Below are 113,111 nucleotides of genomic sequence, written 5' to 3'. Positions count from 1 at the left end.
GGTTTTCGCTATATATTTTGAATATCCAACTGGCACTTTGGGCGCTCCGTAAACATAGAAGACAGGAAGTGTACCCAAATTCCTTTTATTCACGTTTGTATCTACCTATTGACTAAATGTCTGTCAAATATTAGAAAGATTGAGAGATCAGGGGGCTCTCACCATTACCCTGTGCCCTTTGTCCTAAAATTTTGACATTTTTCGACGGAAAAGTGACAATCTTAGCCCTCCGTAGATATGGAAGATGACGTTAATCTGGTAAATCCATCTAATACAACCTTTATATATACAGAGTCAATGATTTGGTTGAATTTTATGGACATTGAAAGACCCGGGGGGTCTCAACCTCATTTAAGCGGTCTCGGGTAGGTTTTCGCTATATATTTTGAATATCCAACTGGCACTTTGGGCGCTCCGTAAACATAGAAGACAGGAAGTGTACCCAAATTCCTTTTATTCACGTTTGTATCTACCTATTGACTAAATGTCTGTCAAATATTAGAAAGATTGAGAGATCAGGGGGCTCTCACCATTACCCTGTGCCCTTTGTCCTAAAATTTTGACATTTTTCGACGGAAAAGTGACAATCTTAGCCCTCCGTAGATATGGAAGATGACGTTAATCTGGTAAATCCATCTAATACAACCTTTATATATACAGAGTCAATGATTTGGTTGAATTTTATGGACATTGAAAGACCCGGGGGGTCTCAACCTCATTTAAGCGGTCTCGGGTAGGTTTTCGCTATATATTTTGAATATCCAACTGGCACTTTGGGCGCTCCGTAAACATAGAAGACAGGAAGTGTACCCAAATTCCTTTTATTCACGTTTGTATCTACCTATTGACTAAATGTCTGTCAAATATTAGAAAGATTGAGAGATCAGGGGGCTCTCACCATTACCCTGTGCCCTTTGTCCTAAAATTTTGACATTTTTCGACGGAAAAGTGACAATCTTAGCCCTCCGTAGATATGGAAGATGACGTTAATCTGGTAAATCCATCTAATACAACCTTTATATATACAGAGTCAATGATTTGGTTGAATTTTATGGACATTGAAAGACCCGGGGGGTCTCAACCTCATTTAAGCGGTCTCGGGTAGGTTTTCGCTATATATTTTGAATATCCAACTGGCACTTTGGGCGCTCCGTAAACATAGAAGACAGGAAGTGTACCCAAATTCCTTTTATTCACGTTTGTATCTACCTATTGACTAAATGTCTGTCAAATATTAGAAAGATTGAGAGATCAGGGGGCTCTCACCATTACCCTGTGCCCTTTGTCCTAAAATTTTGACATTTTTCGACGGAAAAGTGACAATCTTAGCCCTCCGTAGATATGGAAGATGACGTTAATCTGGTAAATCCATCTAATACAACCTTTATATATACAGAGTCAATGATTTGGTTGAATTTTATGGACATTGAAAGACCCGGGGGGTCTCAACCTCATTTAAGCGGTCTCGGGTAGGTTTTCGCTATATATTTTGAATATCCAACTGGCACTTTGGGCGCTCCGTAAACATAGAAGACAGGAAGTGTACCCAAATTCCTTTTATTCACGTTTGTATCTACCTATTGACTAAATGTCTGTCAAATATTAGAAAGATTGAGAGATCAGGGGGCTCTCACCATTACCCTGTGCCCTTTGTCCTAAAATTTTGACATTTTTCGACGGAAAAGTGACAATCTTAGCCCTCCGTAGATATGGAAGATGACGTTAATCTGGTAAATCCATCTAATACAACCTTTATATATACAGAGTCAATGATTTGGTTGAATTTTATGGACATTGAAAGACCCGGGGGGTCTCAACCTCATTTAAGCGGTCTCGGGTAGGTTTTCGCTATATATTTTGAATATCCAACTGGCACTTTGGGCGCTCCGTAAACATAGAAGACAGGAAGTGTACCCAAATTCCTTTTATTCACGTTTGTATCTACCTATTGACTAAATGTCTGTCAAATATTAGAAAGATTGAGAGATCAGGGGGCTCTCACCATTACCCTGTGCCCTTTGTCCTAAAATTTTGACATTTTTCGACGGAAAAGTGACAATCTTAGCCCTCCGTAGATATGGAAGATGACGTTAATCTGGTAAATCCATCTAATACAACCTTTATATATACAGAGTCAATGATTTGGTTGAATTTTATGGACATTGAAAGACCCGGGGGGTCTCAACCTCATTTAAGCGGTCTCGGGTAGGTTTTCGCTATATATTTTGAATATCCAACTGGCACTTTGGGCGCTCCGTAAACATAGAAGACAGGAAGTGTACCCAAATTCCTTTTATTCACGTTTGTATCTACCTATTGACTAAATGTCTGTCAAATATTAGAAAGATTGAGAGATCAGGGGGCTCTCACCATTACCCTGTGCCCTTTGTCCTAAAATTTTGACATTTTTCGACGGAAAAGTGACAATCTTAGCCCTCCGTAGATATGGAAGATGACGTTAATCTGGTAAATCCATCTAATACAACCTTTATATATACAGAGTCAATGATTTGGTTGAATTTTATGGACATTGAAAGACCCGGGGGGTCTCAACCTCATTTAAGCGGTCTCGGGTAGGTTTTCGCTATATATTTTGAATATCCAACTGGCACTTTGGGCGCTCCGTAAACATAGAAGACAGGAAGTGTACCCAAATTCCTTTTATTCACGTTTGTATCTACCTATTGACTAAATGTCTGTCAAATATTAGAAAGATTGAGAGATCAGGGGGCTCTCACCATTACCCTGTGCCCTTTGTCCTAAAATTTTGACATTTTTCGACGGAAAAGTGACAATCTTAGCCCTCCGTAGATATGGAAGATGACGTTAATCTGGTAAATCCATCTAATACAACCTTTATATATACAGAGTCAATGATTTGGTTGAATTTTATGGACATTGAAAGACCCGGGGGGTCTCAACCTCATTTAAGCGGTCTCGGGTAGGTTTTCGCTATATATTTTGAATATCCAACTGGCACTTTGGGCGCTCCGTAAACATAGAAGACAGGAAGTGTACCCAAATTCCTTTTATTCACGTTTGTATCTACCTATTGACTAAATGTCTGTCAAATATTAGAAAGATTGAGAGATCAGGGGGCTCTCACCATTACCCTGTGCCCTTTGTCCTAAAATTTTGACATTTTTCGACGGAAAAGTGACAATCTTAGCCCTCCGTAGATATGGAAGATGACGTTAATCTGGTAAATCCATCTAATACAACCTTTATATATACAGAGTCAATGATTTGGTTGAATTTTATGGACATTGAAAGACCCGGGGGGTCTCAACCTCATTTAAGCGGTCTCGGGTAGGTTTTCGCTATATATTTTGAATATCCAACTGGCACTTTGGGCGCTCCGTAAACATAGAAGACAGGAAGTGTACCCAAATTCCTTTTATTCACGTTTGTATCTACCTATTGACTAAATGTCTGTCAAATATTAGAAAGATTGAGAGATCAGGGGGCTCTCACCATTACCCTGTGCCCTTTGTCCTAAAATTTTGACATTTTTCGACGGAAAAGTGACAATCTTAGCCCTCCGTAGATATGGAAGATGACGTTAATCTGGTAAATCCATCTAATACAACCTTTATATATACAGAGTCAATGATTTGGTTGAATTTTATGGACATTGAAAGACCCGGGGGGTCTCAACCTCATTTAAGCGGTCTCGGGTAGGTTTTCGCTATATATTTTGAATATCCAACTGGCACTTTGGGCGCTCCGTAAACATAGAAGACAGGAAGTGTACCCAAATTCCTTTTATTCACGTTTGTATCTACCTATTGACTAAATGTCTGTCAAATATTAGAAAGATTGAGAGATCAGGGGGCTCTCACCATTACCCTGTGCCCTTTGTCCTAAAATTTTGACATTTTTCGACGGAAAAGTGACAATCTTAGCCCTCCGTAGATATGGAAGATGACGTTAATCTGGTAAATCCATCTAATACAACCTTTATATATACAGAGTCAATGATTTGGTTGAATTTTATGGACATTGAAAGACCCGGGGGGTCTCAACCTCATTTAAGCGGTCTCGGGTAGGTTTTCGCTATATATTTTGAATATCCAACTGGCACTTTGGGCGCTCCGTAAACATAGAAGACAGGAAGTGTACCCAAATTCCTTTTATTCACGTTTGTATCTACCTATTGACTAAATGTCTGTCAAATATTAGAAAGATTGAGAGATCAGGGGGCTCTCACCATTACCCTGTGCCCTTTGTCCTAAAATTTTGACATTTTTCGACGGAAAAGTGACAATCTTAGCCCTCCGTAGATATGGAAGATGACGTTAATCTGGTAAATCCATCTAATACAACCTTTATATATACAGAGTCAATGATTTGGTTGAATTTTATGGACATTGAAAGACCCGGGGGGTCTCAACCTCATTTAAGCGGTCTCGGGTAGGTTTTCGCTATATATTTTGAATATCCAACTGGCACTTTGGGCGCTCCGTAAACATAGAAGACAGGAAGTGTACCCAAATTCCTTTTATTCACGTTTGTATCTACCTATTGACTAAATGTCTGTCAAATATTAGAAAGATTGAGAGATCAGGGGGCTCTCACCATTACCCTGTGCCCTTTGTCCTAAAATTTTGACATTTTTCGACGGAAAAGTGACAATCTTAGCCCTCCGTAGATATGGAAGATGACGTTAATCTGGTAAATCCATCTAATACAACCTTTATATATACAGAGTCAATGATTTGGTTGAATTTTATGGACATTGAAAGACCCGGGGGGTCTCAACCTCATTTAAGCGGTCTCGGGTAGGTTTTCGCTATATATTTTGAATATCCAACTGGCACTTTGGGCGCTCCGTAAACATAGAAGACAGGAAGTGTACCCAAATTCCTTTTATTCACGTTTGTATCTACCTATTGACTAAATGTCTGTCAAATATTAGAAAGATTGAGAGATCAGGGGGCTCTCACCATTACCCTGTGCCCTTTGTCCTAAAATTTTGACATTTTTCGACGGAAAAGTGACAATCTTAGCCCTCCGTAGATATGGAAGATGACGTTAATCTGGTAAATCCATCTAATACAACCTTTATATATACAGAGTCAATGATTTGGTTGAATTTTATGGACATTGAAAGACCCGGGGGGTCTCAACCTCATTTAAGCGGTCTCGGGTAGGTTTTCGCTATATATTTTGAATATCCAACTGGCACTTTGGGCGCTCCGTAAACATAGAAGACAGGAAGTGTACCCAAATTCCTTTTATTCACGTTTGTATCTACCTATTGACTAAATGTCTGTCAAATATTAGAAAGATTGAGAGATCAGGGGGCTCTCACCATTACCCTGTGCCCTTTGTCCTAAAATTTTGACATTTTTCGACGGAAAAGTGACAATCTTAGCCCTCCGTAGATATGGAAGATGACGTTAATCTGGTAAATCCATCTAATACAACCTTTATATATACAGAGTCAATGATTTGGTTGAATTTTATGGACATTGAAAGACCCGGGGGGTCTCAACCTCATTTAAGCGGTCTCGGGTAGGTTTTCGCTATATATTTTGAATATCCAACTGGCACTTTGGGCGCTCCGTAAACATAGAAGACAGGAAGTGTACCCAAATTCCTTTTATTCACGTTTGTATCTACCTATTGACTAAATGTCTGTCAAATATTAGAAAGATTGAGAGATCAGGGGGCTCTCACCATTACCCTGTGCCCTTTGTCCTAAAATTTTGACATTTTTCGACGGAAAAGTGACAATCTTAGCCCTCCGTAGATATGGAAGATGACGTTAATCTGGTAAATCCATCTAATACAACCTTTATATATACAGAGTCAATGATTTGGTTGAATTTTATGGACATTGAAAGACCCGGGGGGTCTCAACCTCATTTAAGCGGTCTCGGGTAGGTTTTCGCTATATATTTTGAATATCCAACTGGCACTTTGGGCGCTCCGTAAACATAGAAGACAGGAAGTGTACCCAAATTCCTTTTATTCACGTTTGTATCTACCTATTGACTAAATGTCTGTCAAATATTAGAAAGATTGAGAGATCAGGGGGCTCTCACCATTACCCTGTGCCCTTTGTCCTAAAATTTTGACATTTTTCGACGGAAAAGTGACAATCTTAGCCCTCCGTAGATATGGAAGATGACGTTAATCTGGTAAATCCATCTAATACAACCTTTATATATACAGAGTCAATGATTTGGTTGAATTTTATGGACATTGAAAGACCCGGGGGGTCTCAACCTCATTTAAGCGGTCTCGGGTAGGTTTTCGCTATATATTTTGAATATCCAACTGGCACTTTGGGCGCTCCGTAAACATAGAAGACAGGAAGTGTACCCAAATTCCTTTTATTCACGTTTGTATCTACCTATTGACTAAATGTCTGTCAAATATTAGAAAGATTGAGAGATCAGGGGGCTCTCACCATTACCCTGTGCCCTTTGTCCTAAAATTTTGACATTTTTCGACGGAAAAGTGACAATCTTAGCCCTCCGTAGATATGGAAGATGACGTTAATCTGGTAAATCCATCTAATACAACCTTTATATATACAGAGTCAATGATTTGGTTGAATTTTATGGACATTGAAAGACCCGGGGGGTCTCAACCTCATTTAAGCGGTCTCGGGTAGGTTTTCGCTATATATTTTGAATATCCAACTGGCACTTTGGGCGCTCCGTAAACATAGAAGACAGGAAGTGTACCCAAATTCCTTTTATTCACGTTTGTATCTACCTATTGACTAAATGTCTGTCAAATATTAGAAAGATTGAGAGATCAGGGGGCTCTCACCATTACCCTGTGCCCTTTGTCCTAAAATTTTGACATTTTTCGACGGAAAAGTGACAATCTTAGCCCTCCGTAGATATGGAAGATGACGTTAATCTGGTAAATCCATCTAATACAACCTTTATATATACAGAGTCAATGATTTGGTTGAATTTTATGGACATTGAAAGACCCGGGGGGTCTCAACCTCATTTAAGCGGTCTCGGGTAGGTTTTCGCTATATATTTTGAATATCCAACTGGCACTTTGGGCGCTCCGTAAACATAGAAGACAGGAAGTGTACCCAAATTCCTTTTATTCACGTTTGTATCTACCTATTGACTAAATGTCTGTCAAATATTAGAAAGATTGAGAGATCAGGGGGCTCTCACCATTACCCTGTGCCCTTTGTCCTAAAATTTTGACATTTTTCGACGGAAAAGTGACAATCTTAGCCCTCCGTAGATATGGAAGATGACGTTAATCTGGTAAATCCATCTAATACAACCTTTATATATACAGAGTCAATGATTTGGTTGAATTTTATGGACATTGAAAGACCCGGGGGGTCTCAACCTCATTTAAGCGGTCTCGGGTAGGTTTTCGCTATATATTTTGAATATCCAACTGGCACTTTGGGCGCTCCGTAAACATAGAAGACAGGAAGTGTACCCAAATTCCTTTTATTCACGTTTGTATCTACCTATTGACTAAATGTCTGTCAAATATTAGAAAGATTGAGAGATCAGGGGGCTCTCACCATTACCCTGTGCCCTTTGTCCTAAAATTTTGACATTTTTCGACGGAAAAGTGACAATCTTAGCCCTCCGTAGATATGGAAGATGACGTTAATCTGGTAAATCCATCTAATACAACCTTTATATATACAGAGTCAATGATTTGGTTGAATTTTATGGACATTGAAAGACCCGGGGGGTCTCAACCTCATTTAAGCGGTCTCGGGTAGGTTTTCGCTATATATTTTGAATATCCAACTGGCACTTTGGGCGCTCCGTAAACATAGAAGACAGGAAGTGTACCCAAATTCCTTTTATTCACGTTTGTATCTACCTATTGACTAAATGTCTGTCAAATATTAGAAAGATTGAGAGATCAGGGGGCTCTCACCATTACCCTGTGCCCTTTGTCCTAAAATTTTGACATTTTTCGACGGAAAAGTGACAATCTTAGCCCTCCGTAGATATGGAAGATGACGTTAATCTGGTAAATCCATCTAATACAACCTTTATATATACAGAGTCAATGATTTGGTTGAATTTTATGGACATTGAAAGACCCGGGGGGTCTCAACCTCATTTAAGCGGTCTCGGGTAGGTTTTCGCTATATATTTTGAATATCCAACTGGCACTTTGGGCGCTCCGTAAACATAGAAGACAGGAAGTGTACCCAAATTCCTTTTATTCACGTTTGTATCTACCTATTGACTAAATGTCTGTCAAATATTAGAAAGATTGAGAGATCAGGGGGCTCTCACCATTACCCTGTGCCCTTTGTCCTAAAATTTTGACATTTTTCGACGGAAAAGTGACAATCTTAGCCCTCCGTAGATATGGAAGATGACGTTAATCTGGTAAATCCATCTAATACAACCTTTATATATACAGAGTCAATGATTTGGTTGAATTTTATGGACATTGAAAGACCCGGGGGGTCTCAACCTCATTTAAGCGGTCTCGGGTAGGTTTTCGCTATATATTTTGAATATCCAACTGGCACTTTGGGCGCTCCGTAAACATAGAAGACAGGAAGTGTACCCAAATTCCTTTTATTCACGTTTGTATCTACCTATTGACTAAATGTCTGTCAAATATTAGAAAGATTGAGAGATCAGGGGGCTCTCACCATTACCCTGTGCCCTTTGTCCTAAAATTTTGACATTTTTCGACGGAAAAGTGACAATCTTAGCCCTCCGTAGATATGGAAGATGACGTTAATCTGGTAAATCCATCTAATACAACCTTTATATATACAGAGTCAATGATTTGGTTGAATTTTATGGACATTGAAAGACCCGGGGGGTCTCAACCTCATTTAAGCGGTCTCGGGTAGGTTTTCGCTATATATTTTGAATATCCAACTGGCACTTTGGGCGCTCCGTAAACATAGAAGACAGGAAGTGTACCCAAATTCCTTTTATTCACGTTTGTATCTACCTATTGACTAAATGTCTGTCAAATATTAGAAAGATTGAGAGATCAGGGGGCTCTCACCATTACCCTGTGCCCTTTGTCCTAAAATTTTGACATTTTTCGACGGAAAAGTGACAATCTTAGCCCTCCGTAGATATGGAAGATGACGTTAATCTGGTAAATCCATCTAATACAACCTTTATATATACAGAGTCAATGATTTGGTTGAATTTTATGGACATTGAAAGACCCGGGGGGTCTCAACCTCATTTAAGCGGTCTCGGGTAGGTTTTCGCTATATATTTTGAATATCCAACTGGCACTTTGGGCGCTCCGTAAACATAGAAGACAGGAAGTGTACCCAAATTCCTTTTATTCACGTTTGTATCTACCTATTGACTAAATGTCTGTCAAATATTAGAAAGATTGAGAGATCAGGGGGCTCTCACCATTACCCTGTGCCCTTTGTCCTAAAATTTTGACATTTTTCGACGGAAAAGTGACAATCTTAGCCCTCCGTAGATATGGAAGATGACGTTAATCTGGTAAATCCATCTAATACAACCTTTATATATACAGAGTCAATGATTTGGTTGAATTTTATGGACATTGAAAGACCCGGGGGGTCTCAACCTCATTTAAGCGGTCTCGGGTAGGTTTTCGCTATATATTTTGAATATCCAACTGGCACTTTGGGCGCTCCGTAAACATAGAAGACAGGAAGTGTACCCAAATTCCTTTTATTCACGTTTGTATCTACCTATTGACTAAATGTCTGTCAAATATTAGAAAGATTGAGAGATCAGGGGGCTCTCACCATTACCCTGTGCCCTTTGTCCTAAAATTTTGACATTTTTCGACGGAAAAGTGACAATCTTAGCCCTCCGTAGATATGGAAGATGACGTTAATCTGGTAAATCCATCTAATACAACCTTTATATATACAGAGTCAATGATTTGGTTGAATTTTATGGACATTGAAAGACCCGGGGGGTCTCAACCTCATTTAAGCGGTCTCGGGTAGGTTTTCGCTATATATTTTGAATATCCAACTGGCACTTTGGGCGCTCCGTAAACATAGAAGACAGGAAGTGTACCCAAATTCCTTTTATTCACGTTTGTATCTACCTATTGACTAAATGTCTGTCAAATATTAGAAAGATTGAGAGATCAGGGGGCTCTCACCATTACCCTGTGCCCTTTGTCCTAAAATTTTGACATTTTTCGACGGAAAAGTGACAATCTTAGCCCTCCGTAGATATGGAAGATGACGTTAATCTGGTAAATCCATCTAATACAACCTTTATATATACAGAGTCAATGATTTGGTTGAATTTTATGGACATTGAAAGACCCGGGGGGTCTCAACCTCATTTAAGCGGTCTCGGGTAGGTTTTCGCTATATATTTTGAATATCCAACTGGCACTTTGGGCGCTCCGTAAACATAGAAGACAGGAAGTGTACCCAAATTCCTTTTATTCACGTTTGTATCTACCTATTGACTAAATGTCTGTCAAATATTAGAAAGATTGAGAGATCAGGGGGCTCTCACCATTACCCTGTGCCCTTTGTCCTAAAATTTTGACATTTTTCGACGGAAAAGTGACAATCTTAGCCCTCCGTAGATATGGAAGATGACGTTAATCTGGTAAATCCATCTAATACAACCTTTATATATACAGAGTCAATGATTTGGTTGAATTTTATGGACATTGAAAGACCCGGGGGGTCTCAACCTCATTTAAGCGGTCTCGGGTAGGTTTTCGCTATATATTTTGAATATCCAACTGGCACTTTGGGCGCTCCGTAAACATAGAAGACAGGAAGTGTACCCAAATTCCTTTTATTCACGTTTGTATCTACCTATTGACTAAATGTCTGTCAAATATTAGAAAGATTGAGAGATCAGGGGGCTCTCACCATTACCCTGTGCCCTTTGTCCTAAAATTTTGACATTTTTCGACGGAAAAGTGACAATCTTAGCCCTCCGTAGATATGGAAGATGACGTTAATCTGGTAAATCCATCTAATACAACCTTTATATATACAGAGTCAATGATTTGGTTGAATTTTATGGACATTGAAAGACCCGGGGGGTCTCAACCTCATTTAAGCGGTCTCGGGTAGGTTTTCGCTATATATTTTGAATATCCAACTGGCACTTTGGGCGCTCCGTAAACATAGAAGACAGGAAGTGTACCCAAATTCCTTTTATTCACGTTTGTATCTACCTATTGACTAAATGTCTGTCAAATATTAGAAAGATTGAGAGATCAGGGGGCTCTCACCATTACCCTGTGCCCTTTGTCCTAAAATTTTGACATTTTTCGACGGAAAAGTGACAATCTTAGCCCTCCGTAGATATGGAAGATGACGTTAATCTGGTAAATCCATCTAATACAACCTTTATATATACAGAGTCAATGATTTGGTTGAATTTTATGGACATTGAAAGACCCGGGGGGTCTCAACCTCATTTAAGCGGTCTCGGGTAGGTTTTCGCTATATATTTTGAATATCCAACTGGCACTTTGGGCGCTCCGTAAACATAGAAGACAGGAAGTGTACCCAAATTCCTTTTATTCACGTTTGTATCTACCTATTGACTAAATGTCTGTCAAATATTAGAAAGATTGAGAGATCAGGGGGCTCTCACCATTACCCTGTGCCCTTTGTCCTAAAATTTTGACATTTTTCGACGGAAAAGTGACAATCTTAGCCCTCCGTAGATATGGAAGATGACGTTAATCTGGTAAATCCATCTAATACAACCTTTATATATACAGAGTCAATGATTTGGTTGAATTTTATGGACATTGAAAGACCCGGGGGGTCTCAACCTCATTTAAGCGGTCTCGGGTAGGTTTTCGCTATATATTTTGAATATCCAACTGGCACTTTGGGCGCTCCGTAAACATAGAAGACAGGAAGTGTACCCAAATTCCTTTTATTCACGTTTGTATCTACCTATTGACTAAATGTCTGTCAAATATTAGAAAGATTGAGAGATCAGGGGGCTCTCACCATTACCCTGTGCCCTTTGTCCTAAAATTTTGACATTTTTCGACGGAAAAGTGACAATCTTAGCCCTCCGTAGATATGGAAGATGACGTTAATCTGGTAAATCCATCTAATACAACCTTTATATATACAGAGTCAATGATTTGGTTGAATTTTATGGACATTGAAAGACCCGGGGGGTCTCAACCTCATTTAAGCGGTCTCGGGTAGGTTTTCGCTATATATTTTGAATATCCAACTGGCACTTTGGGCGCTCCGTAAACATAGAAGACAGGAAGTGTACCCAAATTCCTTTTATTCACGTTTGTATCTACCTATTGACTAAATGTCTGTCAAATATTAGAAAGATTGAGAGATCAGGGGGCTCTCACCATTACCCTGTGCCCTTTGTCCTAAAATTTTGACATTTTTCGACGGAAAAGTGACAATCTTAGCCCTCCGTAGATATGGAAGATGACGTTAATCTGGTAAATCCATCTAATACAACCTTTATATATACAGAGTCAATGATTTGGTTGAATTTTATGGACATTGAAAGACCCGGGGGGTCTCAACCTCATTTAAGCGGTCTCGGGTAGGTTTTCGCTATATATTTTGAATATCCAACTGGCACTTTGGGCGCTCCGTAAACATAGAAGACAGGAAGTGTACCCAAATTCCTTTTATTCACGTTTGTATCTACCTATTGACTAAATGTCTGTCAAATATTAGAAAGATTGAGAGATCAGGGGGCTCTCACCATTACCCTGTGCCCTTTGTCCTAAAATTTTGACATTTTTCGACGGAAAAGTGACAATCTTAGCCCTCCGTAGATATGGAAGATGACGTTAATCTGGTAAATCCATCTAATACAACCTTTATATATACAGAGTCAATGATTTGGTTGAATTTTATGGACATTGAAAGACCCGGGGGGTCTCAACCTCATTTAAGCGGTCTCGGGTAGGTTTTCGCTATATATTTTGAATATCCAACTGGCACTTTGGGCGCTCCGTAAACATAGAAGACAGGAAGTGTACCCAAATTCCTTTTATTCACGTTTGTATCTACCTATTGACTAAATGTCTGTCAAATATTAGAAAGATTGAGAGATCAGGGGGCTCTCACCATTACCCTGTGCCCTTTGTCCTAAAATTTTGACATTTTTCGACGGAAAAGTGACAATCTTAGCCCTCCGTAGATATGGAAGATGACGTTAATCTGGTAAATCCATCTAATACAACCTTTATATATACAGAGTCAATGATTTGGTTGAATTTTATGGACATTGAAAGACCCGGGGGGTCTCAACCTCATTTAAGCGGTCTCGGGTAGGTTTTCGCTATATATTTTGAATATCCAACTGGCACTTTGGGCGCTCCGTAAACATAGAAGACAGGAAGTGTACCCAAATTCCTTTTATTCACGTTTGTATCTACCTATTGACTAAATGTCTGTCAAATATTAGAAAGATTGAGAGATCAGGGGGCTCTCACCATTACCCTGTGCCCTTTGTCCTAAAATTTTGACATTTTTCGACGGAAAAGTGACAATCTTAGCCCTCCGTAGATATGGAAGATGACGTTAATCTGGTAAATCCATCTAATACAACCTTTATATATACAGAGTCAATGATTTGGTTGAATTTTATGGACATTGAAAGACCCGGGGGGTCTCAACCTCATTTAAGCGGTCTCGGGTAGGTTTTCGCTATATATTTTGAATATCCAACTGGCACTTTGGGCGCTCCGTAAACATAGAAGACAGGAAGTGTACCCAAATTCCTTTTATTCACGTTTGTATCTACCTATTGACTAAATGTCTGTCAAATATTAGAAAGATTGAGAGATCAGGGGGCTCTCACCATTACCCTGTGCCCTTTGTCCTAAAATTTTGACATTTTTCGACGGAAAAGTGACAATCTTAGCCCTCCGTAGATATGGAAGATGACGTTAATCTGGTAAATCCATCTAATACAACCTTTATATATACAGAGTCAATGATTTGGTTGAATTTTATGGACATTGAAAGACCCGGGGGGTCTCAACCTCATTTAAGCGGTCTCGGGTAGGTTTTCGCTATATATTTTGAATATCCAACTGGCACTTTGGGCGCTCCGTAAACATAGAAGACAGGAAGTGTACCCAAATTCCTTTTATTCACGTTTGTATCTACCTATTGACTAAATGTCTGTCAAATATTAGAAAGATTGAGAGATCAGGGGGCTCTCACCATTACCCTGTGCCCTTTGTCCTAAAATTTTGACATTTTTCGACTGATTTGTTTTTGTTTTTTTGGCTTTCCATATATATTTCTATTTATAGTTATAAATATTTCTAGAGTTATGGGTTTTTCTTTTTGTCTTAAGAAATATTATACACAAAAGTACATCTTTGAAGTCGTTTTATTGACAAAACTCTATATTACATAAAGACAAATATGTAACATGAAAAAGGGTTTATATTCGAGGACAACGAGAAATTACGACGAGAAATTACGACAGCTTGAAAAGTTCATTTAACGATTTTCTACGTATTTTATCAGTCTTTTTAAATATGAAAATCATGCTTTTTATGTTATCAAGTATAATTTTTTTCATTAAATTTTGAATATCAAACCGGCTGCTAGCAGCCGATTGGATATTGAATATCGAATAACGAATAACGAACCGGCTGCTAACTTCACATACATGCACAAAACACATACTTATTTTTGAAATAAAAAATATCCGACCTGTATTTATAATTGTTCATATGTGTTATATTTGCGTTTCGTTAGATTAAGTCTCTTTCCATTTATCTAAACTGTTTAATATTCTTCATTTGAATACCAAATTGCAACTAAGCAAAAACACAGTCAGGTTCAAATATAGTAATGTTATACAGAATAAAATTGAGAATGGAAATGGGGAATGTGTCAAAGAGACAACAACCCGACCAAAATAAAAAAACACAACAGCAGAAGGTCACCAACAGGTCTTCAATGTAGCGAGAAATTCCCGCACCCGGAGGCGTCCTTCAGCTGGCCCCTCAACAAATATATACTAGTTCAGTGATAATGAACGCCATACTAATTTCCAAATTGTACTCAAGAAACTAAAATTTAAATAATACAAGACTAACAAAGGCCAGAGGCTCCTGACTTGGGACAGGCGCAAAAATGCGGCGGGTTAAACATGTTTGTGAGAAATACACATCGTAAAGTATAAACTTATGGCATATTATATACTGATGGCAATAAGGTAAAATAACTATTCAATAGCCAGTCTTTCTGCAATTATATCATTGTCCTAAATCATATTGCTATCAACATATCAACAGCATGCTCTTATCTCACAAGAGTCAAGGAGACTAAATTCATTCTATTTGGATACGGATAATTTGATGATGTCTCAGATATCATTGGTATCTCTTGTACGTCAGAAGACTTGTCGAACTTTGATATAACCTCTGTGTCATAGCGATTTACTGTTTTCATCATACATGTTCGCTTTAATAATCTCCGAAAGGAACAGGTTGGCTTATATCACACATCTCCTTTCATTCATAGGATGTAACGCTTTTTGATTATGAAACACACCAATTTGTTATATGTCATTGTATTTCATGAGGGCCTCAGGGAAGTTTAGCCTTTACAGCTAACTGTGTAACCCTCTTTAAATAAAGAATTATTATTATTATTATTATTATTGTTATTATTATTATTATTTTTTAATTATTATTATTATTATTAATAGTATTATTATTATTATTATTATTATTATTATTATTATTATTAGTATTATTAGTATTATTATTATTATTATTATTATTATTAGTATTATTAGTATTATTATTATTATTATTAATTAATTATTATTATTATTATTATTATTAGTTACAGTTTCGATATCGCGCACGAAGGTAATCATTTTAATTGTCGAATATTAAACTGTCACTTACATGTATGTACCTGTGACACTACTTATATGATATACATGGCATTATTTGTACCTGTGACACTACTTATATGATATACATGTATGTACCTGTGACACTACTTATATGATATACATGGCATTATTTGTACCTGTGACACTACTTATATGATATACATGGCATTATATGTACCTGTGACACTACTTATATGATATACATGACATTATTTGTACCTGTGACACTACTTATATGATATACATGACATTATTTGTACCTGTGACTCTACTTATATGATATACATGGCATTATTTGTACCTGTGACACTACTTATATGATATATATGGCATTATTTGTACCTGTGACACTACTTATATGATAAACATGGCATTACATGTACCTGTGACACTACTTATATGATATACATGGCATTATTTGTCTAGACCTATAGTTCCTTATCACAATCTATATATAGATATCCCCTACTTAAAACGATCCAAATATGGTGGACACGTTAGCAACGGAAGACTATGTCACCATTGCCGTGTATTTTGGAATTGTTTTGGCAGTTGGTTTATGGGTAAATAAACATAATCCATATTTATTTTTTTGTGAAAATAATATTGCTTAGTTTTGTCAACGTCTTATATGCAAACATTTAAAGTACACAAACAATGCTTAGTAAAGCAGTTCTCTCATAAAATGACTGAACGGAGTATGTTTCTGAAATGAGAGATTCAAAATTGCAATCGTAGCTATTTTTCAGTTGCTACTTTCCGCACAAAATGTGTATTACTTCACAATTATGGAATACGTACAGAAATGAATTTAAGAAAAGAAACGGAGAATGGGCCAAACAGAGAACAACTCTACCAAAGAGCAGAAAACAGCCGAATAACACCAATGAGTCTTCAACACAGCAAGTAAATACCGCACCGGGATCGGGTTGGTCCCTTAACAAAAATGTGCACTAGTTCAGCGAAAATATTCGAATAAATAGTAAAATGTTACAATACTTATTATACTAAAAATTGTAGATTAGCAGTGAAAGATAAAAATAATAGAAATAAGCGAAAAATAGTTCAAACTCCCAAAGACAAAGAAGACCTTACATATATGAAGAGGTGTTTGGCCATTCGTCATTTATTTTATAATTCATTAAATTTAGTATTTACACATCATTTGCTTTCAATTGTTTTGTTTGAAGAGTTCCTAATGAACTTACATTCATTACAGTGGTTCGACACACCAAATTTATAAAGCGTTATTTTTATAAAATATATGTAGTTACATGTATAAGAGTTATTCCATTTTATAGTCCACATTTCGTCCGAATCGTGGAAATGTTACTGGCTACTTTTTGGCGGGGAAATCGATGCACTGGATACCAGTAAGTATTTTAGACGAGCAAAATGTGCATATTTAGAATTCTTTCCCTCTCGACCGTTATAAAGCTACATACACATTGCATTAATACTGATCGATGAAAATGTGAATCAGCCAAAAGGCAAACAGCTAAAAAGTTAATTTAACATGTTTTTGTTCTGTAAGTTTTACTATAAGTATTGCTATAAAGAAGCAATTGGTCTATTATAGTATTGGTGATGTAATTTGGTTTTTCAAACCATCTCAGATAACACAATCCCATTTGTTGTCGTTCATTTGCTTTGTTCAATTTTTCAACTAAGGACTGCCTTGGTAATAACAATATGGTCACTTAGATATTTTTTTCGACCGGCAGTAAAACCTTTGTCAAAGTGAGCTACATGTATGCGGGATGTAAAAGTACACATCCACGTCTGTTCTGTATTCGTGTAAAGTGAATGTCACGCTCTGTGCACGCTTAGAACCCTTGCAACAACTTTGTTTGGTTCATAGGTGGCCTGTTGCACGGCATAATTTCTTTTCCGATACGATAAACCATCATCTTCCACTGGCAGTCCAAATTTTATTATACATGTACAGGGTTAATATTGTATTTATTGTTTTCGTCTCAAACATCTATGACAAATCAATCACTGGACAGTAGTTAAGCAACCACAAATCAATCAATAAACTCTTAGTAACTGTTTATTCGATGTATTTGGTATTTGATATTGTATTCTTGAGCTTGGAATACCAATGTTTAATGCAGTAATGTAATACGTTTAACAAATCTCTCATAGTAATAAAGACAAATGTATTAGAATAATGTGTAGTGAAGTAGAAATTACGATATTGAATAACTTGTATACTGTGTGTCAGGGTTTCAATTTATTGTATGAAATATTGGCTCATTGTAAAAATGAACGCGTATGATTAACAATTGTCACACAAAAGTTTTACCCCGCCTGTATGTCATATATGTTTTTCGATCATTATTTTGTACATAAATCAGGCCGTTAGTTTTACATTTTTCATTTCGGGGGCGTTTTATAGCTAACTATTTGGTATGAATTTTGCTCATTGTTGAAGGATATACGGTGACCTATAATAGATGTTAATTTATTTCATTTGGTCTCTGGTGAAGTGTTCAACTTGTCTCATCGGCAATCATACCGCATCTTATGAACAGAGCTTCAGTGATGTCGTGTAAATTGTATCGTACTTTGTTAATACCGCGACATCAGTGTTAGTATGCACGTATAATATACATTATATATATTATTACCTAGTTCCAATATACTTCAGAATCTAATCCTTTCTGGGTAATATTTTCGAAACCAAAAGGTTGTGATTGGTTTTTTAAAAACGTTCTAAAAAATAGAAATTAAATTAATACGTAACGTCATTTTCATTTTGGTGTACGAACAATTACATTACCAATAGTCCTTAGTAAGATTGTGAAAGGACAAAACCTATTTCAGGTTGGTGCATCAATTTATGCTAGTAATATTGGAGCTCCAATGTTCATTGGTTTAGCTGGGACAGCTGCTGCTTCTGGGTTGGCTGTGACTATATATGAATGGCATGTAAGATTTGATTTTGAATTACAGTAAATTTCATATGAATGAACATAGTTCGCGTGACCGGCAAAATGCACCCCACCACCCCCTGTCGGTCGCATATATAATGTATTGATTTAGACATGGAAAAGAACGTGCTTTTGCAGGACAAAAACAGTGTTCAAGTAAATGGGAAATCCTCAAAATATTGGTTTGTCATTTAAAGTATTAATAAAGTATATAGTGTGGAAAATGGGTAATAAGTGGCATCGTTTTTCGTGGAGAATATAATGGTAAGTGATAAATTTTCTTCCTCAAATCTGTACTATAACTACAAGATGTCTTGAAGACGAGCCTATATAGAATTATATATACTCTCATAGAATTTGGCTCGTATATATCCTTGATTGCGTTTAAAAATATACGTCAGTATTTTTTATCTGCATTTGTGAAATGTCAGACCTTCTGTTGTTTACAAATTTACTATGTTTTCTTGATAGTAAATATAACATTTTTGTTTAGAGAAAAAATACTTTGAAATTCTCCTTAAGCCACTACAATTCTGCAGCATAAATAAAATGTTGTTTTTTTGTTTGTTTGTTTGTTTAGCTTTTTCGTGTCCTTGTACATTTGTGTCAATATATTATTATTTTTTTACAAACAGGCAGTGTTTATACTAATAACTCTGGGTTGGATCTTTGTACCGGTGTATGTATCAAGTGGAGTAAGTACATCCAGGCAGTGTTTATACTGATAGCTCTGGGTTGGATCTTTGTACCGGTGTATGTATCAAGTGGAGTAAGTACATCCAGGCAGTGTTTATACTGATAGCTCTGGGTTGGATCTTTGTACCGGTGTATGTATCGAGTGGAGTAAGTACATCCAGGCAGTGTTTAAACTGATAGCTCTTGGATTGGATCTTTGTACCGGTGTATGTATCAAGTGGAGTAAGTACATCCAGGCAGTGTTTAAACTGATAGCTCTGGGATTGGATCTTTGTACCGGTGTATGTATCGAGTGGAGTAAGTACATCCAGGCAGTGTTTAAACTGATAGCTCTGGGATTGGATCTTTGTACCGGTGTATGTATCAAGTGGAGTAAGTACATCCAGGCAGTGTTTAAACTGATAGCTCTTGGTTGGATCTTTGTACCGGTGTATGTATCAAGCGAAGTAAGTTGGTTCTTTTCAATGCAAAACATACAAGATACTCATATTTTCTAGTGACCGTTCAAAATCAAAGAATTAAGCCGATTTCCATACTGTTGTTTTCGTGAAAACTTATCCAAAAACAAAATATACCAAAAATTACAAAAAGTAATATGCATTTACAACAGTGACAAAACACAAGTCTAACACGCGCGGTACACATAAATTTATATACCGAAATAAACAAAATGTAATATAAATTGCATAGAGTGTTAAGACAAATATAGAAAGATAAAAATACAGAGAAGCCAAACTCAGAGACAACAATTCCATCGCTTCTGAAGTGTAAAGAAAAAGAGTTTGTTATATACCATACCACGGACAATAGTTGAATTGAATACATGTTAGGAATATATCACTTAGAAGTTCGTCACAAAAAATCGTCAGATTACCTACAGAAAATTAAGAAGTGTCGAGAACTACGACATCGTTAACCCATTAGATAATCGGTCATTTGTGAGAGCTCTATGACTGAGTAAACAGCCGCCAGTTGGGGAAATGTGACACTGAAAGACAGATGTGATGGGAAATGAATCATAATGATTTTAATTCTAACTTACGAATCTATACTGTCTATACTGTCAGTAATGCTACGGTATTGTAAAAAGGCTATATTGTTATTTGGATGGAGAGTTGTCTCATTGGCACTCACACCACATCTTCTTTTATCTATATATTAACCTGGAGAAGTTCGCTGTTCGTTGTCTTTGTTTTACGTCTGTAGAATGGACAGCCATTGAAGGCTGATGTAATATTTTCATTTTGATCAAATTGCCATAAATTTAATTGTGCATACAAAACGCTCGTCTGGCCTAACAAGCCTGTAATTGTTTATAAGTGTGTTTAGAAGTTTATGTAAACTAAGCAACTCGATCGCAGTTCGTTATTTAAACCCTACCTTGGTTTGCATTTATATACATCTCTGCTGAACAAAAAATAAAAAAAAATACTTCTTAGCATCCACACAGAAAGATTGATAGTTTTTATTAAAATTAATATGACAATTGAATTACAGGCATTTACTATGCCAGAATACCTCAGGAAGAGATTTGGTGGAACACGTATTCGAATGTACAGCTCATTCTTTGCTCTTATTGGATATATATTTTTCAACATTTCTGTAGGTATAAGTAGTTTCTAAGTCTAAGATGGGTGTAAATATTTCGGGTTATGAAAATCCAATGAAGTATTTGTAGAGCAGCAATAAATCAATCACACAAAAATGGAATTGGAATGACGGAAAGGATGAATGTGAAAGCTAAAATTACGACAATAGCAGAATAGAATTATAGGATATTAATATTTTTTCTCTCTAAATTATGGAACCTATAAAGAGCATTTAGATTAGATACAATATGGATTACAATATAATTTGCATATATGATATCCATGAGCCTCAGAGTCAAATGAGGTTAAAATAAACAATGCATTTTATTTGAATATGACGGTAAATTAATGCCTATATTTGTGATTATATTTTGAACAATCAAAAATGATAAAAAGACAAAATATTTCTTTTAATTACTGCAGGCAGAGATATACTCAGGAGCAATATTTCTCAGACACATACTAAAATGGAACATGTACCTCTGTGTTGTTATCATACTAGCTGTGACAGCTGTTTTTACTATTGTTGGTAAGATACATTGAATCGTTTGACTGATATAAATAATTGCTTTACTTGAAGAGAAATACACCGCTAATTGTGCAATTTGATTGGTTACCAAAACAGTTGGTGCGAGTCCATATCCTTTGAAAAGAATCAAAGTACTTAAGTACTGAACATCGGATGACTGCAAGTTCTTGTGGGTGGTTAAGCCACATGTCACAGAAAAAGATCACATTCCTATACCTGAAACTGAGGTTTATGTACAGATAAATATTTTTTCTGAGACAATTTCGTGTGTGGATGATGAATAAATGACAACCGCACCGTTATAACTATTATATTGTAGTGATACAAATCAGTATAAATGGGAATATAATACTAATATAATAATAGTCCGAGAGTAAACACTGGTTTGTTGTTATATATCATTTTAATATACAAGTAACAAATATATGATTTTCATCCGTTTGTATATCATTCTTTTCTGCTATTTTAATAATTGTGCACTGCAAGTGCATGGTGGACACTCTGTGAAAATTATTTTTTACTTTTATATATATATATTTAACGACACAACATTTTTATATTATTAATTTGTGTTTTAAAAAAATAATTATAGGAGTATTTAAATAATATAAAAATGAATTTAAAACAAGCTTTAAGAAATGTTATTGTGTACTAGATAATGTTCGCCGATCTATAATTTTTATAAATCGTTTGAAAACCCAAAACGAATCTGGGGTGGTGTTCTCGAAGGTATCCTAAGATTCGTCCTAAGTCAAAGCTTTTAAGATAAGACCGATTTTAGGATGGACTTAGGATCGACTTTGGACACTCTTAAGTTGTGTCTCGAAGCTCTCTCAGACGAATCTTATGTTAGGACGTCCTAAATATTTCCTAAGTCGAAATTTTAAATCTTTAAAGTAATTTTTTGATAAAACATTTATTAATGACAAAATTATTTAACAAAATTGTTTACGAATTTTATAATAACATGTACAGAATTAAATGCATAATTACCAATGTAATTATATCAAAAAGGATTTTTATTTAAACTTGAAAACAATTTGTTTTGAAATGAGAATTAAATTTGTTGTGTAATCGTATCGTTAAACACGAAGTTCAAAGTTTAAAATCATGCACAATTTCTTTATATACGACTTAATGACCGATGGTGCGTTTCATATTATGTTCATTTTCACGTAAAATAATGAGCAAAAAGCGAAATCCAAACATTATTACACTAGGATGAAGATAGGATGCTCTTAAGACACCTTATTGGGTGTTCTAAAGTTAGGACGAAAAATGAGAAATATCATAAGTTCGAGAACACGACTTAGGACAAAGACTTGTCATAAGATAGACTTAGGACACGTCCTAATCCGAAGATAGCTTCGAGAACACCACCCCAGATCTCGATGTAAATATCAAAGATGAAAACGGTAACAGTTTGGTTATCGGGGTAGTCAGTTGTGTAATATAACTTATATTCAGGCTGTACAGGTGGTATTGGATCATATTTCCTGTCATTGCTCTATACCCTCTTTCGTCTGAAGCTCAGAAGATATAACAAAACACTGGTTGGGAATATGAGTCCATATCCTCTGTGAATGTTTTGAATTCAGAAGTACACCTAGTGCCTGTAAGGTGACACATTAAACGTCCATCAATCAAAAAATTATTCATTATATAGCATGTACGACTTTATTTTGCATATGTCATAAAAATTAAAATCATACTGGATGTTAACTGTTTTATATTTGGTTACGTTAAAATATTTTCAATATTGAACAAGATATTGTAAAAATGTATACCATTTTTCTTTTTGTACTTACTTGATACTGAAGTTGCTGCTTGGTTTTGGTTTGACACACAATTATAGAATGCATTATTGCCTAGCAACCCCTTTGCATATTATAGAAATACTACCCTTCTTGGTTGTTTTACCAATGCAGAAATTTTAATTGCCTAGCAAAACATCATTAAACATTTCTTTCTTCTAATTCATTTCATATGGTAATGCAAAAGACATGTTACCTCTCTATCGTCGGAAAGTCTATACAGTCTTTAAATGCTTATGCCTGAGAAACAAAATAATTAATAAAAAACGCGAACTTCAAGGTGGATTATATTTTTATGTAAAAATAACTTAAAATAGTACGAAGTATTACCAAATTTTGTATCGTCAGTCTAAAGAAAGATGTATTTGTAGGTGGTCTCACCACTGTAATGTACACAGATGCTCTCTAATTTTGTATCCCCAGTCTTAAGAATGATGTGTTTGTTGGTGGTCTCACAACTGTAATGTACACAGATGATCTCTAATTGTGTATCGTCAGTCTTTAGAATGATTTATTTGTAGGTGGTCTCACAACTGTAATGTACACAGATGCTCTACAATCCGTTGTTCTCATTGTGTATCGCCATTCCTAAGAATGATATATTTGTAGGTGGTCTTACAACTTTAATGTGCACAGATGCTCTACAATTCGTTGTTCTCATTGTGTATCGCCAGTCTTTAGTATGATGTATTTGTAGGTGGTTTAACAACTGTAATGTACACAGATGCTCTACAATTCGTTGTTCTCATTGTGTATTGACAGTCTTTGGTATGGTGTATTTGTAGGTTGTCTCACAACTGTAATGTACACAGATGCTCAACAATCCGTTGTTCTCATTGTGTATTGACAGTCTTTAGAATGATGTATTTGTAGGCTATTCTCATTGTGTATCGCCAGTCTTTAGTATGATGTATTTGTAGGTGGTTTGACAACTGTAATGTACACAGATGCTCTACAATCCGTTGTTCTCATTGTGTATTGACAGTCTTTAGTATGATGTATTTGTAGGTTGTCTTACAACTGTAATGTACACAGATGCTCTACAATTCGTTGTTCTCATTGTGTATTGACAGTCTTTGGTATGATGTATTTGTAGGTTGTCTCACAACTGTAATGTACACAGATGCTCAACAATCCGTTGTTCTCATTGTGTATTGACAGTCTTTAGAATGATGTATTTGTAGGTTATTCTCATTGTGTATCGCCAGTCTTTAGTATGATGTGTTTGTAGGTGGTTTAACAACTGTAATGTACACAGATGCTCTACAATTTGTTGTTCTCATTGTGTATTGACAGTCTTTCTTTGGTATGATGTATTTGTAGGTGGTTTAACAACTGTAATGTACACAGATGCTCTACAATCCGTTGTTCTCATTGTGTATTGACAGTCTTTAGTATGATGTATTTGTAGGTGGTTTAACAACTGTAATGTACACAGATGCTCTACAATCCGTTGTTCTCATTGTGTATTGACAGTCTTTAGTATGATGTATTTGTAGGTTGTCTCACAACTGTAATGTACACAGATGCTCTTCAATCAGTTGTTCTCATTGTGTATTGACAGTCTTTAGTATGATGTATTTGTAGGTGGTTTCACAACTGTTATGTATACATTTGCTCTACAATCCGTTGTTCTAATTGTGTATTGACAGTCTTTATAATGATGTCTTTGTAGGTGGTTTAACAACTGTAATGTACACAGATGCTCTACAATCCGTTGTTCTCATTGTGTATTGACAGTCTTTGGTATGATGTATTTGTAGGTGGTTTAACAACTGTAATGTACACAGATGCTCTACAATCTGTTATTCTCATGGTGTATTGACAGTCTTTATTATGATGTATTTGTTGGTTGTCTCACAACTGTAATGTACATAGATGCTCTTCAATCAGTTGTTTTCATTGTGTATTGACAGTCTTTAGAATGATGCATTTGTAGGTTATTCTCATTGTGTATTGACAGTCTTTGAAATGATGATTTTGTAGGTGGTGTAAAAACTGCAATGTACACAGATGCTCTGCAATCAGTTGTTTTCATTGTGTATTGACAGTCTTTAGAATGATGTATTTGTAGGTTATTCTCATTGTGTATTGACAGTCTTTGGAATGATGTATTTGTAGGTGGTTTAACAACTGTAATGTACACAGATGCTCTACAATCCGTTGTTCTCATTGTGTATTGACAGTCTTAAGAATGATGTATTTGTAGGTGGTTTAACAACTGTAATGTACACAGATGCTCTACAATCCGTTGTTCTCATTGTGTATTGACAGTCTTAAGAATGATGTATTTGTAGGTGGTCTAACAACTGTAATGTACACAGATGCTCTACAATCAGTTGTTTTCATTGTGTATTGATAGTCTTTGGAATGATGTATTTGTAGGTGGTTTAACAACTGTAATGTACACAGATGCTCTACAATCCGTTGTTCTCATTGTGTATTGACAGTCTTAAGAATGATGTATTTGTAGGTGGTTTAACAACTATAATGTACACAGATGCTCTACAATCCGTTGTTCTCATTGTGTATCGCCATTCCTAAGAATGATATATTTGTAGGTGGTCTTACAACTTTAATGTGCACAGATGCTCTACAATTCGTTGTTCTCATTGTGTATCGCCAGTCTTTAGTATGATGTATTTGTAGGTGGTTTAACAACTGTAATGTACACAGATGCTCTACAATTCGTTGTTCTCATTGTGTATTGACAGTCTTTGGTATGGTGTATTTGTAGGTTGTCTCACAACTGTAATGTACACAGATGCTCAACAATCCGTTGTTCTCATTGTGTATTGACAGTCTTTAGAATGATGTATTTGTAGGCTATTCTCATTGTGTATCGCCAGTCTTTAGTATGATGTATTTGTAGGTGGTTTGACAACTGTAATGTACACAGATGCTCTACAATCCGTTGTTCTCATTGTGTATTGACAGTCTTTAGTATGATGTATTTGTAGGTTGTCTTACAACTGTAATGTACACAGATGCTCTACAATTCGTTGTTCTCACATTTTGTATTGACAGTCTTTGGTATGATGTATTTGTAGGTTGTCTCACAACTGTAATGTACACAGATGCTCAACAATCCGTTGTTCTCATTGTGTATTGACAGTCTTTAGAATGATGTATTTGTAGGTTATTCTCATTGTGTATCGCCAGTCTTTAGTATGATGTGTTTGTAGGTGGTTTAACAACTGTAATGTACACAGATGCTCTACAATTCGTTGTTCTCATTGTGTATTGACAGTCTTTCTTTGGTATGATGTATTTGTAGGTGGTTTAACAACTGTAATGTACACAGATGCTCTACAATCCGTTGTTCTCATTGTGTATTGACAGTCTTTAGTATGATGTATTTGTAGGTGGTTTAACAACTGTAATGTACACAGATGCTCTACAATCCGTTGTTCTCATTGTGTATTGACAGTCTTTAGTATGATGTATTTGTAGGTTGTCTCACAACTGTAATGTACACAGATGCTCTTCAATCAGTTGTTCTCATTGTGTATTGACAGTCTTTAGTATGATGTATTTGTAGGTGGTTTCACAACTGTTATGTATACATTTGCTCTACAATCCGTTGTTCTAATTGTGTATTGACAGTCTTTATAATGATGTCTTTGTAGGTGGTTTAACAACTGTAATGTACACAGATGCTCTACAATCCGTTGTTCTCATTGTGTATTGACAGTCTTTGGTATGATGTATTTGTAGGTGGTTTAACAACTGTAATGTACACAGATGCTCTACAATCTGTTATTCTCATGGTGTATTGACAGTCTTTATTATGATGTATTTGTTGGTTGTCTCACAACTGTAATGTACATAGATGCTCTTCAATCAGTTGTTTTCATTGTGTATTGACAGTCTTTAGAATGATGCATTTGTAGGTTATTCTCATTGTGTATTGACAGTCTTTGAAATGATGATTTTGTAGGTGGTGTAAAAACTGCAATGTACACAGATGCTCTGCAATCAGTTGTTTTCATTGTGTATTGACAGTCTTTAGAATGATGTATTTGTAGGTTATTCTCATTGTGTATTGACAGTCTTTGGAATGATGTATTTGTAGGTGGTTTAACAACTGTAATGTACACAGATGCTCTACAATCCGTTGTTCTCATTGTGTATTGACAGTCTTAAGAATGATGTATTTGTAGGTGGTTTAACAACTGTAATGTACACAGATGCTCTACAATCCGTTGTTCTCATTGTGTATTGACAGTCTTAAGAATGATGTATTTGTAGGTGGTCTAACAACTGTAATGTACACAGATGCTCTACAATCAGTTGTTTTCATTGTGTATTGATAGTCTTTGGAATGATGTATTTGTAGGTGGTTTAACAACTGTAATGTACACAGATGCTCTACAATCCGTTGTTCTCATTGTGTATTGACAGTCTTAAGAATGATGTATTTGTAGGTGGTTTAACAACTATAATGTACACAGATGCTCTACAATCCGTTGTTCTCATTGTGTATTGACAGTCTTAAGAATGATGTATTTGGTGGTGGTCTAAAAACTGCAATGTACACAGATGCTCTGCAATCAGTTGTTTTCATAGTGTATTGACAGTCTTTAGAATGATGTATTTGTAGGTTATTCTCATTGTATATTGACAGTCTTTGGAATGATGTATTTGTAGGTGGTTTAACAACTGTAATGTACACAGATGCTCTACAATCCGTTGTTCTCATTGTGTATTGACAGTCTTAAGAATGATGTATTTGTAGGTGGTCTAACAACTGTAATGTACACAGATGCTCTACAATCAGTTGTTTTCATTGTGTATTGATATTCTTTGGAATGATGTATTTGTAGGTGGTTTAACAACTGTAATGTACACAGATGCTCTACAATCCGTTGTTCTCATTGTGTATTGACAGTCTTAACAATGATGTATTTGGTGGTGGTCTAAAAACTGCAATGTACACAGATGCTCTGCAATCAGTTGTTTTCATTGTGTATTGACAGTCTTTAGAATGATGTATTTGTAGGTTATTCTCATTGTGTATTGACAGTCTTTGGAATGATGTATTTGTAGGTGGTTTAACAACTGCAATGTACACAGATGCTCTGCAATCAGTTGTTTTCATTGTGTATTGACAGTCTTTAGAATGATGTATTTGTAGGTGGTTTAACAACTGCAATGTACACAGATGCTCTGCAATCAGTTGTTTTCATTGTGTATTGACAGTCTTTAGAATGATGTATTTGTAGGATATTCTCATTGTGTATTGACAGTCTTTGGAATGATTTATTTGTAGGTGGTTTAACAACTATAATGTACACAGATGCTCTACAATCAGTTGTTTTCATTGTGTATTGACAGTCTTTGAAATGATGTATTTGTAGGTGGTCTAAAAACTCCAATGTACACAGATGCTCTGCAATCAGTTGTTTTCATTGTGTATTGACAGTCTTTGGAATGATGTATTTGTAGGTTATTCTCATTGTGTATTGACAGTCTTTGAAATGATGTATTTGTAGGTGGTCTAAAAACTCCAATGTACACAGATGCTCTGCAATCAGTTGTTTTCATTGTGTATTGACAGTCTTTGGAATGATGTATTTGTAGGTTATTCTCATTGTGTATTGACAGTCTTTGGAATGATGTATTTGTAGGTGGTCTAAAAACTCCAATGTACACAGATGCTCTGCAATCAGTTGTTGTCATTGTGTATTGACAGTCTTTGAAATGATGTATTTGTAGGTGGTCTAAAAACTCCAATGTACACAGATGCTCTGCAATCAGTTGTTTTCATTGTGTATTGACAGTCTTTGGAATGATGTATTTGTAGGTTATTCTCATTGTGTATTGACAGTCTTTGAAATGATGTATTTGTAGGTGGTCTAAAAACTCCAATGTACACAGATGCTCTGCAATCAGTTGTTTTCATTGTGTATTGACAGTCTTTAGAATGATGTATTTGTAGGTGGTTTAACAACTGCAATGTACACAGATGCTCTGCAATCAGTTGTTTTCATTGTGTATTGACAGTCTTTAGAATGATGTATTTGTAGGTTATTCTCATTGTGTATTGACAGTCTTTGGAATGATTTATTTGTAGGTGGTTTAACAACTATAATGTACACAGATGCTCTACAATCAGTTGTTTTCATTGTGTATTGACAGTCTTTGAAATGATGTATTTGTAGGTGGTCTAAAAACTCCAATGAACACAGATGCTCTGCAATCAGTTGTTTTCATTGTGTATTGACAGTCTTTGGAATGATGTATTTGTAGGTTATTCTCATTGTGTATTGACAGTCTTTGAAATGATGTATTTGTAGGTGGTCTAAAAACTCCAATGTACACAGATGCTCTGCAATCAGTTGTTTTTATTGTGTATTGACAGTCTTTGGAATGATGTATTTGTAAGTTATTCTCATTGTGTATTGACAGTCTTTAGAATGATGTATTTGTAGGTGGTTTAACAACTGCAATGTACACAGATGCTCTGCAATCAGTTGTTTTCATTGTGTATTGACAGTCTTTAGAATGATGTATTTGTAGGTGGTTTAACAACTCCAATGTACACAGATGCTCTGCAATCAGTTGTTTTCATTGTGTATTGACAGTCTTTAGAATGATGTATTTGTAGGTGGTTTAACAACTCCAATGTACACAGATGCTCTGCAATCAGTTGTTTTCATTGTGTATTGACAGTCTTTAGAATGATGTATTTGTAGGTTATTCTCATTGTGTATTGACAGTCTTTGAAATGATGATTTTGTAGGTGGTATAAAAACTGCAATGTACACAGATGCTCTGCAATCAGTTGTTTTCATTGTGTATTGACAGTCTTTAGAATGATGTATTTGTAGGTTATTCTCATTGTGTATTGACAGTCTTTGGAATGATGTATTTGTAGGTGGTTTAACAACTGTAATGTACACAGATGCTCTAGAATCCGTTGTTCTCATTGTGTATTGACAGTCTTAAGAATGATGTATTTGTAGGTGGTTTAACAACTGTAATGTACACAGATGCTCTACAATCCGTTGTTCTCATTGTGTATTGACAGTCTTAAGAATGATGTATTTGTAGGTGGTCTAACAACTGTAATGTACACAGATGCTCTACAATCAGTTGTTTTCATTGTGTATTGATAGTCTTTGGAATGATGTATTTGTAGGTGGTTTAACAACTGTAATGTACACAGATGCTCTACAATCCGTTGTTCTCATTGTGTATTGACAGTCTTAAGAATGATGTATTTGTAGGTGGTTTAACAACTATAATGTACACAGATGCTCTACAATCCGTTGTTCTCATTGTGTATTGACAGTCTTAAGAATGATGTATTTGGTGGTGGTCTAAAAACTGCAATGTACACAGATGCTCTGCAATCAGTTGTTTTCATTGTGTATTGACTGTCTTTAGAATGATGTATTTGTAGGTTATTCTCATTGTGTATTGACAGTCTTTGGAATGATGTATTTGTAGGTGGTTTAACAACTGTAATGTACACAGATGCTCTACAATCCGTTGTTCTCATTGTGTATTGACAGTCTTAAGAATGATGTATTTGTAGGTGGTCTAACAACTGTAATGTACACAGATGCTCTACAATCAGTTGTTTTCATTGTGTATTGATATTCTTTGGAATGATGTATTTGTAGGTGGTTAAACAACTGTAATGTACACAGATGCTCTACAATCCGTTGTTCTCATTGTGTATTGACAGTCTTAAGAATGATGTATTTGGTGGTGGTCTAAAAATTGCAATGTACACAGATGCTCTGCAATCAGTTGTTTTCATTGTGTATTGACAGTCTTTAGAATGGTGTATTTGTAGGTTATTCTCATTGTGTATTGACAGTCTTTGGAATGATGTATTTGTAGGTGGTTTAACAACTGCAATGTACACAGATGCTCTGCAATCAGTTGTTTTCATTGTGTATTGACAGTCTTTAGAATGATGTATTTGTAGGTGGTTTAACAACTGCAATGTACACAGATGCTCTGCAATCAGTTGTTTTCATTGTGTATTGACAGTCTTTAGAATGATGTATTTGTAGGTTATTCTCATTGTGTATTGACAGTCTTTGGAATGATTTATTTGTAGGTGGTTTAACAACTATAATGTACACAGATGCTCTACAATCAGTTGTTTTCATTGTGTATTGACAGTCTTTGAAATGATGTATTTGTAGGTGGTCTAAAAACTCCAATGTACACAGATGCTCTGCTATCAGTTGTTTTCATTGTGTATTGACAGTCTTTGGAATGATGTATTTGTAGGTTATTCTCATTGTGTATTGACAGTCTTTGGAATGATGTATTTGTAGGTGGTCTAAAAACTCCAATGTACACAGATGCTCTGCAATCAGTTGTTTTCATTGTGTATTGACAGTCTTTGAAATGATGTATTTGTAGGTGGTCTAAAAACTCCAATGTACACAGATGCTCTGCAATCAGTTGTTTTCATTGTGTATTGACAGTCTTTGGAATGATGTATTTGTAGGTTATTCTCATTGTGTATTGACAGTCTTTGAAATGATGTATTTGTAAGTGGTCTAAAAACTCCAATGTACACAGATGCTCTGCAATCAGTTGTTTTCATTGTGTATTGACAGTCTTTAGAATGATGTATTTGTAGGTGGTTTAACAACTGCAATGTACACAGATGCTCTGCAATCAGTTGTTTTCATTGTGTATTGACAGTCTTTAGAATGATGTATTTGTAGGTTATTCTCATTGTGTATTGACAGTCTTTGGAATGATTTATTTGTAGGTGGTTTAACAACTATAATGTACACAGATGCTCTACAATCAGTTGTTTTCATTGTGTATTGACAGTCTTTGAAATGATGTATTTGTAGGTGGTCTAAAAACTCCAATGTACACAGATGCTCTGCAATCAGTTGTTTTTATTGTGTATTGACAGTCTTTGAAATGATGTATTTGTAAGTTATTCTCATTGTGTATTGACAGTCTTTAGAATGATGTATTTGTAGGTGGTTTAACAACTGCAATGTACACAGATGCTCTGCAATCAGTTGTTTTCATTGTGTATTGACAGTCTTTAGAATGATGTATTTGTAGGTTGTTTAACAACTCCAATGTACACAGATGCTCTGCAATCAGTTGTTTTCATTGTGTATTGACAGTCTTTAGAATGATGTATTTGTAGGTGATTTAACAACTCCAATGTACACAGATGCTCTGCAATCAGTTGATTTCATTGTGTATTGACAGTCTTTAGAATGATGTATTTGTAGGTTATTCTCATTGTGTATTGACAGTCTTTAGAATGATGTATTTGTAGGTGGTCTAAAAACTCCAATGTACACAGATGCTCTGCAATCAGTTGTTTTCATTGTGTATTGACAGTCTTTGGAATGATGTATTTGTAGGTTATTCTTATTGTGTATTGACAGTCTTTAGAATGATGTATTTGTAGGTGGTCTAAAAACTCCAATGTACACAGATGCTCTGCAATCAGTTGTTTTCATTGTGTATTGACAGTCTTTGGAATGATGTATTTGTAGGTTATTCTCATTGTGTATTGACAGTCTTTGGAATGATGTATTTGTAGGTGATCTAACAACTCCAATGTACACAGATGCTCTGCAATCAGTTGTTTTCATTGTGTATTGACAGTCTTTGGAATGATGTATTTGTAGGTGGTTTAACAACTGCAATGTACACAGATGCTCTGCAATCAGTTGTTTTCATTGTGTATTGACAGTCTTAAGAATGATGTATTTGTAGGTGGTTTAACAACTGCAATGTACACAGATGCTCTGTAATCAGTTGTTTTCATTGTGTTTTGACAGTCTTTAGAATGATGTATTTGTAGGTTATTCTCATTGTGTATTGACAGTCTTTGGAATGATGTATTTGTAGGTGGTTTAACAACTGTAATGTACACAGATGCTCTACAATCCGTTGTTCTCATTGTGTATTGACAGTCTTTGGAATGATGTATTTGTAGGTGGTCTAAAAACTCCAATGTACACAGATGCTCTACAATCCGTTGTTTTCATTGTGTATTGACAGTCTTTAGAATGATGTATTTGTAGGTTATTCTCATTGTGTATTGACAGTCTTTGGAATGATGTATTTGTAGGTTATTCTCATTGTGTATTGACAGTCTTTGGAATGATGTATTTGTAGGTGGTCTAAAAACTCCAATGTACACAGATGCTCTACAATCCGTTGTTCTCATGGTGTATTGACAGTCTTAAGAATGATGTATTTGTAGGTGGTTTAACAACTGTAATGTACACAGATGCTCTACAATCCGTTGTTCTCATTGTGTATTGACAGTCTTAAGAATGATGTATTTGTAGGTGGTCTAACAACTGTAATGTACACAGATGCTCTACAATCAGTTGTGTTCATTGTGTATTGATAGTCTTTGGAATGATGTATTTGTAGGTGGTTTAACAACTGTAATGTACACAGATGCTCTACAATCCGTTGTTCTCATTGTGTATTGACAGTCTTAAGAATGATGTATTTGGTGGTGGTCTGAAAACTGCAATGTACACAGATGCTCTGCAATCAGTTGTTTTCATTGTGTATTGAAAGTCTTTAGAATGATTTATTTGTAGGTTATTCTCATTGTGTATTGACAGTCTTTCGAATGATGTATTTGTAGGTTATTCTCATTGTGTATTGACAGTCTTTGGAATGATGTATTTGTAGGTGGTCTAAAAACTCCAATGTACACAGATGCTCTACTATCCGTTGTTCTCATGGTGTATTGACAGTCTTAAGAATGATGTATTTGTAGGAGGTTTAACAACTGTAATGTACACAGATGCTCTACAATCCGTTGTTCTCATTGTGTATTGACAGTCTTAAGAATGATGTATTTGTAGGTGGTCTAACAACTGTAATGTACACAGATGCTCTACAATCAGTTGTTTTCATTGTGTATTGATAGTCTTTGGAATGATGTATTTGTAGGTGGTTTAACAACTGTAATGTACACAGATGCTCTACAATCCGTTGTTCTCATTGTGTATTGACAGTCTTAAGAATGATGTATTTGGTGGTGGTCTAAAAACTGCAATGTACACAGATGCTCTGCAATCAGTTGTTTTCATTGTGTATTGACAGTCTTTAGAATGATGTATTTGTAGGTCATTCTCATTGTGTATTGACAGTCTTTGGAATGATGTATTTGTAGGTGGTTTAACAACTGTAATGTTCACAGATGCTCTACAATCCGTTGTTCTCATTGTGTATTGACAGTCTTAAGAATGATGTATTTGTAGGTGGTCTAACAACTGTAATGTACACAGATGCTCTACAATCAGTTGTTTTCATTTTGTATTGATAGTCTTTGGAATGATGTATTTGTAGGTGGTTTAACAACTGTAATGTACACAGATGCTCTACAATCCGTTGTTCTCATTGTGTATTGACAGTCTTAAGAATGATGTATTTGGTGGTGGTCTAAAAACTGCAATGTACACAGATGCTCTGCAATCAGTTGTTCTCATTGTGTATTGACAGTCTTTGAAATGATGTATTTGTAGGTGATTTAACAACTCCAATGTACACAGATGCTCTGCAATCAGTTGTTTTCATTGTGTATTGACAGTCTTTGGAATGATGTATTTGTAGGTTATTCTCATTGTGTATTGACAGTCTTAAGAATGATGTATTTGTAGGTGGTCTAAAAACTGCAATGTACACAGATGCTCTACAATCAGTTGTTTTCATTGTGTATTGACAGTCTTTAGAATGATGTATTTGTAGGTTATTCTCATTGTGTATTGACAGTCTTTGGAATGATGTATTTGTAGGTGGTTTAACAACTATAATGTACACAGATGCTCTACAATCCGTTGTTTTCATTGTGTATTGACAGTCTTAAGAATGATGTATTTGTAGGTGGTCTTACAACTGTAATGTACACAGATGCTCTACAATCCGTTGTTTTCATTGTGTATTGACAGTCTTAAGAATGATGTATTTGTAGGTGGTCTTACAACTGTAATGTACACAGATGCTCTACAATCCGTTGTTTTCATTGTGTATTGACAGTCTTTAGAATGATGTATTTGTAGGTGGTCTTACAACTGTAATGTACACAGATGCTCTGCAATCCGTTGTTCTAATCATCAGCTCCATTTTATTATTCGTAATTGGTATGTAGATTTTGCATATTTATAAATTGTGGATATAGAATATATTTTGTAAAATGTTTGAATGGTCCTTTTATATTCTACAATACTGTACGGGTTTTTCTCATTGTAGAAGGCCTCACGGTTGCCCTCAATTGCTCACATCCATTGTATTTGAACATTGGCGAATAGTTGTACCATTGGCAGTCATACAACATCTCCTTTTTCTTAAATGGACAAGAATTTTGAACTTGCGTACAGTTCTTATCAAAGTTCGTGATATTGACTGTCTGTATAACCACAAAATTAGTATATCTACCTATCATTTGTATTATAAATAATTACATTTCGTTTGGAGATAGACTCAATTTTTAAAAGTCCTAACCCACATAATGTCCTCAATCTGATGTTCAGTAGTTGTGGTTTGTTGATGGGTTTCTCTTTTTTTTTAAATAGATTTGGCCGTTGGTTTTCTCGTTTGAATTGTTTTACACTAGTCATTTATACATGTAGCTTTCTGTTCGGGGTTAGCCAATGCTCTGTTTTGAAAACCGTACATTAACCTATAATGGTTTACTTTTACAAATTGTAACTTGGATGGAGAGTTGTCTCATTGGCACTCATACTGCATCTTCTTGTATCTTTTTTTCACAGAAAACGTGTCCTATATTAGATAGAACAACGAGTCAAAAATACCTTTATTTTAAGTTTTTTAAAAGTAATTGATAAAATTGAGAATGGAAATGGGGAATGTGTCAAAGAGACAACAACCCGACCAAATAAAAAAATAACAGCAGAAGGTCACCAACAGGTCTTTAATGTAGCAAGAAATTCCCGCACCCGGAGTCGTCCTTCAGCTGACCCCTAAACAAATATATACTAGTTCAGTGATAATGAACGCCATACTGATTTCCAAATAGTACACAAGAAACTAAAATTAAAATAATACAAGACTAACAAAGGCCAACATGTTTACTTTAATCTGCAGGTATAATACAGGTCGGTGGCTGGAACGAAATGACGGAAAAGTATATGAACAGCGCTTCAAACTATACACTGATGAACCAGTCCCTGTATTCATGCGGAATGCCTCGGGAAGACGCCTTACATATATTCCGAAGTGCTACGACTGGTGATATTCCATGGACAGGGGCTTTGACAGGACTGTCTGTCATGGGACTTTATGTTTGGTGTCAAGATCAGGTTTATGATTTATTATTAATACAATCAAGAGTTGTTATTTACTTGATCAAACCTTTTACACAAAGTGTTATCAAGAAACTGTTGATAATCTGGAAAAACGAACAATTATATTGCAAAAAGTAGAAATATTAAAATAAACACAAAAAAATCGGAATGTACATGTACGTACATGTATAATTACTTCTCACTAAAACTATACAATTAGAGGTTAGCCATAAGCATACAGAGTCAAATAAATAAAAACATTCACAACGACAACAACAAAACATTTACTTTATACTATAATTTCATATGTTTAAAGGAATTTTTCACATAGGCGTTGTTGTTTTCAAGTGTGCCATTTCTTTTGATAGCTTATAGTACAGAGAACCCTATCAGCTCGAGATATGATTCATGCTAAGGCCGGTACACTACTAGGTGGAGCTTTAAAGCTTTTGGGGTTATTTACATTTATTGTTCCTGGTATGATTAGTCGTATCTTATATCCAGGTGAGCAAAATTAAATAAAACTAATAATTTTGTTGTCTGACAACTCATCCGTATGTTTTGCTTACAGTTTTTTGTTCTTGGTCTTAGTTTTTTGCTTTGTTTAGCAGCAATGCAAATGTGTTTTTTTTTGTTACAGTGCCATTGCTTTTATTTTTTCTTAATTTTACTTATGTCTATGTATTTGTTTTGATTATGTAGCAAGCCCCTTTAATTTGCTTATTGTGTTTTATACCAATTAAAAAATTTGGTTAAAAATGCTTGATTTTTTTGATTTTTTTTGTTAAATGTATATGCATAGTAAAATATAAACCTTTGCGTTCTTTGTTTAATTGTATGTGTGTATGTTTGAGATTTTCTTGTACCAACTGTGTCATTTGTATTGTTAATTAAATTATTTGAAAACAGTAACAAAAATATTGTGTTGAAATTTTTTGTTCACGGTTTAGATGCGTTCCTTTGAATTTTTGTCATTACTATACGATTTTGTTTTCTTGAGGGGACATTGAGGACTGGAACTTGCTAACAGAAAATCTGATGACGTGACATACTGAATCATACTTAGTAATTGAAATACTCATTTGAAATTAGTTATGAATATGAGTTATCTTCCTTTTATCAAATATTTATCAGTTAACAAAACCTACAAGTCTAATAGCCGATTAAGGAAAACAAACATGGGTATGAAAATGTTACAAATAAAACACTCTTTATAGGAGACTCCCATTACCAAACACTTTAAATTGTTTGAGAAAAAGATTGTGGTTTTCATATGTCCATCTATCTTTTCCCAATTGATAGCCTATAATGAGAAGACTATTGGTTAAGGACTAATCACCAGCCCAGTAATCAACACTTCGGTGTTGACATGAATATCAATAATGTGGTCATTTTTATAAATTTCTTGTTTACAAAACTTTGAATTTTTCGAAACACTAAGGATTTTCTTGTCCCAGGCATAGATTACCTTAGCCGTATTTGGCACAACGTTTTTGGAATTTTCGATCCTCAATGCTCTTCAACTTTGTACTTTTTGGCATTATAAATATTTTTATTTGAGCGTCACTGATGAGTCTTATGTAAACGAAACGCGCGTCTGGCGTACTAAATTATAATCCTTGTACCTTTGATAACTTTTGGAAAAATTGTTTGCAGATGAAATTGCATGTGCCGATCCAGACAAATGTGAAGCGTTTTGTCACAATAAAGCTGGTTGCAGCAATTTTGCTTACCCTGTTCTCGTTCTACGGTTGATGCCAAAAGGTATGAAAAATCTAAATCCTAAATCATGTAACAGTTGTGTTCTTGTGATAAACGTTACAGATAAGATAAGATAAGATAAGATAAATTTTATTTTCCAAATTAGGTCCCCAGGGGGCATATACACATAACATATATAATTGATACATCATACAGTATTTTACATAACATTGTAAAATAAACTTGAAATAGTCATACAGGTATTATTTGTTAAATAAAAAAAGTATTTCAGAGTTGCTACTCCAGAGATGTGGCAAACTTTATTTATATAGTTACAATGCAGAGACATCAGTTGATTAGTATGTTTGTCAAAACCAGTTTTTGAATACAAAATTAAAATTCAAAGGCATGTATATGTGGTTGATTAAATACATGAAGTGAAATGGTGATTACAAAAAGAAGACAAAACTAAAGACTTTCAACAATCAAACTCATTGCTTTATAACAGAAAAACTGACAAAATACTTATATCGCCTTATTTGTCAAAAATGTGAGTTATTTTTTTCGCATTGTTGCAAGCAATTAAATACTGTAAAACTAAACTGAACACCAATCTTGTCACTTTGTAATTTTCGCATGTTCTTAAAGCTTTTCAAATAATTCATCAGAAATATGAAACGAAGTATAAGTAACCCTAGCTTTACAATTTATTTTATTACCTTACTGATAGGTCTGAGAGGACTAATGCTGGCCGCGCTATTGGCAGCTCTTATGAGCTCACTGACATCTATCCTAAACAGCGCAAGCGCTATAGCCACCATGGATATTTGGAAACAGTTCCGTAAGAAGGCAACACAAGCAGAGCTAATGGTTGTTGGCAGGGTAACTGTGATGATTCTAGTTGTTATAAGTATAGTGTGGCTACCAATCATGGACGCGGCTCAAGGTGGCATGTTTTGGTTTTACTTTATAGGAATAAGGTCGTACTTCTTACCACAGATGTGTGTCATGTTTGTTCTGGGCTTGTTTTGGAAAAGATTGACAGAGCAGGTAAAATGCAGATGAATAGTTTTGAAATTGAAAAGAAATAAAAGAATACGAATTATACAAGCAATAATGAAAGTAACATTTAATAAACTTTGCGTTTGAAGCTATTTTTTGAATTTTTTTCCTCATTCGAAACTTTAAGCTTCAAACGCAGAAAGATCCGATTGAACAGAAACTTTAATAATTAGAGACCTACATGATCCAAAATGACTTATAGTATAACTAATCGCCGTATTTGAATATAAAAAATAAGACAACGCGTGACCGAACGACGCATGGATTAAACGAGTGCGCAGCACGAGTTTAATCCATAGCGGCGTTCGGTCACAAGTTGTCTTATTTTTGATATTCAAATACGGCGATTAGTTATACTTTTTATTACATTGTCAAATTGTATTTTTTTTATGAAATTAATGTAGAAAATATGAGGAACTATATAGTTTTCCTACGCATGTTTTGTTTCGACGTTATCGACGTCTTGACAACGCATTTTGTTGTATGACGTCAGAGAGTGAAATAACCACGTTTATTTCACATGTGAAATTATCGGATTTATCTAACTGGGAAATCAATGTAATTCATTGCAAACAATGTAATAAACAAAGTTAATAGATCGATTTCGTTTTTTTTTATTTTTTTTTATCTGTGAACGGAGTATTTCAAATTTTATAATATAATAAAAAATTTGCTGATTTTATAAAATTCAATTACATGAAATATAAAAGTTAACACAAAGACATTCCAATTTACTTTGTTACTATTAATGGATTACAGCAAATAGATATGAAGCATCGACAACACTGTTTGAAAACACTTATAAAAAACCCAAAGGAAAATGATTTTTTAAAACAGTTATGTATATTTTCGGTCTGAAAAGGTATGAGTTTCAGCTTGCTGAACGTCGGGTTCAAACAAATCATGTATCCAGCGAATTCAGAATGACTTCTTTGAGATATGAAAAAGGCAAAAAAGGAATAAATTGAATAAATGACATTTCACCAAAAATTATTCAGATCTTAAATAGAAAAGCAGCAATTTAGAAACATTAAATGATAAAATACGGCTGGCTTATCTTCAATATCTTCTTAACGAACCAACACCAACTGAAATATTTTCTATTGAAAATTGATTGATTGATTGATCGTTGATTGTTTAACACCAGTGACAAACATCTCAATAGATGTAAAAAGGTGTGGTTAAAATATTGATACTATTTTTTTTTATCATTTAGGGCGCATTTTGGGGTCTTATGATCAGTTTAGTGATCGGCTTGATCCGAATGGTTCTAGATTTTACATTTGTACAGCCATCGTGTGGTAGTGGAGATCAAGATACCAGACCGTCAATTATCAGCAAAGTTGATTTCTCACATTTTGCCGCCATTTTAGCAGTTTTATGTTGTATTTCTATGGTAGTTATCAGTCTTTTTACAAGACCAAGGCCGCCAAGAAAAGTGAGTATATTTTATCAGTCTTTTTACGAGACCAATTCAAGGCCGCCACAAAAAGTGAGTATATTTTATCAGTCTTTTTACGAGACCAATTCAAGGCCGCCACGAAAAGTGAGTATATTTTATCAGTCTTTTTACGAGACCAATTCAAGGCCGCCACGAAAAGTGAGTATATTTTATCAGTCTTTTTACGAGACCAATTCAAGTCCGCCACGAAAACTGAGTATATTTTATCAGTCTTTTTACGAGACCAATTCAAGGCCGCCACGAAAAGTGAGTATATTTTATCAGTCTTTTTACGAGACCAATTCAAGGCCGCCACAAAAAGTGAGTTAATTTTATCAGTCTTTTAACGAGACCAAATCCGCCACGAAAAGTGAGTTAATTTTATCAGTCTTTTTACGAAACCAAGGCCGCCACGAAAAGTGAGTTAATTTTATCAATCTTTTAACGAGACCAAGGCCGCCACGAAAAATTAGTTAATTTCTAATAGTAAATAGATTTGGTGGTAACTAGACAAGAAACATTAACCAATCAGCTACAATGTATTAAGTGATGCTTAGCGTATGCCTATCAACTCTTCGAAAAGAGAGTAAATCTCTAATGGTTAATACATTAACTTTGGTAATTTCTTTCTGTTATTCTAGACAAGAAACATAAATAATAATATCATTAATGCCTATAATATGACTTTAGACTTATTTGAACGTGATTCATGTGGCGGTTGTTATCATGTTGAAGGAACCACTAACCCTTTTAGAGGAACTGAGTACATCGCCCTTATGGTGCGTTCGTGTTCATGGTTTCCTAAACATATGGTATTGATGAGCTTATCTAACTTTAAGGGTTAATGATTATTGTGGCAAAACAATAGTCAAGTCCTCTTAGGTCAGTGAATATAGCGTATCTAACTTTAATGGTTTAGTGATGATTGTTCCAGAAACAATAGTCAAGTGCACTTAAGTCAGTGAGTATTTAGTGCATGTGAATAGTTAATTATAGACTAAGTGTAACTATTATAATCAGGGTATCAATTTATTATCTTCCTTGAAGCTGTTGCAGTACATTTTAATCTTCTTAAAACCTCCATTGTGGACAATATACGGATGTGTTTATTAAGTTGAACATATTTTAATGTAGTTAGCCGAAGATGGATTTTGCATATCCTTAATACGTATCCCTACATTTATTAATTTTTAGAAAAATGTTTCTATCCGGAGAAGGTCATTTAATTTAGTACAATCATAACAGAAATATTATATCACAAATTTATAAAAATGATATCACTTTTAAATTATATAATGTTAAGTTTGGTTATCTTTAGAAACCATGCATCGATTATTAATATTGTCTCGTAGTTTCCCGCCATATCCATTCTGAATATTTTATAAAATCGGTATAGAAACCCTTTTCTTCAACTTTTACTTTATATCCTGTGACTACAATTTAGTGGAAAGAAACTAGAACATTCATTTTAAATCTATAAACCCTCATTGATTTGTGATTCAATTGTTCTTAGCATTAATCTAGGTAAATTTAGCAATTACTAAGATTTGGTGTTTCCTATTAGTTACATTGTACGATATATGGATGGTTCTCTTTAAAAAAGAATTCGGCATCTTTTCAGTAAGAATACTTGGAAAATCAGTATAAAAAGGACAAAATCTTAGATTAAAAAAGGAAATAATAGACATAATAATTAAAAGACAAAATGCAAAATGATTTGGAAAAACGTTTTTGTTAACTTTGCTATCCAGCAAAAGTTAGTTTTTTAATTAAAATAATTCATGATTTTCTTGTCGATCCTCTTATAGCCGACTTTACGGTACTGGTTTTACTCATTGTCAAATGCCATACGGTTGACTCATTGCCAATCATAGCAGATATACTTATTGTTATATGAGTCATATTCCTGACAGCTACAGGAACAAAACCTCAATGGTTTGTGATTTAATTTTTCTTAGAATTTATCAAAGCAAATTTAGCAATAAGATTTGATGTTTCCTGGTAATTCCATTGTCAATATGTGGGCGATTCTTTCAACATACATTTCGGTATCCTTGTAGTTAAAAAAACTTGGAAATCATTATTAAAAAAGGGAAAAAAAATCTTAAATAAACAAAGGAAAGAATAGACAAAACATGCTATGCAACAGTTATTTATTGAAATATATGTACAAATCAAACTATAAATTTAGACAATGAAGGACAAATTTTAAAATGAATATAAAAAAAACGTTTTTATTTACTTAACTATCCATTAACCCGTTTGTTTTCAAATTGAATACTTTCATAATTTTCTTATAGCCGACTACTACTATACGGTATATATTTTACTTACGATACGGTTGACTATATTAGTTTACATCTACTTCATTTGCACATTGAGGGATAGTTGTCTTATTGTCAATCGTACCCGATCTCCTTATTGCTATATATTGTCATATTCCTGGTAGGTACAGGAACATTCCGAAGAAAATATTGGGTTGAACCTGGTTTTATAGATAGTTAAACCCTCAACTTATATGACAGTCGTGTATAGTTTATTGTTTAAAAACATGTGAAAGAAGCAAAACCAGTCTGATTGAAAACAAAATTACTATGATAACGGACAAGTGTCATTCATGATAATTTTAAAAAGTAACTGTATATGTTCTAATTATACAAACTATATTTCCCAGCTTAGAAGGGTGACTTGGTGGACGAAAGACGACGACGAAGACCCCGAATTATCTTCAGAGGAAGACGAAGAGGTAGACGAACCAAGAATAAACAAAGATGAAATAATTGAAGACATTGGAACAGGTACTTTTGTTGTATATCCACTAGTTAGAATTGCTTTTTGCATTGGATCCATCCATCAGAGTTGTGTACTACACGATAGCCGATTCTGTACCAGAGTATATATTATAAAAAGTAAACAAGATAGCCGACTCTGTACCAGAGTAAATAGTATAAAAAAAGTAATATATATATAAAAAATAACGAACGAGGAAAATTCAAAACGGAAAGTCCGTAACCAAATGGCAAAACAGAAAGATCAAACGAATGGATGACAACTGTCATATTACTGACTGAGTACAGACATTTCTTCATTTTAAAATCTTAACATATCTAAGACTAGAAATTTCCAGTTTTTTACGGTCCGTCTTATTTCATTGGTGAGCGTCGAGTCAACAAGAAATTCTCACTAGTATTAACACGTTAAATGGACTCTGGAATACAAACGGGGAATGTGTGGAAGAGAAAACAACCCGCACATGTGGGCGAGCTTCAGCTGACTTCAAACAAAAACGTATATTAGAAAGCGAAAGTTCAAATCTGGACAAAGTATTAAGATTCTAAAATTCTAATAATTTTTTGTTGTATCACATTTACATTTTATTTCTCATGAGTTTAACTGTTGTTTTTTTTTCATTTAGATGTTCCTCTATCGTTTGGACAACGCTTTTGTAAAGCATTTAAAGACTGGGTTTGTGGAACAACAGATGAAGTACACAAACATCAATATTTGACACAAAGGGAGATAATCCACCTGAGACAGAAAATGAAATCAATTGATGAAACTGCTTTGTATCGTAAAGTGTTAAATGGTGCTGCTATACTTATGTCTTTACTAACAGCATTTCTTATAGGCAAATTTAGTTAGACATAAGTAGATGTCATAGTTACCATGAATGCTGATTTTGTGAAAATGTGTATAACTGCAGACTGATAGAGATTTCCGTGACAATGCTATTTTCTTTTATTTTCAACATAAATGATACACGAATTTTCGTCTAGTTGTTATTGTAAAATTCTTTCGCCAAAGTATGTATGTGAAGGATGCCTTCCAATTCATGTTGTCAAGCATACATTTTCCTATTTTAAAACTTATTATAATGTTATAGAACTTGGTTTTTACAACATATTCTTCATATGATTTTGATTACCCTACCAGTTTCCGAGGTAAGAATTAGAATTTGTAAGAATAAAAGATTAATAATATGTCAAGTTCAAAATAACACATCGTTATAGAAAATTTTAATAGACAACTAGCAGTAAAACGACAAAATAATAATTACTTATCGTATTGCCAGAGGTTTCAAGATATCTTTGTTATTAAACACCTTATGCTTTGTTTCTTAACTGCCGTCGGATCGTTGATTTGTCATGTATGCGTAGTGTCCTTTGGAATTCAATTTTTTTTATTTTACCCTTCAAACGTATGTGATTCGATATCTTTTACCTGTTGTTTACGTAATTTTGGCATGAAGGCTGTAAAACACCGGATAATCACCAACACACACGCGGTCAAAAACATTTGCATATCTAGATCTTTGATAAGCCTTTTTAGTTTTGGGGTATCAGTTTATACATGCTTACTACAATAATAAATACGCATGGACAAACCTTAAAGGGGCACTAGCTACGAGATATATAAAAATCTTAAGTAAGATTCTTTTTTGTTCAATCAATAATGAAAGTGAAATAGTGAAATAATAATTAGCTTTTAGCAGCCAAAATGGTTCAATTTTGTCAAATTAAGCGAAGAAACATTGATAATTATTAATTCACTTGCAAGTAAATAGGTCGACCTCATTAAATCCGTATTCATGTAAACTTCAATTTAACCCCTAGCCAGAGATTGAATGAATGAATACTTTATTGCAAAAAGCATATATATGCTATAGCAACGAAAAAAATATTTACAACATGACAAATGATAAACAGCAGAGAACAATACATATAAATCATTACAATAAAGCAAATAACATTAAGTAACAATATGTGATCTGATTGACCACGCAGATTTTATGTAGTTACACAATTTTTTAATATGTAAAATAGACTTTGATTTAAATAGATACTGTAATTTAGTAAGGTTTGGCCAAGAACAATAGAATTTTGGCAAATATAGAGGCCTAATTGATCTATAGGCAGGGCATACTAGTAAAAAGTGGTATTCGTTTTCAACACACTGCATATTACAACATTTACATAAACGTAATTCTCTAGCCATGCCAGTATATCTTCCTGTTTCAATATTCAGTTTAAATGTACCACTTCGCAATTTAGTTAAAAAGTGTGAATTATAACAAAAATCTAAATAATCCTCAAACCTAAATTCTAACTTTATATCCTTATAAATACTAAGTTTTTCGCTCTTTTCTACATATGATAACCAGCTTTGTATATACTGATCTATAATTCTATTTTTAATTACATAAAAAAATTCAGTAGTATGTAGTTCAGATTGTTGATACCATATATAATTGAGACCACTATCAAATAGTAAGTCACGTACATTAGAAGCCCAGTTTTTTTTGCCATTATTGGCATCATCAAGTAACAATTTATAAACATCATAAACAATAGGTGTTTTGTTACATAAGATATTCAACCAATATTTCAAAATTCTAAATTTTCTCATAATGTACATAGGAAAATGGCCCAATTCTCCATATAAAAAACAATTTGGGACAGATTTGCCAACTTTTAAAATATATCGACAGAAACGATTGTGAATAATCTCAACATCTTTACCTCGATTGAAACCCCATATTTCCGAAGCGTAATTAAGAACAGAGGCCACCATACTGTCAAATAGATCAAGTTGTTTCTTCTTTGACAAGAACAAATCTTTCACTGAGTTTAACAATGACGATAGAGCTCGTGATCCCTGTTGAGACACACGTTTCTGAGTCTGTAAGAATTTTCCATTAAAATAAAACATCATGCCAAGATATATACAGGAATTTACAATTTCTAGCTCTTTATTGTCGTAGAAGAATCTGGCACTTACTGGTTGCCATCCATTTCTAAATACTATAACTTTTGTTTTTTCAGTATTAACTTCAATGTTCCACTTATGACAGTATTTCAATAATTTATCTAAAAGTTCTTGCAATAATTCTGGTGATTTTCCAAACAACACAGTGTCATCCGCAAAAAGAATAAGATATATAAGAATATTATTCACAGTAACGGCATCATCCCGCATATCAATATGAATGTCCTCAATCAAGTCATTGATGAAGAATAAAAACAAAAGAGGCGACAAGGGCTCCCCTTGTTTTACTCCCATTAAATTATCGAACGAATCCGATAAAATACCACCAGATCTAACACGCATTTTAACAGAAGAATAGACAGATTTTACAATAGTAACAAATTTGGAGCTTATTCCACTTTTAATGAGTTTATACATTAGTATTCTTCGGTCCAGCTTGTCAAACGCTTTACGGAAATCTACGAATGAACAGTACAGTTTTTGCTTTTGTTGAAGAGTATTAGTTATAATTCCATGTAATACAAATATTGCATCTATAGTAGATCGTCCGGGTCTGAAGCCAAATTGATTGTTGATTAGTTTTTCTTCTTCCTCTGACCACGACAATAAACGATTGGTTAAAATAGTAGTGAATAGTTTGGATAAAACACTAACTAAAACTATTGGTCTATAGTTGTTTGGATCTGATAAATCACCAGTTTTAGGAACCGCTATGACTAAACATTCTGTCCAGTGATCAGGATATATTCCAGATGAAAAAATAAAGTTAAACAAAATTTTCAAAATTGGTGCAAATAAGATTGGACAACAAGATACCATTTCGCTAATTATGCCATCATTTCCCGCACTCTTTCTTGACTTCATTTTATGTATCGCAGCTTTAATTTCATCCTCAGATATTTCAGTGTCTAGATCATTTATATTCAAAATTTCAAAAACAGAGTTGTTCATAAGGTTTAAAACTTCGTCACATAAATCCGGTGGGTTATCTCCAAGGATAGATTCAAAGTGTTTTAACATTAATGCATTGTCTATTTTGCAACCAGAGTTTCTTTTATTTTTACGAACCTCGGTCCAGAATTTCCTAGGGTCTGTTTTCGCCATATTACACAAAATTTCGCCTTTTCGCCGCTTGTAATTGAACTTTGCCTTTCGTTTAACCTTATTAAAATTGTTCCTTTCAGTTACATACAATTGTCTATTTGTTTCTGTGGGGTGTCTAAAGAAGAAATTGCGAGCACGATGGAACTGATCACGGGCAGTTGTACATTTTACATCAAACCATACATTATCCGGTCTATCTGTAGTTGCTTTATCTCGTATAAGAATCGAACGACCAAAGACTTTAAAAGCATTGTTATACAAAATGTTTGATAGATCCCTAACTGCACTATTCATATTATCCGCGTTCGAAATATTACTCACTAATGATGTTAAATTTTCTGTTTGTTGATGCATACTTTCAACAAAATCGTTTGTTTTACTATCGTCCCATTTCAAAATATTATGAGTCTTAGGGTATACGTTTTTTGGGCTTGCATCTTCTAAAACGAGTTCAAAAAATAACGGTGCATGGTCGGAATGTTCGTTGAATTCTAAAACATTAAAATCCGACAATAGTTTGTAATCGTCTGGTGGTAAGAGAAGATAGTCATTTACACTTCTACCTTTCGATGTGCAAAATGTAAATTTCCCGTCCTGGTCTTTTCCTAATCTTCCGTTCGCCGCCGTTAAACCTGTATTGAAGCACAATTGTAGTAGCTTTCGACCGTACGCATTGGTTGTACTATCTAGCGAATGGCGTTTCGGAATTATGGGGTTTTCAATGTGTTCGAAACTAGAAACATATCTATCTAAATTATCGTTTTCTAAAATGTCATCAATAATGCCTATGCGGCTATTTAAATCACCACAAACAAAAACTGAACTATTGTGATTGTACTCTAAAATAACATTTTCAATAATCTCATGAAAATCAATATCATTAATTACATAAAAATTTGACCTCTCATGAGGTATATAAGAGAAACATACAATAATATCATACAGCATATTGAAAAAATCATGTTTAAATTTTATAACAACAATTCCACAACTCAGTTCTTTTTCTATTGAAATACCATCTATTAAATAACTTCTACAAAAAATAGCTAAACCTCCCTCATTCCTTGTACCAATGTTATTATCTCTATTTAGACTCAATAATTTAACGAAGCCATCGATTTCTATAGAATTGTCATCTTTCAACCAAGTTTCACATAAAAACAAAATGTCATATTTGTTCACTAGGTTCAAAAAAGTGTTATCTTCAAATACCGAATTCAGTCCATGAATGTTCCATGAAAGACATTTTAAGTTCTTAAACTTTTCCCTGCTTTGTTCCTATAGTGTATACTCTTTGCCCCCGACATAGATCTGATCTCTAACAAAATACGCTTTGATGTTTTTCTGTCTTAGCTCTTTTAGTAGTGGAAGTTTTTCTCGACGACGGTTTTGTATTTCAACAGGAAGTTGTTCAGAAATTCCAAAATTTGTGTCTTTCAGTTGTTTGGCATTCTTTTTTACTAGATCACGCATATACGTTGTCTGAAATTTAACGAGAATTGGTCTTACTTTTTCACTCTTTTTCCCTATACGATATGCTTCGGTTAATCTTAAGTTCGTTTCGGGTTCAGCGATTTTCAAAAATTCTGCGCAAAATCGTAAAGCAACATCTGAGCAATTTTCGCCATCAACTTCATGAATGTTATAAAATATCAGATTGTTTCTCATCGAATTCAAATGCACATCAACGAGTTTCTCTTTTAATTGTTCATCGACAGTACCGCTGATTTTTTTTTCGATCGAATCCATACTGACTTTGTTCGAATTTAGTTGTTTTGTCAGTTTATCAACTTCGCGTTTAAATTCAGAAAGAGATTTTTTCTGGGAATCGAATTCGTCACTCATCAACTGTGTGCTTTTTTCAACTTGATCGAGTTTACCATCAAACCTCCCAGTACACTGTTCTAGTTTATTAACTTTTGTATTCAATTTATTAACAACAGAGTCAATTTGTTCAATTTTATTCAATTTATTTTCGAGTTTGTCCATTCTTTGGAATATCTCATCTACCCAAGGTGGCCTTTGTTGATAGTTAGGCTGTGAAAATGGAGATAACTGTTGCATAGGCATATTCATAGGCATAGATGTAGACATATAAGGTGCCATCATTCCAGGGTTTGGAGTCGAACAAATCTGCTGATTTGGCATCGGAAACATGTTGCTGGGACTAGGGCAATAAAAGTTATCTTGTGAGAATGATTGTTGATTCATATTGTTTACCACATTGTCGTTTAAACATACATTATCTTGATGAGTAGTGTTTTCGGGTTTGTTTACATTTGTAATGTCACCTGAGGTTTCACCTTTATCAATATTTTTGTTCTTCTTTGTTGTCTTTTTTGTCTTTTTCTTTGAAGGTTTCTTTACTTCGAGATCATTGGAAGCACTATTGTCACTTTTGTTACTTGTGTTTGTCCTTTTAACGCCTCTTCTAGGCATTTTACTTACAAAATTTCATATTTTCCTCGGACGATAAAATACACAGCCATTCACCATAAGTCACATGATTCATTTGACAACGCATGCATTGTACGCGTACGTATATACATGTTAATTAAAGAAAAAGAAAAAGAATGTCAACAATGAATGTGAAACTACGGTAAATCATTTGATTACTGATTCGATCTATATAAAATCATTATTATACGGTTAAAAACAATAATAAACATAAATTTTATATCTATAAGATAAAATCAAACAGACCTATAAAAATCCAAATGCACGTGTTGGTTAAATCTATTCACATCTTTATTTATGTTTACATCGCTTATATGGTCATCTGAGGTCAAATCAACAGTTAAAATTAGATGGCGTCTGGGCTAACATACACACGAAACAAACCTACATATTATCTACACCATGATCTGTATATTGTTTATTTTAGACTTTTGGTAGTTTGGATTAACGTTTTATACTTTGTTATAAATCAAATATGAGAATTTGAGTCAAATCGGTGAACATGAATTTGACAGCTAGCGCCCCTTTAAAACATCGATTACTTTGTATATCATGACATCACCTTTATAGAAACAATGTACGTAAGGTCAATAAGTTACACCAGGTATAACTGTTGCTAACTGAACTCAACTGGTTAGTATCGTCATTTAAACAAGAGTTAATTCTCTTAATTTAAGAGTTTCAAATGGTGAAGTTGAAATCATCCCTTCGTAAATTTAACGGACGCCATCACAATTTGGTTGACCGTTATGGAATAACCGTTTCAAAAATGATATCGGATATGTTCCTTACGTTGTAACTACAATTCCCTTCCCTTTCATGAATATGACCTACCGAATTAGACTATTTACCGGATTTGATATCACATAAGCAACACGACAGGTGCCACATGTGGAGCAGAATCTGCTTACCATTCCGGAGCACCTGAGATCACCCCTAGTTTTTGGTGGGGTTCATGTTGTTTATTCTTTGGTTTTCTATGTTGTGTCAGGTGTACTATTGTTTGTCTGTTTGTCTTTTCATTTTTAGCAATGGCGTTGTCAGTTTGTTTTAGATTTATGAGTTTGACTGTCCCTTTGGTATCTTTCGTCCCTCTTTTAAACACAGGCACAACATATTTTATTGAACAAAATGAATAAGCCTACAATTTGAAATATCAACGTAAACGTAAGCTATGGATTTCAGAGTACACATTTCTATAATTTATAATTAAATCAAGGCAATAGTAGTTAACCAGTTTTCAAATCTCGTAAATGAACAGAAAAAAGTAAAATCACAAAAATACTGAACTTAGAGGAAAAGCAATTCGGAAAGTCCATAATCACATGGCAAAATCAAATAGCAAAACGTATCAAAAACGAATGGACAACAACTGTCATATTCCTGACTTGGTAGCGGCATAGAGACAAATCAAGTTTCAATCAACAACCGAGTCGAATGAAGTCCGAAAGAGCGAGACTGGGTACAAGGGTTATACTTCCTCTGCTTAGCCATACACAACCCGCCATCGAAATCAGACTATGTAAACATTTATCAATCAGGAATAGGACAAAATCAATTAACCATTGATAATAGTTATCAAAGGTACCAGGATTATAATTTAATACGCCAGACGCGCGTTTCGTCTACATAAGACTCATCAGTGACGCTCATATCAAAACAGTTAAAAAGCCAAACAAATACAAAGTTGAAGATCAGAGCATTGAGAACCCAAAATTCAAAAAAGCTGTGCCAATTACGACTGAGGTAATCTACTCCTGGGGGTAAGAAAATCCTTAGATTTTTTTAATAATTCCAAGTTTTGTAAACAGAATATTTATAAAAATGACCATATAATTGATATTCATGTAAACACCGAAGTGCTGACTACTGGGCTGGTGATACCCTCGGGAACGAAACGTCCACCAGCAGTGGCATCGACCCAGTGGTGTAAATAGTTATCAAAGGTACCAGGTTTATAATTTAATACGCCAGACGCGCGTTTCGTCTACATAAGACTCATCAGTGACGCTCATATCAAATAAATGCAACAGTAGTATACCGCTGTTCAAAACTCATAAATCCATGGACAAAAAACAAAATCGGGGTAACAAACTAAATCCGAGGAAAACGCATTAAATATAAGAGAACAACGACACAACACCGGAACGCAACACACACAGAAGCGGACCAAGCAACAGACAAAACACCACGAGAATAACAAATATAACATCAAAACCAAATACATGAATTTGGGATGGACAAGTACTGTGCCACGTCTTATCTCAATATCTCAAAAATAAGAGAAAACACAAACGACTCAACGTTAAAATGTAACACACACAGAAACGAACAATATTATTTTAATGGCGATCTTCCTGACTTGGTACAGGACACTTTTAAAGGGGAATAAAAGTGGTTGGTTGAACCTGGTTTTATGGCATGCCAAACCTCGCACTTTAATGGCAAAGTTAAATATAACATTGCAATGACAACACAATATTACAGGACTACAATACAAATAAATAGGAGAACATATTAGACAAAGAAAAACTTGATTAATAGATAACAAAAAGCATCAGGTTTAAAATTCAATACGCCAAAAACGCGTCTTGTCCACACAAGACTCACCAGTGACGCCCAGATATAAAAGATCGAAAGTGAAAAAAGTACAAAGTTGTACAGCACTGAAGATCAAAAGTTGAAAAGGTTTTGCCAAATACGGCATTGTTTGTATGCCCGGGATAAGAACATTCTTATTATATAGAACAATTCATGCTGTTGCAAACAGTAAATTTTATCAAATGAATATGAAAGAGATATACATAATGAAACTGAAGTATTAACTAATTACAGAAAACCAAACCCGAATACATAACGCCCAGATATAAAAGATCGAAAGTGAAAAAAGTACAAAGTTGTACAGCACTGAAGATCAAAAGTTGAAAAGGTATTGCCAAATACGGCATTGTTTTTATGCCCGGGATAAGAACAACATTGTTATATAGAACGATTCATGCTATTGCAAACAGTAAAAAATAACAAATGAATATGAAAGATATATACATAATAAAACTGAAGTATTAACTTATTACAGAAAACTAAACCCGAATACATGATGCCAAGTTCAATACAGCATAGACACACCCGAATCAGTCCAGGCGTCAACGCAATTAAAAAAATGACGTCACATACGATGGCGAAATGGCACAAAAAGTTAAAAAGTCAAACAAATACAAAGTTGAAGAGAACTGAGAACCCAAAAGTCCAAAAAGATAAACTTGATTGTAAGTTATAGCAAAAAGAAGGTTAAAAATTGCAAAAGGAAAATCGACCTTAGATGAATTAAGCCTTCCTTTTAAGTCCCGTTTGATTAAATACAGCTGAATGTTTACATTTGTTTTAACATACTTGACATTTTATGTTTTGGGGTTTGAGCGAAGCGGATGATATCAGATCATGTAAAGCGCTACATCCGCGCATCAAAATTTACGAATTTTATTTTATTTTTTTAAATGCATGCTTTAAAATACTTCCGAAAGGTTGTGTAGCAGCAAATGCTGCCAATCCAGAATATACTGGAAGTCACATTAAACACATAACAAATAGAAATCAACATATTATAATGCATCTATTAAAAAGTGAAAAATTTACGAAATGATACCTATAGCAATAATTTACATTATTTAAATATTCAAAATATGAGCATGAGAATTATACAAATCTGCTGTTAGGAAGTGAAAAACCAACTACGTCTAAATATAAAATTAAAATCAAGTAAGCCAAGATTAACACGTTATTCTTCAGTGCCCGTATGCATAAAGCTACTTAAGTTAAGATGTTCCTTAACACTTAAGTTATTGAAACTCCGCCCTCTTTATCTACACAGGCAAAATTTGCTCACTTGAATTTCATATGAATCTAACATGAACTTCACATGAAAATTTTCACGTGAGATTCACCTCCTTATAGCTTATACATGAAACAAACGTGAATATTGTCATGTGTGTTTCACGTGAATTGAGATACACATGAATTTGATGTGAAATTATTCACATGAATTTCACGTGAAATTTACAACAGATTTTTTTTATATTTTTCATGATTTTGATTGAATTTGAAATACTCTTTTATAAAAATTCATGTGAATTTCACATGAAGCAAATTTACGTGATTTTCGTGTGAAAATCACATGAGTTTCACATGAGATTCACATGTAACTCATAAAAACTGATTACATGTGAGTTTCACGTATAAGCTCGTTTGAGGTAAAATTCATGTGAATTTCACGTGAGATCCACATGAATTTAGATTCACGTGAAATTGATGTGAATGAAATTTTCCTTTGTAAGTGGTATGCATAAAAAATCTTAACGTAAGTATTTCCTAAGTAAAATCTTAGTTTTTTTAAGTCAAGCCCACAAAACTTAAGTGGTATGCATAAAACTCCTTATACGAAGGAAACGCCTAAGATAACACTTAAGTCTAAGGTACCTATAGAGCTTCCTTTTTTCAAAAATAGTTAAAAATCAATCGAAAGTATGCGTTTTTGCAGAACATTAATAGGTTACCTACAATTAAATTGATAAATAACTATATCAGTTATAAAATACTAATTATTCGTTTATTTATTACTAAATATTAACAATCATCGTAATTTTCTTCAAATCACGCATAATTAACAAATCAAGAGATAACAGTGGCTGTACTATCTCCCATATCTCGTGTGTATACAGAAACGTACTCAGTTTTTATACTCATGTAATTCATGCATGGTTCTATTTTTCGTTTGTTTACTCTTTACGTGCACGTTTTTAATATTCTATAAAATACACCGCGCGGGTATCATTTGTAACCGAAAGTTAAATCAGAGTTAAGGAATGAAGAATGGGCATGCAAAGCCACATTTTTTATATCATGTGTGTGTGAGTTGGTTTTTTTTGGGGGGGGGAGAGGTGGGTCATTTGAATTTTTAATTTAGTTTTATTTTAAAGATGTAGGGCATACCCTAAATATTTTCACTTTTCAGGGACAAAATCAAAACGTTTTAAGACCTACCCAGAGGTGGATTTCTTTCATAAAGGGTGTGTGGATGGACCTCCATTTTGTTAAAAAAATAAGTTGATTGTTTATGGAATCGCTGTTACGGCAGTCAGAGGTCCCCATTGCTACACCCCCATGGAATTTCGAAATTTATATGAAATCATATAAGTTATTTACTCGTATCAAATTATCTTTTATATTTCTTTATATATTCAATGAGATATATTGCGGTTTCGAAAATATTGCTAAAGTACGTTAATATGTTGAGAATATACTTATTGTAATAATTTGTTTAAGTAAAGATTGTAGGATTTTTGAAAAATGCCCTATAGTTTGTATATGGATTCCTGTAAAAAAGTTCTACCCTTCCCCCTTTTTTTTGTTGTTGTAAAAGGAAAGTGATAAAAATGTTAATTTCACATCCAAATAGATTTTTTTCAAACCATAAGCAAGGGCCAAGGGGAATGGAAAGGGAGATGTCAGGGCATAATAAGCTGAACTATTATAAAATTGAGAATGGAAATGGGGAATGTGTCAAAGAGACAACAACCCGACCAAATAAAAAAACAACAGCAGATGGTCACCAACAGGTCTTCAATGTAGCGAGAAATTTCCGCACCCGGAGGCGTCCTTCAGCTGGCCCCTAAACAAATATATACTAGTTCAGTGATAATGAACGCCATACTATTTTCCAAATTGTACACAAGAAACTAAAATTAAAATAATACAAGATTAACAAAGACCAGAGGCTCCTGACTTGGGACAGGCGCAAAAATGCGGCGGGGTTAAACATGTTTATGAGACCTCAACCTATACCTCTAACCAATGTAGAAAAGAAAATGATGGGTTTTGTAAAATGATTTGCTTACAATGCTACTCTTAGTCGTGCTATGCCACTGAAACCTTGATAATGTTTTGTTAGAGTTTAAAACATATTGTTGTATCCAGAAAATATTACACCCATTAAAAGATGATTAACGATTAAGTAGAGGAAAGTCTTGGATTACCGAAATATTTTCCTCCAATGCTCATCCGTCAAAGCATCAATCTTAAAAAGCGTTGTCTTATATGCGCCAATTGTTCATCATTATACTTTGTTACGTTCTATTGAAATGTTTTACATGTATACCAATTTCAATTTAATCCCAACTCTTTAAAATAAAAGCATGCATTGATCAATAAATTAATATAATCAAAACAAACTTTTACACGGATGAGTACATGTGATGAGCTAGTATATATCACATGGTAATTAGACAAAGGTTCCGATTTAAGTATTCCTTAGTTAAGTGAAGACTTGAGTAAGTTTATGCATACCACTTAAGAATTTTACTGAACTAAGGAAATTCTTAGTGAAATCTAAGTTTAAGGAATTCTTAAAAGAGGGACGAAAGATACCAAAGGGACAACCAAACTCATAAATCTATAACAAACTGACAACGCCATGACTAAAAATGAAAAAAGACAAACAGAAAAACAATAGTACACATGGCACAACATAGAAAACTAAAGAATTAACAACACGAACCCCACCAAAAACTAGGGGTGATCTCAAGTGCTCCGGAAGGGTAAGCAGATCCCGTTCCACATGTGGCACCATCAGGTTAAGATGTTTTTTGCATACGGCCCTTGGAAATGATTGAGTTTAAAACACACATTCCCAGATATACTATTTAGTTTATAAAATTGGGAGAAAACTAATATAACAGTCAGAGTAGGCACGGTTTATCCTCATATTACATTTCATTTTCACTTAGTCATATTAAGATAAGTTACGATTGATAAGTAGGAATTTAATTCACTATATCTTGCCAGTAAAAATCCACCTTTGTACATTAAATGTAAAGGTCTAATATGTGATCTATGTGTAAAGTGGTGGACACCTATTACCACTATTTCCGAGAGTGTGCATAGTTCAATGGAAAACGAATATTACATCCTTATTATTGAGACTGAAATAAGTTACATAAATAGTTAACCTTTAAGAACTTAGTATTTATACTGAAGATATACATACAACTTAAGCATACTTTCATATAAATACTTCCTAACAATAATCATATTTACTGTCTATAATAGTATAGTACTTTCTAATAATAATAATGAAAAAGAGAAAACGACGTCCGCAGTTTGTTGAATAAACTCATCATAGATACTAGGATTACATTTTTTATTTACGCAAGACATGCGTTTCGTCTACAGGAGACCCATAAGTGACGGTCGAATAAAAAAAAACGTTATAAAGGCCAAACAAAGTACGAATTTGAAGAGCATTGATTACCAAAAGTTTAGGACCTTAAATTTTTTCCAAATACATCTAAGGTAATCTATTCTTGAAGTAGAAAAGCCTTAGTATTTCAATAAAATCAATTTATAAGTATGACCATATCAATGATAATTCATGTCGGCACAGTGCGGACTACCGGGCTAGTGATACCCTCGGGGATTAAAACTCAACCAGCAGTGGTATCGACCCAGTGGTAGTCAATATAAATAGCCATATTGATAAAATGAAAAAAAGCAGTTTATGGAAAAATCAGTTTTATGAATATATTTTCATCCTTTTATTTTTGTTCACGAATGCTTTCCACTTGTGAATAATATTAAATCCAATTATTAAACTAGAAAACATAGGATTACGACCTGCATTTTAAATGCAATTAATTGACCGTCATGTGTATACTAGTCTGTATCATGAACATATCAATTGATAGTGTAGTTTGTTTGTGGTGGTTTAAATGAGAATGTCTTTTAATTCTGTTTAAAAAAAACTGTTGCAGTAGACGATACCACCGACTTTTATGGGCTGATATGTAAATAAAAGAGGAAATCCTTCATTTATCGAGATCTGTCAAAACTATTCTTTATTTCAAAATAAATATTTCCGATATAACAACAAGACACATTGCAGCCGTATATTACACGTACATGAGTGATCAAATGTTTGATACATTTACAGCAATTATCGTCATTGACTGCTTTAAATTTGTAAGTGAAACAATGCTACCTATATGCAGTTCTTGTAAATACCACACTTATATAAATAATGTAGTTATGTTTTCAGTGCCACATATTTTAAATACTGTAGCTTTTTTTTCAGTGCAACACTGCTATAAATACTGTAGTTCTTGTCAGTGAAATATCAATGCTGTACAGCATGTCAGTGAAACTGCTATATTACTGCTATATTACTGGAGTCCTTTCAGTGAAACACTGCTATGAGAACTGTTGTTCCTATTATAATTAACACAGCTGTGCAGTTTAGTATTCGTCTGTTCCTTGTTTTCTCCGATAGAGAGGTCATCTTTTTTCTCAGTAAACCTTTTTCCTCAGGAGATAATTTAGATTTTGGTTCCTTTATAGTACCACATATCCAATCTTTGCATTTCTGTAGCATTTGACATTTTCCATCTGTTTTAAGAAAACGGATATTAATGCTTTCATAAAATATATTTTACATATAAACGATACTCGTGAAAAGATCTCTACTTCCTCGTTTACTTTGTATCCGATTACTGATGTGGTAAACAAACGAGTTGTCTAACAAATAAACTTTTTTCAGGTTTTTATTTTTGATTAACAAGATCTAGAAATTGACAATGAGGGTCGGTTAAAAACAAAACTTTACGACAAAAGAGATGATTTCAGCTTTCCAATTGTGAACTTTCCATTTCTAAGTAGCAACATTCCAGCAGCACCTGCATACTGGGTATATATCTCCCAATTGATACGATATTCCCGTGCTTGCATTTCCTATTATGATTTTCTTGGTAGAGGGTTACTGCTCACAAGGAAGCTATTAAACCAAGAGTTCCAATTGGTGAAGTTGAAATCATCCCTTCGTAAATTTTACGGACGCCATCACGAGTTGGTTGACCGTTATGGAATAACCGTTTCACAAATGATATCGGATATGTTTCGTACGTCGTAACTACAATCCCCTTCCCTTTCATAAATGTGACCTACCGAATTAGACTATTTACCGGATTTGTAATCACATTATCAACACGAGAGCTGCCACATGTGGAGTTGAATCTGCTTACCCTTCCGGAGCACCTGAGATCACCCCTAGTTTTTGGTGGGGTTCGTGTTGTTTATTCTTTATTTTTCTAGGTTGTGTCATTTGTACTAGTGTTTTTCTGTTTGTCTTTTTCATTTTTAGCCATGGCGTTGTCAGTTTGTTTTAGATTTATGAGTTTGACTGTCCCTTTGGTATCTTTCGTCCCTCTTTTGTGACATTATCAAAAAGAAGGTTCAACCATCGACATGGACGAATACATCTGTTGATGCTCGTAGAAACTGACAGTAAATTTAAAGATATTAACACTGAATGTGCACTTTGAAGAGTATTCCTGCTTACGACATTAACTTTTAAGGCTCCTTTTGGTTATATGAGGTCTTTAACGTTTGCATCAGCTTTTGGATTTGCAATATTAAATTTAAAAAGACATTGAAACGTCACCAATGTTAAAAATTTTCTAACACTGATACTTACTATTCAATGTTTCAGAGGGTTGTCTTTGTTCATTTTCTGAATCAAACCCTAAATCCTCCTCCTCATCAGAAGATAATTCAGGTTCATCCTCATCGTTTCTGGTCCACCATGTTACTCTTTTCAACTATAAAACAGATGAATTCATTGGATTAACTCAAGTTTAACATTATTGATGTTTAGCGTTAATAATGGTTATATTCAAAAGAAAGTAACAGTACAATGCAACATAAAACAGCAATTCAAGATACTCAATCTTTGTGATCTTTTGTCGGAAGCCTAAATACTTATATAGTTATCAAAGGTACCAGGATTATAATTTAGTACGCCAGACGCGCGTTTCGTCTACATATGACTCATCAGTGACGCTCATATCAAAATATTTATAAAGCCATAAGTAAATATTTATAAGTACAAAGTTGAAGAGCATGGAGATCCAAACAAAATCATTTTTATTTTAAAATGAATATCTAAAATTTGGCAACCACAATCTCATCACATACATTTGTATTGATAAAAATGATCGATTGATTTCAAGTTAAGAATGTGATTTGTAGTAATATCTGACTATCATGGAGTCTTCTTTACACAACTTAAGTGTCTATGTTTCTTTAACATTGGTCTGTGTTACTACCTTTCTATCTGGTCTTGGTTCAGTAAACATGCTAATCAGAATCATTGCCCCTGTTGTGACTAAACCTAATATTGCTGCAAAATGTAGAAAATCTACTTTGCTAACTAAAGCTGGGCGGTTGTCTGGATCTCCACTGCCACAGAGAGGTACACGAAAGGAAAAATCTAAGACCATCCTTATTATTCCAACAATAAGGCCAAGAATTAGTCCCCAGAAGGCTCCCTGAAATAAATGATATAACTGTTTATGTTTATATATTAGACAAACATACCTGTTACAGTGTCAATTTGTGTAAACTGTAACTGTAGATATATAAGTACGCATCGATTGATCTGTTCGACGTTCTCACATTGATCATCTCTAAGAAAGAACTCACATCACACAGGTTCTTTACAAGAGTAACAAAGCAGGCATGATCTATAGAATAATATGTTGTAAACTTCGTTTATCCCCATAGCTTTGTGTCATATACAAACAAAAAAATATTTACAACAAACACAGCTAATTTTGCATATGTACTATTTCTGATGGCTTACTTTATAATCAATTTTGTTTTGATCTTGATCATGAATGTCATGCTTAAAAGTATGTAATTTTTAGTAAAAAGTAAAATAAAATAAAAAATACTGAACTCCGGGGAAATTTCAAAACAGGAAGTTCCTAATCAAATCGCAAAATTAAACGCACAAATACATCAAATGAATAACAAAAATACTGTCATATTCCTGACTTGGTACAGGCATTTTCTATAGTAGACGGTTATTATTTACCAGGAGCAAATTACCTGTTCTGTTAGTCTCTTCCAGAACAAACCCAAGATAAACAGTACACACATCGGTGGTATCAGGTAAGATCTGATCGCTTGCATGTAAAACCAAATGATTCCTGCCTCCGCCGACTTTAATATCGGTAGCCATAACACGCTTAGTACGACAAGTACTAGAACTGTTAGTCTTCCTACAATCATCAGCTCGGATTGTGGTGCCTGTTTCCGGAATTGTCTCCAAATGTCCATGGTCATAATAGAACTACCACTATTTAATATAGATGTCATCGAACTCATTAACGCTGCTAACAGTGCTGCCAACATTAGTCCTCGAAGTCCTTAAAAACACAACAAATACGTGTACAACAAGAAATGCTCATTATGACACGAAACATAACAGAAATACCAAATTGAAGGGATTACACCTCGTTTTATAGCTTCCTACGCCTTTCGCTTTTATGGCAGTTACATAGAATTCTTTTGAACTTTGAAATATAAAAGCTTATATATCTCGCTGTCTATTTCAAGCCTTCTTTCTAATTCAAAATAATAATAACAAATACATTACCTTTCGGCAGTAGTCTGATGACCAACACTGGATACGCAAAGTTACTACATCCAGCTTTATTATTACAGAATTCCTCACAGGATGTAGGATCAGCACAGGCTATGTCATCTAAATAATAAGTATATGATTATTACAGAATTCCTCACAGGATGTAGGATCAGCACAGGCTATGTCATCTAAATAATAAGTCTATAATTATTACAGAATTCCTCACAGGATGTAGGATCAGCGCAGGCTATGTCATTTGAATAATAAGTCTATGATTATTACAGAATTCCTCACAGGATTTAGGATCAGCGCAGGCTATGTCATTTGAATAATAGGTCTATAATTATACCTAAAGAAAATGTTATGCAGAAAAATGTCCATTTGCACAGATTTTTGTTTAAGTTTAATGTTGAAGACTAGTAAATACTAATAACATGAATACACTGTTTATCCGTTTTGGGTTTTTTTTGCAAGCTATTTGTTTAACTATCATCCTAGAAAATCATATGATGAAAAAAAAACCAATTAAAACATAGTTCTATATATGTATTAAGGAATATATTTTGTTCAGAATATATGTATATACAGTGTGTAAGAGCTTTGGTATATTATAGTATGTTATCTCCAAGTTATAATGTTAATTTGATTATATCATTAATATACATCAATTACCTTCCTTTTCATTCATATGTATAATAATGTATCGAAATTTGTTTAAATACTACTTTATTAGTAGATTTTGTCTTTCAAATTTCGACTGTGTCTATCTACAAACCTGTGTATAGTATTCTACTGATCATTCCAGGTATTATAAATAATAATAATCCGGTCAATTTTAATACGGATGCAAATAATGTTGCCGCTTTAGCATGCACCATATTCTTTGCCGAAAGAGTTCTTTGTACAATCAACTGAAATGATATAAGACTTAAGATGAGGCGTTATTTTCATTAATGTTACAATACTGCAGTCAATATAAAGCTATAAGAGAAGCGAAAGATACAACAGGGACATTCAAATCATTAGTCGAAACTAAACTGACAACGCCATATCTACAAAGAAACACAGATAAAACAACAGTATACACAACTTATAACACTTACCACTGAGCAAAACGAACCCCTTAAAATCCAGGGTGCTATATGGTGATCCGGTGTGGTATTCATATGCTGCTAAACAAGTGGAAATATACGTTCATGTACACACCCGGTGAAGTCTAGTTAAGTATGTCATTTTGGACGGGGTTATAGTGACGACAATTTGAAAATATTCTTCGTCATCTGTTAAACAGATATCCCATAACGGTCAACCAACTGGTGGCGTTCGTCAAATGGACGAAGGGATGGTTTCAACTCCACCACTTGGAACTCTTGATGTGTTGGCTTACTTGTGAGCAGCAATCCCTTTATCAAGGAAATCGCGATAGGAAATATAAGCCCTAGAGTTATCGTTTCAACTAGTAAATTTATACATGTACTCCGTATGCAGGCGCTGATTCAATGTGGCTACAAAAAAAGTTAACAATTGAGAAGATAAATTTATTTAGTTTGTCGTAATGTTTTGCTTTCAAACGACCTGAAATTTCTAGATGTTAGTCGAGATAAGTGTATTCAAAATAGATGAAGAATATCGCTAACTGCTTTTCTTTCTTCCTAAGAAATTCGTATATGAAGTCAGTCTCATATGAATAACGGAACAAAACGACAAGAAGAGGAGAACAGTTGGTTTCCATTGAAATTCTGATTGTTTGTAGAAAAACACGTCCTCACAAGTTTATAAATATGGTGTCAATCAAGAAATTAAGTATCTTGACGATGTCAGATTCCGAATTTTTTTTTTTTTGAATCAGAGGGATTTTTTACAAAGTATGATGTTTGGGATGTGGATTCAAATTTAAAGTATAGAAAAGTCAGATGTATAATTCTATTGCATGAGCTTCTTCTGTATGGTGGTATCATTAATTTTTTTTTGTAGTTAATTAAGGACACAATACGAAAATGTGTGTACTTAAAAAAAAGACTAACAGAATGGGACACTTTAATAAAATAAATTATTATTAGTATTACCTGATCCTGGCTCCATACATATAGTCCCAAGAACGATAACCCTGAAAATGCACCAGACCATGGAATATCGCCGGAAACTGGACTTCTAAGAATGTGAAACGAATCCTCACGTGGTTTACCACATTCCTGGTATGATTGGTTGTTGAAAGTTTGATTGGCGATACTTGTCATGTACTTGGCTGTCATACCACTCCATCCACCAACCTCGTTCAGTCCTGTTAAAAATGTTACTTATTAAATGATTATATTGTCTTTTCGGTTAAATGTGTTAGACAAACAAGTTCTACTTAAACTGATAAGTCTCTTCTTATTCTAAAAATTTTAAAAGAAATAAACGTTTGAACTTCCGATGGTAACCATAATTTGAGGGTTATACTTCGGGGGTACTTGAGATCACCCCCAGTTTATGGTTGAGTTTGTGCTGCTTAGTCTTTAGTTTTGTTTGTTGTGTCTTGTGTACTAATTATTATATTTGTCTGGGTTTTTTTTTTCTTTCTAGCCATGGCGTTGTCAGTTAATTTTCGTTCTTTGAGTTTGACTGTCCCAATGGTATCTTTTGCGCCTCTCTGCTGACCATTATATTTCTCTCATTTCATTTTGTCATTTTGTTTTAACACATAATTACTACTGAACGTGATCCCAGTAGATAACGAGTTAGACTAGTCCTACCCGAGTAAGGATAAACACTCACTATGTGCAGCTGCATACCATGGCAGAAGTAGGGAATTTCCTAAAAGGCTTTAACTATACCAATGATAAGGTTGTATCAAACTCCTTGACTAATAATAATTTGACTCGTTTAATTTTCATAAAATTTTGACACAATATAATTTTGACCATTTGACAAAAATATAAGATTTTCAATAAATTTAAACATATAAAAAGAAAATGTGGTATGATTGCCAATGAGACAACTATCCAAAAACGACCAAAATGACACAAACATTTACAATTATAGGTCACCGTACGACCTTCAACAATGAGCAAAGCCCATACCGCATACAGTCAGCTATAAAAGCCCCCGATAAGAAAATGTAAAACAATTCAAACGAGAAAACTAACGGTCTTATCTATGTGAACAAAATGAACGAAAAACAAATATGTAACACATAAACAAACGACAACAACTGAATTATAGGCTCCTGACTTGGGACAGGCACATATATAAATAATGTGGCGGGGTTAAACATGTTAAGGGGATTCCAACCCTCCCCCTAACCTGTGACAGTGGTATAACAGTACAACATAAGAACGAATTATAAAAATCAGTTGAAAAAGGCTTAACTCATCAGATAGACAAAAATAAAAGTGGATAAAAACAAACCACTTTACCAGAAAATTTCATTGGTTGATTTATATTTTCTCAACATAAAAACGTGATTAAAACGTTCAGCTGGTTTTTTTTAACAGAGTTATCTCCCTGTAGTGTTATCTACCACCTTAAGTAGTATAAAGTGGTTGTTTTAAGTGTTATGTCTTTGAATATTCCTACCCATGACTGCTAATATTGTAGCACTGATGAGAAGGACTGCTGATTGTAAGGTGTCTGTGTAAATAACGGACGCTAAACCACCTGAAAAGACAATATACAATAATTTATATGGAATTGTTGAACTTTGGGCAGACGCATAATTTATGTAATCAACAGCAACGGTCCATTATCTTTGCTGTTTCTTGTTTAGAAAATTTGTTTTGGATTTTGTATTTTCTACGGAAAATTTATAATGATTGCGAATGTTTTATCTTTTCTTTATTTTTATTCTTCACAGTTTCATACGAAATGGCAGTTAAGCAATAGTAATTGGAAAATGCATAAGAGAACTCTGTTAAGCCTTTAATAAATGAGATTTATACTGGTACATGAGGAAGGACACTTGTTAGTTACACAATTATCCTTCAAGTTAATCTTTATAGAAATGCTTGTAAACTTGAGAGCAATAATCATACTGTTTTTAGTTACGCAATTTCATATCTAAAATGTTTGTGTGAGAATAAAAACTCACCAACTACTGTAAATATAGCTGTTACGATCAATATCAGAACAACGCATAAATACATATTCCATTTTAAAATCTGTTGCAGAAAAATGGCGCCTGAGTATATTTCTATCTAAAAAAAATGTTCATGTTTTATTTGATGGATAATAATATGTATGTATATATAATAATTATATTTTGAATTATTTAATTATCCAATACACACATTCAAGTGAAATATGTGCATGCTTTGCAAAAAACATCTAAATCGATGACAAAAGCCGGGTGAAAGATACCAAAGGGACATTCAAACTCATAAATCGAAAATAAACTATCAACGACATGGCTAAGCATTAGATAAAGATAAACAGACAAATATTAGCACACAAAACACAACACAAAGAACTAAAGACTAAGCAACACGAACCCCACAAAAAAACTGGGGTGATCTCAGGTGCTCTCAAATACTTATTTCTTTTGTGATTTTCTTCCATGTCTTTGTGTAATTTGTGTAATTTGTTCAATAGTTTTTGTTATGATTATTGATACATCGCAGAGACAGTGGCTGAACATGACTAAACTGATGATGTATAAAAGTCAACATTCGAGTTGGATCTCAAAAGTTAGATACCACAACCTTTGGAGTATTTTATAACATGTTCTTACCGAGATGTTAAAAAGAATAAATCCTATTAATGCAAAGAACGACGAAAACATCCTTATTCTCTTCCCGCCAAATCTTTTCCGCAAATACTCTGGCATCGTAAAGACCTGAAAAACAAAATCAAATTGCAAAAGAAGTATGTCAGATATCAATGAAAGTAAAGAAAAATGATTATCATATGCTAGACATATAAACATGATCAGAAAGTGAACGAGCAATGCAAAATGTTTGCTCGATTAATGTTAGCCAAAGTTCCATTCGCCTTTTCTCGTATATAATAAAACAAAATGGAACTTATCATCGAGTTTGTATTTGTCATTAGGAACATAATGGGTGTCGCTTTAGGACTAGTAATTGAGAATCCTTTTAGAACAACTAACTTTAGTCCCGTTCTTGTAGATTAAGTAAATGAAAACAACACGTTATAAATTGTATGCGTTGGAGGTGCTTTTCTGAATCTATCGACATAAGGAACGCTCAATACCAAATATTTGAAACCAAGTCTGAATAAGAACCGAAACAGTTAAGGAGCTATACGACCAAAAAGACATAAAAAAAGCCAAATCCATCCAACTTAAATAAAGATTTGTGCGTTTTTCAGTGATTAGCGTTCTAGTGTACATTTGTGCTGTATTTCTGACATGTAGTGTTGTCATTTTTTTAATATTTTGTAACATTTCCATATTAGCGGGAGGTTTGGCTAGCCACAAATCCAGGTGCCTTTGTTAACATGTAATAAGTTTTACATATTTTTGAAACTTGAATGTTGCTGCAAAACGCAACTTGATTCCATAAAGGATTGAAATTCCTTATATTTGAGATTTCAATGTAAGCTACATGCATATATATATATGAAAACTGTGGAATTTCTTTTTGAGTGCAAAACGATAGATATTGGAATTCCTACACCAATGTACCATATTAAATTAATGCACACTCATTATTATTGCTTCATCCTTATTAAAAATCACATATAAAATTGCAATGAACTATATCTAAGGTATTTTTAATGTCCTGTTTTCTGTTGGCATATAAGATAGCTTACCCCAGACGAAATATAAACCGGTAGAAACACCCACCCAAGTGCTACCAAGAAATATACCGCCTAAAATGAGATTCAATAAACTATCATTAATAACAATAGATATAATATAAATGATACAAAAAAAAACGATTACATTATTGAAGTGTAGGAAACAACTTTAACATTATTGAAGTGTAGGGAACAACTTTAACATTATTGAAGTGTAGGGAACAACTTTAACATTATTGAAGTGTAGGGAACAACTTTAACATTATTGAAGTGTAGGGAACAACTTTAACATTATTGAAGTGTAGGGAACAACTTTAACATTATTGAAGTGTAGGAAACAACTTTAACATTATTGAAGTGTAGGGAACAACTTTAACATTATTGAAGTGTAGGAAACAACTTTAACATTATTGAAGTGTAGGAAACAACTTTAAGCCATATATAATTTTACACTGAAATTGGACTAGTGATGTGGGTTTAAAAAATGTTGTATATTTCAATAACTATAGTCTCTAACATTAGGAACATTTCTTGTAAAATCAACCTGCATAGACATTTAAAAGCGTCATACTTACAATCCATTCATAAATAGTGACAGCCAATCCCGAAGCTGCAGCTGTGCCAGCTAAACCAATAAACATTGGAGCTCCTATGTTACTGGCATAAATTGATGCACCAACCTAATTGTAAAAGTCGTATTCATTGATGCTTAAAAACTACATGTAACAAAATATACAAGGACATTTTTTTCGATAGAAAAAACAAGTATTTACACAGAACCATAAAACTCATCCACATGCATTTTACATTTTAGATTGATCTGATTTAACACCCAGTTCGGATTTTCAAACAAGGGAATTACCAGTTATAATTCAAGTATAAGTGTTTAATTGGAAAGGGGGATCTACTCATATGTCCAAATTCAAATGCGTTGATCGTAAAGTAAATGGGGGATCCGCCACTGCAAATACCTCAGCTAAAAGGCGCATGATTACAACACGGATTCATGTATTGGTAAACATTACAAATAAAGTACGACTTCAGTTTAAGATATTTGTATTTTGATTTATTTACAGACAACACCAGCGCCAATACAGGCCTTAGACATTTCAATTTCAAACGGGAAACTTCACACTAAAATTTACGACAAAAGAGAGGATTTTTCATTTCCTATTGTTAATTTTCCTTTTTTAGACGGCGATGTGCCTTTGGCTCCATCATACGGTGTTTATATATCGCAACTCGTTCGGTTTGCCCGTGTGTGTTCTGATGTCATAGATTTTAACGAACGTAATCAATGCATCACTGGTAAATTGTTGTGTCAGGGATTTCGATACCATAAATTACTTAAAACTTTTACTAAATTCTTTCATAGATACAAAGATTTGATTAGTAAATTTGGCTTTACCTGTAGAAAGCTTATTAAAAATGGTATTTCTCATCCTAAATTTTATGGTAATATTGTACTTAAAGCGAGGAAATCACTATGTGATCCTTGTAAACTCATCGAACCTTTAAACAAACTTATAAGTAAGGGTTATCGTACCAATATTGTAATTAGATCTCTGAATATAGTTCACATTGGCACTAATATTGATTTTGTCATTAGCAAATTAAAACATAACTAAATTTCATTATCTTTTGAGGCGAGATGTATAGGGGACACAGCCACGTTAACTTTTATTTCTATAGAAGTCGCTCTTCACTATACTACTACCTGTCGATACATTTATTTTTGGCATTGCACAAGTCATGTCTTCTTTGACTATTAATGACGTTAAAATACTAAATCCCTGTGATGTATTTTAGTCGATTTTAGTCTTTGATGCATGAATTTTTACTATTAATTGGTTTTGGCTTTTAACTAGCTGTCAGTAACTGCGAGTACTCTCAAATCGTATTTTCTTGTTAATTCGACCTGTTGATACTGTTTATAATGCTTAATTGTCATTTTTTATTCATATGGATCTTGGCTGTATACCAGCTTTGATTATTTGTAATATCTTCAATTTTTCACTTATTCTTACAACATTTGTATAAACTTCAAGATTATAAAAAAACGGTTTTTTTCTAAAGTGAACATTGATTGGTTAAATATTTCTCAGTGTGTTTGAATTTGTTTGATAGCCTTTTGGTCATGACTGTTTGTCTCTAATATTTAATTAACTGTGCATTTGTATTCAGATATCGCAGATCAAATTTATTCGTTCTTTGTGTAATTACGTTTTTTGATTGAGTTAAGTCTGCTAATTGATATTTTATCGAATGTTTTTATATGTTGTGATGTTATGCTATTGTTTCAGAAAAAGGGAGAAGGTTTGGGCCCATTAAAACGTTTAATCCCGCTGCAAATGTTTGCACCTGTCCTAAGTCAGGAATCTGATGTACAGTAGTTGTCGTTTGTTTATGTAATATATACGTGTTTCTCGTTTTGTTTATATAGATTAGACCGTTGGTTTTCCCGTTTGAATGGTTTTACACTAGTAATTTTGGGGCCCTTTATAGCTTGTTGTTCGGTGTGAGCCAAGGCTCCGTGTTGAAGGCCGTACTTTAACCTATAATGGTTTAATTTTTAAATTGTTATTTGGATGGAGAGTTGTCTCATTGGCACTCACACCACATCTTCCTATATCTATGATACTTGACTTCAAAACTTATACGTCCCATTTCGTTCGATATGATTATGTATCTCTTCTTCTTTGTACTCACGGGAATCCAGTGCATTGATTTTCCCGCCAAAAAGTATCCTGTTGTGTTGCCTCTGTTTGGACGACATGTTGACTAAAATAATACAAAGCTGCATAAAAATCTACGAATATATGTAAAAAATCAATATCTTCTTTAAACTTATCAGGTTTAATACAAAGCAATTGATTGTTTACTTTTAATGAATTGTTCAAACATTTGTTGCTGCTTAGTGGAATTGGTTTATTGACAGAATTTATGATTTTCAGTATTTTGAAATCAATACAGGATAAGCTAGACACAATCTCAAACACATTGTACAGAGACACGTTTAGACCTAAACATGTGAAAAAAAGTGCAGAAACGATGTGCTTAGAAATGTGTTTAGGATCTAAACACACTGTTCACAATTTACCTGGTACCGTAATGAAGAGGGATAGTGGTAGAACATTTTTAACTAAGCTATATGTTATAAATACCTGTCCAAAGTGATGAACTTTGTCAGTGATTGTCTTGTGATTTTTATGTTATACTAGATTTTCTAGTTGAATCTGCAAATTTTATTCACAACTAGTCTACATTGTAGTTCATGTACTAAGGACATCAGAGTTTCCGATATGACTCATGTGTATACATTTTTCTATAGTTAAAGACCCTATAGTATATACTCATCAATAACTGTCATATCTCTACATCACCTTACATTCATATCAAACTCTATGTTTTAGGTCAGAAATCTTAGGTACTACAAACACGACACCAGAGGTTAATATCTATATCTATCGATTCTTTTAGACCCAATAACTGTAAACAGTACTTTTCAATTGTAAAAACAAACGTAAAGTACATGTTATTTTCAGGGACGATATTTCACTTACCCAAATTCCGACACATAAAACTGCAATAAAATAGATCCCTATAACAACATAGTCGACGGTATCTAGACTGTCTGTCATTGTTCAAGGTTTCTATATTCTGATAAGATGAACATTGAGGATTAAATTGATTAGATAGAGCTGGGAGATCTTGTGAGAATATGAACAGTGGTTTAAATATAGAAACTTAAACCAATTTGGGAAATAATACAAAAACATTTTAAAAATTAGTTCTTAAAGTTTGAAGGTTAAATGAAAGTATCGGGCGATGTCCTACTGACTTTAACCTTTCTAGCTAATGCTGATATTTGTATTTTAACATAAACTGATAAATGATAAGTTTACTATCTATGTTACCTAGACGAGTGCTGTTTATCGGTACCAGTCGCCAACTTAGATTGGAATTATATACTGGTACACTTTGTAGGGTTTTTGACTATTGGAAAACAAAATTGACGATCGACTGGTCTTATACTTATTCAGACGCTACACACTCAAACAATGTAAACATATTTAAAATAAACAGCTTGTCCGATTGATTGACATAAAAATCGTGTGTACTTAAAACGGAAAGAACGGCAATGACGAAAATCTGAATTTCTAAACCGCTACAGGTAAAAACATTGAATAAAGGTATTCTATTTTCACTGAATATTAATAACATTGATTAAAACTATTTTTGAAAAAGACAATTGCATGATGTACGACTTCATAATTTTGTAGCACCGAAAACCGATCAAAGCATATAACCTCTCCCGAAACTGACCAACATGCTCTCAAACTCTGTATAAGAAGGTAATCGTTAATATGTGAAAAAACATACAGTTGATCCAAAATTAAATTTAAAAAAACTTGTGTTGGCATATTATCATTGTGCTCGGCTTTTACAATCTGTGCACTATGCTTGACTTGTAGTGTAATACAACTTGAAAGTGCTCGGCTTAAAGTGTAATGCACAATTTTTTACTAGGCTTATAGTGTAATACAACCTATAGATATAGGAAGATGTGGTGTGAGTGCCAATGAGACAACTCTCCATCCAAATAACAATTTAAAATTAAACCATTATAGGTTAAAGTACGGCCTTCAACACGGAGCCTTGGCTCACACCGAACAACAACCTATAAAGGGCCCCAAAATTACTAGTGTAAAACCATTCAAACGGGAAAACCAACGGTCTAATCTATATAAACAAAACGAGAAACGAGAAACACGTATATAATACATAAACAAACGACAACTACTGTACATCAGATTCCTGACTTAGGACAGGTGCAAACATTTGCAGCGGGATTCAACGTTTTAATGGGCCCAAACCTTCTCCCTTTTTCTGAAACAATAGCATAACATCACAACATATAAAAACATACGATAAAATATCAATTAGCAGACTTAACTCAATCAAAAAACGTATGATTACACAAAGAACGAATAAATTTGATCTGCGATATCTGAATACAAATGCACAGTTAATTAAATATTAGAGACAAACAGTCATGACCAAAAGGCTATCAAACAAATTCAAACACACTGAGAAATATTTAACCAATCAATGTTCACTTTAGAAAAAAACCGTTTTTTTATAATCTTGAAGTTTATAAAAATGTTGTAAGAATAAGTGAAAAATTGAAGATATTACAAATAATCAAAGCTGGTATACAGCCAAGATCCATATAAATAAAAAATGACAAAAAAGCATTATAAACAGTAAAATTTTAGTCCTGGTATCTATGATGAGTTTATATACAAGCTATGTATGTTTGACTTATAGTGTAATGCAAAATGAGTGTACAAACATTAACAAACAAAACGCTGTCACAAATAGTACAGTGAGATACGTTATAGGCTTTGTGTGTTACTCCAAGTCACTTGAACTCAACCAATAGACTGAAGATTCCAGAATCAAATAAGATATACAACTCTTTGCAAAGCAAAAATAAATTTAAAATAAAAAAAATAGGGGCAAGAATATAATGATGATAATTACAATCATAAGTGTATACAAATTTCTCTATACTTTGTTAAAAACTTTGACAAGTAAACATCGAACGACATGTCAATGTTGATGCAGGGTGATCGAAATCTGCATAAATTAGTAAGATATAAACCGTGACAAACTAGGGTATCTCAGTGTAGCTAGAAGCATCCCAAATCATGCTTCTTTAAAAGAAGTGCAAAACATCATTGATCGATAGATGGGAGTGGCGTTCATGTATCTTAATATGCATTTACTTTTCGATTATTGCACATGCCTTCTATGATATTGAAGCTTCGTTTTCAATTACCATAAGTACATGTATACGATATACTATACACGTATTAAAGTACCTATCACTTAAAATCGATAATTTGTCATATATGAACAGGGGTGAACTTTATTTCACATAACGAAAAAGAGGGTAAATTGACACAAGATTTTCTTATCAAATTAATTAAACTTCCCGAATACTATAAAAGGGACATATCATCTAAATTAAGGCGAAAGACGCATCGGTCAATAAGACAATACAATGGCACAATTTATGGAAACAAACTTACTTATTTTGAAGACGACAATATTAATATTTTTGGTGGAATCGCATGGTCATATTTTATTACAAGGTATGAATTATCAATTTGTGGAGACCGCACTGATATATTTAACCAATTGACCATAAAAATAGAAAATGATACTGAGCATAGATTTCGTAGAAAATGATAAATCTAAAATAAATTACAATATCTTTTTGTATTTTTAAAGAAAAAAGAATGCAAAAGCAAGTTTTATTAAATATACAAGAAAGTAGATGTAACAGTTGTTTATTAGTAAATGGGACAGTAAAGCAATCTAGCAACAACACCTTTCTTTTTAAAAGAGATACACTTGTATTGAAAGCACGAAACACTGAAAAACATTGCCAGTTGTATAGATGACGAAAACCGATTTATAAAAATCTATAATAACAACACTGGCGACATGATTACTTTCATAGTGATAAAGATTATAACACAATGTTGAGTATTGCAGCCCTATTCTTGACATTTATTTCTATTATGTCTGTTTGTTTGTTTTGTTCACACATCGTTGTCAATATGATAGAATTTTATGCGACTCTAATACCAACATGAGGTTGGGCCTGCTTTTAAAGTCTTTCAAACCAGGTTCAATTCACCATTTTCTACATAAGAAAATGCCTGTACCAAGTCAGGAATATGACAGTTGTTATCCATTGGTTTGATGTCATTGGACTTTTGATTTTGCCATTGGTTTCGATACTTTCGTTTTTGAATTTTCTTCGAAGTTCTGTATTTTATTTATTTTTTGCTTTGTAATTCAATGAAATAAACATCTGTATAGAATATTAAAATATAAAGATATTTCTTTTCTTAGCCTGTTTTTCTTTAAAATCAATATGTTCTCACTTTAATAATTCTGAAACAGTTCTGATGATCAGTAAGCCATAAGCCATTTAGGAATTTTTCAGCCAATAAGCTGAAGGACATTTATTGTCAATCATACGAGACCGACCATATAGATTGTAGGTTTTGAAACGGATCTTGTGCCACTGTTACATGTATATGTGAAGCCAATATTTCAAACTACACATCACATTAAATGCTTTTTACAAATGGTATTACATGACCTGATGCTGATTCATTGTTCGATTCCGACGATATTTTTTTGTAAAGAAATATCCTTAGTAAACTAAATTATATTTTCACAATCAGTTCAACAGTTCTTAAACTAAAAGTTGTTAAATCCATATGCTCGAAGTTTTCTGGTTCAACTTGTTCTCTATATCGTCAATTCGGAGTCTTTTATAGCCAATCACAGGATTTTGACTTATTCTCATTGTTGAAGGTTGTAAAGTTTGGTGATATTTGTTACACCCATTTTATTTTATTTTGACATATTTTTGTTTGCATTCTAACATATTTGTTTCAGACTACAAGGACCATCCGTGCATTAGACCATGTAAGACGGATCATCCAATGACGTGTGAATATAACTTTACAGTAGAATACTATTATACTCTAACAAAGTCTTGTTATGATTGTCCTTACAATACAACAGACTGTGGACGACCTCATTGTGTTCCAGCGGATGGGAATCAAAGGGGAATAATCACAGTGAACAGGATGTTACCGGGCCCTGGTATACATGTAAGATATATACATTTATCCAACTATTCTGTTTTTAAATCAAAACAAACCTCTGTACAAACAACGATTGTTAGCTTAATTTGTGTCCACCCTTAGGGGAGTTTGACATTTAGTTAGGGGGAAATGATCACAATAATCAACACCTCAAGTTATAAGTTTAAATATCGTATTTTGAAATTTTGGGGTGAAAAACGATTTCTTAAATAACCCCAAAAAATCGTGTTTTTGCCTTAAGAAAATATCACTCTGTAAATATTAGACCAATTGGGCAATTAATTATATATCTTGGAACAGTGTAGCCAATTTCATTATGTTTCATTGTATCGTTTCTTTTGCTGACTAGTATACATTGTATTAAAAGACAAAATAGCATGTATCAGTTCTCCATACACTACTACATTGTATAACTTCACGCACATCTAGCTTTATTACGAAGATTAAAATTTGTATTTTGTCAGGAATCAAAATTATTGAAACCTTATTTCAAATATTAAGAAAACGTTTTAAATATATGATGCATCTATTTATTTACACGTATTTTTCCGAGAGTTATATGTTTTACAATGGGCATCAAGTATGCACAGTTTCTCCTGAGTTAATTTCTTTTTCAAGTTTACATGAGGTATAATTTATCCAAACATGAACTGTGAAAAACACCAATATTTAAATACAAGATATTACTATTTAGGTTTAAAAATGTTATGATGTCAGCATAGTACCCTCATCACGTTCTACCCAGCCTAGATTTTTATGTTTCAAACTAATTTTTGAATGTAAAATAGATAAAGAGTCTAGACTTTAAATTTGGTTTCAACATAGGGATATTACAAATAAAACTTTTTTTAATCGATCCAAAGGAAATGTTAACCTCTTATGTAATATCTGTAATGAAATTCGTGTGTTGCAAGGACGAATAACAGGTACACGTATATTAAGGAATCCTTTTATCAAGAGAGCATGTGTCCCTAAAATCAGATAAATTGATAAAACGAAACAAAGTACAAAGTTTTACCGTTATTCTTTTAGCAAGTTAAAACACCTTACGTAATCATTAAAATGACAAAAAATGTCAAATCAATACTTTGACGAATGTGTCATTCGAACAATTATGTATGCGTTCGGTTGCACGTAATTCCTTTATTGAGTGATTAGTTTGCAAATATAATTAAACAAATCTAAAAGGAAGCAGTTAAGATAAGCAAACAAGACAGTAAATACCGTCTGGTTTCCATAAGGAAATCGGGAAAATAGTCTTGAAAACTGTTGCTGAACAACAGATCATACAGATCCCTTTTTAACATTTCTGATTGGTCTTCCCCGTCATACAGATCCCTTATTAGCATATCTGGTTGGTCTTCCTCATCATACAGATCCCTTTTTAAACATTTCTGATTGGTCTTCCTCATCATACAGATTCCTTATTAACATTTCTGATTGGTCTTTCTCATCATACAGATTCCTTATTAACATTTCTGATTGGTCTTCCTCATCATACAGATTCCTTATTAACATATCTGATTGGTCTTCCTCAACATACAGATTCCTTATTAACATTTCTGATTGGTCTTCCTCATCATACAGATTCCTTATAAACATTTCTGATTGGTCTTCCTCATCATACAGATCCCTTATTAACATTTCTGATTGGTCTTCCTCAACATACAGATTCCTTATTAACATATCTGATTGGTCTTCCTCAACATACAGATTCCTTATTAACATTTCTGATTGGTCTTCCTCATCATACAGATTCCTTATAAACATTTCTGATTGGTCTTCCTCATCATACAGATCCCTTATTAACATTTCTGATTGGTCTTCCTCATCATACAGATGATCCTTTATTTGTGTTCTGTTTAATTGTTCCTTTTAAATTTTTTATACGATGATGACTGATGTACCCATATTTAGACTATTTTATTTATTGTGTCTTGTTTTATTAACGCATCAGTATAAATATAACGGAATTTGATGAGACTGTCATTAAAGTGAGAGGGTTAGCGCTATAGAACCAGGTTTAATCCACCATTTTCGACATTTGATTTTGCCTGTACCAAGTCAGGAATATGACAGTTCTTGTCTATTCGTTTTTGATGCGTTTTGTTATTTGATTTTGCCATGTGATTATGGACTTTTTGAATTGATTTTCCTCTAAGTTCAGTATTTTTGTGATTTTACTTTTTATTACCATTTCTGATTGGTCTTCCTCCATAGATTGATATACTGTAATTCAAATAGTTTTTTTCGGTCTTATACTTTTGCTTTTATTCTTCATTATTGTCTCTTTACATGTGTTTTTGATTCTATATAGTATTCATATGTTTCAAACCACAACAACCCATATGTATGTTTTCAGGTATGTTACAATGATACAATAGTTGTAAATGTTCATAATAAGCTGGAGGGTAGCGAAGGAACATCTGTACACTGGCATGGTATACACCAGAGAGAATCACAGTTTATGGATGGTGTAGCCATGGTAACACAGTGTCCAATACTACCAGACACTTCATTCCAGTACAAGTACGTTTATAACAGTGTGAAAATATAGTATTATTTTTATTTTGAGGATTTTTAAAAAAAACTCACAGATAAACAAGTATATCTAAAACAGTGTGAAAAACTAGTATTATTTATATTTTGGAAGATTTTAAAAACAAACTCAGATATAAACGCCGCCTTATAGAAATAAATCAATATATATAATTCACTATAGTAATTTAGAAGTAATCGTTTATTTGACTTTATCTGATCATATATGCAAACAAAATTAATGCTTGAAAATACAAGACATTAAATTTCAAACATGACCTATAGTTGTTAAGGTCTGTGTCATTTTGGTCTTTTGTGGATAGTTATCTCATTTGCAATTACACCACATCTTCTTTTTTTATATTGTATTTATTTTAGACATTTATTAATTTCGAGTAAGTACAGTAGCAATGTCAGAGTGTAATAACCCTGTATCCAACTTGTGATCACTTTGCCAAATATTATGGGAAGGATAACCAAATAAAGATCAGACAGATAAATCTAAATAAAACTTATAATGTTGTATCTTTAGATATAAGGCATCGACACCAGGTACACACTTTTGGCATGCTCACTCAGGATTACAGAGATCTGATGGTTTCTTTGGGCCGTTAGTCATACGACAAACCCCAGAACAAGATCAACAATACAGCATGTACGACATCGACACACCAGAGTATACAGTAATCATAAACGATTGGTTGACAGAGCTGTCAATCAACAAATTTGCCCATCATTATCTTGCGGATGGCGACAACAAACCTGCATCAATGCTAATAAATGGTACATTTTTTTTGCAGATTTTTGCACGATACACATAAATTAAAAAACATGAGCCATGATTTAAAAAAATATATAACCAAGTTCATAGGTTTTACAACTGTATACATTACCCATTGGTTCCTATGTTGAATTCAAAATTGGTAAGATTCATCACAACGTGTGAATGTACATCCAACTAATTACCGGTATCTGAAAAAGACCCTATTGGTATGCAAAACAGATGATGTTGGTTACTTTGTTAATTTAATTAATGATCGGCAGCATTCCATGTATAAAGACGAAAAAATTATTAACTATAATAGATAAATGAAAAAAAAACATTTTGTTAAACCATGCAGTGATTTAAGACTTAAAGACTAGTATGTTGACGATATACGAAGTCTTGTTTCTCGTTGAGCTTTACCTGAAGGTCACATGACATATAAAGGAAGATCAGATTGTAAAAGTTTGCTTTGATAAGAATGGCAGAGAATTCGATACGTTTTGTAAATACTGTTTTATTGCAAATATCAGCCTAACCAATCTTGAAACTACATTGCGCCGAATGGGACTCTTGTGGTTAACCATTTTGTACTTGAAATTAAATTTTGTACTGCCAAAAGTGAGTTTTGTTCAACAAAAATGAGTTCAGTTTAACAAAATTATAGCATACTACAAATTTAAAGTTTTATCTATATTTTTGGTTCTCCCATACACGCCTCTTTCAAGTTATATCTCTTATAAATCGAATATTTTGATACACTTATCATCAGTTTAGTTTTTTTGTTTTAATTCATAATCTTATGTCTTTAAGGAAAGGGAGCATTTCAGAAGTTTACAACGTCTACCGGAAAGGAAGTCTACACGCCATTTGAAGTATTTACAATCGATTCTGGTCGCCGATACCGCTTTCGACTGATCAGTAACGGTCTGCTTTATTGTCCGAAACATATCTCTATTGATGACCACAACTTAACAGTTATAGCTACGGACGGAACTCCAATCGAACCAATAGAAGTGCAAAGTCTGGTAATGTACAACGGAGAGCGGTATGACGTCATCATAAACGGTGATCAGTCGGTTGACAATTACTGGATGAGAGTTGTAGGACTTGCAGACTGCGAAGTGAAAAATGCTTCACAGCTGGCTATAATAAGATATCGGGGAGCCAATGAGACTGACCCATCGGAGTCAAGATTTCATGATGATAGAAAAAGAGATGGAAAGGTATATAGAAGTTCCGATTTTGGTGGTATAAGTTCTAAGTTCCGACCGTTGGAAACTGTGATGGTCGTTTCACACTCTGTTTTATATGAGGTTAAACATAGTCATAGAGTATATATGAATGCCTGAAATTTATGGATCTATGTAAAATGTCATTCTTAATAATATTTTTTCGAAAGTTTAATATAATTATAGGTTAGACTATTCATTATTTATAAACAGTTTACAAATAAAACAAAAGATATGATTTTTAATACAGATACTGAACCCATTGAATGCCCAAGAGACAGAGACACTTATTCCAGTCTCCAGTTTGGTATCAAAACTTGACGATGATGCATCACTGAAAGATGTTCCGGACAAACGCTTTTATCTGGCAATGGATTTCTACAATATCAGTAACTACAGATTAAATGATGTGTACCAAATGCATGACCATGACCATATCCATTATACACCACAGATAAATCATATCTCTAACACATTACCACCATCACCAGTGCTGTCACAGTTTAATGACATCCCAAAGGTAAGTCGAAAGAAATTTCTGCAAACACTAGTAAATCAGAATGCATCTAATGTGTCATTAATGAGTGAAAACCATATGCGATATCAAACACTAGGAGTCTTCGAAAAGATCGCGATATAGTAATTTAACCCTACCGCATGTGCCTGTCATAATTATAAGTCATGTAGTAACCTCTTCAATGTTTGTGTTACGTCATTGGAAAAGGTATGGCTGTAAAATTAACTGATAGATGGAAAGTTAAGACTTACATTGTACAAAAAAAAATTCACAAAGCAAGTTTGAAAACGCATGTGTGTGATTATATCAAAAAGGCACAGGTGCATTGCATAACTTAATTAATCAATTATTTCGTTTGTTGCAGGAATTACTGTGTAATCCAGAGACCCTGAATAAAACAACTGACTGTACCAAGGAGTACTGTGAGTGTGTACATGTACAGAAAGTTTCACTAGGGGATACAGTAGAACTGGTGCTCATTGATGAAGGACATACCTATGATGCAAACCATCCTATGCATTTACATGGAAATTATTTCCGAGTTGTCGGTATGGATAGGGTAGGTAGAAATAACGTCCAAATAGTTGGGATGGTTAGGGTAGGTAAAAATACTTCCGAGTTGTCGGTATGGATAGGGTAGGTAAAAATACTTCCGAGTAGTTGGTATGGATAGGGTAGGTAAAAATACTTCCGAGTAGTTGGAATGGATAGGGTAGGTAGAAATAACTTCCGAGTAGTTGGGATGGATAGGGTAGGTAAAAATACTTCCGAGTAGTTGGGATGGATAGGGTAGGTAGAAATAACTTCCGAGTAGTTGGGATGGATAGGGTAGGTAGAAATACTTCCGAGTTGGCGGTATGGATAGGGTAGGTAAAAATACTTCCGAGTAGTTGGAATGGATAGGGTAGGTAGAAATAACTTCCGAGTAGTTGGGATGGATAGGGTGGGTAGATATAACTTCCGAGTAGTTGGGATGGATAGGGTAGGTAGAAATACTTCCGAGTAGTTGGGATGGATAGGGTAGGTAGAATTAATTTCCGAGTAGTTGGGATGGATAAGGTAGGTAGAAATACTTCCGAGTTGTCGGTATGGATAGGATAGGTAAAAATAATTCAAAGTAGTTTGAATGGATAGGATAGGTAGAAATACTTCCGAGTAGTTGGGATGGATAGGTTGGGTAGAAATACTTCCGAGTAGTTGGGATGGATAGGGTAGGTAGAAATTACTTCCGAGTAGTTGGGATGGATAGGGTAGGTAGATATAACTTCCGAGTAGTTGGGATGGATAGGGTTGGTAGATATAACTTCCGAGTACTTGGGATGGATAGGGTAGGTAAAAATACTTCCTAGTAGTTTGAATGGATAGGGTAGGTAGAAATACTTCCGAGTAGTTTGAATGGATAGGGTAGGTAGAAATACTTCCGAGTAGTTGGGATGGATAGGGTGGGTAGAAATACTTCCGAGTTGTCGGTATGGATAGGGTAGGTAGAAATACTTCCGAGTAGTTGGGATGGATAGGGTAGGTAGAAATACTTCCGAGTAGTTGGGATGGATAGGGTAGGTAGATATAACTTCCGAGTAGTTGGGATGGATAGGGTAGGTACCTATTGTTGTGTTGTTAAAGATCGTGTGTATATGTTAGCCCTTGAACTGCAGTACTGTATGTTATAATATATACATTTAATGAAGCTAAGTAATAACACTAAAACTTTTTAATGAACAAGAGGTCAACTTCTGTGATTGATGTACGTGATGTATGATATATTCCATTAAAACTAAACCGACACGTAATACAATTTTGAAGAACACTAACAAACAAACAAAAAACGATTTACAAACCCCTGCTGAGAAATTGAATTCGAAGCTACATGTATGCATATGCATAGTTAGAAGATTCTCCCTTTTTTCACCTGAAGATTTGTCTCACTAAAGGAGAGGGTATGAAAAGCGCTTTATTATTTGATATTAATTTACAAAAACAGTCAAATTCGTCGGTTTATAGAAAATCATGGGCTAGTACATATGTATCAGTGAATAAAATCTGAAAATTTGAAACTGAAATATCAGTTTATATTTTCATAATGAAGTCATAAACATTTTGAAATTTATGAGCCTGTAATTCGGTTTTTGGTGTTTGATGCTGTATATCATATTTGTTTTCCGTTCATTATTTTGTACATAAATTATGCCGTTAGTTTCCTCGTTTGAATTTCATAAAAAAATATTGTTAATTTATGTGTCATTTGATCTCTTGTGGGTAGTTTTCCCATTTGCAATCATACCATATCTTCCTATTTTTATAAATCACCTTTTTGCCTGTCGTTTTTTACAAAATCGAGTATGAGGAAATCCCTTACTCAAAGTGATATTTAATAATTTGCAATTACACATTTCTTTTAGCTTGGATCCACTACAACTTTAGAGGAAGTGAAAAAACTAGACGACCTTGGATTATTGCACAGAAATCTTACAAAACGGGCAGCTAAAGATACCGTTACTGTACCAGATGGCGGATACACGATTGTTAGGTTCCTTGCTACTAATCCAGGTAAATATGTTCGACTCTTAAGATACCGTTACTGTACCAGATGGCGGATACACGATTGTTAGGTTCCATGTAGACTTGCTACATGTCCCTTCCTAATTATGTTTTTTCTTCTTTTTTTTCAATTTTGCCCCTTTAATAGTTTTACTGCTATAACTAGGAGATTACAATTATTCTGACATCTGCAGGAGGAAGGCCTTTCTCCAAGGGCAATCAGTAGGCTAGCACTTATCAGTAAACATATAAATTAGTAAGAGAAAAATAATAGAAAGGGAATTGTAGCAAGTCTAGGTTCCATGCTACTAATCCAGGTAAATATGTTCGACTCTAAATATACCGTTACTGTACCAGATGGCGGATACACGATTGTCAGGTTCCATGCTACTAATCCAGGTAAATATGTTCGACCATTCCGTACTTTGACCTATAATGGTTTACTTGTATCCAAAAAAATTGTGACGAGGGTGGCTTTTAGACGAATTCAAGAATTTTAAAGTACGGAAAACATATAACATGTTAGTTATTTTTGTGATTTTACTTTTTAGTATAAGTAGTCTTATCTCAAAATCAAAAACTTTTTGTCTTTTTTAGGATTTTGGTTTTTCCACTGTCATATAGAATTTCACGCAGAGATTGGTATGGGCCTTGTTTTCCAAGTTGGTGAGCTCCATGAACATCCAAAATCACCGCTAAATTTTCCAAAGTGTGGATCGTGGCATTAAATAATGGGATCATTCACTGGAAGAATTGTTTAAACTTTTCTAGTAGACAATTGAGACGCTTTAATTATGCAGACTATTCCTATTGTTTTGAAATATTTAATAAATTACATATGCATTTCTATTATTTCATTATGCTATTTATACTGATAACAACATAAACGGTACAATTTATCTGCACCAGATGCGCATTTCGACAATCAAAGTCTTTTCAGTGAAGCTGAAGGTAAAACTATTTGAACATTCAAACCTTATTACAAAAATGAAGGCTTTCACTGAAGTAGTATGTACCATTTTATTTAGGGACCAGCTGAGGACAACTCTGATTGCGGGATTTTCTAGCCGCGTAGAAGAACCATTGGTAGCATTCGGCTGTTGTCTGCTCTTTAGTTGGGTTGTTGTCTCTTTGACATATTCTCTATGTCTATTCTTAATTTTATTATAAACTTAAAGGACAAAAAGGTATAACCAAAGCTGAGAAAGGAACCAGAGCTTTACATGATCATGATGATATATTCCTTGATTTAGAACAACTAACAAAATTTTATATTAATAAATTTTAATAACACAAAATCCTTGTGTCATAATAGTACCGAAGTACTGGCTAATGGGATGATATTTAAAATTGAGAATGGAAATGGGGCATGTGTCAAAGAGACAACAACCCGACCATAGAACAGACAACAGCAGTCTTTGGATTGAATAACAAGATAAATGTAAGAAGAAAAAAAATTCGGAAGATTCTGTATGCTTATAATTGGCTAAGAGTTGCTATATAAATTGTCTTAAATTACTGGTGAAATCAAAATACATATAAATGGTCGATTGAGTGACAGTTGGACAATGTTCAGTGGAATATATTTCATGCACGTTACGGACGGCTACATAAAAGAAAAAATATCTAAATTGAAAAATAGAAATAAAAAAAATACATATACAGCCCTTGAATCCTCTCAACTTTCGTCTAGGTGCTAAGACATATAATAATAATAATAATCTCCACGACATCGATCGGCATTTATATCTTAAACCGGACAAAACTTTGAAATAATATCACAGACAGAAATATTGGGATTATAGTAGAAACCCGATAAAATCCGAGAGACAAAATGATATTTTACACCAATGATTAATGGAAAACGAGCATAGCAAATGACATGTTAATAGCTTTGGGATACAGGGTTATATTGTTTATATTCAATTTGGTAGTTGTGGAAACGACAAAAAAAGTAAAATCACGAACATACTAACTCCGATGAAAATTCAAAACGGAAAGTCGCTAATCAAATGGCAAAATCAAATGATGAAAAATATCATACGAATGAACACCAACTGTCATATTTTTGACTGGGTACAGGCATTTTCAAATGTAGAAAATGGTGGTTTGAATCTGGTTTCTTAGCACTAAACTTCACCTGTATGACAGTCGCATCAAGTTCCAAATTATATTTACAACGATGCGTGAACACAACAGACACAATAGGCAAATTTGTCAAAATATGAGTACAATGACACCCAAAGTAAGCTTACATGTATAAAGGCAGGGTACATGACAAAAGATTAAAATCAATGTTAATTGTTAAAACACATTTTGTCAATGTACATGCAGAACTCGACTTACTTCTTTAAGGAAATTACTTGATATTGATGATTTAAAGACGATAGAAGAAAATCAGCAGCAGTTGTATGGACTTGACGTTTTTTGTAGTTGTTTTTTTTTGTAATGTCAATTTCTCTTCTACTTCTATTTTTAGTGTCCCTAATGTCTCCTCCTACTGATATACTTTAACAGTTCAAATCACACTTATATTCATTAAATTATCAGTATTTATTTTCAGGTTATCCAATTTGAAAACAATTACTCAATTCTTTTAAAAATATTACAGTGTTAAGGATGCGTGGTTTAACATTTATGAAAATAAAACTCTTATTCGGATATAGTTTTAAAGGATATGCATAACCAAAATCAGGAAGAGGCTTTGTTGACATTGCCAGAAATTTCTGTATATAAATTTAGGGTTGTCAGATTTTCTAAGTATTATAGATTTTAAAGACTCTTCATCGGTAAGTACATTATATATATACAGTGACATTATCCATGTACAGTTACAATTTAATAGAAATGATATATAAAAGGAGCATCAGATATGAAAAAGAGGACAACTAGAAATGTATTGATTTTGATACTTTTCCTTAACAAATCATTATTTTTCTAAAGTATTCTTATATAATTTTGAGGCCCTACATAGTTTGTGGTTCGTTGTGAGCCAATGCTCCGTGTCGAAGGCCGTGCATTGACCTATAATGGTTTACTTTTAAAAAATAATTTGTTTTTTTGGATGCAGAGTTGTCTCATTGGCACTCGCACCACATTTCCCTATGTCTATAATATCTATAGATATAGGAAGATGTGGTGTGAGTGCCAATGAGACAACTCTCCATCCAAATAACAATTTAAAAATTAAACCATTATAGGTTAAAGTACGGCCTTCAACACGGAGCCTTGGCTCACACCGAACAACAAGCTATAAAGGGCCCCAAAATTACTAGTGTAAAACCATTCAAACGGGAAAACCAACGGTCTAATCTATATAAACAAAACGAGAAACGAGAAACACGTATATATTACATAAACAAACGACAACTACTGTACATCAGATTCCTGACTTAGGACAGGTGCAAACATGTTTAGATTTGAGCAAACTCAACATCAATGTTTATTTTGCCGTAAAGAGTAGTTTTTACGGTTTTAATTGTTTTCATTCTCTATTTATATTTAAGACGACATTTATTTCAAGATCTCCTGTATACGTTTCTTTGTTAAATAAGTAAAAATTCTTCAAAGATATCAATTTAAGACTATATGACGCTATATATAATAATAAAAAAATAATATGTATTATGATTGCAAATGAGACAACTGTCCAAAAGAGACCAAATGACACTGAAATTAACAGCCATAGGTCACCGTACGATCTTCAACAATGAACAAAGACATATCGCATAGTCAGCTATAAAGACACAAAAATTGCATAAAAAATGTAAAACAGTTCAAATATCAACAAATTATGACTATTCTTAAGGTGTATGCTTCTTTGTATTTTCTGTTAAGAATATTTTCACTAATATTCTGTTCTACTAACTGTCTATAATTGTTTTTACAAGCAAATCTTTAAGACATTTTGTTTTTTTAGTGTATAACCATCTTTACATAATTTGAAATATACTGGCGTAGACGAAGTTCAATATATATACAAAGAATCTTGTACAATGCATGATTTATACCTCCGATGGACATTTTAAAAATAAAGGGGAACACATCTTTGTTATTTTAAATCTTTAAAACTTAAAATGATTTTATATAAGTGTTAGATTTCAAAATGTTCTATTTTTATATATTAACAGGTTTTGAAGACATAATTTGATGACAGTTTATTATCTTCTTTAACACAGAATTCAATCATGCAGGTATGTCGTATGTTAATAATTCGTAATGAGATAACAATTTGGCATGTTATGTTACGGGTCGTCTTATGCAGAGACAAACATCATGGCCGAGACTATCAAACATGTACACTTGTGTTTTTAGGGAGTCCTTTGGGGCTCACTGTTTAGCGTGAGCCAGTGTTCTATGTTAAAGATTCATTGTACCATGAACTATTTGCTTCGGTAAGTTGTGACTTGGGTGAAGAGTTATCTCGTTGGCACTCATACCACATCTTACAAAAGGATGAAAAAAATGGTCATCAATCGCTTTGAAAACAGTTTCAAATAATAATATGCTGTAGTCATTGCAACATAACACTGTGTATTCTCCCGAATGAAGTAGAGAATTTACAGAATTGATAAAGCTCTAAGAATTTCAATTTTTACAAAGGAGCCAAAAAATAGGGATAACAAATAGACGAAATATGATCTTTTTACAACTTCTTTATTGGGTGTTTCTCGCTCCCATTGTATTACATTCTATTACCTAAGTCACATTTTGATTGTATTGATTATGACATAACAATTGTAGTTTTAAGGGTTTCGAACACCGCTTCAGTCTAGTGTTTCCTCTTGCTGTTTATACTGATCAAATAATAATATATATTATTTTACATTTAAAATTTTTATTGCTGTCACTGTGTGCTGTTTACAGTGATTAAACAATAACATCTCTTTTCCAGATGAAGTTTGTTTTTCTGGCACTGTGTGCTGTTTTAATGTACGCCAATACTGTACAAGGTCTTAAAACTAGATTTTGGAGGCAAAGAAGCAGACTATCAAATGTGTATCAATGTTACAACCAGTGTAACTACGGCTTGAAGAAGTGTCTCCATTACCAATGCAGACCAATTTACTATAACAGAGGACATTACTACTACAATCAGTGTTGCCAGAACTGCCAATACATCAAACAGAAGTGTAACTACTTCTGTAATCAACACGGATACTATCCAGGATATAACCATAGATTCTAAACCTTGTAACTACTTCTGTAATCAACACGGATACTATCCAGGATATAACCATAGATTCTAAACCTTGTAACTACTTCTGTAATCAACACGGATACTATCCAGGATATAACCATAGATTCTGAACCTAACAGTAACTACTTCTGTAATCAACACGGATACTATCCAGGATATAACCATAGATTCTAAACCTTGTAACTACTTCTGTAATCAACACGGATACTATCCAGGATATAACCATAGATTCTGAACCTAACAGTAACTACTTCTGTAATCAACACTGATACTATCCAGGATATAACCATAGATTCTGAACCTTGTAACTACTTCTGTAATCAATACCGATACTATCCAGGATATAACCATATATTCTGAACCTAACAGTAACTACTTCTGTAATCAACACCGACACTATCCAGGATATAACCATATATTCTGAACCTAACAGTAACTACTTCTGTAATCAACACCGATACTATCCAGGATATAACCATATATTCTGAACCTAACAGTAACTACTTCTGTAATCAACACCGATACTATCCAGGATATAACCATAGATTCTGAACCTAACAGTAACTACTTCTGTAATCAACACCGATACTATCCAGTATATAACCATATATTCTGAACCTAACAGTAACTACTTCTGTAATCAACACCGATACTATCCAGGATATAACCATATATTCTGAACCTAACAGTAACTACTTCTGTAATCAACACCGATACTATCCAGTATATAACCATATATTCTGAACCTAACAGTCACTACTTCTGTAATCAACACCGATACTATCCAGGATATAACCATAGATTCTGAACCTTGTAACTACTTCTGTAATCAACACCGATACTATCCAGGATATTACCATATATTCTGAACCTTGTAACTACTTCTGTAATAAACATGGATACTATCCAGGATATAACCATAGATTCTGAACCTTGTAACTACTTCTGTAATAAACATGGATACTATCCAGGATATAACCATAGATTCTGAACCTTGTAACTACTTCTGTAATAAACACCGATACTATCCAGGATATAACCATAGATTCTGAACCTTGTAACTACTTCTGTAATAAACATGGATACTATACAGGATATAACCATATATTCTGAACCTTGTAACTACTTCTGTAATCAACACCGATACTATCCAGGATATAACCATATATTCTGAACCTAACAGATATTACATCTCGTCAACTTGGACAGGATATAACCATTAATTTTGAACCTAACAGATATTACATCTCGTCAACTTGACCATCTTTCTTTTATGGTCAGTTGATATTTCAATTTTCTTTATGAATCATTTAATAAAACATTGCAAATGAATTTATTCTTATATGCGGTTTTTTTTTCTGTTACTTTCCGTTCACTAAGAATTGAAAAGTTTGAATCTATGTTAATAACATTTATCCACACAAACTCGAAATAAAGAACGCTACACATTTATCCCAATTCAATAGGAATAGTAAACATTATCCATCTATCCCAAATAAACTCGAAATAAAAAAAAACACAACACATCTACCCCAATACACTCTTAATCTACAACACCAAAATTTTAGACTGTCTCAATACACTAGGAATAGACAACACCACACAACTATTACAATACACTCTGAAAAGACATCACCACTCGTCTATCCCAATACACTCTGAATAGACAATACGACTCATCTATCTTAAAACACTCGGAATAGACAACACCATACATCTATACCAATACATTCGGAATAGACAGGACCACTCATCTATTTTAATAACTCTGAAGAGACAACACCACACACCTATCCGAATATAATAAGGGTAGACAACCGGATTCATATATCCCAAAACACATGGAATAGACAACATTACACATCTGCCCCAATACACTTAACATAGACAACACTAAACATATACCACAATACACTCCGAATAGACAACAACACACATCTATCCATTTACACCTAGAAGAGACAAAACCACATATATAACCCAATACACTCGGAATAGACAACACCACACATATATCCCAATACACTAGGAATAGACAACACGACACATCTATCCCAATACACTCAGAATAGACAACACCACACATCTATCTCAATACACTAGGAATAGACAACACGATATATCTATCCAAATACACTCTGAATAGAAAAGACCACTTATCTATCTTTATACACTCAGAATAGACATCACACATCTATCCCATTAAACTAGGAACAGAAAGCACATAATATCTACTCCCCTCCACTCAGAATAGACAATACCAAACATGTACTAAATTCACTCTGAATATAAACAACGCCAAACATCTATCCCAATACACTTAGAATAGACAACACGACACAGCTCTCCCAATATACTCGAAAAGACAACACCAGTCATCTATTCCAAAACACTAGGAATAGACAACACCAAACATATATGACAATACACCCGGAATAGACAACACCATACATCTATCCCAATACACTAGGAATAGACAACACCAAACATATATGACAATACACTCGGAATAGACAACACCATACATCTATCCCAATACACTAGGAATAGACAACACCAAACATATATGACAATACACTCGGAATAGACAACACCATACATCTATCCCAATACACTAGGAATAGACAACACCAAACATATATGACAATACACTCGGAATAGACAACACCATACATCTATCCCAATACACAAGAAATAGACAAGACCACTCATCTATCTCAATACACTCGGAATAGACAACACCACACATCTATCCCAATACACTCGGAATAGACAACACCATACATCTATCCCAATACACTAGGAATGGACAACACCACACATCTATCCCAATACACTCAGAATAAAAAACACCAAACATTTATCCCAATTACCTTAGATTAGACAACACCAAACATCTATCCCAATACACTAGGAATAGACAACACCACACATCTATCCCAATACACTCAGAATAGACAACACCAAACATCTATCCCAATACACTCAGAATAGACAACACCAAACATCTATACCAATTACCTTAGAGTAGACAACACCAAACATCTATCCCAATACACTCGGAATAGACAACACCACACATCTATCCCAATACACTAGGAATGGACAACACCACACATCTATCCCAATACACTAGGAATAGACAACACCAAACATTTATCCCAATTACCTTAGATTAGACCACACCAAACATCTATCCCAATACACTAGGAATAGACAACACCACACATCTATCCCAATTACCCTAGAGTAGACAACACCAAACATCTATCCCAATTACCTTAGAGTAGACAACACCAAATATCTATCCCAATACACTCAGAATAGACAACACCATACATCTATCCCAATACACTCAGAATAGACAACACCAAACATCTATCCCAATACACTCAGAATAGACAACACCAAACATCTATTCCAATTACATAAGGGTAGACAACACCAAACATCTATCCCAATTACATAAGGGTAGACAACACCAAACATCTATCCCAATACACTAGGAATAGACAACACCAAACATCTATCCCAATACAATCAGAATTGACAACACCAAACATCTATCCCAATACACTCAGAATAGACAACACCAAACATCTATCCCAATTACCTTAGAGTAGACAACAACAAACATATATCCCAATACACTAGGAATAGACAACACCACACATCTATCCCAATACACTCAGAATAGACAACACCAAACATCTATTCCAATACACTTAGAATAGACAACACGACACATCTATCCCAATACACTAGGAATGGACAACACCACACATCTATCCCAATACACTAGGAATAGACAACACCAAACATTTATCCCAATTACCTTAGATTAGACAACACCAAACATCTATCCCAATACACTAGGAATAGACAACACCACACATCTATCCCAATACACTCAGAATAGACCACACCAAACATCTATCCCAATACACTCAGAATAGACAACACCAAACATCTATCCCAATACACTCAGAATAGGCAACACCAAACATATATCCCAATACACTAGGAATAGACAACACCACACATCTATCCCAATACACTCAGAATAGACAACACCAAACATCTATCCCAATACACTTAGAATAGACAACACGACACATCTATCCCAATACACTCAGAATAGACAACACGACACATCTATCCCAATACACTAGGAATAGACAGCACCATATATCTATCCCAATACACTCTGAATAGAAAAGACAACACATCTATCTCAATACACTTCGAATAGACAACACCAAACATTTAATTCAAAACTCGGAATAGACAAAACCAAACATCTATCCCAATACACCCGGAATAGACAACGTCAAATATCTACCTTAAAAACACATTGAATAGACAACACCAAACATCTAACCAAAATTGGGATATAGATTCTGGTGCAAGAAGCTATGTGTCAAAAACTTATAACTTGTGCAAAAACCCTAAACAAACTTACATCTTGCACACAACAAGTATAAATATACAAGTACGTCTGAGCAAGCGACAACTCTGTAACAGATTTATCAATAGGACCACCAGCAGTGATGGTGATACATGGCTGTGTACATTATGTATATACAACTCGTCTAAACATCAACACAACTATGTTAGATCGCCTGCACTGTAGCCGTCCCGCTAGACCACACGACCATCTGGGCTTCATAAAAATGAAGCTTTTGGTGGCCGGGTGTTACCTTTCCACGTCAGTTTTAATCTAGCGTCGTACTACAGTCCATGATGAATAAGGCATCACATGTTGTGTCATGTGTTCTATTGTTTGTCTTTTTCATTTTTAGCCATGGCGTTGTCAGTTTGTTTTAGATTTATGAGTTTGACTGTCCCTTTGGTATCTTTCGTCCCTCTTTTATAGACACGATAAATTAACTATAGCAAAGAATCCTACAAATTAATGTAAGATACAGTCACAAAAAATAATTATATTTATAAGTACGTCTGAGCCAGTGACAACTCAACAACAGATTTATCCATCGGATCACCAGCAGTGATAGTGATACATAGAAACCTTGTTTAGGGGTCAGCCAGTCAACATCAGTTGGACACCAGTCAAGCTTAAAAAAAAAGGCCAAGTGGCGGTCTGACTTCTGTCGCATTGATGCTGATTTGTCAAATATGCGTTTTGTTCCCAGGACAATCAACTAGAAATAAAGATATGCATACAACTGTATGTTTAATTGCATTTAAAACAATTATGAAATTATTTTAAGAACTTGTAAGGATGTGTGGTTTTAAAATTTAAAAAGAAATTAAACTTTAATGAATGTATAAATATGACATAAAGATAAGCTTAATCACACTTAATAACGGGAAGAGACTTAACACGGGTAGGAACATCCTAACATCTCTATATAAATATGGTTTGTTAGATGTCTGGAGCATTATAAACTGTCAAGACATCTTAAGGGTAAGTACATTATAATTTACACATTATTGATTTATAGTTCAATCGGAAAGAGCAAAAAGATTTTGTTTCTTAAAACAAAATATGTGTACTAGGTAGAATAAAAGAATGCCTTTGACAATTCACGTTTTATTGAAATACCATCCCTTATATATCAAAGTTTACTTTTTAGAATTGTTGTAATACAAATCAAATGTTAATACTGTTACACTTTACTTATAGATTGATTTCCGGTTTTGAGATTGTCCGTTTAACTTTAGGCAATATAAATAAAAACAAAATTTTTGTATATTATAAATTAGACATTTATATATACATGTAATTGTGGTATTATTAACTATATAAACACATAGATTAAAGTACAAATATAGGATCCGGATACAAGCTGCAACTAAATATAAAATTTTAATATACAAAAACATATTTCGTCTCAAATTTATACTGGTATTAGATAGGTATTATATTCAAGTGCAGTACATGTATTGAGTAAAACATGTATTGAGTAAAACATGCATTGAGTAAAACATGCATTGAGTAAAACATGTATTGAGTAAAACTTGTATTGAGTAAAACATGCATTGAGTATAACATGTATTGAGTAAAACTTGTATTGAGTAAAACTTGTATTGAGTAAAACTTGTATTGAGTAAAACTTGTATTGAGTAAAAGGTTATTTGTATTGACCGGAGTCTTAGTAGAAGGCCAATACAGTTGATTGAGACCCAATGCGTTCGAGGATATAAAACAGGATTCATAAAACTCCGATTTAAATACAACTTATTTTGTTTTCTGTTATACCACCTTTCAAAATACAGCGATGAAATTTCCTATTATGTTCCGGTAACTTGTTCCATAATGTGAAAGAAGGGACAACAAATTTACACCATACAAAGTTCTTATAATAATATGTGTGCGGTCCTTACTTTTTAAAGGGTGTTTTTCTCCAGGCGCTCCGGCTTTTTCTGTCAATAGCTCTAACGCGACGCTTTAAAGTGGCGTTGAACACCAAAATTCCGAAAGGTTTAAAATATAAATGGGACCATACTTATCATCATATACAACCATTTGGTTTATACCGCTTGTTTAAAAAATTCTATTAGCAATAAACGAAAGTAAAAAAAGAGGGAATTTATTATAAATCTTTAAAACTTTAAATGATGCAATTTATTCATTTGTTAAACTGACTTACTTACATTTTATATTTCTATTTTATACATTTTCAGGAATTTCAGACATACATTGAGGATCGTTTATAAACAAGTATAGCACAAAGTTTCATTATGCAGGTAAGGTGTTTATTGTCTTTAATTTCTAGACGATCGTTCTAATTGTTTTCTATCTAATTGAGACAAAGATTATAGCTGAAGTAACACAATTTAAAGCATTTTTTTTACGTTTACACTTACTTTTTTGTGTTTCACGTTGAAATACATAATAATTCTTATAAAAGTTTGACAAGATATCCAAATCTTTAGCGAAGGTTATTTCGTATGTATATTTCTTTATAATGGATTGACTTTAAAGTCTACAAAATAAAATGAAAAATAATGTAATATCTTGGTAGACAATGAAATATGATACATATAATTGTTTTCTTCGTTTTTCTATCTATGAGACTAATTAATCAAATTACATTTTATTCAAAGTACATATTTTTATTTTACCTCTTACTGATATGTTTCAGCTCAAGTTTATGTTGCTAGCAGTCGGTGCTGTTCTACTCTGTATCAACTTTGTAAAAGGAAGTTCCAGTGATAGTGGCGACAGGAACGATGGCGGGAGATTCGGAGGTAGGCAGAACAACGGTGGAAGATTCGGAGGGAGGCAGAACAGCGGTGGGAGGTTCGGAGGGAGGCAGAACAGGGGTAGCAGCGATAGTAGCGACAGCAGTAATGGTGTCAGGAGGGGACAACGACCAAACCAATGTTATTACCAGTGTGACTACGCCCTGCACAAGTGTAAAAATTATCAATGCAGACCCCTTTATCACAGCCAGGGATATTATTACTACAAGCAATGTGTCAATGACTGTCTATTTGTCAAAGAAAAATGTTATTTCTTTTGTAATGAGTACGGATTCTATCCAGGGGATAACCATCAATTCTAAGTGATTTCATAATCCAGTGATTTATAGTTAATATTCTCTTGTTTGGTTTAATAAATTGTTTAATAAAAACATATCAAATAGTGTTTTCACTTTAACATGACCGTGTTACTTTGGTAACATTGAACATTTTTATGTGGTACATGTACTGCGGTACATGTACAATGACGATTTTTCAATTTGTTAACTTTTGAGTTGAAAATATTCTTTCGTTGAAACTTATATGAAACATACACCCTACATTAAAAGATACAATTAGCAAACAATTAAAAATCTACTTTTAGGCCGACGTCTCATCATATATGTTCCTCTTATTTGAATGAATGAAAACACAAAGATTAGACTTTGGCGTAGACTTTATTAAATGAAGGTAATCGTACGGCCTCCAACAACGAGCATGATCTTTACCACACAAAAAGGCATTAAAAGTTCCGACATGACAAAAACGAGAAAAACAATTTTTTTACAAAATAATAAACGAAAAGTCATTATGAATTATTTCAAGAAACGACAACATTTGATTAACAGGCCACTGTTTAAACAGACACATACAGGATATATCGGAGACATACAAGAAATCCTGTTTGTTCGTTTTTCAATGCGTCTGTCTCTCTATCTATCTACTTATAGAGTATTCGGCTTGTGTGCCGAACATTTCTTATAGTTTACACAGTAGTGCATTTGATTACAAATAAGCATGAGAACAGGATTTTGTTTTCTTTCATTTCTTTCATACAAAATTACAAACTGTTGAAACTTAACAAATGTTGGTAAAGTTTTCAATCTATGGTTACAACACTTTACCACACAATAACAGAATTGCACAATGAATATAATAATACGAATCGATCTAATTCAAGGATAGAATATAAATAGTAATGCCGATCTAATTCAATGAAAGAATATTAATAGTAATGACGATCTAATTCAATGATAGAATATAAATAGTAATGACGATCTAATTCAAGGATAGAATATAAAAAGATCACTGACAAACAGAAGACGGCCAACGTAGACCGCCCTGAAACCTTCTTTGGGGAAGTTCAGAAATATAACCCTGTGAGAGTTCGATAACTCGAACATGATTTGGCATATCTTATCAAATAAGATATATTAACGCCAGAGCCTTACTTCTACGCAGATGGCTTATATCTACAAATTGGCAACTGACAAAAAAAAATTAAACTCCTTGAATCTGTTTTAAGCCGAAATATCAATCATCTTTAATCATATCGTTCCTGTGTTGCACGTTTGGTTTCTATCTTGCAATCTTACAACATAAATGACAGGCTTTAAGAAAACGTCTCTGAATTTAAATTTATTCAATAATTGGAAAAAGGAACTTTTTCAGCTACACGTTGTCTGACAGTTGCGGCGGGGGACATTTTAGTGCATTGATTGAATATTTTAGCGAAAAAACATTGACGTTTTAGCGCCAAAGACTAACCCATAGTTTAAGTTTAAACATATTTTATTTTACTTTGTTTTAAAAAAGTAGCATAAGGGATTGGACACAAGTTATAACTACATTAGAGACGTTCTCTCTCAATATAAATATAAACACAAAGTACATTAGATAATGACAAAGAACATAGTAGGAATGTATGTAATACATACTACAAACGAAAATTAAAAATAAAAAAAATAAAAAATACAATATGATAAGTACGGAAGCCGATAAGGGCCATTCAAAAAAAATATTTTATGTCGTAATTACGTTTTTTTGGGTACCGTCACGTTAACGTATTAAGCGTCATGTATATTATTTAACAATAAAATACTTTAAATATGAAATTTGGAGTTTTACCAAGGGAGCTTATAATTAAATAATAACAATGTCTGCCACACGGCATTTCAAGGACTCTCCCTCTGGTATCTTTCCTCCCTCTTTCATAGCTGACTATGCGGGGCTTTTCTAATTATTGGGGGCATAATGATGACCTATAGTTGTTAATTTCTGTCTCTTTAGTCTCTTTCCAATCATAATACATATTCTTTCATAAATAGCGATGTCGTTATTACGACATAGATATGTCGTTTACACGACATAGTGATGTCGTTATTACGACATGATATGTCGAAATTACGACATAGCGATGTCGTAATTACGACATAAAATATTTTTTTTGAATGGCCCTTATCGGCTTCCGTAGATTAGGAATAATAATGAAACAACTGGACTGGAGCATATGTGGAGTGAAAGTTTGTAAAGTAGAAATTTAGAATGTTGATTGATTGTTTTAAAATTTTTGCGTTATTCTGATGTAAGATTGTACTGACTAAAAAATGTCTTTGTTTTGCTGAAAAGAAAGGTCACCGTCACCAGTCAATAGAAGCTCAATGGATATAGTATAGGGGAAATTCGCCTAATTGCGGACAGCGGCGATATGCGGACGGAAAACGAATTTCCCATTTTCAATAAAATTTTGAAAAAAATAAAAAATAAAAATATATAAAAAAATGTGTTTTGTTTTTTATTGACCCTCCATTTTGTTGCAATGATAATATAATGTTCATTACTTACGATTTTCTTTCATGCCATGTGATTAAAAGTACATGCTTTAAATAGCTTATGTCAACATGTTTGAAACCCGGAAAATTTGGGAAAAAATCAAAAGTCATCATGTCACAGTCAATACACATTTATTCATGTTATTATGACAATTTATGTGTTGGAAAGAAAACGGCATTGCGTATTATATTAAAGAACACATTTCTGTTTACTCTTTTTACTGATTTGTCTAAATTTGCCTATCCTTCTAATTTTGAAAACAGTATTTCTCTTGCTTCGTTGTGAAAAGCGCAATCTTAAACATAGTGTATACTGTCCTCAACAGGGTGATCAAAGCTGCATGCAGGACTGGGTTTAATATTAACACGATGTAAATCTGAATTTTAAGAACTGCACATATTTTTCAAACGTGTATGAAGGATATTAAGTTTTCTATCCCCACAAATAAAATAGGAAGGTGGCTGTATCAATTTGGACTTCATCTTTCGTTTAAAAATATTTATTCGTATAACCCATGGGCCCTGGATATTTTTTTCTCTTTACCTTGTCTAGACTTTGGTGGACATTCGTATTTGATACTTCATATTTTAATAAATGTTGTTGTTTGCAATTTGATCATAGAATCAAACAAAACGTAAAAACACGTGACAATTATTAAGCTGTTCTTTATCTTTTTCCATGGAACGACTCTAGACCATTTTTTGTAAGGGGTCCTTCATTTCCTTATTATCTGTATTCATCTCGCTCATTTTCGCGATTCTTTTTCTTTTAGCACCCCCATTATTCCCTTTTTTTATTTATGGGCTCTTTAACTCTTTTCTTTGTGTTTACTGCCCATTATTCTGCACATTTTGTCTATCGTTTTTTTTCTTTTTGTTAACCCCCATCCAGACCATCAAATATACCTTGATGTTTAGTAAATTTGTTTTCCATGCCAATGAGACAACTTTCTTATACAAGTCACGCAGTTTATAAAAGTAAACCATTATAGGTCAAACTATGGTCTTCAACACGGAGCCTTGGCTGACACAGAACAGGAAGCTAAAAAATAAGACATGTGTAAAACCATTCAAACGGGAAAACCAACGGTCTAATCTATCAACCACATCAACAACTACTGAACATCAGATTCCTAACTCAACACAGGTGCAGACGAATGCATCGCGTTTGAACGTTTGATAGGTACTAACCTTCGGCATTATCTGAAACAACAATGTGACATCACATACCTTCTTTACACATAAAGTATTTCATCATTTTCTTTCGTGAAAATAATTAATCTTCCATCGGTAAAGATAACGGGGTGCACATACAGACACTGCACAAACAGGTGATATATCATATGCTAAGTACTAAAACCATACTTGGTGTAAAAATAAATCTCAAAACGACGTGGGTTTTTTCATTGACAGACAAAAGGACAAGGCTATTGGGAAATCCTGTTATCTGTTGGACTTTTCCAAAATCCGGGTTCTTAAGCTTGATTCGGATAAAAACTTGCATAAGGGACCAGTGCATAAGGGTTATTTGTAGCTCGAGTAAAAATATCCTACCAAATCAGGATATAGACTGGGTTCCTTATATATTTAAAAGAATCTTAATATATTTTTATTATACAAGACTTTCTATCCTATTACCGGTTACTGTAACTTTTTCGGATACAAACTTAAATAGTCGTTATGAATTTCTTGTATAAAAATATCGTGTGCAAGGCGGTATGTATAGAGGCTTGACGTCGAACGGTGAGTTTTGAGCAGTTACGTATATAATTATTAAGAAATAATTCTTTCATGCCATGCTCTATGCTCATTTTAACATGGGTAGGCATTATATTTGTTAATATCTTAATACCGAGCGTTAGCGAGGTATTAAATGTTTACAAATATAATGCCTACCCATGTTAAAATGAGCATAGAGCATGGCATGATAGAATTATTTCGATTCTAATAGGAATATTTTGAACTTTTGTACTTCGAAGCGGACCTATAGTAGACGCTCGAAATGTCGCCATTTTGATTTGGTGAACAAAAACGTTATAGAAAAATCAACAGTTTATCAATAAAAAAAAGAACAAAAACATTTAAACTTACTATTAGAATGTTTTTATTTAATTTCCTAGCGAGCAACACCATAAAAAATGTCCATTCTGATCTCTGGCGTTGTTCAAAATTCATCTGACGTTGCAATTTCAATTGTGACGTCAATCACGTGCAGCCCATGTTCTATTCGAATTAGAACATGGCTTTGTATCCAAAGCTAAAGAAGAACGTCATATTAGAATATCTCATTGTCGTTTAAATTTAAATCAAACTATGTTTTAAGTTCTAATATCGGTCTGTGAATTTAAGATGAACACTTTCGCTCTGTTGCCTTAAATTTATGTATGTTTTTAGTAGAATTTACAAAATGATTTTCTAGAGAACATTGTTGCTTATATGTTTAGCATTTTCAAAATTTAGCTTAATTCGAACTTTCAAATATTTTGCCTCGAAGTGTATAAAAATTGGAACTGTGCATCTAATTGTATAATACCGTATTTCTGTATTAAAACTGAGATACAATTAACAGTAAAGCATCATGCTGAACTTGTATGAGTATACTTTAAGGATGTACACCTCTGAGAATCCAAACATTTCTAGAATTAAACTTTTTATTAAAAATAGTTTTGGGTTTATAAGAATTAAAAAATAACTGGTGAAGAAAAATCATATGGTGGTGCAATTCCTTTTTTGCTACAGCCCTTTGAAAGTACCCAATTTTGATGATTTTCTAATTTTTTTCAATTTTTACCTATTTTTGGGCTATTTCGGTGAAAACATTACAGTTCCACAATTAAACTTTTTTTCATACCTTCAATAAAGATTATTGTTTGTTGTAAATATAACGAAAGATTTATCATATTTTGATGCTTTTTGGGGTCAAATTTACCATAATGTCAATTTCGTAAATTTTTAAATTAGAATATTTCTCTGTTTTTAGAACAAAATGCATATTATTTCAACTTTCTTGTCATAAATTATTGAAATAATGCATATCTAAGAAGTTTGGAATGAAAAAAAGTAATATGGAATGCACATGATTCATTGATATTTTCCACGTGGATCACATGTTTTGGAAATAATTACAGAACGAGATTTCAACGAGACTAAATATTTATAAGGTTTTTTTGTCCAAAGTGTTATATCCTCATTCCAATGTTTTAAATGTATTTCTGAAGTTGCACAATATTCTATTTTTCAGATTATATCTAATTCAACTGGTGCAGTATTTTGATCACTAGTCAAACAAACGTTGAAAATGAATGTAAGTATTTTAGCATGTTTAATTTACATATTTTGATTCCATGCAGCTCATAAAACATAGACTAAAAGCACCAACGTGTCAGAAAACAAATTCATAACTTTAAACTAGTTTAGTTTGTAGGAAAATTGCAATCGTTCATTCTCAAAGATTTATATTTTTTCGTATCATCAATAAAACCCAGAGTAAAACAGTTTCATAAGTAAAGTTAAGATAAATTCAGTTCAGTCATTGATAAACTATACATAGTCTATATAGAGGTGAGATAAGAAATTAAGAAAAGACGTAGCCTTATTATCAAAAAATAAAGTATAATTTAAACAAAGACGTAACTTTCAACAACTTATATGTACTCATACACCAAGAAAGATCTTGTTTTAACAAATTAGTAATTTCTCAATTTTGAGACAGGAAACAAGTTTCTCTGGCATGTTGCAACTATGGGTTAATATAAAAAAAAATAAAGGCCTCCACTAATTTGAAAAAAGGGAAAAGAATCAAACTTATTTATATTTTTTAGACTTTCGTTTATAAGCCTTATAACATTGTCACTGAAATCAGGATAAAATCTAAACCAAAACACCCCAAAAAGAATAGACATTTTGAGAACAAATCCAATTTGAATTTTCAACGAAAATTTTCAAACAGATGATTTTATTTTTTTCTTATAACGGAACAGATTTTATCAAATATAACAGACCTTTTTGTCGGAAAGTTTACAAAGCCTGGAAAAATTCCTGTTTTTAAATAGATTACATCAGGTCTTGATTATATTTTCGTTTAGGGATCATACTTGATAAATCACATAAAACTGTACTGTATTTTCTAAAAGATTATTTTATTTTTCACATGTTTTTTTTCATATAATGAAACAGATTCTATCAAATGAAGTAGGCTTTTTTCTCAAGGATAAGCAAGTCTGATAATAACCCCTGTTTCTTAGTAGCGTACATCTAGTTCTGGAATAATGCATGATAAATCACATATAACTGTACTATATTTGTGAAGGCAAATTAACTTTTTTCAATGGAATTCTTATGTTTTCAGAAAAATCTACTGATGGTGCTGGGAGTTCTTTTCACTGTATTGCTGTTTACCGGTTCAGTCGTGGAGGGTACTCAACCTCTTAACTATAACTTTAACAGATTCAGGACAGGCCGTGGTAATAACTTCGGTGGCAATCGACGATATCGCTACGGCTTCAATCGAGGTTTTGGTGGATTCAATCGGGGTTTTGGTGGATTCAATCGTAACCGTTTTAGAAGAAGATTTTTTCATGGATAAATTTCATGAAGAATTGAGTTATTCATAAAAACAATATTTATAGGAAAAACATTTCTTGTGTCACTGGAAACAATATATTGTATTAAAAACAGTGCGAAGTGTTGTCACTTCCAAACTTGAAGCACATTGTTTTTCCTGTAGACCTTTGTTGTGTCGTTATTTTCCTTACGTTTACCTCATATATTGGTGCCAAAGTATAACCGACTTTATCGCAAGATTTTTAGATCATTTCAGCGAAAAGTGAAAATTAATACCCATTTTAGAGCGAGATTTTAGCCCATTTTTGTTTATCAAAAAAATATTTTTTTCAATGCATATTTTAGCGAAAGATATATCTCTGTAATGGACTCACTAATGTAGTTAGTCACCGCTTCCGTGTATATCAATTGTATGGTCATTATCTTTTTTATAAATTTACTGTTTGCAAAAATATGATTTATTCTAAATACTTAGGATATTGTTATCCCAGGCAGATAACCTTAGCCGTATTTGGCACAACTTTTTTGGAATTTGTGTTCAATGCTCTTCATCTTTGTATGACTTTCTTTCCTATTTTGACATGAGCGTCACTGATGAGACAGATGTAGACGAAGCACGCATCTGGCGTATTACACTATAAGCCTGGTACCTTTAATAATTGTTAGCTTGTCGTAATGCTATATTGTATCGCTTATTTGTGTGTTTTTATGTCCTGGATGTTATTCAATTTATTTGTATTGTAGTCATGTCATGTAATGTTGTCATTTTACTGTTAATATATTTAACATGGCCATTAATACTAAAAGTTTGGCTAGCCGAAAAAACCAGGTTCAACAGACAATTTTTTTTTAAATGTCCTGTACCAAGTCAGGAAAATGGCTATTGTTATCTTATAGTTCGTTTTTGTGTGTGTTGAATTCAAGTGTTTCTGTTGTGTAGTTGTTCTCCTCTTATAGTTGATGTGTTTGCCTCAGTTTTGGTTTGTAACCTGGATTTGGTTTTTTTCTAAATCTATATATTAACTTCGAACAGCGGTATACTATTGTTGCCTTTTTAATGAATGTTAATAGAATCAAGAAAGCACAATGTAAAAAATATCTTATTTGGTCAAACATTTCAAAGAAAATATCAAAAATAATTACTGATCAGAAGGAACAAAAATTCAAATGTACTACAAAATTCTCCCATCATGGATCAAAACCAACATCAAGCGTCTCATAAGAAGGAAACAAAGCAACACGACCAGATGAAATACCTACCGAAAATTGCAAATATTGGCTGCAGAATTATTACCAGTTCTTACAAGAATAATATTTATTTGACACAGGAGAAGTTCGACCAGATTGTAGACAGGCCAACATAGTTTCACCACACAATAAAATAGAGAATGGAAATGGGGAATGTGTCAGAGAGACAACAACCCGACCATAGATAAAAACAACAGCAGAAGGTCACCAGCAGGTCTTCAATGTAGCGAGAAATTCCCACACCCGGAGGCGTCCTTCAGCTGGTATCTCTTACATTGTACCTCAATTACTTGTAAACTGTTCGAGCATATAGTTCACAGCAGCATCATGACACATTTTGAAAAACAAAGTATACTCTGTGACAACCAACATAGTTTCTGGAAACACAGATCATGTGAAATCCAACTTATCCTCCCCATTGATCAGATAGCCAAATGCATTTCAAATTGAAAACAGGTTGACATCATACTAATGGACTTTGAAACGGCGTTTGACAAGGTTTCTTATTCGAGATTTCTGAACAAACTTCAATTTCATGGATTAATTGGCCAGATAAACTCCTGGATCGGTTCATTCTTATCAAATAGGAAACAACAGATAGCATTGTAAGGGACTAGATATCAACAAGACGAATTTCAATTGTGAGGAGTGTGATATAGATTTTGTCTAATGCTTAGTCTGTAGCTGTGTATATTACATTTTTGTGTTGTGTCGTTGTTCTCTTATATTTTAAGCGTTTCCCTCAGTTTTAGTTTGTTATCCCGATTTAGTTTTTTTGTCCATGGTTTTATGAGTTTTAAACAGCGGTATACTACTGTTGCCTGTATGAACGAGTGTCAATGAGACAACTCTACTTCCAAGTCACAACTCGTCAATCAAGTAAATCATTATAGGTCAAGGTACAATCTTGAACACGGAGCCTTGTCTCACACCGAACAGCAAGATATAAGTGACCCCAAAATATTACTAGCTTAAAACTATTCCAACGGGAAAACCAACGGTCTAATATATATATATAGAAAGAAACGAGAAACGAGAAATTTTTATATTTTTATATGTACATTTACCTGATACAGATAAAAGATTAAAAATACACATAATTTGTCTAAGAAAAAATATTACAGGTATTATTCTGATACCTTATACACCATAAAAAAGATATCGCACCTCCCTATTTTTTTTTACCAACCAAAATTCTAAAACAAGTCACATTATTGTTGCCTCAAACGTATATATACATTATGTAATTTGTAATAGATATAAACACATGCGTAGATACGAAAAAAAAAAAAAATATATACAAATTTGTTAAATTAAAAAAAAGACTGATGTTTGAGGCACTAAAATTGGACTATAATAACCTTTGGGTGTTTACAAATAGGATATCTCAGTATCTCAATTCTTTTTTGTAAACCGAGAATATGCATCAGTGGTTACAACAAACACAGTGTCAATACAGAGATAAACCATGGTTTAAAACGTAAAATCACATAAATACTGAACTCCGAGGAAAATTTAAAACGGAAAGTCAATAACCAAATAGCTAGCTAAACCTCTCACTTATGAAAGTCGCACCTATTCCATTATATTGACTACGATGCGTTGTTGTTGACTTATGATTTAAATGTTGAAGTTACAACTTCCAATACTGATTTATTCAAACTTCATAATAATTTGCAGTATTTATCAAAAGTTTACTAACATTATTCAATTAGATAGGTGTTCAAGCTTATACATAATAACGCGTCAATCAACATACATACCTCGGCGTTTTGAAGTAGCATGTTTATATATGTTGACCTTTAATTGGTAACCAGTGATAGCTTTGCTTGTTTTTAATAGACTCTGTGGTAACGAGTCGTTTAGGGTACGGGACTTGATATTTAGATATTGATATCAGGTGACAATATCACATAATAAATTTATTTTAAAAACTACACTGTAAGAAGTACTTTAACTTTTTTAAAGAAAAAAACTTGAATTAATCCTACAACTAAAATAACGGCGAGTTTCTTGCTTGAATTTCTCTTCATATCTTTAATTTGATTGTGCCTGCTCTATTTTTATTGGAGAGCGTCTGACGAGTTTTCAATAATCTTAACGCGCCTAATCGATTTAAAAAGTAGACCTGATAAATTTGAAGATTTTTTTTTCAAATTAATGTTATCATGTTATAAAAGTGTTTTTATCTTCATAAGACCGATGTTAGATAGAGTTTTCTAAATCAGCATCTTGAGGATGAATAGTATTGTGATGACAAAGAAAGCAATTAAGTACAGCCGGAAACAAAAAATGTCGAGCATTTTTGAAATATTTTGCCAAGACAATTCCTCATGATTGTCAACGCTATGACAGTCAAATTCTTTTTCACCTTTTAACTCACATATATCCATCACACTGTTCCCGTTCTTTGATCGCTCATAACTACAACCAGATTTACATTTCCAACATATTAGTCTTGATATTATCTTCTCCATGAAAAATCGGAGACATTTTGGTATCTCGGTGCTGCCATCTTTGTGGTGACAATCCAGAATCATAACAGTTAATATGACTGAAAGTATTTCCATGCCCAGAAGAGAGATAAGATAGGTGGCTGAAATAACAATAAAACACAATGAAGAAATCATATATAGGCTAGTGAAATGTCATCGTTGTCAAATAATCATTGACGTTGACGTTGAAGTACATAAAATAATACTAATATGACTGCACCAAACGCGCACTTTGAGATTCACGAGTTTGACTGTCCCTTTGGGATCTTTCGTCCCTCTTTTTTGACAATTAAATCTTTTCAGTGATTCTCGAGGTCAAAACAGTCGAAAATTTATCAGTCGAAAGCATAAAATTAACGACAAAATGTAAAACTAAAACTATAGTTTGCGTGTTTTGATATCGATTAAATAACAACGCAACCGTGCCATTGTCAATAAAGGCATAAGTAGCATACCGCTGTTCAAAACTCGTAAATCTATGGACAAAACACAAAACTGGGGTAACAAACTAAAACTGAGGGAAACGCATTAAATATAAGAGGAAAACAACTACACAACATTAAAATGTAACACACACTGAAACGGAATAAGCATTAGACTAAATCCGATGAGAATAATAAATATAACATCAAAACCAAATACATGAATTTGGGATAAAAAAAAAGTACCGTGACACGTCTTATAGTAATGTGAATTCACACTCACATATTTTTTATGTACTTGTCTTAATTTGATACGGGAATACATGTTTTTGCTAATGGTGTAAGTTTTATTCAGGCCGTTAGTTGAAGTCATTTCAAAATGTCCATTACAGTTGTCGTATCTTTTATTATTGTACACTTTTATTAGAATGTACACAGCTGTTCAACTGGAATTTTAGACTTTACAGTTAAATACTTACTGAGATACGGTGTCGTCAAAGAAGTTGTTGGTATGCTATCGGAGACCAGAGTCAAATATACAGCAGACGTCAGTAAGATAGTGAGGCTAAATCCAACCTTTTCTCCTGCATCCGCTGATAGTTTGAAAACAAAACAAGCAAGCAGTGAAATACAAACCATTGGCGCAATGCTGTTCACTATATGAAATTCAGATCGTCGTTCGAAAGTGAGGCTGTAAATTATTTGAAAAAACTGTACAGCCTCGCGTTTTTCTACCCCATTGGTAACAGTATATCCTATGTATTTCCATTCGCCATTCTCCTGGTAATTTGACACTCCTAAAGGAACATAACTATCAACTTCAAGTTTCATTTCAGATTTAGTATATCCCCATGACGTCACAATAATATCACATGTTTGGGTATCAAATGGATAGTAAGTGACGTCAGTAACACAACTAGTGGTGAAAATATCTGCAGGAGACCATGTGACCTGTCCGGTGGCAGCCACACGTATTCGGACAGTGTTATCACTAATAACACCGACGTTGTCTACCCTAAAAACAGAAGAAGAAAAAATCGTGAGTTTTTTCTCTCTTTCAGTCTTGCGCTCGAACCCTCGAATACACATACAAACTACTAGTAATAAGAAACAGTCATTTCTCACTTAATAAGTCCTTATTCAAAAATTATTGTGTGCAATGCTAATAGGGCGGACTTAAAATATACGTTTTCTTGATTAGAAAACAATTTACAGTTTGACAAATTATACAGACTCTGGTTTATTGCCAAAGACAAAAGTAAGTTGAATTCTAAGTCAATTTTTCATTTTTTTATGTCATGTATAGTTTCTGTTTCCTAAGTGTAGCTTATGTGATTCTTTTATTAAATAAAAATGGCAAAAAAAACCTAACGGCTAAAAATGATGACCATTAATTAAAAATCATGAGATTAGCTGATGATGGCATGAAAATTATGCCCAATAACGAACCCTTACAACTCTCTGAGAAGTCCGCAAGTGCCATGCTGTTCAGCTAAACTAACAGCATACTACATTCTTGCTATGTTTGTGCAATATGTAATGTTAGAGTCTTCAAACTACTAATGCAAAATCGTTTGTAACGTTCAGTTTGATCGGTGAAACGTCAATAAATTTTAAGAAATCAATTAACATGTCGCCATTAATTTAAATTTGCTAGCAATCCACAAATTTATGGTATCTTAGAGATTAATACACAAATATTTTATTTCTAATGAACTTACGAGTTTTCAATCATCAATGGTGGTACCCATATTTCATTTTCCGTACAAAATATGTTTTGGATGTCACTGCTATATGTCGGATTAGTACTCCATTTCAACCTGCTAGTCTCAGCCCATCTCTGTAAAAGCGAGGCAAAAAATATTCAATAAAATTAACGGTACCAATTTTCTTGCACCAGATGCACATTTCGACAATACATGTCTCTTCAGTGATGCTCGTGGCCAAAGTATTTTAAATCCAAAGCTTATATAAAAGATGAGAAGCTATAATCCAAAAGGTCCAAAAGGTATAGCCAAATCCGTGAGAGGAATTAGAGCTTTGCATGAGGGAGATACATTCCTTAATTGATAATAGTGTCTATCATTTTGTAACAGCTAATTTTAATAACACAAAAAATCTGTATTTTGATGCCAGTACCAAAGTACTGGCTACTGGGGGTGGAAATAGCCTCGGGGACTAATAGTCCAGCAGCAGAGGCATCGACCCAGTGGTAGTTATCACTTATCTGTCGAAAATAAACTAATCATGACAACTCCATGACACAAGACAGCATAGGAAACTAAAAGAACTGAGCAATACGAGCTTACCAAGGGATAAAAATGATACCAGGCGCTCTGGAGGGGTCAACAGACCCTGCTCCTTACATGACACATTTTGTAAGGCAAGGCGAGTGAAATGAATGTATATATAGTAATAATTTAATTTTGGATGGAACGCGTCTTCTGATTGGCTGATGTTATTTTGTTATGAGCCCATAGACATAATTAAGTCATGTGACCGTGACGTCATCAACGTTTTTGCATGGTTTTCAACGGTTTAAAATGGAATTTAGAATTAAATCATAAGAAATTACTATAATATGTTTTCTGTCTATCGAAATAACATAAAAAAAATGTGGTGCACACTGTTAAATAACCCGCTACGCGCGTTATTCAGTGTGCACCACATTTTTTATGTTATTTCTTCATAGACAGAAAAAATATTACAGACATTTCTTAAATGGTTCTGTTCTGTTGTTTCAATATCTCTTCATACAAAAGTTGCCTGTCAAAAGTTTTATGTCAGTATTTTATTTTTATTTCTTTTAGTATAATGAATATCATCAAAAAGAAACTGAATTCCATAGTAAATGGTCAATAGTGTGTATATCTCTATACATTTGAAACCAAGACAAATTATAAAAACAATGTGATGATTCTTTCATTATATAATTTTTCAATTAAAAATATAAAAATAGATTGCTATGCCGTTTAATGGTCTCGATAAAAATGTCAGAAGAGATAAGTTCTATTATACGTGAAAAAACATCTTATGCGAGAATCGCCCTCCAAGAAAAAAAATAACTGATTCGTTAATATCCGAATACAATTAAGGAATGACTGTAATATTATTCTGTCTATAAAGAAATAACATAAAATATGTGGTGCACACTGATTAACGCGCGTGGCGTTTTTTTTTAACAGTGTGCACCACATTTTTTATGTTATTTCGAATAGACAGAAATAAATATTACAGTCTTTTCTTATAATTTAATTCTAAATTCCATTTTAAACCGTAGAAAACCAGGAAAAAACGTTGATGACGTCACGATCACATGAATAAATTATGTCTATGGGCTGATAACAAAATAATGTCAGCCAAACAGAAGACGCGTTACATCCAAAATTAAATTATATGGTGATGAACACTCAAGTATCAACCAAAATTGCCTGAATCAATTATTGTTAAACATAATCTTACCATGACAAAGTATCCTACCACAGTCAGGTATTGGTCACGGATATTCTGTAAAGGAGAAAGAAAACTATTTAAAGATAGAATTACATCAGCAATAAGATTAACATCCTTTTCATGGATAAATTCATTGCCAGAAATTCTCTTATCGCGTATTGTTATGCATTTACTTTTCTACATTGGCCAGAGGTATAGGGGGAGGGTTGAGATCTCATAAACATGTTTGAGCCCGCCGCATTTTTGCGTCTGTTCCAAGTCAGGAGCCTCTGGCCTTTGTTAGTCTTGTATTTTTTTTTTAATTTTAGTTCCTTGTGTACAATTTGGAAATTAGTATGGCGTTCATTTTCACTGAACTAGTATATATTTGTTTAGGGGCCAGCTGAAGGACGCCTCCGGGTGCGGTAATTTCTCGCTACATTGAAGACCTGTTGGTGAACTTCTGCTGTTGTCTTTTATATGGTCGGGTTGTTGTCTCTTTGACACATTCCCCATTTCCATTCTCAATTTTATCTTTCATGTTCTGGTAATTTTTATGCAAATAATCTTGGATCTTGTTTGTAATGATTGATAATGTAGAACCCGTCTACAATTAAATTTTGCTTCCGACTATTTTAATTCAAACGTCACTGCTGAATCTCATGAAGACTAAGCACGCGTCTAGGTATCAAATTGTAGGTCTGTTATCTTAAAAACATTTCTTCAGCCTCCTCTTTCTTTGTTGAACAATTTTTATTTGTCTAATGACTTTTGTTATAATGTTAATATAAATAAAAGACTTAAATTATGTTTCTTTTTTTTTGTACAAAAGTTAAAACAATGTCAATGTTTGTGTTATTTTGGTCTCTTTAAGAAAGTTGTCTCAATGGCAATCTAACCACATTTTCTTTTTTTATATTAATTCTCTACCCAGACATCAATGTGATTGTTGTTCATCTTTTGTGTTTTAAACGATTCCGAACCATGTGTAACTTGGCAGCGAACTTTTTTCCTAGTATTTTTTAGACATTAGTTATATAATCTAAAATCTATGTGTTCCTTAAAAAGAAGTTTGAACGTCTATTATGACAAGATAGGAAAATAAATATCAATCACATTGCATCCTAGCAACGTACAAAGCAACATAAACAACCTTCACAGCAGGCTGACAAATGATAGTTCACACTAACTCTGCTTTGTCCCTAGGCTGTATTTGTTGTAAATACAGGAGTTTGTCTGGTGAAACCTCTTTTTAGCCCCAAAATATAGCATTTCTAAATTTTGATAAAAATGAAAACTTTAAGCTATTTATTCATGTTATTGGCAAGAAGAATTCTTCTGCTAAATAAACATTGATAGTTTTTGACAATACAATGTACATGCATCTTGCACTGGCATCAGTAATTCATTAAACATTAGTAAAATCTTCACAATTTTAGCATTTAATGTCCTTATTTGGAGATTTTTTTTGTATACATAAATGTAAGAAGCAGCTAGTGTAATATTGGATATAAAGCAGCAAATAATCAGCTTCATACATTGGAAAGGTAACACATACTAACCAGTTCCTTTAGAGTCAGCAGATTCAGTTGCATGTTTATTGTCACAGCTGTGCTCGGTCTTGCTAACTTGTTGTAGCTGTTGGTTACAAACAATTCGTTCCGCAAGGCTGCTTCTTTTGTAAAGGAATACACACCAATCGCGGCAGGAAGACCTGATGTAACATGTGTAAGAAAAACATATTTATAAGGTAATGAGAAAGAAGGATATATTTAGTAATCGGCAAGGATGCAATATTATAATCGACAATTTTGTGTTTTCGTCTTACTCCCTGTATTCAAAAGGGACAAATAATATATTTTATCGATGTAGAAGCTAATAGCTAGAATGTGTTCCAAAGACCGAGCGAGCCATTAAATCACGTTGAGAACACCAAGAAAGTTTGCATGTGATAAACTAATGAATTTTCATTAAAACTTTTCGGAATTTGTTCATTTGAAAGAGTAAAAGGATGAACATATCCTATGAATAGAATAACCAGACCTTGTGAATAGTTTTATGAGTTTTATGAAAATTAGTACAATAATAAAAATATCGAACTCCGAGCTGTAAAGTATTTTTACACATATAATAAAGCAATACATTTTGAGGAATGATTTCATGCATGTTATATAAACACTGGTGCCTACTATGAATTCACAATTAGATTTTGTCATTTGCTTAGGAACTAACCGCTTTTAATTTTTATCTGAGTTCAGTATTTTTGTAATTTTACTTTTTCCACTAAAAACTAATGTAACTTGTGTTATTGTTTTAAAATGATTTTTGTATTCTAATCATTTTTTGCTAATGTGCTTTGCCTATATGCTTTTTTGTGTTTCTTTGTTACATATGATGTGGCTCTGTACTTTTACATCCCGTCATTCTGTTTGTTACATATTTATTCGTTTTTATCGTGATAAAGATTATTACACAATCTTGACTGCTCTACCCCCTTTTTTTAAATTTTTACCCATTATTATTATTTTTTTATTTTGGTTCACATATCGTTGTCAATATAATTGAATTTGATGCGACTGCCATACAAGTTAGAAGCTTAGATAGCTATAAAAGCAGATTTTATCCATATTTCTACATATGAAAATGACTGTACCCAATCAGAAATATGACAGTTGTTATCCGTTCGTTTGATGTGTTAAAGTTTTAGATTTTATCATTTGATTAGGGACTTTTTGATTTTGAATTTTCCTTTGAGTTCAAAGTTTTTGTTGATGTACGTTTTACTTTTTTCCAATTTAAGGACATAGTTAGCCAAATTGGAGCATGTTATTGGACTTTATGATTGTTTATGACAATGTTTATGCTGTATCATACGTTTCTTTATTTGAATATTATTATGAAGTTTTGAACCAGAAAACAAGAGCGTATGAATAGACGTTTATCTACCAATCAAACGAACATTATACTAAGTTAATTTCTGTGTCCAAATAAAAA

General features: G+C 33.6%; 5 protein-coding genes and 2 long non-coding RNA genes across 8 annotated transcripts; 5 read left to right on the top strand and 2 right to left on the bottom strand.

The window, feature by feature from the left end:
- Positions 1 to 16,330: 16,330 nt before the first annotated feature.
- LOC134702052 (sodium/glucose cotransporter 4-like) lies at positions 16,331 to 44,538 on the top strand. The gene is made up of 14 exons (XM_063563150.1): positions 16,331 to 16,408; positions 17,147 to 17,218; positions 18,675 to 18,779; positions 19,417 to 19,476; positions 20,975 to 21,079; positions 21,490 to 21,595; positions 35,448 to 35,528; positions 36,493 to 36,707; positions 37,061 to 37,196; positions 38,349 to 38,456; positions 39,124 to 39,443; positions 40,672 to 40,893; positions 43,571 to 43,694; positions 44,312 to 44,538. Exons 1-14 carry the CDS (start codon positions 16,331 to 16,333, stop codon positions 44,536 to 44,538), a joined length of 1,959 nt encoding a protein of 652 aa, XP_063419220.1.
- A 13,803-nt stretch (positions 44,539 to 58,341) lies between these two features.
- On the bottom strand, positions 58,342 to 71,094 carry LOC134702053 (sodium/glucose cotransporter 4-like). The gene is made up of 14 exons (XM_063563151.1): positions 70,996 to 71,094; positions 70,142 to 70,213; positions 68,008 to 68,112; positions 67,445 to 67,504; positions 66,402 to 66,506; positions 65,763 to 65,868; positions 65,252 to 65,332; positions 63,760 to 63,974; positions 62,469 to 62,604; positions 61,706 to 61,813; positions 61,156 to 61,475; positions 60,372 to 60,593; positions 59,741 to 59,864; positions 58,342 to 58,656 (listed from the first exon to the last, which is right to left on the bottom strand). Exons 1-14 carry the CDS (start codon positions 71,071 to 71,073, stop codon positions 58,448 to 58,450), a joined length of 1,941 nt encoding a protein of 646 aa, XP_063419221.1. The 5' UTR covers positions 71,074 to 71,094; the 3' UTR covers positions 58,342 to 58,447.
- A 2,267-nt stretch (positions 71,095 to 73,361) lies between these two features.
- On the top strand, positions 73,362 to 83,566 carry LOC134702048 (uncharacterized). Of its 2 annotated transcripts, XM_063563147.1 has the most exons (10): positions 73,362 to 73,593; positions 74,918 to 75,135; positions 77,492 to 77,658; positions 78,200 to 78,450; positions 79,244 to 79,656; positions 79,913 to 80,182; positions 80,544 to 80,738; positions 82,579 to 82,706; positions 83,097 to 83,116; positions 83,315 to 83,566. In XM_063563147.1, exons 1-10 carry the CDS (start codon positions 73,503 to 73,505, stop codon positions 83,443 to 83,445), a joined length of 1,884 nt encoding a protein of 627 aa, XP_063419217.1. In that variant the 5' UTR covers positions 73,362 to 73,502; the 3' UTR covers positions 83,446 to 83,566. The 2 variants fall into 2 exon arrangements, with proteins under 2 accessions (XP_063419217.1, XP_063419216.1); XM_063563146.1 differs by lacking the exon at positions 83,097 to 83,116 and having other exon boundaries at positions 82,579 to 82,726.
- A 1,836-nt stretch (positions 83,567 to 85,402) lies between these two features.
- Positions 85,403 to 89,249, top strand: LOC134702057 (uncharacterized). The gene is made up of 3 exons (XR_010104303.1): positions 85,403 to 85,506; positions 86,848 to 86,910; positions 87,612 to 89,249. It is a non-coding gene; the product is annotated as an uncharacterized LOC134702057 (long non-coding RNA).
- A 4,030-nt stretch (positions 89,250 to 93,279) lies between these two features.
- Positions 93,280 to 95,531, top strand: LOC134702056 (uncharacterized). Its single transcript, XM_063563153.1, has 3 exons — positions 93,280 to 93,345; positions 94,566 to 94,628; positions 95,027 to 95,531. The coding sequence occupies exons 2-3, from the start codon at positions 94,623 to 94,625 to the stop codon at positions 95,447 to 95,449; spliced, it is 429 nt and encodes a 142-aa protein (XP_063419223.1). The 5' UTR covers positions 93,280 to 93,345; positions 94,566 to 94,622; the 3' UTR covers positions 95,450 to 95,531.
- A 3,947-nt stretch (positions 95,532 to 99,478) lies between these two features.
- Positions 99,479 to 102,500, top strand: LOC134702047 (uncharacterized). Its single transcript, XR_010104301.1, has 3 exons — positions 99,479 to 99,700; positions 101,199 to 101,261; positions 102,306 to 102,500. It is a non-coding gene; the product is annotated as an uncharacterized LOC134702047 (long non-coding RNA).
- Positions 102,501 to 105,276: 2,776 nt separating this feature from the next.
- On the bottom strand, positions 105,277 to 112,541 carry LOC134702051 (acetylcholine receptor subunit alpha-like 2). The gene is made up of 6 exons (XM_063563149.1): positions 112,532 to 112,541; positions 111,680 to 111,831; positions 110,148 to 110,192; positions 108,407 to 108,525; positions 107,165 to 107,700; positions 105,277 to 106,364 (listed from the first exon to the last, which is right to left on the bottom strand). The coding sequence occupies exons 1-6, from the start codon at positions 112,539 to 112,541 to the stop codon at positions 105,988 to 105,990; spliced, it is 1,239 nt and encodes a 412-aa protein (XP_063419219.1). The 3' UTR covers positions 105,277 to 105,987.
- Between the last annotated feature and the right edge of the window lie 570 nt (positions 112,542 to 113,111).

This window comes from Mytilus trossulus, unplaced genomic scaffold, assembly GCF_036588685.1.
Source record: "Mytilus trossulus isolate FHL-02 unplaced genomic scaffold, PNRI_Mtr1.1.1.hap1 h1tg000380l__unscaffolded, whole genome shotgun sequence".
In the NCBI taxonomy this organism is placed as follows: domain Eukaryota; kingdom Metazoa; phylum Mollusca; class Bivalvia; order Mytilida; family Mytilidae; genus Mytilus; species Mytilus trossulus.
The sequence above is the reverse complement of the archived record's forward strand: the minus strand, read 5'-3'. Positions and strand labels throughout refer to the sequence as shown.

Excerpts from the sequence above, each read along its gene's own strand:
- LOC134702052 (XM_063563150.1), top strand. The coding sequence starts at position 16,331 with ATGGTGGACACGTTAGCAACGGAAGACTATGTCACCATTGCCGTGTAT. Across the intron at positions 39,444-40,671 it reads GGAAAAGATTGACAGAGCAG|GGCGCATTTTGGGGTCTTAT; the intron begins GTAAAATGCAGA and ends TTTATCATTTAG. Across the intron at positions 40,894-43,570 it reads GACCAAGGCCGCCAAGAAAA|CTTAGAAGGGTGACTTGGTG; the intron begins GTGAGTATATTT and ends TATATTTCCCAG.
- LOC134702053 (XM_063563151.1), bottom strand. The coding sequence starts at position 71,073 with ATGACAGACAGTCTAGATACCGTCGACTATGTTGTTATAGGGATCTAT. Across the intron at positions 68,113-70,141 it reads AATCAATGCACTGGATTCCC|GTTGGTGCATCAATTTATGC; the intron begins GTGAGTACAAAG and ends TTTTACAATTAG. Across the intron at positions 65,869-66,401 it reads TTATTCTTTTTAACATCTCG|ATAGAAATATACTCAGGCGC; the intron begins GTAAGAACATGT and ends CATTTTTTTTAG.
- LOC134702048 (XM_063563147.1), top strand. The coding sequence starts at position 73,503 with ATGGCACAATTTATGGAAACAAACTTACTTATTTTGAAGACGACAATA. Across the intron at positions 73,594-74,917 it reads TGGTCATATTTTATTACAAG|ACTACAAGGACCATCCGTGC; the intron begins GTATGAATTATC and ends TATTTGTTTCAG. Across the intron at positions 80,183-80,543 it reads AGTTTAATGACATCCCAAAG|GAATTACTGTGTAATCCAGA; the intron begins GTAAGTCGAAAG and ends CGTTTGTTGCAG.
- LOC134702051 (XM_063563149.1), bottom strand. Across the intron at positions 108,526-110,147 it reads TGGTAGGATACTTTGTCATG|AGATGGGCTGAGACTAGCAG; the intron begins GTAAGATTATGT and ends TCGCTTTTACAG. Across the intron at positions 106,365-107,164 it reads TTTGACGACACCGTATCTCA|CCACCTATCTTATCTCTCTT; the intron begins GTAAGTATTTAA and ends TTGTTATTTCAG.